This window comes from Pongo pygmaeus, chromosome 10, assembly GCF_028885625.2.
Source record: "Pongo pygmaeus isolate AG05252 chromosome 10, NHGRI_mPonPyg2-v2.0_pri, whole genome shotgun sequence".
Lineage (NCBI taxonomy): Eukaryota > Metazoa > Chordata > Mammalia > Primates > Hominidae > Pongo > Pongo pygmaeus.
This window is the reverse complement of record NC_072383.2, coordinates 9,486,521-9,630,699: the sequence shown is the minus strand read 5'-3', so window position 1 is coordinate 9,630,699 and position 144,179 is coordinate 9,486,521. Positions and strand designations below refer to the sequence as shown.

Sequence of the window (144,179 nt, the reverse complement as noted above, 5' to 3'; positions counted from 1 at the left end):
CGCCTGTGTCAGATTAACAAGGTTTTCTTGAAGCATTAACCAACTTCTTTTTTTTTCCTTTTTTTTTTTGAGATGGAATCTTGCTCTGTCACCCAGGCTGGAGTACAGTGGCGCAATCTCTGCTCACTGCAACCTCCACCTCCTGGGTTCAAGTGATTCTCCTGCCTCAGCCTCCGAGTAGCTGGGATTACAGATGCGCATCACCACACCCAGCTAATTTTTGTATTTTTAGTACAGATGGGTTTTCACCATGTTGGCCAGGCTGATCTTGAACTCCTGACCTCGTGATCCACCTGCCTCGGCCTCCCAAAGCGTTGGGATTACAGGCATAAGCCACCAAGCCTGGCCCTCAACTTCTTAATAAAGGTTATAAAGGTTATAAAAGACTTACAGAAGTTATATTTTATAATCAAGATTAAATGTTACAGATTGTTTACAAAATTTTGAGAAACAAATGTAATTGGCTTCATGCTGTTTTTATTAGGGCTTTTTATTTAGAAAATGAAGTCTCCTCTCTCAAAGAAGGAAGGTTTTTGATTTTTTTGAAATCCTTGAATTATCACTTTGGTTAAATAAATGACTTTACAATGACCTGTAATCCTATTTTGTAATATCAAGTGTTTTAAACCTTTTACATGTGACAAACTTTCCAAAATCAAATTATGAATTATGTCTTTTTCTAACCTAATTAATCCTTTAAGATATTAGTTTCCCTAAAGTCCAAAAATGACATGATCTGGGTTATTTGGTATAAAAAAATTATACAGGAGCATTGTCAAATATGAAACGGTGTTTGATTTTCTTTGGGCTGTATATATATAAATATGTTATTGATACATGTAATCTGCACCAACCTGGAAGAAGACATTCCTTTTTACAGGCTGGGCGTGCTGGCTCACGCCTATAATTACAGCACTCTGGGAGGCTGAGGGGGCGAATCACCTGAGGCTAGGAATTCAAGACCTGCCTGGCTGGCCATCATGGCAAAACCCCATCTGCACTAAAAATACAGAAATTAGCCAGGCGTGGTGGTGCATGCCTGTAATCCCAGCTATTCGGGAGTCTGAGGCACGAGAATCATTTGAACCCAGGAAGTGGAGACTGCAGTCAGCTGAGATTGCTGCCACTAGACTCCAGCTCCAGCCTAGGTGACAGAGTGAGACTCTGTCTCAAAAAAAAAAATTTTTTCTTTTTCTTCACACAAAGATGTTAGTAGGAATCTGAAATAGTCCCAAGTAATTTATTTCCTGTCCTGAAGTAAGGTTCCTAGGTCACATTCAGGACTTGGCTAAATTACTAGGACAAAGATTCCTTCTTCCCAAAGACAGCATTCTTTTCCCTTTGCCCAAGTAGTCACTGTAACCTTAAGTCGATTCAGACCAGTCTTGTGCGGTCATTCCAGGGGTGTGAGGGGCTTTCAGAATGTCTGTTCTTTCTCATTGATGTACTTCTTGGTGAACCTAAAAAAACCTTGACTAAGTTAGCAATGTAGGGAATACGAAGACCTTTGTGCATTGAAGAAATTAAAAGAAAAGGGTAGGTAACCAAATAGAAGACTCAGGGATAGAAAAACATACGATTCTACACCCAAGCCAAGAATAGTATACTTTGGGGCCTTATCCAAAATCCTACAATAGCATAGATCTGGAGGATGGGTCCACTCACAGGAGCTGGAAGTCCAGTCACTGAGCTTGCTTCACGCAGATGAATCATACTGCCCCATCTTCTTTAGCCCTGGAACACATCAGCATCTTAGGAGAATATCATGCCCTGTGAACTTTCAGATTTTACTGAAAACTATTAAAAAGCTCTCCAGTAACTTGCAAGAGAAAATTAATTTTGATTATTGAAGATATAAACTGTTCATTTTCCTTTATCATTATGCAGGTATTCTGAGTTGTGTTCAGGTTTTTTTGGGGGGAAAGTTTTTTTTTTTTTTTTTTAATTTTCTAGCAAAATTATGTAACTTCTTAGGACTCACTTTAAAAGCAAAATGAGTAGAATGTAAACTAACTCCTTTTCCCCTACATATCTCCACAGTTTCTTGTGCCTGGAATTCTATCATTAGAACACTTCTGTGAATCCCGAATATCTGAGACAGGTCTCAGTTAATTTAGAAAGCTTACTGTGCCAAGGTTGAGGACTCGTGCCCATGACACAGTCTCAGGAGATCCTGACAGCATATGCACAGAGTGGCCAGAGCACAGTTTGGTTTTATACATTTTAGGGAGACATGAGACATCACTCGACATATGTAAGATGAACATTGATTCAGTCTGGAAAGGTAGAACAACTCGAATCAGAGAGGGGGCTTCCAGGTCATAGGTAGATAAGAGACAAATAGTTGCATTCTTTTGAGTTTCTCAGTAGCTTCTCCAAAGGAGGCAATCAGATATGCATCAATCTCAGTGAGCAGAGGGGTGACTGAGAATAGAATGGGAGGTAGGTTGGCCCTAAGTAGTTCCCAGCTTGACTTTTCCTTTAGCTTAGTGATTTTGGAGCCCCAAGATTTATTTTCCTTTACAGCCTCAAAATATTCTTCAATATTCACTTATTTTATTTTACAATGCACATACTCCAATATAGTTAACACTTTCAGCATTATTATTGGAATGAATTTACAACCGATAGAATGAGGCCTTGCAGGAAGGGATGAAATGTAATGTATGGGGTTCTAAGGCAAACTTTGCTGTTCCCCATTTAATCACTTAACCCAGATACTTTCTTCCCACATGTCATAAGAATATTTCTCTTTTGATGAGGTGGCCATGAAATTTCCTCTACAGATGAGGTTTCCTACAATTTTTTAATTCATAGACCAATAAAATAAAAATTAGGACATCAAAAAAGATGGCTGAATTTTAATTTTTCCAAGTAAGAAAATTAAAAATAAAAGAATACAACCATTTGTTTTCCCCATTATTCAATAAAAGGAAGAATATTTGACACTAAACATGTAGGAAGAATATAATTTCAAAATGAAGAACCTAATGTGTTGTCAGATCTCTTATTTTCCCAAAGATCAATACAAACTTGGTCTCCAACACCAATATTTTATTCTCAGAGATTCTCACATCATTGTTTGAGATGCATTACTCTAGTGGTTATCAAACAAGGATAATCTTACCACCCGGGAACACTTGGCAACATCTGGAGATATTTTTGGTAGTCATAAAATTGGCGGGAGGAGGGTGCTACTGACATCTAGTGAGCAGAGGCCAGGTATGGGGCTAAACATCCTTACAATGCACAGGACCATCCCCATGAGAGAATTACCCAGCCCAAAATGTCAATAGTGGAAGGACTGAGAAAGCCTGCTTTTGGAGACCAATGAATTAAAGATATTCCTGTTTTCAAGACAGTGGGTCTGTAAAACTACAGGGCAAGTCTTCCTAGAGGAACATCACTGCCTCGTTTCCTGTTTTATGATTGTAGTTAGTGACTTTAAACCATATAAGAAGCCATATGCAGCAGAGTTAGTTGCCACTTAATCCAATGCATTCCTCATTTGCTCCCTTTTCCCTGTCTAAATTTACATGAGAAAATTTACATCAAAGTACCCAGTAGAGTCTAGCATGTAATAAATGCTCACTAAATGTTGCTTTCTTATTTTTGCTTCTAAATCTTTTGTTTGTCAAATATTTTCTCCAAGTATAAATCCATCACTGAACTTAATAAGGTATATTAAACAATTCACCAAACATTCCCCCCAAAAGGAAAAAGGGGACTCTTACATGCTGAGGAGATGCTGATTGAATTGACAGATGTAAAACAGCATTTTTGCTCTAGATTTTCTGAAAAATTTAATTAGCTAATTTGAATAAATAATATTAGTTTAGGAGCTTTCTTAACCCAGTTCCTATTCAAAAAGTTGTTTCTGTCACTCCATACTCAAAACATTTAAGTGGATTACAGTTGCCATTTGGACAAAGAACAAAATGACCTTATAATTTGGCACCTCAATTTTCTTGTTACCTCAAGTCTCACTGCATCCTACCCTGTCTTCTGGTATTCTAGCCACGTTGGCTACGCTAAATCCTTGTACTTGACAAACAGACTCTGTGTTACTTACAAGTTGTGGCATGCTTTTTCCCTTCATCAGGGACTGTCTTAGTCTGTTTTGTGCTGCTACAACAGAAGGCCTGAGACTGAGTAAATTTATAATGAACAGAACTTTACTGACTTGCAGTTCTGGAGGTTGGGAAGTAAAAGATCCAAGGGCTGGCATCAGGAAAGGGTCTTCTTGCTGTGTCATGTCATGGTCCCATCAGACCCCATCTCCCAAAACTGTGGCATAAGGGGTTTAAGTTTCTAATACATGCTTCTTGGGGAACACATTCAAACCATAGCAGGGACCAACTATTTTTTCTAACAACAGACATATCTTTCCATTATAAATGTATAGCTATTTTTCACATGAGACATCATACTTTTTTTTCTTCTTCCTTTTTAATAGATTTAGAGGGTACAAGTACAGTGTTTTTACATGGATCTATTGCATAGTAGTAGAGTCTGGGATTTTAGTATAACTATCACCCAAATAATGTACACTGTACCCATTAAGTGATTTCTCATCCTTCATTCCCTTCTAAACCTCCACCCTTTCGAAGTCTCCAATGGCTATTCTTCCACTCTCTTTGTCTATCAGTACATATTATTCAGTTCCCACTTATAAGTGAGAACATATGGTGTTTGATTTTCTGTTTCTGAGTTATTTCACTTAAGACAATGGCCTCCAGTTACATCTAGAAGGACTCTTACAGGCTCCTCTGTGCCTAATACTGCTCCTCTCAGGGCACTTGTTACATTGTACAGAACCAGTTTTTAAAATGTCTCTCCCATTTGGTTGTAAAACCTCTGAGAGTGGGAGTCATATATGTTTTGTTATTTAATTGTTGAATTTCCAGTACCTTTTTCTACGCTTGGAACATAGCAAATATTCAGTAATTATTTTACAAAATTTATCATATATTTTATTTCACTGCCCAGTTCACTGCCTTTTCTAGCAATACTATGGTTACAGACATTGACAAGACTCCAAAGAAAAGGCGGAAATGATGCTCTCTCAGGTGTCATGCACAGTTAGCAACTTGGTAATCTACCTGGAGCTATCCTTAAACACTCATGAATAGACTGATTGTAGAGTAGCAATTGTGCTAAATTATTGAATTATGTCATATCTTGTTCCAGAAGTGTCATAATAACAATTCAACTTAATAGGCTTGATATTTACTGTCGGAGGCACAGTGTCAGAGTCAGAAAGAAATTTGGACTACCTTAGGGCAAATAGGATGTGAAAAAGGACTTTTGTAAATATGATTCTGGCTATAGCAATATAACTTATTTCCATTAAATGTGTCATTACTGTATCACTATGATACTAGAAAGTGATAGAATGACTGATGTGTAAAATTCTGTGAAATATGTAATGAGAGTCATATATAAACAGTATTTTAAGTATCACCACAGTAATCCTGGTGAGCATGGTGTCCAGGCCAGAAACATTACTCAAGGTAGTTTGAAGACTGCCCAGAATCACAGTGCGCTAGGTCAGACCTACTTAGCTATGGTTAGTTTGCTTTATTTTACTGTTTCTTTATAGCAAGAAAAGGAAAAAGATACAAAGAAAATAAAAATACAACTTCCCAGTCCCTCTCTTTTTCTTCAAAGCAGTGCTACTTTAATTGGTTTTATCATTCTAGGAATTGATGATTGAAGGAGGAAGAGTTCCACCAGTTCAGAGGAACCCAGAATGCCAGGTTAGCTAAGTTTTATCTCCTTTTATTATAAGGAGGAGAGAAAAAATATCATATTTTCAAGCCTAACATCCACTATCTAAATTCAAATTTTTCTGTGGCCCCACAGTTTCATAACCCAACTTCCGTGTTTTCTTTACTGCTGATTTATCTAGCTTATTTGATTTAAAGTCCTGGTTATGAAATACAACATCAGATTAAGGTGTCTGATTTTTAGATAAAAATAAATGTAGTCCAGGCATGGTGGCTCCCGTGTGTAATCCCAGCACTTTGGGAAGCCAAGGCAAAAGGATTGCTTGAGCCCAGGAGTTTGAGACCAGCCTGGGCAATATGGCAGAACCCTGTCTCTACAAAAACAAAACAAAACAAAACAAAACAAAACAAAACTTAGCCAGGCATGATGGTGCATTCCTGTGGATCAAGCTGCTCAAAAGGCTGAAGTGGGAAGATTTTCAAGTAGCACCCCTTTTGTGGAATCACGTTTGATCCTACTCTTCTTGAGGTAGATTTCCTAAATTGTATGTTTCTCCATTGTCTTATATAATCTGGAATGGGTTTTTTTGTGTGTGTTTATCTCAATAAGCATATCACTATAAGCTTGAGGAAAAGAAATCATATATCATTTTCTTAGTTTCCATTCAGTCACAACACCTAAAATATATACTGATAAATATTTCTTGAGTCAATGAATAAGTCTCTACGTTGAATGCATAATATTATCACAGCTGTTTTGCTAAGGCCATATTTCTCCAAGTAAGGTAGCAAAATTTTCAAAAGGAGAGTGGTTTTAGTAGTGAATTTCATAATTATAAATGCTGTGTTTTTAAATCATTATTTGGCATTCTTCCGCCACCTCATCCATACACCACCTCCAGCTTTTACTATGTTTTCTAGTAAAGAAAATGGTTGTAGAATTAAAGATGTCTGATGAGATCAGGCAAGTGCTGGGTGTGAGAATCTCATCATATATATTCAACATCTAGTGAAAGTCAACCTCAAAGTCTTCAAGAGTAGGCATAGAATACACCTTACAATGGTACCCTTGGGGATTCATGAATTCCCTATACTGGCCCATACTGGCCTTTATATTTTTCTGAGCATCATGGTAAGTAGGGTCACTAGCTGAAGTAAAGAAAGAGCAAGGGAGTGTTGAGATGAGACAAATGAGATGGGATGAATGAGTTGAGACGAATCTGAGAAAAAGATCATTTTTCCACATTTGTCACCTACTAGACTTTTTTTTGCACCAACCAGCTTCTTTTTAAATATTCAGATATCTCTTGAGATTCTTAATCCTCATTGCGTTAGTCCATGCTCACATGGCTATAAAGACATACCTGAGACTGGGTAATTTATAAAGAAAAGAGGATTAATTGACTCATGGTTCTACAGGCTGGGGAGGCCTGAGAGAAACTTACAATCATGGTGGAAGGTGAAAGGGAAGCAGGCATGTCTTACATGGCCAAAGGAGGAATAGAGTGAAGAGGAAGGTGCTGTACACTTTTAAACAACCAGGTCTCATGAGAACTCACTCACTATCATGAGAACAGCAAAGGAGAAGTCCACCCCCCAGCAAGGGGCAGGGACATAAATTCAAATGGTATCACTCATATAGGTTATTTTTATTTGTTTTCTTTATTTTAAAAAATGCTAACACAATTCTCTCTTGTGTCGTAGATTTAAACTGAAGACCAAAACTTTTAAGTAATTTACTCAAGGTCACTGAACTAGGCCCTGGTGAATTATGGGTATGAAACAAAGTCTTCATTTTTCAAGTACAGAGTTCTCGTATTTATATTATCAGTGGTTCTTAAGCATTTATTAACAATGAAACCATTTTCCCCTGAATCCAATCTTATGTAACCTCAATATATATAACTGATAAAGGCTGCATTTCATTAACATAAAAAAAATTAAAGATGTTTGAACTACCATATTGGTGGCAGCATTTAGTAAGACTCTGTTTGACATTTGTCTGTTTATTTACATGTCTGACAGTCTGTTTGCTCAGGTAGTGTGATATTATTCAGGATTAGAAGACTCTCAGGCAAATGAAAGAATAAAAACTTATCCTAAATGACCTTGGATAAAATTATATCTTTGACACTGTTGAACTTTGTAGAGTTGAAAAAATATGACTGCAAACCCAGTCACATCATACATATTCACCTGGCTCTTCACTATCCACTTGCCTCTCCCCCATTACTTTTTTGATCACTCATCCACAGGTGGGTGTTGTAACTAGAAATTTCTTGGCAACTATGACAATCAATCTTTGATGCTAGAGATAAACATCTGACATCAAGAGGAGCCATTTCACTTGTCAAGCAGCTTATTCCTTTATGAGGAAAAAGTGATTTCCCTTTCAATGGATTGCAACATCAAGAATGGAACAGTTTTATTTATATTCCAGCATAATTAACTGCCTACACATTACTGGACTTGGGCAATACTTTTATTTGTAGTGTTGGTGAAAACACTTCATAAAGGTGAACCAGAAGTTCGAGATGTTCTCAAGAACTGAAATAGATTCTATATTTTTGACACTTAAAATGTACTATGACTAATTGTGCAGCTGGGAAAATCAACAAAATGGTTTTCTGTTGTTTAAAAATTTGTAAAGCATATAATGTCAAAGCAAGTTTTCAAGGCATTGTCTTACGTTCAACTCAGTGGCACTAAGGAAATTAACCAACATTGCCCCATGCCTGTAGATATCATTCAGCTCAAGTAGCAGAGTAGTCAGATCTTCACCAGTCTTTCCTATCATCAGCTACCTTCTTTCCCATTATAAATGGTTTCCCTGTGTAATTTTATCAATGTCCTTAATATTAAATATTATCTATATATCACAATGGTTCCCAAATCTATAGCTAAATCTCTCTTTTCCAGAGTGTGAGATTTATTTCAACTCTCAATATGATATCACCGCTTTGTTGTACTGCAGTACCTCATAGGTAATATATACCAAACTTTAATCATCACTTCATTTACATATTTGTTTTGTCTTCCTGTCTTCTCTAACTTTAACACCATTCACCATTGGTGACAACCCACCCTCTCCCTCTTCTTCAATCCCATACCATCACCCCATACCATCAACCCCATACCAAACAACCTGAAGTTCTAAGAATTCGAATTAAAATATGTCTTTTGAAGAGATATTGCCATTGTAAGGGCCTTACCTCTGTAAGCTAGGATAATCTTTGAGCAAATTTTTGCTTTTAAGTCAGATCTCACTCTATTTCCCAGGCTGGAGTGTAGTGGCATGATCACAGCTCACTGCAGCCTTGACCTCCCATGCTCAAGGGATTCTCCTGCCTCAGTCTCCTGAGTAGCTGGGAGTACAGGCACCGTACCACAATGCTAGGCTAATTTTTTTGTGTAAATTTAGAGAGACAAGTTCTTGTTATGTTGCCCAAGCTGGTCTTGAACTCCTGGACTTAAACAATCCTCCCTTTGAAACCTCCTGAGAGAAAGGAAACACTCAATTGGCCTCATGCTATCTTCATTGAGTCTTGTTTGGAAAGATGAGTCTCCTGTAAGAATAACGGCTTTTCCTTTTTAAAATTTGTAAGCTATCATTTTGGCTAAATGAATGATTTATGGTAACTTAAGATTCTATTTTGTAATATACAGTATTTTAAATCTTTGGTATTCAAGAAATCTTTCAAAATCAAGCTCTAACTTAAAATAAAGAAAAAAATTAAGTATCCTAAAGTCCAAAAGACATATTCGGCTTATTTAATGTATTAAAATCATGCAGGAAACTTTGTCAAATATAAAATGGTGTTTAACTTTCTTTAGGTTATATTCATATAAATTTGTTATTAGCATGTGTTGCAAAATTGTATAAAATTCCTGTAATTCTCATATGCCTCAGTATATGTCATCAGTTATAATTATAATTATTGTTTTGAATTATTGTGTGCCAAATAAATAACAAATTTCATTGTCAATTGTGTCTTTAACTGTTTTGATGAAAACGTTTTTGTCATCCAGTCAATTATTGTCTTCTTTTGGTCCTCTTTAGAAGATGGTTTTATAATCAGCTATAAAACTTTGACAGGTGCTCTTGAATGCAAGTTTCTAATAGCTTTGGAGATTATGACATTAAAATAAAGGAAAAAACTTTTAGAACTCTCATGGAGAGTTGAACTGTTCATAAATATCAAACAGAAGTTAACTGCATGAACTAAACTAATAAAAGTCTAAAGTAATCTTTTTAACTTTGCTTAAAATGCTGCTGACCCTTTGCTTTGTTTTTCAGAGTCAAGGAAACTTCTTTTAAGCTATTTACAGCTTGTAGCAATTGAGTAACACATACTGCTATGAACAAAATTTGGAGCATATGTGTTTATCGCTACCTGATTTCTCCAGAATTTAAAAACTATTTGTGAGTATTCATAATTTATGGCAATATAGGTATTTGCATAAGTGCAGTCAGAATCTGTTTTCTTTTGTAACAGGACACAATTGGAAAAACTGGTTATTTTACCAAGGCTTTACCTGGAATGGCATGCTTTCCTTTAAGGAGTTAAACCTGACTTATAAAGCCAATAAAAGCCATTGGTAAAACTTGCATCATACTTTGTCCACACAGTCGCTGTACTGCGTTTCTCGCCTGTGGTAAGTAAAAAATGTCACTTTCTGACAGGACCAGAAGCCCCAAGTTATCTAGGGATGTCGAGAGGAGAGGAATTTTCCCAGCTCATCGATATTTGAGAGTGGAAACCCATGGCTGGGCTTGGCTTTAAAAAGATTCCTGTGGAACAGAGTTTCATCAAAGTCAATGTAAAAAAACCTATGTAAAAAAAAGTTATTCTTGCTGTGTTTTATGCAAATAATCAGACCAACTATAATAAAATTAAAGTTTATTTTGCAAACAAATCAATCCTATCATGATTTGTTTTTAATATAAATAAGGACTGGAGAGAGAAAAATTATATTCCAAAAACTATAGCTTTTGTTCATTGTTTTTGAGTTTTTATTTTTATTTTTCTTCAATTTAGACTAAATGATAAATTTTTTGTGGATTATAAGTCCCCAAACTAATGCTTTCAAATCTTTACTTTTAAAACTGGGAATTGCACTCCTTATCCTAAAACTCATTATTTACCTTATAGTACACTGTCTGTTTAAATGCTGCACAAAAACAATAAATGAAAGTACTACTACCTTTGTCATAAAAGCCTTGGAACCCCAGCCTGGCCTGCATGAGTACTCAGACAGCTCAGACAGCAGCAATGCAGTTCCACTCCTCTCACCTTAGGGTCACCTGCTACCCGCAATATGCCCCCTGTCAGCAGGAGGAAGGAGACACTCAATTGGCCTCATGCTGTCTTCATTGAGTAATTGACAGTCTTTTCCCATCTTCATCGCCTACACCTTAAGAATAAGGTGCTATGAAACCCAAAGGAAGGGGCTGAAACTGCCTTTGCAAAATTGTAACTGAGGAAACTATGACAGTGAAAGAAATCAGAACTAACTGACTCCATCTTGCTTCTACTTTTAAGATGTCCTTATTCATTCCTGGGCATAGACTGAACTAACTTTGGGAAGGAATTCAGTTCACGGTTTGACTCTGAAACAAAATTACTAACAGCCCTTTTCTGAAAAGACCCCCTTCCGGCCGGGAACCAGTCTGCCTTTTCGGGACTAACAAATTAGCTACAAGATTAGAAATTACAGTTTAGAGTCATTCAGCCTCTGGCTCTGAACCTCCCCAAATTGCTCCTGGGGATAACATCATTATTGTAAAACCTAAGATCAGTGCTTGAGATATTTTGCAGACCCTGCACTCGATGTATCAGCTGACACCACACAGACCGATAATCTGACTCAACCAGTTCTGCCATCGCACCCAGGAACAGAAGACAGCAAGAAAACCTCACTTCGACCCCCTACGATTCCAACTTCCACCGCCTATGATTCCATCTCCAACCTGACCAATCAGCACTCCCCACTTCCCAAACCCCTACCCACCAAATTATCTTTAAAAACTCGGTTCCTCAAATGCTCGGGGAGACTGATTTGAGTCATAATAAAACTCTGGTCTGCCACACAGCCGGCTCTGCCTGAATTACTTTCTCCGTTGCAATCCCCCTGTCTTGATAAATCGGCTCTGTCTAGGCAGCGGGCAAGGTGAACCCACTGGGTGGTTACAACCTCAGCCTCCACTGAGCACAGCAGCAAATTCTATTTTGTAATGTTTTTACTTTATTTATTTATTCATTCATTCATTTTTTTGAGGCAAGGTCTTACTCTGTTACCCAGACTGGAGTGCAGTGACATTGTCATGGCTTACAGCAGCCTTGACACCCTGGGCTCAAGCGATCCTCCTACCTCAACCTTCTGAGTAGCTGAGACTATAGGTGCATGCACCACACCTGGCTAATTTTTGTATTTTTTTGTTGTTGTTTTGGTAGTATTGGGTTTTTGCTGTGTTGCCCAGGCTGGTCTCAGACTCCTAGCTCAAGCAATCTGCTCACCTCAGCCTCCCAAAGTGCTGGGATTACAGGCATGAGCCACCGTACCCATAAGCAAATTCTTATTTGGTTTTCCTACCATTATTCTACTCTCATTCTTTTCTGTTCTCTATGGAGTATAAGAATAATAATAGCCACTGTTTTTCACTATAATATTCAAACTCCTAAGCACAAGTAAAAGACCTTTCTCAAGGTAACCACAACTCTTCCAATAGGCTCAATGAATGAATGTTACTTCATACCACACACTTTTCTTCAGCAAAACTGAACCTACTATTGTTTTCAAAACACACAATATTTGATTATAATTCTACAATGTTCTTTAAAGAGCTATTACTTCAGTAACAATTTCTTCAGTTTCTACTCTACCTGGAAAATTTCTAATCATGTTAATATTTCCAATTCTAACATTACTTCCTTATTAATTTCTTTCCAACTTTCTCATTTATAATTTTAATGAGATTTTATAAATCATTGCTCATAGTTCCAATGTGGAATATTCTTAGTATCACTTGACATTGCAATTTATAGTTATATATCCCACTGAGTTGATGGTGAACTATTTTTGGGAAAGAAATGATCTTATTCATATGTTTACCACCAGGACATGGTCTAATACTTAGTCCTTCTCAACAAGCATTCCCGTGACACTTTATAGTTGTCTCCTCTGTAACACTTATCATGATTATAATGAGATAATTAACTGTGAAATTAATTAATCTCTGTTTTTCCTGTTAGCATAACTCCAACACTTACCTTCACCTTTTCATTCCCACCATCTACCATAATGCTGGCAGATAGTAGGTATTCAATAAAAACAAACTAAATAAATGAGTAAACAGAGGTATTACTACAGAAGTGAACACCAATAACCTAAATAGTATTGAATCTGTCAAGTGATGATAATGTAATATCTGTTTTCCATATCTCTTTGCTCAGCAGAAACCTCCTATATAAAGACATAGCACATTAATTCATGTCCTTTCATATTCTTATATATGAAGATGTCCTTTGATCTTGTTTAATCTATGTTTGTTCAAAGAAATTTTTCCCAGCCACTTATGTCTGGGTGACCATATGGAAATAATGACTTTTCCTGATACTGTATTTTTCCCCTCTATAAAGTGAGGGTAAATAAATTCCAAATTGTGTTTTCTGAGGATTAAATGAGATACTGTAAATCCTAGTACATGGCACACTGACTGCTACATATTAAATACTCAACAAATGCTCCACTTCTATATTTCCTCCCTTCCTTCATCCTCACTCTCCCTTTATTCCTCCCTCTCCTGTCCTACTTCTCTCCTTTCCTCTCTTCCTTCCCTCTTTCTTTCCTTCCTTCCTCCTTGCTTTCTTTTCTTCCTTTCTTACCTTCTCTAATAAGGGGTAAATTTTTTTAGAGAATCACCTTATTCATCTTGTTATCCCTAGAACCTAGCATTATTGCTGATACATAAGAGGCACTCAATAGACACTCTTGGAATCATATCTGAATTTTTCTGAGATAAGGTTCCATTAACCTGAAGACCATGTTAATCAGATAAAATTCCTTAGAAGTATTCTATATTTGAAGAGAGAGCTCTTTTTTTCCTGTATTTCTGTTAGCAGTAAATTGCCTTTATTAAATTTAAGATCAATAAAGTCATTTATTTAACATAATAATTTTGCATTTGAAAAATAAAAATATTTTAGAGAAATTTTATTACTTTAGACTTATCAGCCTTGGGGATGAAGAATTGGTGGCTTTGATTTATAAATAATTTGCCTTGTTGTTCTATTTGTCTTCAATGCTGGTGAGTGAAAGCTGGTGAGTTTTAGTTGTTTTGGAAGCTAGTGACTCTACTTAATAAGCATGGAGAGAGGAGTGTGAAGAGTGGCTCTAATAATACTCTAATGTGCTATCAGAGGGAAGAATTTGGTCAAAAATGAAGTCTAACAGTTTGATATTCCAATGGAAAGAAAATATTCCAATTGCTGGCAGGGCAGGCCAGCAATTGAAGACTAACTTCTGTAACCCAGATTTTCAGAGAGTTGGGGTCCTATGCAGGTTAGAGAAAAGACATACAAAAACAAAATCCTAAGTGGGGATGGGTAAGAGAGCAATGTCTCAACTCTACTGAGAGAATAAGATGGTCAGAATTTTTATGACTATAATTCTGTGCTAGAACATGAAATATGGTCAACAAGGAACCCCTGTTCTCACCTTCCCCAGACCTCATGGTTGCCTGCATTTTAGTGCCATTACAGCTGCTCAATTATTAGGTTATAATTGGTTTTGTTGTTCTTTCCTTTGTGTTTGCTGTTTCAGGCCTATTTCCAAAATATTAAATCCAGTTTCTGTCTTTCCTTACCCAATGTAACCTTCTTTAAACAATATGCATTAACTCCATCAGTACTTAAAGTGAAAGGAATGTTTTTAAGAAAAAAAGAAGGGTAAGACAATACAAATGGGAGAATTAACACACTAAAGATGTTATCAAGAGTTTCCTAGTTTCCTTGGTATGGTTCAGGTGCTTTGTAAAAAATGTTTTGCAATCAAAATAATGGTAAAGAATTTATTTTCCTTTTTTTTTGCCAAGAAATGATATGTGTGTGTGTTTCACCTTTTCTTTCATTTTTTCTCATTACATTGAGGGTAGAAAATGACATTGAACATTGTAAGAAAACCTCACTAAGATAATCACATTAAATGTTAAACATAGATCAACATTTTTAATGCTGAATTTTGTATTATGAAATTATAAAACAGTAACAGCAGTTTCAATTATCTGTAACATAAGCTTATATTGAATGTCTGTTTGTATTAATGTTTTGGCAAAATCAGTAATGCTGCTTCTCTCAGAAGCCCGGAAAATTTACTTTTTGGGATTTGGTATGGTAACAGCTCTTTGGAGAGGTATTTTTCTTCCAAGTGCTAATTCCTAGGGAGCAATGCTTTTAATACTGTGGTCAAACCTGTATGATGCTAAAATAAAATAATGAACTCCTGGCACACAGCTATTTTCTTTGTTCTTCTCTTTCTTCCTGTACAACTTGTGCTGCTGATTCTAAAAACAGAGGAGGGTCCAGTGAACTTAAGCAGGAAGTTGCATATAAAGTGACACCTTTCGGAGAAGTAACAGGAGAGGTGATCTAAATGTGATTGGTGGATCCCATGGTACTTGCTTCAAAAAGTAATTGATCTTCCATTGTGTATGACTATAAAAGCAACAATATACAGAGAGAGGCAGAGCAGAAGGAAGTAAGGAAAGTGGAAAGTTGAGGTAGCTAATTTCTAATGACAGTGAGAAAGAGACAGTGAGAAAATTTCTCTTCAAGTCTTTATTACTCAGGCATCTGAATAAAATGGTGGCTACTTTTCTCCTGAGCACCTTTTTGCTTCATTTTACTGCTGCTGCGGCTTCAGAACCGTAAGGAAATGTTGCACTATTTATAGTGAAGTACTAGCAAAATGACCTCATTAAATATGTTGCATGTTAAAATTTAATTACATTTTTACCATTTCAGCTTCTGAGACTGAATGCTGGTTTGTTTGCTCTATAAATTTTAAGCAAGTATAAAGACTATTGACATCTTTTTCTTAAGATGCTTCTCTGTGCCTAAGTTTATTGTAATACCATCTATGAAAAATGTACATATTTCAGGAATATTTCAATAAGGAAAAGATGCTTTCTGTGGATGTTCTCCATTTCTCCTACATGTGTTTACAGTGTCAGTTACTTTCTTTGCACAGGCAATATATCCTATGGGTCTCCTCTGTCATTCAGAGTGATTCTACAGGAAAAGCTTGTCTCCACCTCTTAAAACTTAATGAATCTGTATCCTTGAGTGTCACCTTAGAATATGATGGATCCAATACCACTATTTTTGACCGGTTTGTGGAAGAAGATAACTTCTATGCTTGTGCAGATTTCAAGGTCAGGCATTGAATTTGACATTTTGGGACTTCAGATGGAAAGATGAAATTATTTTTTAAAAATTATTTTTAGAGAGGTAACAAATCTTCGTTTGGGATGAATTGTAGAAGCTAGGGAAGAAAATTGGAGAATACCTGGAAGTCAAGAAATAAAGAAAATTTTCACATGTAACAAAACTTGGGAAATACTGCCATTCTTCTCTTATAAAAAGAGATAATGAAGTAATAGTAAAAAATGTTTTTAGATAGTAAAATTGATCCACAGTTTGAGGAAAGAGAATGTAAGTAAAGAAGAGAAGGGTTAGGACAGGACTCAGGGCAAAAAAAAAAACACCATAAATAAAAGGCAAGAAGATATAAAAAACAAGCTTCTTAGAAAGTGTCCTCATGCTAAATAAAGGAATTGTAACAGGGGATCACTGTCTATCATTAGGAAAACATAGATTTACAAGTCTCTCTTATTCTAAGAAACCAAATTAAGACTTTGTTCACCATCTTAACATCCAAAAATAATTTTTTCATTCTCTGCTGTTGCACATAAAAAGGTCTCTCAGAAGTCATCTGAACAGTTGGCTTTTGTTACCTTACTGGCTAAGGGAAATACTCATCAAATCTCTGAGAGAAGATCTGTAGCAGTCATTTCACAGGAGAAAGTAACCTTTATACAGACAGATAAACCCATCTATAAATCGGGAGAGAATGGTAAGTAAATATTTGTGTTTCCTTAGTATCGTTGGCTTCAGAAATGCATTCTCCAAATTGAGAGCAATTCAAACATGAATTTTAGTCTGAAATTGATTCTTAACATCATGGAATTGTGAATTTCTGGAATTCTTATTGGTTGCCTGGGTCAGTTATGAAAGAGTACCCTCCTACACCAGTAATTGAATGCTTTGCTTCATAAAATTTTCAATACCACTTTCAGTGCTTATAAATTCTAGTGATAGGCCTATATAATGTAATGGTTACAAGTGTAGGATTTGGAGGACAATTGTTTGGTTTGAATCGTTGCTCCATAACTTACCAATTGGGCAAGCTAATTAACTCTCTATTTTAGGCTCAATTATTTCACCTGCAAAATGGAAATAAAAGTGTTTCACTTGTAGAAATATTGTGAGAGTAAAATAAGATAGTTAACGTAAAATAGTGCCTAACATTCAGTAAAGACCCCTAACTAATATTATTATCACTGTTATTCATACTAGTAGAAGTCATCACAAATCTGATAACCTAGGTAAAGCCCTTCTATTTTCTTTATTGTTGTTGTAAGTAGAAGGTAGCAGAAAGAACACCAAACCAAGATTCAAAGGGTTTAGTTTTGGTCTTGGGTCTGTTAATAAATGATTGGCTTTTGCCAAGCAAATTCTGTTATGTAGGGCTTAGTTTTCTCATTTGTAAAATTAAAGAGTTGGAAGAAAGCATCTCTACATTTAATTCTGGTTATTATTATATATCGTTTACTGAAAATAAATACAACTAAAATCAGAATTCTTATAGTGAGATTTTTGCTAAATTATATTCTCTCTTTTGGACTCACTAAAATGCTATGGTGAAAATTATATATACAAAATTAGCTAAGATAGTTTTTCAGAATTCTGCTAAAATTAATGTTTGCTGACGTCAACACATTTTTTCAGGGAAATTATGTTTCTCTCCTGCCATATGGATTTCACATTTATCCTTCTATGACTAATTCTGTCACCAGTGCTGAAGATCTCTCTATGGGCTATAAGAGCAAAAGTTCCCAGCAGTAGTAGCTGCTAGTGTCAGCCTTCGTCACAGCAGAGCATCCTGAACAGAGGAATTATCAATGTGCAATAAGAGATCTTTCCCAGTGGAACCCCAATCTGAAAGGGTCAAGTCAGAGTCAGGGGAGAAGAGAGCGTAGTAGTCCACGATTGCAAGGCAATTAATTTCTCTGTTTACAAGCAATCATACCTAGAGGGAAAATAACAACAACAACAACAAATCATCCCCTCTCTCTCTCTATCTCTTTTAGTTCAGTTTCGCATTGTGACCCTGGATACCGAGTTCAAGCCTGTTGAAGAGTTGGTGAGTTCAATAATTTCTAGTGGCACAATAAAATGTACACAAGTTAGACAAATCCATTGCTACATAAAGCTTCTTCAGGAAGCTTTCCATATGTGTGGAAATGAGGTTCCAACATAGGGTACTTTATGGGTATAGCTTCAATGCTAACCTCACGTTTAAATGGAAAACTTTCATTCGTAGTGAGTTGATGTATATATTTTTTAGGTCTTTTCATTATGTAAAGTAAACATAGGTTGTATGGAACCTGCTTTCTACTTCCCAGAAGATGTTTGGGATTTATTTCGCATTTGTGATTTTCTTGGCATTTTTAGCCATAGAAACGTTGTCCTCTGGGGAAGTAAGGGCTAGGTTTCAATACTTAAATTAAGATCTATTTAGATCTTTGTAATGCAATATTTGGCAAAAAAGAATGTGCTATTACAGTATTGATCTGTATTGTTTTTTCCTCTTTCAGTATCCTTTAATCACAGTTCAGGTAAGAGACCTGCTTTTTACATTCATTCTTTTAAAATATTTAGATAAATATTATGTGTTTTGGTTTTTATGATTCACAATTAGAAATTAAGATGACTAAAATAAGGGGAAGTGAAGTCTTTATGTGCATACACAATGTAAGGCATCAGATGAAGGTCTAAATCAAGTACTGTTGGTTTTAGTGTAAGCCGTGTGGCAAATGCATTATCTTGGTTTTTATGAAGAATAAAGCATTGAGCTTTTTCTAAGCGATGTCCATGCCTGAAATTGCTTAATTTTGGCTGCTGGCCTTTCTCAATCTTAATTTAGCCACTTCTTGTTTTAAGGAAATAGAAAACACAAACATCTAAAAATTTTGGCTAGAAGGTGATATTATTATAAAACTGACTCTGTTTTCAGAAAATAATTAAGGGAGGCTCCTCCTAACTGTTCTAGTCTCTAGAATAGTGGGGCCTTCAAACTTATTTGAAGTTGTATGCTTATCAGTAAATAAATTGTATCAACCAACTCCAACTTATATGTTTTAACCCGTATATACAACGTGCACCAGTATTACTAGCTATGTCTGAAGATGGGTACACTGAAATCCAGGCTCAGCACTAGTAATTATGTATGTAAATATGTGCATCAAGTAGTCTTTGTATAATTTAGATGGCTTTGACTTTGTTATAGAGGTGTACCCTACTCTAAGCTCATCTTTATAGTAGAATAATTATCATGTCAGTCATTCATGTTGTCTGCATAAACAGTAATCTATAAATAGTATTTTCATCACACCCTCCTCAACATCCACTGGGAAAGATCTCTTATTGCACATTGATAATTCCTCTGTTCAGGATGCTCTGCTGTGATCAAGGCTGACACTAGCAGCTACTACCAGTGGGAACTTTTGCCCTTATAGCCCATAGAGAGAGTTGTGATTTCATTGCATTCCATTGAAAGTAACAGAAAGCTTAACTAAAGTTGACTTAAACAAACAAATATTCGTTGTTTTCACAAACCACTAAGTCTGAGTGTAGGCACTTAGCAACAACACAGTACTGCCAAGGATCCAAGCTTATTCTGCTTAACCTCTCTGCTTCCCTCAATGTGTTGTTTTATTTTCACTGCCAGCTAGGCGTGATTCTTTTGGAGAGAATTTCTAACCAGTGACTTCCCCTTACACTTAATTAACCAAAACTTAGTCACTTGTGTAACTCTAACTGAAAGGAAGTCTAAGATATCAATTCCGCCTTAAGACTTTTTTTATATTTTATTTTTCTTTTTGAGACAAGATCTTGCTCTGTCGTGTAGGCTGGAGTGCAATCATGAGAACACAGCTCACTGCAGTCTCAACCTCCTAAGCTCAAGCAATCCTCCTGCCTCAGCCTGTTGTGTAGCTGGGACCAGAACTACACAGGAAAAAAAAAATGCCACCATGTCTTACTAATGTTTAATTTTTTATTTTTTTGTAGAGACCTGTTCTCACTTTGTTGCCCAGGCTGGTCATGAGCTCCTGGGCTCGAGCAATCCTCCAACCTCAGCCTCCCAAACTGCTGGGACCATAGACATGAGCCACTGTGCCTGGCCCCTAGCTTTCTAGACTTTATAGTAGAGGAAAGAAAAAAAAAATGTAGTGAGTAGAGAAGTATGTTTTTGTCTTTTTTTTTTTTTTGAGACAGAGTCTCACTCTATCGCCCAGACTGGAGTGCAGTGGCGCGATCTCGGCTCACTGCAAGCTCCGCCTCCCGGGTTCACACCATTCTCCTGCTTCAGCCTCCCAAGTAGCTGGGACTACAGGCGCCCGCCACCACGCCCGGCTAATTTTTTGTATTTTTAATAGAGATGGGGTTTCGTCGTGTTAGCCAGGATGGTCTTGATCTGCTGACCTTGTGATCCGCCCACCTCGGCCTCCCAAAGTGCTGGAATTACAGGCTTGAGCCACCGCACCCGGCCGTCGTTTTTGTCTTTTTATAGAGATACTTTTAGTCAGGATTTCTTTAATCACTGCTGAATGATATCAATTAACTTTATTTATTTATCATTTATTAATAAATATTAAATGATAAATAAATATTATTTATTAATAAATAAGTTAATAAATTTATTTATATTGGCATCATCAATCTTTCTTGTCATACAACCTCCACTTAGCAGCTCTTGCATGCAAAGTGTGCAATTCATGACCGACTTATGTAGAGACTAAATAAAAACCCGTGGCAATTTTTATAAGCATTTGTTAGCGTTAAGTGTCTGTTTGTGGCTCTGTTGGTGTGAGTCCATCACTTTGGACAGCACCACTTTGAAGCAAGCAAAATAAGTTTTTAATTCTTTAACTATGGAACTCTGGTTTAGAAAGATCAAAAGCAAAAGCATTACATACTATTTTTTTAGCCATTTTGGGTTTAAGTGAGATACACTTTAAGATTGGAATTGAATGCATTGAGGAAGTTATGTTGTTTCTACAATTTGAGATAATTAGTGCAATAAAATGGCTGCATTTTCTTTACTTCCAATAACTCTAGAAACTATCCAAAATATAGCGGCAAAGGGTAATACTCTCATACAAATTCTGATTCTTTATATTTTTTTCATTATTTTCTAGGATCCTCAAAACAATCAGATTTTTCAATGGCAAAATGTGACTTCTTTCCGAAATATTACCCAACTCTCGTTCCAACTGATTTCAGAACCAATGTTTGGAGATTACTGGATTGTTGTGAAAAGAAACTCAGGGAAGACAGTGACGCACCAATTTGCTGTTAAAAGATACGGTAACCAGTTGCTATTTGTAGCTGTCCTATGTAGATGAAGAGTTCAAAGGATGGACCAACACAACATTTATGTTAGACATAGGCAGGAGTAGGTGAAGCTAGAACTGGTTTTCTTTATCTCCCTTCCTTGACCTGGTTAGCTTCGTCATCAGCACTTTGCTGCTCCTCACTCTTTCCCCAGTATCCTTATTCTGATTCCTGCCTTCTTTTTCCCCCTAGAAAATATACATTTTTTCTAGAATCCCCACAATCTTCTAGGAGAGATCTAAGAGATTGCAATAGAAAGAAAATGTGAGGCCGGATGTGGTGGCTCACGCCTGTAATCCCAGCACTTTGAGAGACTGAGGCGGGTGGATCATGAGGTCAGGAGTTCGAGACCAGCCTGACCAACATGGTGAAACCCAGTCTCTACTAAAAATACAAAAATTAGCCCAGCGTGGTCGTGCATGCCTGTAATCCCAGCTACTCGGGAGGCTGAGGCAGGAGAATGGCTTGAACCCTGTAGGCAGAGGTTGCAGTGAGCCAAGATTGCACCACTGCACTCCAGCCTGGGCAACAGAGTGAGACTCCATCTCAAACAAACAAACAAAAAGAAACAAAATGTGAAATTCTGAGGATAGGGAAAAGAAAAGAAAGAGGAAGAATTAATCATTAGTGAGACACCACCATGTAGAATGGTGCCACACAATTTGGGGCAAATGATACATAGCTCATACAGATGGAGGGTACAAGTAATCATAGTAAACTATACGACTGCAATAAGGTTTGCTTGCCTGTGATTGTGCAGGCTAACGTATATTTCTCTTTGTTTCCAGTGCTGCCCAAGTTTGAAGTTACGGTCAATGCACCACAAACAGTAACTATTTCAGATGATGAATTCCAAGTGGATGTATGTGCTAAGTGAGTATTTATTCAGGAGATTTACCATCACAAGAAAACACAAAGCTCAGAGAGAATGAGAAGTGAGATTAACCATGAAACTTTAATTATTCATATGCTTGCATTAATGTTATAAGAGAAGCAATGAAACCTCATTGTAGAATATTTGAAAAATATAGAGAAAAACACAAGACATTACCTATTATTAATTTGACGAACTGCCATTAACATTGTAATGTCACTAACATTGTAAGTTTCCTCTAATTTTAAAGAATATTTTCCATGACTACAATCATACTTTTCTATTTATAATAATTAAGAAAACATGCCTTCATATTATGCCAATCTTTTCATGAATTCCAATTTTCTGCTGCACAAACATATTTTTATGTGACTATACCAAATTTAATTATTTTATTATATAATATGTCGGCTGTTTCATTTTGTTTTCCTGGTAATTAATAATTTTGCAGTATATGTCTTTGTGTGTAACATATAATAGGTAGCTTTTGAATGAAAAATTGTTTACTTAAGAAAGATTTCCAGAAAAGGAATTACCAAGACAAAATATGTAACATTCTTTTAGTCTTCTGATTGCCATACTCCTCACTAAACATGTTGTGCCGGTGTAGAATTCTAGCAGCTGGTGTGAAATTGTCTCATTGAATCTTTACTATCATGGCATATTTTCATTAAAATTAGAATATGAGCTATTGAAATGGCAAAGTGAAGGTAAGGCATCTTATCAAGTTATTCTGAATTATTTGAATTCTCTTAATGTAAAAAAAATTCTACACGATTTCAGAAATTTGTATTTTGTTTTTGGAAAATTATTTTTAATGTTTTTTTTCTTTTTTAATGCCTTTTCTCAAATTTCTAATAATAATTTATAAATAATTGGCCAGGCACGGTGGCTCACACCTGTAATGCCAGCATTTTGGGAGGCCAAGGTGAGGGGGATCACCCGAGGTCAGGAGATCGAGACCAGCTTGGCCAACATAGTGAAACTCCATCTCTACTAAAAATACAAAAAATTAGACGGGCATGGTGGCAGGCAACTGTAATCCCAGCTACTCGGGAGGCTGAGGCAGGAGAATTGCTTGCACCCAGGAGGCGGAGGTTGCAGTGAGCCGAGATCATGCCACCTCACTCCAGCCTGGGCAACTGAGTGAAACTCTGTCTCAGAAAAAAAAAAAAAAGAAAAAAGAAAAAAAATTTTTTTTGAATGTCAACTGGTTTGTTAAGCTCTGCGTATATTATTACCACAGTGCTATGAGATAGGAGCTATTGTCATCTCTATTTTATAAAGAAAGATAATAAGACACAGAGAATTAAAATAACTTATCAACAGTAATTGAGCTTGTTGATGGCAGAACTAGGATTTAGACCTAGGTTTTTCAGCTTCAAAGCTACTCTCCTAATCAATTACTGTCATATACTTTATAAAAACAGTTAACAATATTAATATTTGCCATATTTGTTAAACACTGTTTAATTTATGACATGAAAATTACTTGCCTTTGAGTATTTTCAGCAGTTTATTAAAGATACATTGATTAAAGAGCTGTCTAATGAACGTGCAAGGGTGGTTCTTAAGATGCCTTTGATGCCCCAGAGAATCTTGCAAACCAGTTTTCAGCCTTCTTTTTTTTTTCAGTAGCATTTCAAATCTTCTTTTGACTTTAGGAAATGATTATAATTTTTTTTCTAAGCTTTAATGAAGAGTAGTTGAAAATACCAGAATTTAATATACGTAATAGATGAGAGACTGTGTAGATCATTGATGTTAAAAATGATGAGGTGATAAATATAAGCTGGAAAAAATCCAGAATCCTAAACAGGTTTCACCGGAAAAGCCAAACACAAAGCCAGAGCTTTCAGTGGCATTAACATCTCATTTATTTATCTGCACAATAGTATGCTAAAAAAAAAAAACTACAACACATTGGAAGAGCAAAAATGTTTCTCAAGCATGGCCTTTGGAAAAGACTTGCAAACCACATGCTAACATGGAACTGGTAGTTCCTTAGCAGTATGTCAGGTTACAATCCATGATCCTGATTTCTTGAAATTTCTTTGATATTGTATTCTGGGTAGAGTTACATTAAGGAGTAAATCAGTATCAGCAATAATAATATCCCGCCAGGAGGCCAGGCAGCTAGACTGGAGCTGTGCTTGCTACAAAGTTATTTCTGGGCAGATTGTGAGAGCACTGTTTCTAGAAGGTTCACATCAATTGTATACTGTGTCTCAAATTGTATGATACTGTGCCTGTGTTTCTTTAGTCTTTTCTGGGATTTAGCTTGGAATGGCTAGAGAAAACAAGAAAGAATTAGATTATTTTAGCAAATAAAGTCAGAGATGACTTAGACTTTTAAGAGGGAAGAAAATTTACCTACAGACAAAGAGATTTTAATACACTGCATTAGCATTCACTGAAAGCTTTTCAAATCACAAACAAAGGGAGAATGTTTATTCTGTCCTGTTTTAAAAATTTAAGTTACATGTCTTATAGGCATATGTTAGCTTACAGATAATACTACAATAAGACTTTTATTTTATAAATAAAAGACATTAAGTAGAAATAAGAAGAAATGTTCAGGTATAATATGTGTGGCCAGATCTAAGTCTGGCCTTTATATAATCATGAAACCTGACACATGATTTTATTGGTATGAATTGACTCAGAATCTCAAAAGTGTTAGGAATTTTTAAATGGAAAGAAAAAAAGGTGAGTGGAAAGAAAAAGACACAGGCTATGGAGTGAGGCAGATCTGAGTTCAAATTTTAGTTTCATCAATTACAATGTGGAGAAGTTACTTGACCTCATTTTACAGATCAGGGTCACTGGGAAAAATAAATGATATATATCAGTGTCCAACAATTAGAAAAAAGTATTATAATCTGTGAAAATCATATTCACTTTTATTATATGCTAGTTTTACATTTGTTGTCTATTAACAAAACAAAAAACTCCAATTGACTGGATTTGCCTTTGGTTGAACCTTTACAAATCTAGTGTTGTAGTTTTGTGTTTTAGGAGAAAATGAGATACTTAAACCCGCCCTGTAAGGTATTATATTTTTGGTCAAAGTATAACCAGTTCATGCCAGCCCCATAGCCTTTATATTTATTGAGTCGTAAATAAAAACTCGTGTTTAAAATGTTGATCTGGAAATGTTTCAAGATCCTGAATCATCCAAGTTTTATATACATATATATTTTTCTGATAAAAGGGAAAGTGCTACAATGTTATGATGTTTCTATCAGATTAAAATATATTTTTAAAAAATTCAATTTAAGCATTAAATCATATTCAATGAGATTTTAGATTATTTTAGATTCTGCCTTACCCTGAATTCGATTTTTTAAAGGCAGCCAAATCCTCCTGAGATCAAATGCCCTGTTTAACCTGAACTCTGTGGGGAACCTAAACCCTCACCCATAGGTGAGAATTCGTAATTCAATTTGGTTAGACTGGGTTACTCACAGTTTAGAGACTTCCTATATAATTTCTGAAGAAGATCATAAAATATTGCTATGATATTGCTTATCTGTAATCATAACTACACCTTCCCCCATTAGGTACACCTTTGGCCAACCCGTGCAAGGGAAAACCCAAATCCGGGTGTGCAGAGAGTATTTTTCTTCAAGCAATTGTGAGAAAAATGACAATGAAATATGTGAGCAATTTATTGCACAGGTACAGACCATGATCTTTACTCCAAAAAAAAAGTTCTCACTCATTTTTCATTCTTATTCTTTCTTCGATTTCATTTATAAGGGGAGCTTAACAATACTATTTTCATTTTATTGATAATGGAGTTTGCAGCTAAATAAAGTGAAGAAAGAGAAGAAAATACAGTGCTTAAAGCAGTTTTTTATTCCATAGACCATGTAAATTGTTATTCACCTAGAGATTCATGGGATTTTTAGAATATGAAAGGTATCGTGGGCTTTGTTGTTTTATATATTGCCTAGGTAGCCTTCCTGATTGTCCTTTGGAGAATCGTTAATCATCCTTTAAATGAGTCTGTGATACTACTCTCCATGCCACCTGGATTTTTTTTTAGTGGAAACAGCTTACTTGCAATCAACTGCAATTCAGAGTATCCCCACTATATTACTTTAGACTTGCAGTTCATATGTGAAGTCATCATTTGCTCTATCTGCAGCACCCTAACCTTAAGTGAACAACTCTTCCTATCTCTTTGAAATTGTCTTTTGACTCCCCAAAGTGAAGCTTGTGTACACCACGTAGTTCATATTTTAAGTCCAATTGTTGTCCTAAAGTTACTCATCAAATTTAGTGAACATCCTCTAGGTAAATATCAATAATTGACAAAGACAAGCAGAATCCTACCTTTACATAGGAAATGCAGACAAAGAAAAGTAGGGTGGAATTTTTCCATGTCAGCAGTACATTCTGATAGAGTTCAGTCAACTGTTTTACACAATGATGGGTGTTCCCTCAGCTAATGGTTTATTTTTTTCCCCCCATGTGAAAAAAAAAACCAATAAACAATCTGGTAGAGGCTAGGAGAAGTGGCTCACACCTCTAATCTGAGCATGTTGGAAGGCCAAGGCGAGAGGATCATTTGACTCCAGGAGATCGAAACCGGCCTGGGCAACATACGGAGCCCCTTCTCTACAAAAATTAGCCAGGCATAGTGGTGCACATCTGTGGTCCCAGCTACAGGGAGGCTGAGGCAAGAAAATCACTGGAGCCCAGGAGGTCAAGGCTGCAGTGAATTGTGTTCGTACCACTGTACTCCAGCCTGGGCAACAGAGCAAGACCTGCCTCAGAAAAAAAAAAAAAAAAAATCTGTCTGGTGGAACTATCTTTATATATGAGAGGTTTTATTTACTTGAAATTTCTTAGAGTGAGTTTCCTGAGTCAAAGAAAATATAGATAATGTTCATAGACAGATAATTTTAATTTTAATAAATATTAGCATATTGCTCTCCTAAAAGTTTTTAGGCATTCAAATTCCTGTCAGAAATACATGAGAATACTACATTTTCCAAATTACTTTCAGCAATATATTTAGAAGTTTTGAAAGTTTTTGTCATTTTGATAGACACAAACTTAGCTTGTTTTAACTTGTGTTATCTAATTTCTGTTTGGTTTGAGCAACTTTTCATATTTTTGTTATCAATTTGAATTTGAGAACTCTTAATTACCTATGTTTTTCTGTTCATGTGAAATGGAAACTTTCATTGTAAGTACTGCCTTCCATCCTCCAAGCATTTTTTTTCAAGCCTGTTATTTGAATAGGCAACTCATTTACTTTGTAGTATTTTTGACATACTCACCTTCCTTACGTTCCTGGGTTTCCAGCCTTAGAAAAAAAATCTCACTGGCCCCTGTGTTGTACATGTGGTTAAGTATGCTCTTAAGATTGTTTACGATTTTCTAATAGACATGAAGTTCATTTCCAATGATGTTCTAAAATGGGAATTTTTCTTCCAGATGTGGGCCGTGTTGTGTTAGCACCTATCTCACAATTTTGTTCTCTCGCTCTTTGTTCTAAATCATGCCCATGAAAGTTTCACCTATTTTATTGGTTCTTATTTTTACTATTTTCTTTCTTATACTATTTTGTGTTTCTAAATAATTTATTTTCTCTTTCATGTTATTAATTCCTTTTTCTAATATTCGTAGTTGATTTTGTTGGGGTTTAAAAAATATATTAGCTGTTTCTTTTAGTAATAAGCCCATTCAATATTTTACATTTCTTCTTAACTACAGGTGAACACCATTGATTTTGATGCAAAGCATTTTTTCATTACTTTAATATCTGGATTCTTATTGGTTTACTTTATATTTTCTCTTTGCTCCAAGGATTCCTGAAAAAAAGCTTTTCTCTTATTTTCAAAATAATTAAGGTTCCTCTGGTCACTTTCTATTATTTCATTTTAATTTGACTATATTATAATTAGACAAAGTAAAATTGCTTTTGTTGTTGATGTAATAGCTGTTAATTTAAAATCAAGAAGCACATACTCTGGAGCCAGAGCGGCTACTTAGCGCCACCATCTCTTAGCTGTGAGATCTTGGACAGGTTACATGATGTACCTATTTTAGTTTATTCATCTATATAATAAGATAATAACAGTACTTGGCTCATGTGATAGTTTTGATTATCAAATAAACTGATATATCCTTATAACATTTTAAATCTGGAATAAACACTGTGTTGTAAAATATAACTAAATTTATATTCCTCTAATTATTGACATTACTGATGATAGATTAACTACAGATTTTTTTTGTTATTTTAAATAAGCAATTTACCTTAAAAAGTGTTTGTTTTGTTGTTACACATTTGCTGAGCACTTCTGTTCCATCTGTTTTAGTGCCTTTCTAGATGATTATAATTTCTTCCTCTTAAAACACTGTGAACCAAAAGTATCTGAGACAGATCTCAATCAATTTGAAAGCTTATTTTGCCAAGGTTAAGGATGTACCCATGACAGCCTCAAAAGGTCCTACCAACATGTGGCCAAGGTGTTTGGGGTACAGCTTGCTTTTGTACATTTCAGGGAGATGTGAGACATCAACAAATATGTGTAAGATGTACATTGGTTCGGTCTGGAAAGGCAGGACAATCCAAAGTAAGGGGGTTTCCAGGTCATAGACAGATAAGAGACAAACAGTTGCATAAAGAATAAGTCTTTGAGGCCGGGCTCAGTGGTTCATGGCTGTAATCCCAGCACTTTGGGAGGCCGAGGCGGGCGGATCACGTGAGGTCAGGAGATTGAGACCAGCCTGACCAACATGGAGAAACCCCATCTCTACTAAAAATACAAAAATTAGCCGGGCGCGGTGGCAGGTGTCTGTAATTCCAGCTACTCGAGAGACTGATGCAGGAGAATCACTTGAACCTGGGAGGTGGAGGTTGCAGTGAGCCAAGATTGTGCTATTTCACCCCAGCCCGAGTGACAGAGCAAGACTCTATCTCAAAAAAAAACAAAAAGAATAAGTCTTTGTCTTTGATCAACTTTTCACTGAATACACAATTTACATGTGACAGGAGGATAGAGGAATAGTCACTTATGCCTTAGTCTGGCTCAGTAAATCTGCATTTTTACATAAACTACTGGGCAGAGGAAGCAATCAGATAAATCAGATATGCATTTGTCTCAGGTAAGCAGAGGCATGACTTTGAGTTATGTCCTTTGTCCCACGCCTGTAAAGATAAGCTATGAATTTATATTGCCAGGGTGAATTTCCAAAGAACTGTTTTAGGGAAAAGTTCTTGAGGCCCACAAAGAATTTCCTTGTGGGCAAATCGTGAGGGAGGTATGTAGTTTTTATCTTTGTAGCTACCTTATTTGGGAATAAAATGGGAGACAGATTTGCCCAGCAGTTCCCAGCTTGCCCTTTCCCTTTGGCTTAGGGATGTTGGGGTCCTGAGATTTACTTTCCTTTCATAATACCATTCAGCTTCATTTCCATCCTTTAATCTTTTCCCATCTACAATGTTTCCAGGCGAATTTCCTTGAAATCTGTAAAATACAGATTACCTCCTTCCCTTCTTTAAAATGCTGATGTAAATATTCACCTCCTCCTTCTCCTCCTTTAATTCTTTGGCCATTTCAACAAGTTTATGAGGTAGAGTCATGGCACGGGGTGGGGATGTTAATATATTTGTGTAAAAACCGTATTTTTAAAAGACACTTAAACCTCTTGGATCTCTAATATTTTAATTATACGTTCTCTTTATTTTTCAGTTGGAAAATGGTTGTGTTTCTCAAATTGTAAATACAAAAGTCTTCCAACTCTACCGTTCGGGATTATTCATGACATTTCATGTCGCTGTAATTGTTACAGAATTTGGGACAGGTAATGACTGTATTTTTTGGACAACCTGGGGATATATGGCAACTTACTGGGAGAAGCTTGTTGAGTTAGCACTAAGTACAAAATTCAGATTAATTATTTCTAATTTAATACAACTGGGAATAGTTGCAAGTGCAAAAACTATTACTGAAAAATTTACAAGATTGCTCATAGTGAGTGTTCAATAAGTATTTGTTAAAAGAATGAAAGAAGAGGCCAGGTGTGGTAGCTCATGCCTGTAATCCCAGCACTTTGGGAGGCTGAGGCAGGTGGATCACCTGAGGTCAGGAGTTCAAAATCAGCTTGGCCAGCATGGTGAAACCCCATCTCTACAAAAATACAAAAAGTTAGCCGGGCATGATGGTGAGTGCCTGTAATCCCAGCTACTCTGGAGGCTGAGGCAGGAGAATCATTTGAACCCAGGAGGCGGAGGTTGCAGTGAGCTGAGATCGTGCCATTGCACTCCAGCCTTCAGCCTGGGTGACAGACCAAGACTCAGTCTCAAAAAAAAAAAAAAAAAAAAGAAAGAAAGAAAGAAGGGAGAAAGAGGAAAGAGATTAATTATTTAATTTGGAGTGGGAAAATCAGATTTAACCACTAATTATTTCTTGTTATTTAAAAAGGAATTGTGATTATGCCATTGTAAAGTGCTCTATATAAGCATACTTGATCAATATCATGATGCTATTCACACTGGGCAAGCTGGTCACATTTATATTGCTGTGGATGGTAACTTAGACATTTTCACTCTGCTGTGTTCATCATTCCTTACAGGTGTGCAGATCAGTGAGCGGACCTCAGTTTTTATCACTCAATTGCTTGGAACTATAAACTTTGAGAACATGGATACTTTCTATAGAAGAGGGATTTCTTATTTTGGAACTGTAGGTTTGACTAAAGAATACATGCTTCCATTTCATTTTCTTGGATCATAGATTGCCCTTTGAAAATTTCTGGTCACTTTTTTCCTACTTTTATAATACATTTTAAGCATTACTATGTCTGAGGTGCTAGAAAGTGCCCTAGATTGAAAGAAGCAATAGATAACATTATAGTTTTTTCCATACTTTATATTATATAGTTATGTATTTAATGGAGCATCTTTCTGTCTGTTGGAATTTAGGAAAATGACTAGGGATTACATTTATGAGTAGAAAACTATTTCTCTGTAAAAATTTAAACATTTTGTGTTTTAAGTCATATTAATTATTCTTTTTTTTGTACAGCTTAAATTTTCGGATCCCAATAATGTACCTATGGTGAACAAGTTGTTGCAACTGGAGCTCAATGATGAATTTATAGGAAATTACACTACAGATGAGAATGGCGAAGCTCAATTTTCCATTGACACTTCAGACATATTTGATCCAGAGTTCAACCTAAAAGTAAGACATCAAAGAACAGAAGAAGACCATTAGACATCCCACAGAGGATTTGGATATCAGAAATGTTAAACATTAGGAATATCTCAAAAGATAACTTGTATACAGAATATATTTTAAAGAAAATTTAAAATGTAGCTTATTTTATAAATTTGCTTGTTCACTAAATAATTTATGAGAATACTTGTTCAAGAGGATGGGAAGCTAAAAGTCTATCACGATTGTTATAAATTTGCTAACAACTAATATTTTCCTCTAGGAAACAAGAAGTAGCTCATGAGGATGATTTTACTTTCTTCCTCAGATCATTTCATGCATAGATAGGGGAGATCCTATACTTTCTCTTTTTATTTTCTGCTGCTTGAACAGAGTTTTGCAGTTAAATAATTTGTCAGTGTTCACATGTAGCTGAAAGAAACAGAACTGAAGCCCAATGCTGTGGCTTCAATGAAAGAGCAAAAAACACAACAATTCACCATCAGTCTAATAAAATATTTACACAATCTTTCATGGTCACGTTTTGTATACAAAGAGCAAAGTGCTATTATTATTTTGATTCCAATAACTTAACATTAAGATGTCAGCCACAAGCTGCGATTCCTCCCTACTCTGGAGAGTTGAGAAGCCTCCATTCTCAGTAACAACTGTCTTCGGATGTCATGATACTAAGACCCTTCACTTTCTTTTGTCATCTCAGGCCACATATGTTCGACCTAAGAGCTGCTATCTTCCCAGCTGGTTGACGCCTCAGTACTTGGATGCTCACTTCCTAGTCTCACGCTTTTACTCCCGAACCAACAGCTTCCTGAAGATTGTTCCTGAACCAAAGCAGCTTGAATGTAATCAACAGAAGGTTGTTACTGTGCATTACTCCCTAAACAGTGAAGCATATGAGGATGATTCCAATGTAAAGTTCTTCTATTTGGTGAGTCTCAGTCAGTGGGTTCCTGGAATCCTGTTTGATTGCACATCTGCTTAGCCCAGCACAGCTTAGAAAGCATGCATCAGTCATGCCACGGTGACCAGAGTAAGGGCAGCTTTCTCACTTTGCTGGTGAATACTATTCGATCCATTAACAACAAACAAACACATAGAATGATCTAAGGCAATTTAAGTTTCCCTAAGGTTGAAGAACTTGCTGTTCAGAGTCTGCTTGTTTAAGCATTCAAATGTAACTCATATCAAGTATTTATGACACTCTGTAATAGTAAAATATTGGGCAGATGCCAGAAAGTAAGGTGGAAAGCTTATTTTGATAAGCAGTAAAAGGACTTTGTTCTCTTGGTTCTGTCCATTTTGTCTTTCTAAGGAGGAGCCCCTAACCTTTGCGGCACCAGGGACTGGCTTCATGGAAGATGATTTTTCCACAGATGGGGTGGGGATGGCGGGATGACTTCAGGATGATTCAAGCATATTACATTTATTGTTCACTTTATTTGTATTATTATTACATACTCACCATAATGTGGGATCAGTAAGCACCCTGTGCTTGTTTTCCTGTAGCTAGATGGTCCCATCTGGTGGCGATGGGAGACAGTGACATATTATTAGGCATTAGATTCTCATAAGGAGCACGCAACCTAGATCCCTCACATGTGCAGTTCACAGCAGTGCTTGTGCTTCTATGAGAATCTAATACCACTGCTGATCTGACAGGAGCTCAGGTGGTAATGCTTGCTCACCACACTGCTCACCTCCTGCTGTGTGGCCTAGTACCTGACAGGCCATTGACAGGTACCTGCCAGTACACAGCCTGGGGATTGGGGACTTCTGCTCTAAGGCCTGTTGAAGAGTGAGAAGACACAGACCGGGAAATTAAGACATTAACTTGAATCCCCCACCCTCTCCTAGTTAGCATGCAAGTTAATGCATCTTGGATGGATTGTTTGAACTCTTTAAGCCTTGGCTTCCTCAGGTGTACAGTGTAATTGGAGATTATAAGACTTACCTCTTAGGGTAAGTGTTCTGTGTCAGGCACTGTTATAAGGATTGTATAGGTGTTAACTCATTTAATTAGCCTTATAGATATCTCCATTTTACAGATAATGGAACAGAGGCAAACAGGTAAAACACCATGTGTTAAGTCACAAAGTTAATGAGCAGGTGAAGGTGTACTTGAAACCGGACAGCCTTGACAATTTCAGAGCTTTATGTGCCACTTTGCACAGTGCATTGCACATAGTTCACAAAGTTTCCAGTACCTAATAGAATCTCAATCAATTTTAGTCACTTTCTCTGCTCTTTTCCAACTTATGCAAAGTCTATTTTTAATATTTGCTTGTGAAAGCTACCCTATCTTATGGAACAGAATTACCATTAAGTAATGAATTACCTAATCGCAATAAGAGAATATGATGACATTAGATAATATATTGCATGTTATGTTTTCTTTGTTCCACACAGATGATGGTAAAAGGAGCTATCTTACTCAGTGGGCAAAAGGAAATCAGAAACAAAGGTATATATAATGTATTCATTTTAAAATATGTGCTCCAACTTCATTTTTTCTTGTTAAGGAAATATAGACATTATATATATGGGAATTATATATATTAAGAAAATATATTTATATATAGTCAAACGTATATGTGTGTGTATATATATGTGTGTGTATATGTATGTGTATATATATATAGTGAAAAGAAGTTAGAACAAACACTTATTTCAATTTGTGGATGAAGGGAATAGTTAGCACAGCCTGAGGGAAGCTACTAAATGTCTTGATGAAGGAGAGTTCTACCTGTTTCTTTTATTGGCAGATCATTGAGTACATTAGAAAAGTGGTGTACAAAATCCCAGTATTGTTATTATCTAAATTATGCAGTCTTCTTTATTTGTATACGTACTTCCTATTATTTGATTTATTTGTCTTGAAAACAGGGCCCAATTTACTCTTTCTGTCCATGAGCCATTCTCTTTTATCTAAGTGTACCAGTGATTCAGGAAACTTTCAGCATTTTATCTCTTCGTCTCCTATTTACACAGCCTGGAATGGAAACTTCTCATTCCCAATCAGCATCAGTGCTGATCTGGCTCCTGCAGCTGTCCTGTTTGTCTACACCCTTCACCCCAGTGGGGAAATTGTGGCTGACAGTGTCAGATTCCAGATTGACAAGTGCTTTAAACACAAGGTGATGTTTCTCCTATTTCTGGCCCGAGAAGTGGGAACAGTTTGCTCCCTGCTGTCTTCTTGTGTGACTACTATCACCTTCACGCGGGAAACTCACACGCAGTGCTGGCATAATTGAATTATTAGGGGATGCGAGAATCACCAAACACAATGCATGATCCTTGGCAGCAGTGCCAATCCTGAGACGGCAGCAGGGTGGTGAAGGGGGTCTCCTGCAAAGAAAGCCGAGGGTGAGAGTGGGCCGGGGAAATACAGTACAGAAATCTATAAGGATTTATTCAGGAGAGATTAAATGTATTCAGATCATCTTTACATAAAATGGTCTCTACTCTCATCTCTTTTTTTTCTCTACTTAGGTTAACATAAAGTTCTCTAAAGAGCAGGGCCTACCTGGCTCCAATGCTAGTCTCTATCTTCAAGCAGCCCCTGACTCATTCTGTGCGCTCCGGGCTGTGGACAGGAGCGTCCTTCTACTGAAATCTGAACAACAGCTGTCAGCTGAAAGTGTAAGCTCTCTGACTTCCCCATTTTTCGTGTTTCTCTGGACTCCCAGAGGTCTTACCCTTCAGATGATGTCTTGAACATGTTGAAAATATTGAATGTTTTCTTCCTTTGTTCCTTCATGGATTATACATTTATTTTTCTTGGCTATCCTAAGAATATGCTTATAACAATACAGAATTTGATAGATAATTATAACAGTTTAGGAATTTTACAACTGTGATTCTTAAAAATCATAGGTGTAATCACAGATGTGGAAACCTGGAATAAAATGAAATCTCTATGTTCAAGGATACGCTTGGATTGAGTGTAAAGTTATTATCTATAAATGGATATTGTATTTTCTTAAACATTTCCAGACCTGGAATTCCAGAAGTTCACATCAAATTTATTTCGGTTAACGATTGTTGGATATTTTCCGTTTATTTCTAACACAATTACATATAAATAACTATTGAAATTTAAGATCATATTTAAATGTAATTTAATAATCTAATTTTTTCTGATTAATATTATACCTGTATAATATAGAAAATGTGCAAAGTATACAAAGACATAAAGAAGGAAATCTTTAAAATCATTTATAGTCCTAACACTTAGGCATCTTTATAGTTTTGCTGTGATTTTTCGAATCTCTTTTCTGAAGGCATATATATTTTACAAACTTGAGATCTCACCAAAAAATACAGTTTTGTATTTTGCTTTCAACATTCTGTAGTAAGTCCAGTTTTAAATATAAAATTATAGAATTCAGTAATAATATTGAATAACTATGGATCATGATATAAAACATATTTTTCTCAATGCAAAACATAAATACATTTAAGTTTTCTATTACAGGGAGCAAAAATACTTTTAGTTAGAAGCTTTCAGAATCTGAGGAGGCATCAACAAATAAAGGATAAATTTATCTATAAATATGGAATATTTATAGATATGCTCACGCCTGTAATCCCAGCACTTTGGGAGGCCAAGGCGGGCAGATTGTTTGTGCTCATGAGGTTGAGACCAGCCTGCACAACGCGTCTCTCCCAAAAATATAAAAAATGAGCAGGGCACAGTGGTGTGCACCTGTGATCTCAGAAACCTGGGAGATTGACATGGGAGGATCGCTTGAGCCCCGGTAGGGGCAGAGGTTGCAGTGAACCAAGAGCGTGCCACTACACTCCATCCTGGGGGACAGAGTAAGACCCTGTCTCAAATTAAAAAAAGGAATATGTGTGTGTGTGTGTGTATATATATATGTATATAAACATATATTTACACACACACACACACACACACTTTTTTTTCCCTTGAGACTTTCATGGATTCAGAGTAAATAGCTTCTGCTCATTCTTCCTACAGTTGGAGGTGGCAATATCTTAGGAAAACTGCCTCAAGAAAAGACCATCAAGGGACCGTAAAAAGAAAATTCTAGAGGCATTTTCAGGGGTCTCGGAATATATCAGAGCCAAAAGAGGTTGCCCTTGTTTATTATTGATAGCTATATTAATAGTATAAATCAAGTGAAGTTCTATAAATGAGTGAATTCCAATTTATATTCTATAAGTTTATGTTATTTTTTGTATTATCTTATGTAAGCTTAGTTTTTAGTTTTAAATAATTTTTAAAAGTGCAAGAATTACACAGAGAGCTCCCATGTACCCTTGGCCTGATTTCACCAGTTTGTGAACATTTCGCCGTACTTGTTTTCTTTTTCTCACTCTCTCAACCCCTACACACACATACACACACACACACACATACATACACACACACACACAGTTTATGGCATTTCAATTTTTTCTGAATCATTTGAGACTAGGTTACATACATCAGTCTATTGTGAAAGAAAAATATAAACAACTCAGGACCCCAATTCACGATGCTAAAAGGACAAAAAATGAGGCTGAAAACTGAGTCATGGAAGAAGTTGTTTTTCTTTTGTTCCTAAGCAGATAGCTACTTTTTCTTCCTTGTTAGATTAGTGGTTTACCTATTTTGCCAAGTTTTCCAAAAACATGTTAATTTATTAACGTGATGTAATATGAGGTTTTTTGCTACTCCACCACATTAATTTCTATTTTTATCTTTATTATTTCCTTACTGGCGCTGTATTTTGTTGTTAGTTTTAGCTTTTTCCCTTAGAAATTTACTTCATTTTCATTAATTTATTTTATTGGGCTAGGTGTTTTTAAGCCTATAAGTTTTTCCATGATTTCTACTTTTGAAGTATCTCATAGATCCTGATACGTAGCAATTGCATCATTTTTATTTTTCAGAAATTCTGTAATTTCTGTTTGTATTAACCCTTTCACTGAAAATTTACTTACTGGAGTACTTTATAATTTTCATGTAAAAAGGAATTTATTTTAGAGTTTTCTTTTAAATTTCAAGTTCTATATCTTCATGGTCAGCAATATTTCCACCGGTATATTTTTGTGCCCAAATATATAATGAGTTTTTGTGAATATATCTCATGTGTTGAGAAGATATAGTCTCTATGATCAGTTTGTTTCCTATCCACGAGGTTGGATTATTTTGATCCTTTGTATTCTTACTTATTTTGTAAAATTTATTTAACCTTCTTCTGCTGAGTGGTGTGTTAAAATACCCTACAAATAGTGCTCTGTTTCTTCTTTCATCTTCTGTAGTTTCTGCATAGATGATCATAACTGTTGTGCCTTTATTATGAATTGCAGCTTTTAGCAGTGAGTATTCTTCTCTATCTTGTTTGATGTCTTTTGGCCTTACTTCTTTGATTTCCGATAACAGGAGGATTGCAGCCTTTGCATTCTTATTATTTTCCTTTACTTTTCCTTTGGATTTCACCTTTTGAAATACGCACTTCACTTGTCTTTTGTATCAAGTACAGCACTGGGTTTTGTTTTAAATATACATATCTTTGTCTTTTAAAGGAGAATAAAGTCTATTCACTCTATTGATATGATGTATGTGTTAGGCCTCAGCTCTATCATACTATTTTTCTTATGATTCTATATTTTATTTAAAGCTACTTTATTTCTTTAGCTTTTATGTTTGTTTTGTTATCTTGCTTAAAGCTTCTTTGAGTATTCAGGCTAGGTTGAATTTTTATTTTAGTGGGTATTTTTATATTTACATATTTTATAATATCCTAATATCCTAATCTCATTTTTTCTTGCTTAACCTTAATATCTAGTCAGTTATGTCCAGGCGTGGTGGCTCACGCCTGTAATCCCAGCACTTTGGGAGGCCAAGGTGGGTGGATCACGAGGTCAGCAGATCGAGACCATCCTGGCTAACACGGTGAAACCCCGTATCTACTAAAAACATTAAAAAATTAGCTGGGTATGGTGGCAGGCGCCTGTAGTCCCAGCTACTTGGGAGGCTGAAGCAGGAGAATTGCGTGAACCTGGGAGGCAGAGCTTGCAGTGAGCCGAGATTACGCCACTGCACTCCAGCCTGGGCGACAGAGCGAGACTCCCTCTCAAAAAAAAAAAAATCTAGTCAGTTATTTTTAATCTTTGAGTCTTAACTGCTACCTACACAACAGTCAGTAATCTCTAGTTTCCACTTTTCTCTCCCTCTTCTCTAATTTTATTGTTGCATCTTTCCTTTTCTGTCAGAATGTGTAATGTTTACATTCTGAATTATTTCTCCTATTCATCAAGTTTTACTAATTTCCTGAGTCATCTTTTGGTTACATAAAGCTCATTCTCCAGGAGGCTGGGGCGGGAAAATTGCTTGAGCCTGGGAGATCGAGGCTGCAGTGAGCCATTATCGTACCACTGAGCTTCAGCCTGGGCAAGGGAATGAGACCCTGTCTCAAAAATAAATAAATAAAAATGTTTAAAAAGTGCATTTTCTACCAGAGTCCTCAGGATATCACATAAGTATAGAAATCTCTGACATTTTCATATTCAAAATTATTTTTTCTAAAGCCTTAACAAATGAAGGACAGGTGTTTGTATATTAAATCTTTGGTTTATGCATTTTAAAATTTCTTTGAAATGCTACCTTACTATTGACTTGCTTTGAATATGGCTTTTAATAGTGCTGACATTAGTTTAATTCATTTTCCATTATGGGCCACTTTATCTTTATGTCTGAAGGCCTTGAATGTTTTTTCCCCTTTATACTTTAATCTAATAGTTTCAGTAAGAGTGTATTATTCTGTAGAAGTTTTGCCAGGTACACAGTGGAGCCATGCAATATGTAAACTCAAATCTTCTTTTATTTTCAGATATTTCCCCTGAATTATAATTGTAAATATTAGTCTTTCCATTTTTTTTTGTTCTAAAAAAATCTCTGTACATTTGTTGGATCTTCCTTGCCTGCTTTCCAATTCAATCACTTTGTCTGTGACTTGTTTTAATTCATTCTTTCTCAGTTTTATTCTTTTGTTTTTCCTCTATGCTGCTTTTAAAGTTTTCTCTGAACAATTTTCTCTTGATGTCCTTATACTTTAGAGTTTATTTATGATATAATTTTGTCTAGTTTTCCTGAGTTCAATAAAGCCTCATTTTATTTCTTCTTGGGTTTTGTCCATTTCTGTATTTTCTTAATTGAATTTCTGACTCATGGTGCCTTTTAAATACCCCAGATACATGCTTGAGAATATTTCACTCATGTTAAATTATTTTGGTATGGCTTTTCTTTGTTTACTTATTTATTTACTTAGTGACTTTAGTGGAGAAGTTTCATTAGCTGAAATGTTTTGGTTTGCATTTCCTATTTTCTCTTACAGCAGCTTTGTATGGAGTTGATTTTTTCTAGTTCTTGATATTTTGTGCAGGGTGTTCATAGGTGAAGAGTGCCCTTCTATTTTTTTTTTTTTTAGTAAAATGCATTATTTTAAAAATGTTGGTGATGGAAATGAGGGTGGAGGGAGTTATTTTATCCTATGACATCCTTTCCTTTTTAAAATTCCCTGTCTCCAAGGGTCTGCATACCTCCTCTTGTGATCTGATTATTTCCCATTAGCCATGTTTTTTGGAAGCTTCCACTTCCAGGCCCATTCATTCCAAGCCCTTTCCCTGTGTGCTGTACTGGGAACTGTTGAGTCCGAAAACTATGATTTGTATTTTTAACAATGCTAGACTTTCTCTTACCTGGAGTTGACTTGGTATGTGTTTCTTCTCACTTCTCCATGCCATTCTGCTCTCTTTTTCTGTGCAGTCTCTTAAGCCTTCCCTCTGCAATAGCAATAGTAGCTCTCTTGGAATTTGGTGTTTGTTTCTCTACTAAAAAATAATTTAAAGATCATGGTATTCTCTGTATCATAGTAATGTTAAAGATATTAGTCATGAGTATCATTACTTGTTCTCTTTGCTGATTTTATGTTTTCTCTGGAAGGTTATGTAAGAAGATTTAAAATCAGGCAGCTAAGATTATTCTGCAGACTTAGAAATTCTAGCATTATAATTGATTGTCTGTACAACGGGCCTTGGATTAATCAATAGTCAGGCGTTGCTTTCTTACATTCTCTCTTAAATCCTGTGCCCAAGCTGAGAAATTCCGTGAACATGACATCAGTTGCCTAAAACAAAACTGGTTTGCTCTTTTGAAAGGAAGAGCTTATGTGAAAATACTGGATTAAATATGATGGCCATGCTCTTAAAGAAAAGAACAAGAATAAATGGTACAGTACACAGTTTGCCAATTTTATAATTTTAAAAGAAGTGCTTAAAATTATTGGGAAATGTTTTTTCTCATAGGTGTATAACATGGTTCCAAGTATAGAGCCGTATGGTTATTTCTACCGTGGCCTCAATCTTGATGATGGCAAGGAAGACCCTTGCGTTCCTCAGAGGGATGTGTTCTACAGTGGTTTATATTACACGCCTGTAAGCAACTATGGGGATGGAGACATCTATAATATTGTCAGGGTAAGATCACTAAGGATTTTGCAAAATATCTTACCTCAATTTTTAGTACTCATAATGCATATTGATGTTTTGTTAATTATGTAGTTTTCCTCCTATACTTTGAGATTCGTGTCTGTAACCTGCCAATAGAGTACACAGACATTGTCTTATAAAAAGGAGATATTAATTTTGTTGATTTTAAAATTTTCTGCTGAAAATAAATCATGTAGCTATAATTACAAAACCTCACTTAAAAAAATAAGACAGTCTCCAGTTAATACAATAAATCTTATGCAAAGATAGTCAAATCAAGAGGCTAAGGGAGTGTGGACTCCAGATATCCCTAGGCCATTAATGAGACATGCTGAGCCTTCCGTGAAATAACCTTTATAATTAACGTCACAAGTGCGTAAGAAAAGGGGTATTGAATCAGACAGACTTTATCAGGTTCCAGCTCTTTAATTTACTGAGTGTGCTGTGTGTGTGTGTGTGTGTGTGTGTGTGTGTTTGATGTTAATTAGGGTAATGATAGTGCTGATCTCATAAGTATTTTCCACTTAGGATGAAATGGAGAATAATGGAAAATACTTAGAAAAATGCTAGCACATAATAAGTGTTAGACAAATCATAGTGATTATAATTTTTTCTCTAAATTAGGGATTTTCCGTAAGTCAAATAGAGGTGAGTTGACTTGTAACTTCTCAGGCCTTTGTTAACACAGAAAATATGGATACTTATGATCCATTTATCTTTACAATATAAATAATAGGCCTTTTATAGTTCTTGCATGAAAAGAATGAACAATATTTTTGTTGTTTGTTTCTTTAAAGAACATGGGTCTAAAAGTCTTTACCAATCTCCATTACCGAAAACCAGAAGTATGTGTGATGGAGAGAAGGCTGCCACTCCCTAAGCCGCTTTATCTAGAAACAGAAAATTATGGTCCAATGCATAGTGTTCCATCTAGAATTGCATGTAGGTAATCTTACATTTTTTGTTGGGGGATGACCAAACCGGTTTGCAGAATTTAGTGTATTTGGGATAAACTATACAATTTTGGAATTTTATATGTGAATTATGCCATGTTTTTGGCTACAATTAGACATCCTATAGTTGGATAAAGCAGAAGACAGACTAGACATGCTTTTGGCTATAACAAGAAATTAGCTTCAGATGTGAGATGTAGTTTATTTTTATTGATAAAATACAATGTCAGAAATACAATCATGCTTCACTTAGTGATGGAGAATTTGTTCTGAAAAATGCATTGTTAGGTGATATTGTTGTATGAACATCATAGAGTATACTTACACAAACCTAGATGCTGTAGCCTGCAACACACCTAGGCTATGTGGTAGAGCCTCTTTTTCCTAGGCTGCAAACCTCCGCAGCATGTGACTATACTGAATACTGTAGGCAGTTGTAACACAATGGTAACTATTTGTGTATCTAATCATTGCTAAACATGGAAAAAGCACAGTGAAAATGTGGTATACAAGATAAAAAAAGTTGTACTTTTATATAGGGCACTTCCCATGAATGGAGCTTGCAAGGTTAAAAGTTACTCTGAGTGAGTCAGGGTACAAATATATTTTCTTTCTTTACATTCTTATTCTATAAGCTTTTTCCTATTTTTTAATTTTCTTTAACTTTCATACTTTTTTGTTAAAAACAAAGACACAAACACACACATTAGTCTAGGCCTATACAAGGTCAGGATCATCAATATCACTGTCTTCTACCTCCACATCTTGTACCACTGAAAGTTCTTCAGGGGCAATAGCACGCATGGAGCTGTCATCATCTATGACAGCAATGCCTTCTTCTGGAACACCTCCTGAAGGACCTGCCTGAAGCTGTTTTGCAGTTAATTTTTTTGATAAGTAAGAACAGTACACTCTAAACAGTAAACAGTATAGTATAGTAAGCACAAAAACCAGTAACATAGTCATTTATCAAGTATTCTGTACTGTACAGAATTGTGTCTGCTATATTTTTCTAGGACTGGCAGTGCGGTAGGTTTGTTTACACCAGCATCACCACAGACCCATGACCAATGCATTGCACTACAGCGTTCTGATGGCTTTGATGTCAATAGGTGGTAGGAATTTTTCAGCTCCATTATAACCTTATGGGACCACTGTAGTCTAAGTGGTCTGTCATTGATCACAATGTCATTACGTGGTACCTGACTGTGTATAGGAACAGGCAATGTATGGTGATACAGGAAAACAGTCATAGTAAGTGACTGTGATACAGGAAAGTGAGGTGTTTTCTGGAGAACTTACACCCTGATAATATATAGACCATAATTTGCAGAGTCCAAGGTTTGAATAAGGTACTTCTTCCTTTTTTTTTTTTTTTTTTAGCTAGTGGAATCAGAGAGAAGAATGCTGACTATGTAGAACAGGCTATAATTCAAACAGTAAGAACAAACTTCCCTGAGACATGGATGTGGGACCTCGTCAGTGTCGAGTGAGTTTTAACCATTTTCTCTCCTATGTGTCTTTATTTCTATTTTCTTTTTCTTTCTTCACGCTTATTCCTGGGTATATAAAACAGTACCATATTTGTAAAATATGTATCATTGATTTGCATGTACTTATCATACATTTTATTTTATTTTTTTCTCTAGCATTGTTTTCCCTTCACCAAGAGTTTCTCTTCTGTTCATTTTATGCAGACAGATTTAACCTACCCCAATTTAAAAAAAAAAGTGGTGTTTAAAGAAAAATGACCTTTCTATACTCAAATTTTATAAAAATCCAGCTCTCATTATTTTTATCTAATGCCCCATCCAAACAATATAACTCACTTTTGAGCTTCAGTCAATACTTTTCTGCTTGCTCTGCACTTAATTTTAAGTTCTTGGTTCAGACAAAGAATGTGTTTTACCGATAACCTCTTCTTCCAGTTCCTCAGGCTCTGCCAATCTTTCGTTCCTCATTCCTGATACGATAACCCAATGGGAGGCAAGTGGCTTTTGTGTGAATGGTGACGTTGGATTTGGTGTTTCCTCTACAACCACTCTAGAAGTCTCCCAACCTTTCTTTATTGAAATTGCCTCACCCTTTTCGGTTGTTCAAAATGAACAATTTGATTTGATTGTCAATGTCTTCAGCTACCTGAATACATGTGTGGAGGTGAGTTGTTCTGTTTGATCTGGAGGCAAAAATCTAACAAAGCTAAAATATTTCTTAATATTTCTGTATTCTCTTTATCCTCAAATGCAAAATGCTACTATAAAGGTATAAGACTTAAGTCCATATTCCTCAAACAAATACAATTGCTTTCATTCACAGTGACAGTTTAAACATTGTATTGAGCATGGCGTTTCATAGAGATGTGTGTTCCAGTGCTATTCTCATTGCCATGATTGTTTTCTTAGATTTCTGTTCAAGTGGAGGAGTCTCAGAATTATGAAGCAAATATTAATACCTTGAAAATCAATGGCAGTGAGATTATCCAAGCTGGAGGGAGGAAAACAAATGTCTGGACTATTATACCTAAGAAATTGGGTAAGCAGCTATCTGTCTACACCAGTCACTCATGGAAAACCAGCCCATATTTATTGTCTCCATTTATTTTCCTTAAATTGTGTATACAAACATGATTTTCTCCCTCACATTTTTAAAATTCTTATTGTAAATTCTCCATTAGAAATTCTAATCTATAATAATCTAACTTCTGGTTGTTAATGCTGTGTAGATCAAAACCACCATTCATTTTGACAAGAGCATAATGTAATTAAAATATAATATAAATGCTAACTTGCATGACCTATCACGGACTATATGTTTGCCATATGCCATATCTCAGACGAAGGCCATGTTGTCATTAATGCCACCTTAATTATTTGACTTCTCGCTGGGTCCTTCACCTACCATCATGAACCCATGCCACCTTCACAAAAATTGCTGCTCCATCACAATGACCAATTAGGGAATTGTCAGGTTTGTAAATTTATTAGATGTGCCATGGGGATACCAAAATCACTAAATGATTGGATTGAGATCAAAAACTGAGAATATTGTCTTAGTGCCTATGCTATCTGCAAGATGGAAAAATAAACTAACTTGTCTCCTATTGAAATATTGAAAATACATGGAATGGAAAAAGTTTAAAATTCTAGTAAACAAGGAATGCTAGATATGATGTGTGTGATACTTTTAATCACTACTTTTAAAAAATAGTCATTCAAATTTTCTTTAATGTCCTATATTCATTGTATTATTTTAACGGCAAATAATATGTCTATGAGATTATTTTAGCTCAGTTGTGATGCTGTTCTCGGACTATTTTTCTGTTAGATTTGAAGTTTCTCAATATTTCTGCTGCACAAGATTTTCAAAATCCTACCTTGGCAATTGAGATAGAATACTGTACCAACTTGTATAGTTTTATGACATTAAGTCGAAGACACAGTTTTAAGAGTGAAATAGCAAGCTTCCTGAGACAGAGAAACAAATAAAACACAACAACAACAACAACAAAAAGAACAATATGTTGGTTATGTATATTGGTATATAGTCATGTAAATAATAACAACCTTAAAGAATGATTGTTTTCAATCCTCTAATTTTTACAAGCAAGGAAACTGGAGATCAGTTCTAATTACATAATGTGAAATCAGGACGTTTAAAAACAATGGATTCCTTGCTAGGACATTATTTCAATCCAGTGCCTATCTACTATATCATATTTTACTATGTTTGCTTGATCTTGGGAAGTTAGGAGCCCTAGTTAGCTGACATTATTAGCCTATATTGTCATAAGTAACCTTTATAAACAATTAATATCAAGAAATTGACTCAGACGACTTTGTAGAATGTTACTTTTCCTAAAATTTCTTAAGTTTTAATTAAGTAAATTTATCATTTAATGTAAGGAATCATGAAAATCATGGAAGAGGTGAAATGGAAGATACCACATTATACCTAGGAAGGAGAAGAAATAAGTTATTTTGTTCTAAGCATTAACTTAATGATAGAATTTGATTAATCCAATTCAAGACATGGTTCACAGACTCTAGTCATTTCTCATTACAGAAGGGACCAATGATCAATTCAATTTATATTTGGGAATGTCTTCCAGGTAAAGTGAATATCACTGTAGTTGCTGAGTCCAAACAAAGCAGTGCTTGCCCAAATGAAGGAATGAAGCAGCAAAAGCTAAACTGGAAAGACACTGTGGTCAAAAGCTTCTTGGTAGAGGTATGGATATGCAAACCGTCAAGCTTTTCCTGAAAAGAAACAGACATCTAAGAGGTTTTGTATTAAAAGACCTTCTCATTGAAGAGACTTAATTAGTTGACAACATTTACTTTTGACACAAGATATGCCATTTTAAATGAATTAAAACAGCATAAAGTTCATCCTTTCTTTAATTAATACCTCACCCAGGATAGTAAAACTTAACATTTGAAACAGACTTGACAATTTTTTGTTTGTTTCTGAGTCAAGATGTTTCCTGTACACCTATTTCTCTTCCTTCTCTGTTTCTGATTCTCAAATTCAAGAGACAGATCTACTTGTCCTACACTCGCGTGCAGTTCCCATCATCCTCAACAAGAATCAGCACTTGTCAGAGGAACACTCTTGATTTGCCTCTTGGCACATCCCTGCTCCACAAAGCACTCTTAGTTGTTTACTGGAGATGCTATACAGGATCAGAGGAGCTGACAGTGTCCCACAATGACATCAAGATTATGCTTGTCCAAGCTACAGAATACAGAGGCTAAAATGGGTGCTGGTGATGTCCCGTGCCTTCCAGATATGAACAAAAGGGGACCATGAGTTGGATCTTCTCTCAGGGATAAACTTGTACCAGCCATGCTTAAGTGAGCTGGTGCTTAATCACTTTTCCTTCATGGACAGAGGATCTAGACTCATTCTTCTGTGCTTGTTTGTGTTACTCTTTGACAGCCTGAAGGTATTGAAAAGGAAATGACCCAGAGTTTCCTTATCTGTACAGAAGGTAAGAGGATCTTTTAGGAAGTCAAATTAGTCCTAAATAAAATTCACCAAGAGAATCAGTTCATGTCCTCTCCTTCCACATGAGTCCATGTGCCCTGTGATTTCACTTTAAATAGCTCATGGAGGATTCTTGTGTTTCATGCTTTATCTTTATGGTATAATTTTAGCCATCAAAAAGCATAGTCAGGAGGCGGTTTTTTAGGTCACTTTCTGATGTTGGTCTGACCCGACCTATTTTTTTTCATCGTGTGTATTTTTAGCTCCTCTTATGATATGGTTGTCACACAATATTGGACAATGGGACATCAGGATTGAGCACCAATAGCATATAATATAATCTTTGCTTTTGTACTCAGGATGAAATAACCCATAGACACATCACTGCCTCTGCCCCTCAGTCTCCGGTTTTATGGCCAAGAGGGGTATTATTTTACCTGGTTGATGGTGATCTGATTATACACCCTCATCAGAGCCTTCAAGCTTTACCTTTTGTGTGTGTTGTTTTATGCGTTATAGTCAGTGTAGTTTTTACATTTTTTTCATACATAAATAGTTCAGGCACCAAACCAGTGAAGAACGGTGACCACAATCTAATGCACAGATTTAAATGCCATTTTCTGAATGCACTGTTCTCCTAAACTAGGTCAAATTCCCAACTTCATCTCCTCTAATAAACAACTTGTAAAATAAAAATAAGTAACGGAATCTTATTTCCAATATGTTTATCCCCCAAATCTGCTGATATAAAGAAGCCATCACATTTTTTAAATCAGTATTTTCATTCTAGGTGCCAAAGCCTCCAAGCAGGGAGTTTTGGACTTGCCAAACAATGTAGTAGAAGGGTCAGCCAGAGGCTTTTTCACTGTTGTGGGTAAGATGATTACATTTTGTGTTTCACTATGATTTGAAAATCTTGGTTGAGGTGGTCTTTAAAATATCCTTAAAATAACAGAATGGAGAGATTTTCCTAAGCTATCAATTAGAGGGAATTATTGTTCAGATCATCCTCTATGTTTCCTGATGGGATCTGAAGGGATTACAGTACGGTTTCCAGATCTATATTCCCAGGAAACCTTAGCTTGGGTAGATGGTAACTAGTGTTCAGAAAGCAAGAGGTTCTTTATAATCATTAATCTGAAATATGAAATTCACCTCTTGAAGAATCGAATTAACTTTGCCTGTTAATGATGTTGGGAGTTTTCTCAATAAAAGGAGAAATTTTTGTTGCTGATACAAAAGGCAAACTTCTTTGTCTGTTATTAACATGAACATCTCTTGGAAGGGATGGATTATACTTTGTAATTCATAGGATTGATTGATTAAAAAAAAAACTAGCAAAACAAGCAAACAAACACATTCTCCTAACTTCCTCCTCTCTCTGGTAATGAGATTTTCAGAAATAGTTTTCATAGCAGTTTAACTTCACCCTTCATGGCTATCTCCTCTTTCAAATTGCTTCATAAAACTTTCTTTGTTTCCACCATTTAGACTCAATTTTAAATGTTACCTATTCCATTATGCTTCTTTTGTCTATAGTTATTAATGCTGAGATGGCAACTCTAAACAATACAGCTTTCCGCTTTTTCTGTTTTTAGGGGATAGTCTAGGACTTGCCATGCAGAATCTGGTTGTTCTCCAAATGCCCTATGGAAGTGGAGAGCAGAATGCTGCCCTACTAGCATCTGATACTTATGTTCTTGACTATCTGAAATCTACTGAGCAACTGACAGAGGAAGTTCAATCTAAGGCTTTCTTTCTCTTATCTAATGGTGAGAAGATTTAAGTAATTTCTGCCCATAATTGTTGAAATCAATTGTTACTCATACCAAGATGTCATAAGCTGCTTTTATGCAGTAGTCTGGTGAAGGAAAAGTGAACCTGAACTGAGGAACTCTCAGTCCTAGCTCTTGTTTTCCATTTGACTTCAAAATCTGTGTGGTCAGCTAGCTTCATAATTTACAGCTGCAAAGTTTTCAAGCTCTGCGCTTAATTTTTTTTAATGTCTGGTATTTTGCAAGCTACCTTGTTTGTTGTTGTTATTGTTGTTGTTTTTGTTAGGAGTTGTCGTCAGTGGTTCATCTATCAACGTCTGTATTTGTTTGCTCAGCTGTGGTTTGTTGCAGTGAAGTGATTGGCTTTGTATACGGAAAGAGGGCCAATGTTGTGAAATGTGAGGTTAAGGAAAAGTCCAGGAGCATAAAATCATCTTTGGTTTTTCTTCTCAGAAAGATAACACTGAAATAAAATGACCTTATGGGAAATATACTGAATAGTTAGTAGGTACCAATGATGAGGCGGTTACTGAGCCAGACATATCCATGTGTATTATCTTGTGATCAAAATCCTATAAAGTAAGAGTTATTTTTTCTCCCTTATGAATACAGAACCTGAGTTTCAGAAGTTCAAATAGAAATGATCATCCTAGTGATTTGTGTCTAACACCAATACCTAGGGCTTGCACTGCACTATTCTTTCTCTTCTAACTTTCTTAGGTTAAAAAATAATTTCCTACAATGTTCTATTTTAGGTTATCAAAGGCAGTTATCTTTCAAAAACTCTGATGGTTCATATAGTGTGTTTTGGCAGCAGAATCAGAAAGGAAGCATATGGTGAGACATAAAAAATTTATTTTATATAATATAGGAATTACCTGAGGAGGGCTTGCAAGGAGGTGAAGGATGGAGTTCAGTGGGGATTTAGAAGCAAAGTGGGTTTCAAAGTCAATTTGCAGAGGAGAAATAGATAAAACTAAAGATTTATTGATTCTAATCCTAATGCAACAATGTTCCTTCAGTCTCATGATGATTTGCTTAGCAGTCTGATCCTTTCATGACAGCCCTTATACATGCACCGCTGGTTAACTCCACCAAAGAGGGCACGTCTTACTCTGTGCTTCTCAGAGTCCCATATAGATTCAGGAAAGTGAAATTAGAAGGACACAAAATACCTAATTACATCATTTCTCTCTCCATGTATGGATAATCTAATGGGCTATACAACAGGACCTTTGGGTGCAAACATGCTGTAAATTACCTACTCTAATTCCACTTATTACTAGTGATAATATTTTCCTGACCCAAAGGAAAGGGCCACTATCAATAAAGATGGTTTACAGTAGATGAGTTGAATGCATCCTTTACTCAAAGGGAACAATGGTGATGAAACTGTGGAACTGCTGACATCGTCATTTCCTCTTTATCTAACTTTTGCTTTGGTGATTTGTATTACAGGCTCAGTGCTCTTACTTTTAAGACATTGGAGAGAATGAAAAAGTATGTATTCATTGATGAAAATGTTCAAAAACAGACCTTAATCTGGCTTTCAAGCCAACAGAAAACGAGCGGCTGCTTTAAGAATGATGGCCAGCTTTTCAATCATGCCTGGGAGGTGAGAGAGGAGAAGCACCAGGCTTTCCTTGCTCCTGGGCATTGCCTGCCTTGCCCTGCCTCTGGCTTTCCTGATCTGGAATATGAATATTCTTCCTGTGCATATGAAGCCTTCTGAGGCACTGCAGTCCTGGGCCTGTGGTGGGTTGGTCAGCAGCACCATTCCTGCTTCGTGCATGTTTAACCACAGCCTGGATGTGACTCCTTCTGAGTCTCTTGTCTGCCTTATTCAGTCTCTAGTCCTTCCCGAGTCAGTCCTCTTCAGAAATTAAACTAGAAATAGAAGGGAGGGGAGAGAAAGGAAACCTAGAAAAGAAACTTTCGTAAATTTGGAGACAGTCAATGTATAAAGGGAGGGGGCTGTGAGTATATGAGGAAGGAAAGTTTATTCCTGTCCATGAATGGCAAGAAAGATCTGGGGGAGAATATCTAGTAATTCATCTTGTTTCAATGAAGCAAGTTTTTCTCAGACCCTCTCAAGGAAAAATTCAAAGGCCAAGCTTGCCCTGGGGCCAAAGTACAAATGAGGTGAAGTATATCTTGGCAAAATCCAACACTTTTCCTGTTCACATTTAGGTAAATCCCTCCCTTCCAACTTCCTTTCTTTGCAGATACCTGTCCACCTCCAGCCCATCTTCTATCTCCTTTCCCCTCCTTTTTTTCCCTGTGGTTGCTCAAAATCTCCTATCATGGCATTTTAGCATGCTCTGATGGCCCCTGAAATACCCTGAGCTTTTCTTCAGCATCCTTCCTCATAATCATCACTCCTGTTCTTGAAACACAGAATGCATATCTAATCCACATCAAAATATGAATGAAAACAGACACTCTATGATATTTAATTTGCATGCAAATTGTATTCAAATTGCTTTGTGGTATTTTTAATGTATTCCAAACTTATTCCTTACAACAGGAGGACCCTGATGGAGGAGAGCTCTTGCTCCTTCATAGAAAAATCAAAAACTTTCCCACGTTCTCTTCTAAAACATCTCCACATCTTTCTTCTTATTGGATTCATTACTGGTGAATCATTGCTGATTACTGCTACAGTTTGTCTGATCTTACCCAGTATTTTCTCTATAATTAAATATCTGTGTGGGTGGGTGGGTGGGTGGATGTCTGTGTGTGTTTTGAGTTGAGAGAAATAAAAATGCAAGGGAAAAATCAAAGCTTGCACTGCAGAAGAATGGTGATACCACTTGCTGTAATTTAGACATACTGAGAGTCCTCATACCTCATGTTAGTGTCTACCATATGCTGTTATTTGCATCTTAAACACTTGGTTTCTCAGAAATATTTCTTTTCTGAAGAAGAGAGGAGTTGTCCTTTGCTTAAACAGATAAAATGGGAAGCTTGTACAAGAGCGGTAGATCCCAGATGCCATTCTGAATGCTATTTGCATCAGAGTCACTAGAGCACCCATTAAAATGCATTTCGCTGTCTTATTCCTGAATTTTTTGGACCAGAATCTCTGTGTAGACACTGGTTGATTGAAGTACCCCAGGGGACTTTTATGCACAGTCAGTTTGCAAACCACGTGATTTATAAATGAGTTTCTCATTTTACACTGTAAGAATCTGAGACTTAATTCTGGTGACCTCCTAGGGTGCTTTTCCAGGAATTTCCAGGAATCTTCATGGCAACTTTCTGCTTCACCTCATTAGAAATTCTTTGTTGGCTTTTTTCAGATTTATACCAAGTGGAGACAAATAGAGTCCTGTGAATTCCTTAGAATGCATGCTTAACACCAGGCCACATAAATACGATTGAAATTAATTGTTATAACAACTTAATAATTATGATTTAATTATTGCATAGAGTCTGAATGAATTCTTGCTTAGATAGTATGATTATTAACCATCTAATTTAAAAACTACACATGTTCAGGTGTTTTTATAAATAATGGTATTTGTTCCAGTATTTTTTTCATACCTAGTTTTACTTCAAAAGAATACTTGCTATTTTGTGCTCTGCTGTCCCAAATGACTCCTTGTTCCTTTGTTTTCAGGGTGGAGATGAAGAGGACATTTCACTCACTGCATATGTTGTTGGGATGTTCTTTGAAGCTGGGCTCAATTTCACTGTATGGATTCCCATCATCTTCTGATTTCAGTCAGCTGAATGCACATTCAATAACTGTAGAGTCAGAGTCACTTGAGATTCTAAGACTGGATAAAACCCCGAGATAACATTTAGTTTATTACCACCCTTTAAATTCAAGCTTTTCAAATTGTTTTTCATTCATAGACAGCTTTGAAAAACAGGATTGGGTTTCTCCCTAGGGAGAATACACATATGCACAGAAAAACGAGTTATTCACACAATTGCAGGCATTCACATCTCTCCTGAAGTTCAGCCATAAATTTCGGATTGAGAACCCCTGTTCTAAGTAAAGCCATAGCCTAGTATTCTGTTTCTCTCTAAACAATAAGTGAGTAAACATTTTCAACTGAAGTGTGGCTCACCCTAGCCACCTCCCAATCCATAGGTTAGATTTCCAAAATCTATTCCTGAACTAAGATGCTAGGAATTGTCAGGGTCATTAGTATACCTTGAAAATTATCTTCAGAAATGTAAGCCACTATTTTAGGCATTAGAAAAAAAAAAAGCTTAGGCTTATGATAAATTTGGATGCTTTGCCGCATAGAAGACATTCATAACTGAAATATCACTGATCAAATATAAAAACTGCCATTTTCTTACTAAATTTTATTGGGCCGGGCATGGTGGCTCATGCCTATAATCCAAGCACTTTGGGAGGCTGAGGTGGGTGGATTACCTGAGGTCAGGAGTTCAAGACCAGCCTGGCCAACATGGTGAAACCCTATCTCTACTAAAAATACAAAGATTAGCTGGGCTTGGTGGTGCATGCCTGTGATCCCAGCTACTCGGGAGATGGAGGCAGGAGAATCGCTTGAAGCTGGGAGGTGGAGGTTGCAGTGAGCTGAGATCATGCCACTGCACTCCAGCCTGGGTAACAGAGCGAGACCCTATCTCAAAAAATATATATATATATTGCTTAGGTACTAATAATGACATTATAAATTTATTTTAATGATATTTTTGAAGGATAAAATATATGTGTATATATAAATGGATTTGTATGTAAAATATACTTTGAGGATATATTATATATATTATAAACAATGATTAGTTTAAATGTTCAACAAGCTCATGGAATGTTCGGGTATCAGTTTACCATATATGATTCTTCTTCCTGACCAACAGTTTCCTGCTCTACGAAACGCACTCTTTTGCCTTGAAGCGGCATTGGACAGTGGTGTCAAAAATGGCTACAATCATGCAATTCTAGCTTATGCTTTTGCCCTAGCTGGAAAAGAGAAGCAAGTGGAATCTTTACTCCAAACGCTGGATCAATCTGCCACAAAACTAAGTAAGCGTTATTATTCATTGTTGCTAATGGAGGTGATCTTGGAGCACAGTGAGGAAGCGTTCTAAGCAGTCACATAGGAGCTCCCTCTTCACCAGTATGTTTCTATTTCTCTTATGGAATTTATCAGTGGCCTTTATACCTTTCAAGAACACTACATATTCTAGACTTTCCTGTTTTGCTTTATGCTAGCTTCCTCTCAAATGAGTGATGTGAGGGGAATCAAGCCTGGTGACCAAGCCATAGGCTATCGAAACTGCTGGGGAAGCTTAATCACCTGCTACTTAGAAAGTTGCTATTTAAGGCTGTAGTAGTTTGCTATAGCTGTCATAAAATACCACATACTGGATGACTTAAGCAACAAAAGTTTATTTTCTCACGCTTCTGGAGGCTAGAAGTCTAAGTTCAAGGTGTTGAAAGTGTGGTTTCTTCACCTGCAGATGACCACATTCTTCCTTTGTCTTCACAAGATCTTTTGTGTGTGCAAAGCCCTGCTCTCCCTTTTGTGTGTCCAAAATTTTTCTTCTCATAAGGGCACCACTCAGATTGGATTGTGGCCCATAAGCTTCATTTTAACTTAGTCACCTCTTTAAAAAGTCTTATCTCTAAACACAGCCACATTTTGAGGTACTTGGAGTTAGGGCTTCAACATATAATTTTTGGGGAACAATTCAGCACAAACAGAGGTCAGGAATGGAATTGGCATCCTTCTTTATATGTAACCCATGACTTTTATACAGACTATGTGAAAATTCTTCCTTTTTCTCAGATGATGTCATCTACTGGGAAAGAGAAAGGAAACCCAAGACAGAAGAATTTCCATCTTTTATTCCCTGGGCACCTTCTGCTCAGACTGAGAAGACTTGCTATGTGCTGTTGGCTGTCATTTCCCGGAAAATTCCTGACCTCACCTATGCTAGTAAGATTGTGCAGTGGCTTGCCCGACAGATGAATTCCCATGGAGGCTTTTCTTCCACCCAGGTGATTAATGTAGGCCTGATATTATTAGCAATATGTTTAATGCAGAAGCTGTAACTCTATGAAGAGTGAGATATTAATAGTAAAGCTATCACAACAAACCCTTTCTGAGAAGAAGAATCTTCGATAATAAGATTCTTATTATCTTATTAATCTTATTTTATTTCCTCAACAATTATTTATTGGCCAGTTATTGTGTATCAGGCACCCTACTAGGAAGCCTCTGAATAGAAATGAATGAAATGAGGTCCCCTGTTCCAGGAATTTATGACCATTTGTATCTTCATTCACACAGCAAACATAGAATAAGCCTAGAGGACATTTTTGTCATAAGCACCACTCTTGGTGGTACATTAGACACCTGATGATACTATGTTCAAATTACATACGGGCCAAAAAGAAAGCTTTCTCTCTAGTTCTGTGGGTTATACACTGGGAAAAGCAAATGAAAAGAAGGAAAACAGGAGAAATGGGGGGTATGAGAAACAATGACATGCTTTTCCTTACTTGGAAACGAATTGAAAACGCAAAAAAGCAGTTTTATTTCCATGAGAAAAATCTTCATTTCTCTTTGTTTGGTCTTAGTTTTGGAGTAAAACCATATGCTAATAAATTTCCAAAGATCTTTTCCTGATTCTGACTTCCCTTCTTTGAAGATGAGCAGAAAAAAAAGAATTATCCATGGCGGCTACAGGGGCCACTGAATTATGTAATGCCTTAACTTTTAGAAAAGCTTTGACACCATTTTTAACCAAGAGACTATATTTTATTAAAAAATTTTAGAAAGTAAAAATATAATTAACATTTGTTGAAGAAAATTAATTGAAGAAGAAACAATTTGCACAAGCAAGGATATTTTCCTATCATTCAGGGTATTGCTTCTTGGTGTTTTGCTGACCTGTTTTAGGAGCATTTCTAAGGATTGATATGGAGTCCATGGTCAAATGATGACCAATATTGTGTCGTAACTGAGCTTGGATCATTGTTTGTGCTGTTCTGTGCAGGAAACTGCAGTTTGTCTTCTTGCCATAACCCGCTACATGAAGTTAACCTTCTCTAAGAATCAAAACACTGTCACCTTTAGCAGTGAAGGATCCAGTGAGATTTTCCAGGTTAACAATGATAACCGCCTACTGGTCCAACGTTCAGAACTAACAAAGGCACCTGGACAATACACAGTAGATGTGGAAGGACACGGTTGTACATTTATCCAGGTAACAGAAATCTGCCTAAGAGGGTGATGAGTGTTTGCCAGTAAAAGAGTCAGACTACGTGAAGTGTTATTTGACCGTTTTGTGTATTTACATGATCAATAGCCAAAAATGCAAGTTACTTTATGAAAAGGTACTCAGCTGTCTAAGAGAAGTTTCTTGAGGAATATTGCTATTAGAAAGTATTATATCTTCATTAAATTACATTATGCTGAAAACTAAAGAATTTAACCTGATTCCCTGATGACAAAGATGTTAACTGCATTAATAATAGAAATAAACAATAGGTTCTTTCTTTTTAAAAATGTTTTATTTTTAATTTTTGTGGGTACATAGTAGGTGTAAATATTTATGGGGTGCATGATACATGCATGCAATGTGTAAGAATCACATCAGGGCAAGTGGGGTATGGATCACCTCAAGCATTTATCCGTTGTGTTACAAATGATTGAAGTATACTCTTAGTTATTTTAAAATGTAAAATTACATTACTACTGACTACAGTCAGACTGTATAATTCTTAATACAGGATGGGTTTTCTTATAATTTGCTATTCTTTCTAGGCCACCCTTAAGTACAATGTTCTCCTACCTAAGAAGGCATCTGGATTTTCTCTTTCCTTGGAAATAGCAAAGAACTACTCTTCGACTGTTTTTGACCTCACAGTGACCCTCAAGTAAGTGTAATATTTTGATTGATAGTAACTCCCATGTGAACAAGATGGTAAAATATGTAAAAAGTTCAAACAGTAGTGAAATAACAAAATATAAATCATGGTAATATGATGAGTTCTCATGTTGGTGGTGACAATTCTACAGCACGGTCACTTTTTAGCCCTCTGTCCGAACACCACAATTTAGTACATCTTCAGCTAAATCAGAGCTAAAATGAGGCAAGTATAACATGCAGTCTATGTGAGCATGATTTGAAAGCTTTCGCTGCACTGATGTTCCAATGATACTTTTTATTCTGTTGTATGGAAGTACTCCTAGTTTTGAAAAACAGAGATTCTATATTTCTTTCTCAAGACAAGCATGCATGGTCATATAGTAGCAAGCCCACAAATGTTTATTTTATAACTGTAAAGAGTAACATTTTAGATTTTTACTTTTCAGAATAGAAAAACAAAATGATCCTCTTGAATTCAAGCATGATTTATAGATGCTAAAGGCTTTTAGCCTTAGTTAATATGTGGAAAACATTGAGTAAAATTAGTTTGGGAGATATTTTTTAGAATTTCTAAATAAAAATCACTTGAGCTCCAGGGCTAAGAACTCAATGAATTGGGGAACTCTTTTTCTTTTTTCTGTTTGTTTGTTTGTTTGAGACAGAGTCTCACTTTGTCACCCAGGCTGCAGTACAGTAGCACAGTGGCACAGTCTCAGCTCACTGCAACTTCTACCTCCTGGGTTCAAGGGATTCTTATGGCTCAGCCTCCTGAGTAGCTGGGATTAGAGGCGTGCACCACCACATCTGGCTAATTTTTCTATTTTTGGTAGAGTCAGAGTTTTGCCATATTGGCCAGGCTGGTCTTGAACTCTGACCCTCAAGTGATCCACCCACCTTGGCCTCCAAAAGTGCTGGGATTACAGGTGTGAGCCACCATGCCCTGATCAACTATGGAACTCTTAACTTCACACCCCAATAGTCTTATCCAGAAGCAGGAAACTGAGCTAGAAGATCTCCTGGGGACATGTCTACTCTATAATTCTGCTAATATACCACCTTTTAAGCAAAGATGTCCTCTAAGTGTTATGCAACTCTAACACTAACCTAAGTATATGTAATATAGATTTAGAAGCTTTGCTTATCAGTTCAAACTTTGAGACTTCAGGTAAGCTTAAGAGCAGGGTTTGGGGCAGATTTCATGTCCAGATAATTCATTATTTGCTCCAATTTCTGTTGCTATGTATCATCTCTTTCATTATCATTCTGGTCGTGCCTATTCACAGATGCATGAAAATGACTTTCTTCAGATATTTTCTCTTCAGCTTTTACCTGTCCTCTAGATTTCTAGCCAATTAGTATTTATCCACCTGGCACTCTCATTATGAGATAAGTCACTTTTTAAAATTGATATCTAAACGAATGTTTTCTTAAAATTTTCAGATATACTGGAATTCGCAATAAATCCAGTATGGTGGTTATAGATGTAAAAATGCTATCAGGATTTACTCCAGCCATGTCATCCATTGAAGAGGTAAATAATAAAAGCCTAATCTTTCAGCACAAAGACAGCTACATAGAGTATAAAGATAAAATAAATACTTGTTTAGCCGTTGTTTAGCAAAACAAAACTATAGAATTCTTCTTCAACATTCACCTTTGTATTTTTGCGCTAACACTGGAGAGCTGGTATACTTAATTTGTACCAATTAGCATTCAGTATTTCCCATGGTTCATCATATATTTTTCTTTAGTTGCTACCTGTGCTTATGAAAACATCATGGCACCAAGGAATGTTCCATAAAACAGAACCTGGCGTAGAAAAGAATGGACATTCAGTTTTGCAGTGGCACTGTCATTTGTTCTAATATCTATTCTCTATCCTTCCCTAACAATTTCTTCAAAGCTTGAAAACAAGGGCCAAATGATGAAGACTGAAGTCAAGAATGACCATGTTCTTTTCTACTTGGAAAATGTAAGTTTAGCAATATTTTTTTCTCTTTAAAGTTTTTCTTTTTTCCTTCCAAGGATAATTGGATGCTTCAATTTCTTATAGATATGTTTGATAGGACTTGTAAAAGGAAAAAATAAGGGACGTTAAGGATGACCAGTGTTTTATCCCACTGATCATCTTCTCCTTGCTAGTTCCAAGGCTATTTCATATATGCCCTGGCTATGTGACTAGATAGCTTTCCATTTTAGAAACATCATCTCCCTATCAAACACAGTCTGGTCACAGAGTAAATATGTAATTATTTTATGATTTGACTAAACTCTTTACAAAGTTTACCATAATTTTTCTAAATTACAATTGTGTATTGAAGGTATGTGGTGTGATGTTTTGATATATATAGTGAGCTGATTGTTATCATCTAGTGTGACTATATGTGAATTAGCTGACTAACACATATCCCTCTCTTCACACGGTTACCTTTTCTTTTTTTGTGACGAAGCACTTAAGATCTACTCCCTTAGGGAATATTATATATACAGTACAGCATTGTTAACTGTAGGCCACTGCTGCACCCAAGATTTGTAGAATGTATTCATTCTGCACAGCTGAAGCTTTCTATCCTTTGACCAGCATCTCCTCATTTTCCCATCCCTGATAACTGCCTTTCTACTCTCTGCATCTATGAACTCAACTTTAGATTTAACTTACAGGTGAGATCCTGCAGTGTTTTTTGTGTGTATCTGGTTTGTTTCACTCCACATAATGTCCTCCAAGTTCTTCAATGTTGTTACAAATGGCAGAAATTCTTTCTTTTTTTAAGGCTGAATAATTTGTATGTATATATGCCTCAGTTTCATTATCCATTCATCTGTTTCAAACACTTAGGCTGATTCCTTATGTTGGCTATTGTGAGTAATGAAAGAATGAGCGTGGGACTGCAGCTGTCTCTTCAAGATATTGATCTCATTTTCTTTGGATGCATACCCAGAAATGGGATTGCTGGATCATAGGGTAGTTCTGTTTTTATTTTACTGAGGAAACGCCAAACTGTGGCATGCGCTTTAGAGACATCCTTTCTATGTGTATCGTTTCCACTCACATAAATGCCTACATTCCTCTAAGACTTCCAGCTAAATTCCTCTCACGTCAATGTAAGCAAAGGAACTTGAAATTTTATATGATTTAAGGTTAACAACTCATTATTTTGCCAATATGTAAGTTTATCATACCCTAGATCTATTTAATTACGTAGATCATAAACTTCTGGGGATAATTTTCTCAGTGATTATCTTTTCTCAGACCTGCTACAATGTAATTATAATTTGTGTCATTATAGGTTTTTGCTACAGCAGACAGTTTCACTTTTTCTGTTGAGCAGAGCAACCTTGTGTTCAACATTCAGCCAGCCCCAGTCATGGTCTACGATTATTACGAAAAAGGTAGGCAAGCAACAGCCATGCCCTAAGGCTATTGAACATGGTATTTATATCTAACATTCTCTGAGCTACTAAACTTTCCAAAATCAACCTCTGTCTTCACAGAGTAAACAATAGATGGCATTACTTTGTATACTGGTTTCTTTATTCCATGATGTGTCTTCTGACTGAACCCATTTTCCAGTTACCAGAGTTTTTCAACACCAGAATCCTTGCTATATAACCTGACAGGGCTCCACTTGAACTTGAAAGACAAGCCACACTAAGCTTCCAGGTCTTTTTGTTATTGTCATTGTTGTTCATGCTAAGACTGACTGTTCCAAGCTATCTCTATGGACTTTGACTTAAAAATGGGAGTGGAGAATATTCTGAAATGTTATTTTAAAAAATTGATAGATTAATTTCTAAAACAATTACTAAGATGTTGTAGAGACCATACAACTGTTCCCTGGAAGGTTGGTACTATTTGTTTCTTGTTGAATGCTGTGTGAAGTTTGTCGAGTATTTGAATTCTGTCTCTGTCATTTACTAATAGAATGTATTTCATCAAGCGTCTTAGATATTATTAGCATATTTCTGGATGTATAAAATGGGAAAGTGTCTCTATTTCAAAATTATTGGAAAGATTAGATCTAATGTGCTTGTATCATCTATTTAATAAAAATACATGTTCCCTTTATTTTTTCAGGAGAATATGCCCTTGCTTTTTACAACATCGACAGTAGTTCAGTTTCCGAGTGAGACAAAGCAATTACTGGAAGAGGTAAAGAAATTTTATTACATCATAAACCATTGAAAACACATCTAGTAAGAAAATGAAAGCCTAAATAAGATAGGACAATGGTTGAAGAAAGAAAAGTGTCTGGTACTTCATTAGACTTGTGTAGCTGTGTACTACATGAGTAATCTGATAGTCATTAAGACTATTAATTTCTTTAAAAATAGCTTTAAAGAATTCACAGCTATATATGTACCTTTTATAAATCTCTCATTTTTGTTTTGTAAGTTGACATGTCAGTAAATATATGCATGTTTTTATATCTAAATATCTATTTATATATACATACAAACATGTGTTTATTGTTTAAACGATGTTTTAAATCCCAGGTGGAAAAGCATTTCTTTTAATAAACCGATTCTTCTGTATCAAACCTGGAAAAAAATCATGAACCATCTGACATCCTGAACAGTCTGCAATCTGCTATGGCTTCTTGTCAGGTCTTATTTCCTTATCATCCCATTAAATGTTGTCATTTTGCATCTGAGTCTATGATTTTTTTTTCTTCCAGATACTTCATTCACAGTTTTCATCGTAGAAAATGCAGGGCTTTTTTTTTTTTTTTTTTTTTTTGAGACGGAGTCTCGCTCTGTTGCCCAGGCTGGAGTGCAGTGGCGCGATCTCAGCTCACCGCAAGCTCCGCCTCCTGGGTTCACGCCATTCTCCTGCCTCAGCCTCCCGAGTAGCTGGGACTACAGGTGCCCGCCACCACACCCAGCTAATTTTTTGTATTTTTACTAGAGATGGTGTTTCACCTTGTTAGCCAGGATGGTCTCGATCTCCTGACCTCGTGATTCGCCCGCCTCGGCCTCCCAAAGTGCTGGGATTACAGGCGTGAGCCACCGCGCCCGGCCGCGGGGCTTTTTTTTGACAGCAACTTGAATAATTTGCTGTGTTGCTCTCAACTCTAAATTCGAGTATTTAGACATTATGGAACACAGAGTTAGAATTCTTCCATCTCCAAAGAAAGAGAGAGAGAAAGAAGCAGGGGAAGAGAAAGAAAGAGACTAAGTGAAAGTTGAAATGGACTGCATGTTAATTCAAGGAAACAAAAATAAACACACAAAACACATAGACGCTAATGTGTCTTCCGAGATCAAATCTGCCTCAGGCCTAGTCCAACATTGCCCATCCCATTGGAGCGAAGGCATTGCTTGTGCAGAGGATCGGCCAGGATGTCCTGTGCTTGCATCCTTACTCACTAGGTAAGCATGCCACTCATGCTCCAGATGTGACCAGTCGTCACCCCTGAGGGATACTGCTCAGGTACTCAGGGATGGTTGAGAAACAGTGGTGGCCTGCCTCAGACCACCCCACGCAGTGGGCTGAGTGAATTTCCAAAGTGCAGAGACAGCATCGCAAAGGCAGGATGTGCCGGGATAGGCCCTGGACGTACACTGTACAATCCACCTCAGATGAGGTAATGGGAGCAAGTTGGCGTGTCCCAGGCCACAGGCACGTCTCCTCACACCCCACCTGAGTGGGAGCCATCACAGGCTAGCATCCTCTTGTCCTGCCCTGATCCTGGTTTTCTGGCTGACTTTGCAGGTCAAAGGGCATCCTTCCACCTGGAAGGATCCTGGGGGAGACATCTCTCAGAAGACAGTCCCAGAACATGGAATGTGACCTTGTTTGGAAATGGGGTCTTTGCAGATGTTACCAAAGTAAGAGGAGCTCACATTGGATTAGAGCGGGCCCCACCTAGTCTAATGATTGCTGTCCTTAACACACACACACACACACACACACACACACACACACACACGCGAATATGCCCATGACAAAGGGAGGCAGAGGTTAGAGTGATGTGTCTACCAGGCATGGGAAGGGAACGGTTGCCAGAAGCCAGCAGAAGCCAGGAGAGAGCCATGGAGTTGATCTGCCTCACAGCCTCTGGTTGGAACTCATCCCGTCAATACCTTGATTTTGCACTTCCAACCTTCTCAACTGACAGAATAAACTCCTGTTGTTTAAAAGCAGCCAGGTGTGGCATGTTTTTATGAGAGCCCTAGGAACCCAATACATCGACTTTCAAGGGCCTCATCCCACTGACTTCAAAGCAGGCCTGAATCCGTGTGTTGTCTCAGTTCTGGGAGCTCCCATGAGCCTGCAGAGAGACTACAGGGACTTCCTGAACAGTTCCTGAGGGGGAAAGAGAGACTCAGAGGATTGCCCCGATATCGCCCCTCCCTCCTCCTAAACTCTGCTGGGCTCTCCCATTCCCCTAGGAAGACTTCCCCGCTAACTTCTGCCCTGCAAGTTGACCCTGACATTTTCAAGTGCCACCTGCCCCTGTGAACTTGAATGGATTGCACTGTTCTTTGCACAAGAGTAGAAACATCTGCCTGGGGTGCAGCTTGTCCTAGTGCCTGGGACTTCCCTGATACACAGCTCCCCTTATCTGTTGTGGAGTGGTCTCACTGACATCTGAGCAAGCAACTGGAAGAAGCTTCAGCCCCAGTTCTAAAGGTTCACAGTGACTGACAGCTGGGGTTGAGACAGACCCACCTTCTGTAGGTGGACTTTGGCACTGGCCTCAGTTATCCTTTTATGGACATTACCTTTGGAGGGGGCACAATTTTCACCCTCCTGCCCTGCCAGTGTGGCAGGGTATTTTTTATTCTTTGTATCCAGTTGTTTCTTGGTGAACTGAATGGAAGATATGCTTTTTCCTAAGCATGGCTATGGCACAAGAGGCTTTCCGAAGCAGCTGCTCAGGTGGCTCAGCCTGGAAACTGGGGTAGGCTTCCTGAGCCCTCAGTATGTCATCCACGAGGGACAGGATGGGCTCTGGGAACTTGTTCTTTGCCCCTTCCACAGCTGAAACCAGAATGAGACTACCTGTGTCTCCAAAAAATAAAAAAAAATTATCTGGGCTTGGCAGCATGCACCGGTAGTCCTAGCTACTTGGGAGGCCGAGGCAGGAGGACTATTTGTGTGTGCCCAGGAGTTTGAGGATACGATGAGCCATGATTGCACTTAAGCCTGGGTGACAGAGAAGGACCCTGTCTCTTAAAAAAAAAAGAAGAAGAAAAAGAAAAAGTAATCACCTTGTTTGTGAATAGAGACAATTTCTTTCTTTCTAATCTTTCTACCTTTATTTTGTGTCATTTTCTTGCCTTATTGTATTGGCTAGGACTTCCAGTACCGTGTTGAATAGGAGTGATGAGAGTAAACATCCTTGCCTGGTTCTCAATCTTATGGGGAAGGCAATCAGTTTTTCATCACTAAGTAAGATATTTGCTGTAGGCTTTTTGAAGGTGCCATACATCAGGTTAAGAAGCTTGCTTGTATTCCTAGTTTGCAGAAAATCTGTAATAGGAAAATATGTTGAATTCTGTAAATTTTTTTTCTATATCAATTGATGTGATCATGTTGATTTTCTTGTTAGATTGTTACTATGGCAGATTACATTGATTGATCTTCAAGTATTGAATCAGTCTTGCATTCCCAGGAAAAACCCACTTGGTTATGGTGTATTCCAGGGACTACATAAACACACACACACACATACACACACATTCCAGAAGTAACACAAGTTCAATATACAAAACTCAATTTAATTTGTATATACTAACAATAACTAACAGAAAATCAACATTTTAAAATAATTGCATTTGTACTCTCTGAAAAAATAAAATGATTAAGTCTATATAAGATCTGTATGCTGAAAATGTACAAAATGCTGTAAACAAAATCACAGAAGACCTAAATCAATGAAGAAATATATGGATTCATGGGTAGAAATACTTAATAAAGACTTCAATTCTTCCCAAATTGATCTATGCTTTTAACACAACTCCATCAAAATCCCACCAAAGGATATGTTGTATATCAGGTAATCTGATTTTAAAAGACATGCAAAGATTAAAAGGTAGAAGAAAGAATGATTTTGGAAAAGCGATACTACACAATTTTTAAGTTCTGCTCAAATGCTAAAGTAGTCAAGACAGTGTGATTCCAGCAAAGGGATAGACACAGAGATCAATGGGACAGACTGTATCCAGGAATAGATCCACATTGATGTGGAAAATTGATTTCTAACAAAGCTGCAAAGACAACTCAATAGAGAAAGGACAATCTTTCAACAAATGCTACTGAAACAACTGAACTTTCCATAAGCAAAAAATTGAACCTCAACCTACAGCTCCTACCTTTATATAAACATTAATTCAAACGGAGCACAGATTTAAATAAAAATGTAACACTATGAGACTTTTAGAAGAAACCATAGGAGAAATATTCAAGACTAAGTTGTTAGACATGACACCAATATAACAATTCATAGAAGAAAATACTGACAAAATGAACTTCCTCAATATTTAGGACTTTTGCTCTGTGAAGGATCTTATTAAGAGGATGAAAAGACATGCTACAGGCTGAGTGAAAACATCTGCAAACCGTATAGCTGACCAAGGACTTGTATGTAGAATCTATCAAGAACCTTCAAAATTCAACACATTTTTTTTAAAATAACAATCCGGTGAAAAAGTGGGCAAAAGACATTTTGTCAAAGAAGGAACATGAACAGCAAATAAGCACAAGTGAATATGATCAGCATCAGTAACCATTAGAGAAATGCAAATTAAAACAATGAAGTATCGCTATGTCTGTTAGAAAGGATAAGCTCAATGATGACACCAAATCCTGGCAAGATTGCTTAGAAACCAAACAACTCACACATCACTGGCATCACTTGAACAAAGTATAGCCACTCTGGAAAAGAGTTTGGCAGTTTCTTATAAAACCAAAAGTGTATGTCCTATGTGACTCAGCAATTTCACTCTTCAGGATTTAATCTGAAGAATGAAAACAGGTTCACAAAAACCTGTACATAAATGTTCTTAAAAGTTTTATTCAAAATAGCCTCAAACTGGAAACCACCCAAATATCTTTCAATGGTGAAAGACTCAACAAATTCTACCATATCCATGTAAGAGAATACTACCCAGGAATAAAAAGCAAGAAATTATTGATACTGGCAAAAACTTGGCAGTTTTGTTAGAGTATGAAACTTGGTGAAAAAAGCCAATCTTTTGTTGAAGATTGGCTTTTGGCTTTTGTTGACGAAAGAAAAAACTTTCTCTTATGAAAAAAGCCAATCTTCTAAAAGGTTTTACACTTATAAGCTTCCATGTATAAAACATTCTCCTGTTGTGGGATAATTTAGGAATCAGAGATCGAGGGGTTGAGGAGGATATTTATTATTTAGGTGCATTGGCCCAGTGGGATTAACATCCAAAGGACTGAGCCCCGAACGAAGAGTCAAGTTACCTTTTAAGCATTTCGTGGGTGGGGGAAGATTTGTGCAGGGGGAAGCATATTACAGAAGTGAGAAACAAAGACAGTTATTCAATTGAGACTTGCATTACATTATTTCTTACTTTTCAAGGAAAAACATGTTTTACAACTTGAGTTTATCTGTCTAGTGACCTTGCGGCTGCACAGCTAGAGAAACAGGGTCTTCACAATGCCTGGGAAAGGGAGAGATAAGGCTCACTAGCCACAGAAAAACAGGCAGTTAATTTTTAAAGGACTCCAGCTCTTTATTTTCCTCAGGGGGAACTGGGTTTTCTTACATACAACTGAGTTTTTGCTTACACATTCTTTAATTTATTTTAATTCCTGTTCCACTCCAACTAACAAAACTATAGAGATGGAGAACAGATTGGTGGTTGCCAGGAGACAGGGATAAGGTATGAGGGTGTGAATAAAAAGAGGTAGCACAAGTGAGTTCCTCTCAGTGATGAAACAGTTCTTTGGCCAGGACAGTGGTGCAAGTGGTTACAAGATACTACACATGAGATCACCTTGCATAGAACACACACACACAAAGGAGTACATGCAAACACTCTGAAAACTGCATAAGGTCTGTAGTCTAACAATAGTCGACCAATGTCCATGCCCTTGTTTTGATGGTGTCCTGCTGTTCTACAAGATAGCTGTTCTGTTAGGGAAAGCTGGGTAAAGCATCCGAGGGACTCTGTCTACTACTTTTGTGACTCCCTGTGAATCTACAATCATTTCAAAATAAAAACTTTAAAGAAAAGCAAACAAGTGATTTTTATATAATAAACGTCAGGTTAATCCTCACCTTGGGATGGAATAGAGACTAGGGAGCATTGCAATGGTGGGTTCTGGAGTGCTGGCAGTGTCCTTTTTTGTTTTTCTAACCTAGATGATGATGACATAGATATTCCTTTGTGACAAGTCATTAAGGTGTACGTATTGTTTCATAAACTTTTCTGTGTGTTAAACTATCGAAAAGAATTATTTAAGTTAAAAGAAGAACTTTAAGATGAATACAGCATTTTACATAAAAGAAACATGGAGTTGTATTTTTGTTAACGGGTCCAAAATAGAAAAACGGAGATTGATTTAAACAACTCTCTAGATAGGTTTCACAGTAGACTAGGCACAGCTGAAGAGTGAATAAGTGAATTGGAAGACAGAGTGACCAACATACAGCACAGATATGTAGAAAGATGAGTAAAGTAAAATAGAGTTTTACTCCAATATGTGCTTAAGGGGAATTAAAAAAAAATTGAGTGGTTGGGCAAGAGGTAATCATTCAAGTGACAATGGCTGAGAATTTTTCAGAATTAAAAAAGATATCAATCCTCGGGTTGAAAAGGCACATCAAGTCTTTTACAGGATTAAAAATACATATTTATTTATTAGATAGTAGATAAACCTCTAGACACATTGGGATAAAAGAAAAAATTTTAAAAATGAGGAAACGCCAAAAGGTTAAAAGAAAAAAAGAAAGATTTGCCACAAAGAAAAGATTGCCAAGCCAACAGCAGACATCTCATCAGCAACAGTAGATGAGACAATGGAATAATAGCTTCCACGTTTTGAGGGAAAATAACAATGAGCCTAAAAATTTATCCCCAGCTACCCCAGTATTCACGAGTGAGGTTATTTAAAATAATTTTATAAAATGTGGCTATTTTATAAATGCAGTTATTTAAAATAATTTTATAAAATGATATTTGTTGATGGGGAAATGTTCACACTACATTAAGTTAAAAAAGACAAGCTAAGGAAACGGATAATGGGTATAAAAATACAGTTAGAAGGATTATGATCTAGTGTTCAGTAGCACAATAGGGTGATTGTAGTTAATAATTTATTGTATATTTCAAAATAACTGAAAGAGTGGAATTGGAATGTTCCTAATACAAAGAAATGATCAATGCTTCAGGTGATGGACATCGCAATTACTCTGGTTTGATTATTACATTTTGTATGCTTGCATCAAAATATCACAGGTACCCAATAAATAGGTACAACTAATATGTATCCATAATAATTAACAACAAAAAAATGTAAGACAGGTTACAAAAAATATCTATACTATTACTGTAGACATAGCCAATGATATGGATAACAGAGTTGGAAATATCCAGATTATACACTTATGTATGTGTATACTACATCTATACACACAACTATACACATATGTATGTGTACATACACTCACATATGAATGCACAGATAAAACTGAAAGGACATACATCAAAATGGTAACATATCTGTTAGTTTTTGAAGGGAAGGCGGGGGTTGAGGCAGGAGAATGGCATGAACCCGGGAGGCGGAGCTTGCAGTGAGTCGAGATCGCGCCACTGCACTCCAGCCTGGGCGACAGAACAAGACTCCGTCTCAAAAAAAAAAAAAAGAAAAAAAAGAAAAAAAGACACAGGGAGAGCTGGCAGCTCGACAGCAACACAAGTTTATTGCCAGAGCAACCCGCTGAGGTGGGGGACCAGCTTAACGCCAGAGCCCACCGCCGCTTACAGGCTGGGGTACTCACAGGTATGGGCGGGAACGGTCTGGGTGGCATGGCTCGCTGCTTGACAAACATGTTCCTTCAGTTGGGCCTTTGCTCGGCAGGGTATGATAAGGACGTTCCTGTGCCTTGTGGACAGGTGGTGGGGCAGGACATTTCTCACGGTGGAACCCCCATGGAATGTTTTGCTCTGACCAAGATCTGTGAGACGGCAGGGGGCTTACAAAACGGTGCAGTTTGGACTGACAGTACCCAGATCGTACATTTAAAAATCATTTTTCTTTTCTTCGAAGGGCTTTTCAGTATGTTCTGTATAGTCTAAAATAAACATATGTTACTTTGTCACATTTAAAATGTTATTTTTTAAGTATGTTCTCTTCAAAATGCATTTAAACTGACAAATTAGAAAATTGTTTATTAAAAGCAAGGAGGCTTATAGACAAATCCTAATTCAGATGAATTCAACAAATATTCTTTAAGCACTTTCTATATGCTGGCAATTATAAGAGTATTTAAGATAAGTCTAGTATAAATCTAGAGAAAAACATGACAAATAATTATAACATAGGATAACATATGTGATATTATAGGCATACACAATGTTCTGAAATAATATAGAAGAGGGCATAATTAACTATGCACCAGCTAGGAGGAGGTTCAAAGAAGAGGGCTTTTCAGGATGTAAAGGAATAGAGGAAATGGCATGGGAGGAGAAAGAACTTTTCAAAAGAAAGACAACAGGGCCGGGAGTGGTGGCTCATAACTGTAAGCTCACCGCTTTGGGAGGTTGAGCTGAGGGGATCACTTGAGCCCAGGAGTTCGAGACCAGCCTGGGCAACATAGTGAGACCCCTGTCTCTATTTAAATAAGTTTAGTATTTTAAAAAGACAACAGAGTACACAAGAAGCATTGAGGCAGAGAAAACACGACATGCAGAAGAAAGTAGAGTCAAATGGGTAACATTGTTTCTGGGTAACATTGTTTCTAACATCAAATGATGAAAGCAGCATGAGGCTATTAAAATTGGCATCAGAAAGTGCATTTAGTGACTTCAATCTTTAGTGGAAGTTCCTAGTGTATGAAACGAACAGATGAGGAAAGGCCTTAATTGCTGTGCTATGGGAATAGGGAACCACTAAAGGGCTAAGTATGAGAGGATCTGTAATTCAGAGAAATTGCTCTGTTGGTAAAGTGGAGGGTGAATTTGAGGGGAATGAGACTGGAGGCAGGAGCAAGGCAGTAATGAAACGGCCTCATTGTCTGGAGTATCACCTGAAGTTTGTGGTCTCACAGCCATGGAGAACAAGGATGGGGACTCACAAAGAGTAAGGTTAAGAGTGCAAGTTCAACAGGCAAAAGAAAAGCTCTCTGCTGCAGAGAGGGGTCACAGAGAAATGGATTGCCAGTCCACGGCCAAATGCAGAGGGTTTTATAGATGAGCTGGTGAGGAGGTGATGTCTGATTTACATAGGACATGAAAGACTAGTCAGGCCAAGCGTGCCATTTGCATAGGGCGTGAAAAACTGCTTAGACCAGGTGTGTCATTTGCATAGGGTGCGAAATTCTAGTCGCCCCCTCCCTAATCTTGTATTATGCAGGCGGGTTCTCTGCCTGAGCTGCGCCACGTTGCCCATTTCCCTATTACTGCACACGTGGTGACAGAAAAGGGAAAATGGGCCCTCCATGTTGGACATGCCCGGCCCCCAGGTAGCCCTTTTCTATTGGCACAGCTGCCAGCATTCCCCCGTGCAAGCTTCCAGCTTGCTTATCTACGTTTGCAGCTCGATTTTTCAGGCTGCTCTTTGTTCGAAAAAAAATTTGTTGGGCTGCTTTTTGTTAGAAGGGAAGCTCTGCCAAGGACTCTGTTCCCCTCACTATCTGCCTAAATAATTTCTTTCTATCTCCTGTATCAGTAGCAGTGGAGGTGAAGAGAAAAAAATATGTCAGACTTGGCCACTGATTAGAAAAGGTGAGAGGAGGGATCAAGGAGAGGGAAAAGGGTTGGATCACGCCCAGGTTTCAGGCTGGAACAGGGCAAATGGCAGAAGCATACAATATTGAAAATAGAGGCAGAGAAGCCCACTTGAGTGGAGAGGGATAACGGGGCATTCTAGGACAGGATGGGTTTGAGATTTCCTGACCGTATCCAAGTGGAAAAGTCTTGGGAGCATGAGGATTCACCGGAGCTCAGGGCAGAAGATAGGGAACGTGGAGTCATCAGCTTGCAGGTGATGGCTGAATCCATTCTCCCACTTCAGCAGAGAAGCACCCAAGCAAAGTGCTGAGAATCCTGGAGAACACCAACATTCCCCAGTGAGCTGAAAGAGAATTTAGAGGAGGCGCAGAGGGAAAATTAAATGGAAGAGAGTGCTGTAGAGAGCACCATAATCCAGGGCTTGGTCTCGAGGCAGGCTGCTTGAATAACCATTTCCTTTTCTGTAAATGAAAGTAAAATTATCTACCCACGCATGGAAAAAAAAAATTCTCAACAAGCTAGAAACAGGAAGGAACTTCATCAACATAATACAAAGCATCTGTGAAAACCTTAAAGTTAACACATTTAATGGTGCAAGGCTGAATGCTTTCCCCCTAAGATTGGGAATAAGACAAGGATGGTCATGTTCAGCAGGTCTATTCAGTTTTGTAATGAGGTTTTGGCCCAGGCAATTAGGCGATCCATATACAACAGAATCCAGACTAGAAAAGAAGTAAAACTGTCTTACTCACAAATGACATGATCTTGTATACAGAAAATCCTAAGGAATCCACTAAAAAAAAAACCCTAGAACTAGTTCAGCAAGTTCCAAATTAGCATAGAAAAATCAATTGTATTTCTATATACTAGCAACGAACAGTCCAGAAATGAAATTAATTAAGAAAATTATTCCATTCACAATAGCATCCAAAAGAATAAAATACTTAGAAATAAATTTAACAACAGGAAAACTTGTACACTAAGAACTTCAAAACATAGTTGAAAGAAAGTAAAGAAGACCTAAATAAATGAAAGATGTTACTTGTTCATAGATCTGAAAACTAAATGTTATTAAGATATCAACACTCTCAAAATTGGTCTACAGGTTCAACCCAATTCCTACCAAAATCCCAGCTGCCTTTTCTGCAGAAATTGGCAAGTGAATCCTAAAATTCACATGGAAATGCAAAGGACACGGAATAAGCAAAACAATCCTGACAAAGAACAAGGTGGGAGGACTTATTCTCCTAATTTCAGAACTTACAAAGTAATCGAGAGTATGGTGCCAGCATAAGGACAGATGAATAGGTCAGTGGAATGTAATTGAAAGCTCAGGCCAAGTACTCTCACCTGTAATCTCAGCACTTTGGGAGACCGAGACAAGGGGATCCCTTGAGGCCAGGAGCTCAAGACTAGCCTAGGCAACACAGTAAGACCTTTGTCTACATACAAAACATTTTTTTGTATCAACGTACCAAAATCAATTTAAAAATTTTGCTTTTAATTAGCCAGGCATGGTGGTGCACACCTGTAATCCTAGCTACTCAGGAAGTTGAGATGGTAGGATCACCTGAGCCTAGAAATTTTAGCCTTCAGTGAGCTATGATTGGCTACCACACTCCAGGTCAGGCAACAGAGAGAGAGATTGTGTGAGTAAAGAAAAAAATAAGTAAATAAAAAGCCAAGGATGCTGGCTAACACCTGATATTCAATACTTTGGGGGGCCAATGAGGGAGAATCCCTTGGAGCCAGGAATTGAGATCAGCCTGGAGATCAGCCTGGGCAACATAACAAGACCCTATCTCTACAAAAATAAACCTAAAAATTAGCTGGGCGTGGTGGCACGCACCTATAGTCCCAGCTACTTGGGAGGCTGAGAGGAAAGGATGACTTGAGCTCAGGAGTTCAAAACCAGTCCGGGCAACATAGTAAGACACTGCCTCCAAAAAATTAATTAATTTATTTAAAAAATTGAAAGCCCAGAAATAAACCCTTATGTTTACAATCAATTGATCTGACAAAGGTACTAAGAAAAATCATTTGGAAAGAAATAGTCTTTTCTTTTTCTTTCTTTTGTTTTTTAAGAGATGGGTATCTCACTATGTAGCCCAGGCTGGTCTCAAACTCCTGGACTCAAGTGATCCTCCTACCTCAGCTTCCGAAATACTGGGATTACAGGTGTGAGCCACTACACTCAGCCAGGAATAGTTGTTTCAACAAACAGTGGTGGGACAATTGGATATCCATGTGCTAAAACGTTGAGTCCCTAACTACCACCACACACAAAAATTAACTTAAAATGAGTCACATACCTAAATGTAAGGACTAAAACTATAAAACTCTTAGAAGAAAACATAGAAGTAAATCTTTGTGATCTTGTGTTAGGCAATGATGCCTTAGATACAACACCAAAACCACAAGTGAGAAAAGGAAAAAATGGCAAATTGGACATCAGCCAAATTTAAAACCCTGGCACATCAAAAGACACAAGAAAGGTTTCTCCCAACCCACAGAACGGGAGAAAATATTTATAAATCATATCTCTAGTAAGTGACATATCCAGAACTCTTACAACTCAGTATTAAAACATAATCCAGGCCAGGCGTGGTGGCTCATGCCTGTAATCCAGCACTTCGGGAGGCCAAGGTGGGCAGATCACTTGAGGACAGGAGTTCGAGACCAGCATGGCCAACATGGCGAAACCCCATCTCTACTAAAAATACAAAAAATTAGCCAGGTGTGGTGGTGCATGCCTGTAATCCCAGCTACTTGGGTGACTGAGGCATGAGAATCGCTTGAACCCAGGAGGCGGAGGTTGCAGTGAGCTGAGATCGTGCCATTGCACTCCATCCTGAGTGACAGAGAGAGACTCTGTCTCCAAGAAAAAAGGGAGAGACAATCCTATTTAAAATGGGCAAAGAACCATCCAAAGAAGATGTATTAAAGTCCAAAAAGCACATTAAAAACTGCTCAATGTCATTAATCACTAGGAAAATGCAATTCAATTCACAATGAGAAGTCACTTCACACCCGCTAGAAGGACTGTAACCAATCAGAAAAATAGTATCAAGTGTTGGAGAGGATGTGGAAAAATCAAAACCCCCATAGATGGCTGGTGGGAATGTAAAATAGTGCAGCTATTTTTTGGGAAAACAGTATGACAGTTTCTCAAAATGTTAGATGAATTGCCTTAAACCCAGCAACTTCACTTCTGTGTACCTGTCCAGGGAAAATGAAACTGTATGCCCACACGCTGACTTGTATGTGAATGTTCATGGCAGCACCATTCACAAGAACCAAAAGGCGGAGACAACACAAATGCCCATTATCCGGTGAAGAGATTTAAAAAAAAAAAAAAGTGTCGTGTGTAATGGAATACTATTCAGCAATAAAAGGAAAATTCTGATGCACGCTACCACATTAATTAACCTCAACAACACAATGCTTTGTGAAAGAAGCCAGATGCAGAATAACACACATTGACTGATTCAATTTATATGAAATGTTCAGAATTGCCTGATATAGATTAGTGGTTGCCTAGGGCTGGGGATGAGAATGAAGAGTGACTCTGATAGGCACAACTTTTCTTTCTGGGATGATGGAATGTTTTAAAAGTAGATTTTGGTGATGGTTGCACAATTCTGTAAATAGACTAAATATATTAAAAATCACTGAATTGTACACTTAAAGGGGGTGAATTTTAGTAGGTAAATTCTACCTCAATTAAAGCTGTCAATTTAAAAAAAAAAAAAACTTTTAAACTGTAACATTGACCCTTATCACCAAGATTGTGGTCCTCAAATACCATTACCCACTAAAGGAAGCCAAGCCTTCTTAGACAAATTGATGATTCCAGGTCTGGGTTAGAAATGCTTAAGACAAGACTGGAACATATTGTCACTCTAGATAGCAAGGAATCTATCAAAGATCATTAGGATGATATCAACATGCCTTAAGAGCCAATCTGAAGGAACTCCTTCTGACCAAAGATAGAACATTTTGTACATTAATAAGTATAATAATTGCAATGGACTAAAATATATCAAATATGTTTAAATCTCTGCATTCATAATGATTCTTTATTAAAAATAAAAGCGAGCCAGGCAGGGTGGCTCAGGACTGTAATCTCAGCACTTTGGAAAGCAGAGACAGAAAGATCATTTGAGCATAGGAGTTCGAGACCAGCCTGGGCAACATAGGGAGACCCTCGTCTCTACAAAACATTTTTAAAATGAGCCATGCCTGATGCTGTGTGTCTATGGTCCCAGCTACTTGGGAGGCAAAGGTGGGAGGACCCCTTGAGCCGGGAAGGTTGAGGGTGTGGTTAGCTGTGATTGCACCACTGCACACCAATGTGGGTGACAGGGTGAGAGAGACCCTATCTAAATAAATAAATAAAGTAACTACCTGGCCTTTTCTATATACATTGTACAACTGGGTAACACAATAATTTATAAAGAGAAGTATCTCTTTTTTATATTTAGTTTTTCATTTTATTTTTTTTCTTCTACAAGGCCGTTCTCAGGGTAGCAGTATCTCTTTATAGAAGTATGACAGCTCAAAAATGAAGAAGGAATGATATCACAATACCATCATTGTTCAATCCATAATTGATCAATGGCTGGCAACATCACCAAAAAAAAAAAAAAAAAAAAATGGCCAGACAGTACACACCTCCTGATGGAAGAACCTAGCAAAGTATTTTTGCCCTGCCCCACAAATCCAACCTGACTCTGACCAAGTTTTTAGATCATACCACTAATTTATAGTAAATAGAGAGAACAAAGTGAAGAACAAGTTAAACAACACAAGGATACAATTAGCAAAATTCAAACTATGAGAAACGCCATAATGAGGATACATTTAGCAAGATCCGAAATACAGGGAAACAGTCTTGTTTCTTCAATAAATAAATTGCAAAGGAGAAACAATTGATGAAAGGAGAAACCTATAGATCCAGAAATACTAACAGGCAAATCAAACAATCATAAGGAGAGACTTTATTTGGATTTTGATTCAAACAAACTAACAAAAAAATGAAATTGCCAGAAATTTGGAGACAGTAGGATAGTTGGTAGTATTAAAGAATAGTAGTGTGCGATGGTTGGTATGATAATGGTATTGCAATTTTGTTTTTAAAAGAGTTCTTGGCTGGGCACAGTGGCTCATGCCTGTAATCTCAGCACTTTGGGATGCCAAGGCGGGAGGCTTATGAGGCCAGGAGTTCATGACCAGCCTAGCCAACATGGCAAAGCCCCATTTCTACTAAAAAAACAAAACAAAAAATTAGCCAGATGTGGTGGCACACACCTGTAATCCCAGCTACTCGTGCAGCTGAAATAGGAGAATCACTTGAACCCAGGAGGCAGATGTTGCAGTGAACTGAGATTCCACCACTGCATTCCAGCATGGATGACAGAGCAAGACTCTGTCTCAAAAATAAATAAATAAATAAAAAATAAGTTCTTATCACTGGGTATGGTGTCTCATGCCTAAAATCCCAGCACATTAGGAGGCCAGGGCAGGAAGATCACTTGAGATCAAGAGTTCTAGACTAGCCCAGGCAATATAGAAAGACCCTATCTCTACAAAAATAGAAATAAAAAAATTATCTGGGCATGGTGGTGTGCATCTGTAATCCCAACTATTCAGAAGGCTGAGGTGGGAGGGTTTCTTGAACCCAGGAGGTTGAGGCTGTAGTGAACCATGATCACACCACAGCACTCCAGCCTGGGCAACAGAGACCCTGTTTCAAAAACAACAACAACAAATTAGTCCCTTTCTTTTACAGATACATACTAAGATATTCCCAGATGAAATTATATAATGTCTGGGATTTGCTTTAAAATAGCAAGAGAGGAGGATAAGTGGGTGGGAGTATACAGGAAACAAGATTGGCCATGAGTTAACAAATATTTAAATCTGCTGATGAGGAGGTGAAAGATCATTACACTATCCTCTTGTTTAAAATGCTCCACATAGAAAGTTTTTCTAAAAATCTGCTTCATGGGTTTGTAGTGGGCATTGAATAAGCTCATGTATACAGAGTGCTTCATCACCATGGCTGACAGGTAGTCAGCACTCATACATTGTTTTTAGTTTCGTATAGTCCCTGTCCATTAACCACACCCAAAAGAGGTGGGTTATTTACACCAAGAACCCTGGCCCATGGACCTTTGTCCACTTGGAGGTAATTTATTAAAATTTGAGGTTTAGGATGAGGAAGTGCCAGCCTTCACAGAGTCCCAGGCCTACTGTGCAACAGCAGAGCCAACAGCACCAAATGCATCCCTAGCATGCCAATAAGTAGGATCACTTTCCTCTTGCCCTTTAGGCATACTTGAGATCATTCACTCATTCATGCACTATTTTTCATTCATTTCTTATGTGCCAGGCATTGGGTGCTGGAGATCCATAATACAGTAGACCCTTAATTGACTGGAAGCATCACTTTCAAAGCATCATTTCAGGATAGGTATTTGAGTGCCAAGTGAATTCAAGCTACAGGGCTAAGGATCCATGGCCTCAGTCACCATGAAGACCCTCCCAAGAGCCAGCCCTATGAGGCACATGGAAATGAGTGGAGGCATAGAACTCACTCCTACAAAGCCTAGAACCTGATAGAGCACACGAGACGGGAGCCCAAATAACCAAGAACAGGGAGCTGAATGTGAGAGGTGGGCTCCAAAGGATTCGGCCCCCAAGGTGGAGAAAGTATGTGTGCAGAATGGGAAGTAGTCAGGTTTGGCTGGCACATTTAGTAGGCATTTGGGGAGACGTGGAAACTGAGGCTGGAATGATCCACTAGGGCCACGTGTGTAGAAGGTCAGGTGCAGGCATCTGAATCTCAGTCGGTATCAACAGAGTCGCTTCTTGGTGCCAAGCAAAGGCTAACAGGCTTAGGACCAGGATTCAGGAAGCAGTCTCTTGCAGCAAGTGGCTGAGCCCATGGATCACCCCGGGAAGGCCCATCCCAGCCTGACGGTGCACCTCAAGCTCACATCACATGACCACATGCATCAAACAAACCACATGCATGTTCACACATGTCCATATCTATGTTCACACAACCATATGCATGTTCACACATGTGCATGTTCACACATATGCATGTTCACACACAACTGTATGCATGTTCACACGACCATGTGCATCTCACATGCAAGCATATGCACGTTCACACATGACCACATGCATGTTAATAGACAACATATGTGTGCTCACGTGACCACGTGCATATTCACACACGACCACATGTATGTTCACACACTTAATGATTCACAGCTTTATAAGACCTGAGACTAGACGTGCGTTTTGGGAGATCCAGCTTCAGGGTATGGGCTCATCTTGTCCACACATGGAGACTAGGCCTGAACTATCTCTAAGAAAGTTGCCTGCCAGTTTAGAGCAGGGCTTAGGAAACCTTTTCCATAAAAAGCCAGTTAGGAAATGTTGGAAGCTTTGCAGGCCATGTGATCTCTGTTGCAACTACTCAACTCACTAAAGCAACCATGGACAATACATACATGAAGGGGAATATAAAGGTGCGTTCTGATAAAACAGGAGCTGGCCATAGTTTGCCCAGCCTAGCCTAGAGTTTGTAGCCTCTTTCCAGAGCCCAAGTGCCCCCTCCAGACACAGACCCACTCCAACTCCAGCCAGAGACCCAGGCCTCATTCGTCAGAGACTGGGAATGCTCCTTCAGAAGGACACCCCTCCAGGCCTAAGGATCTGTCCACTGTGGGAGGCCTGGAGCTACTCGTTCTCCACCCAACTTGGTGCAAGCTGACCCCGTCAGGCCCCGCCACCGTTATCCTTGCTGACCACCCTCAGCATCCTCTCAAGCGGAGGCTGCCCACTTCTCACGTTCTATGCCACAGGGTCGGGCACTGCACTGGCTCCTTCCAGCCCCACAGGAGCCCCTCTCCACAGCCTGTCACTTAGGAGCCCCTGCACATCCAGCTGAGCCCAGACAATTTCTTTAGGAAAACTTCTCACACTGAAGTCCAGATTGCAGGCCCGTCTTGGAATGTTCTCCTTGCAGCCTGTTCTTCACTTATGAGACCACACTGCATATTGGACTACAAACATCAGCTTCACCATCTATCTCTTCCTTCACATTCTCCCCTCTGTACCAGGCCATGAGCTGTATGGGAGAAGGAACTCATCACAGTGCCAGCCCCGGGAAGGCTATTCATAAACATGCAGTGAAAGAAAGAATTCCAACAGGAAGAGAGACTGGACCTTATAAGACCCAACAGGAAGGCGCTATCTCAAAACCAGTGAAAAATAACAAGGATCTAGATAAGAGGGTACAGTGGGAAATGAAATAAGTGGGAGCTGGGGAGACGCCCCATATTTGTCAATGACTCATAATCTTTCTCCCGAGATCGCTCCTCCACCCTTGTGTTCAGCTGCCACCAACACTTACACCAGCCACTGAAGCCAGAAACCTGGGAGACTTCTGCCCTCATCTGGCCCCATCTAGCCAAAGACCAGAACCTGTCATTTCAACCTCACACTCACCCCACTGCCCTTCCCACTGCTCCTGCCGTAGTTCAGACGACTGCCCTCGCTCCCTCCACCTAGTTCAAGCCAAGCTGACTGGGCCAGCGGCCTTCAGGCCTGCCCTTCTCCACCCTGCCATGTCTGTCCTCCACAGGCAGAACAGGGAGCCGTCATTTTAAAGTGCAAGTCTGCTCTGGTGTTCTCCTAATGAAACCCTTCGGGGGCTTATTGGATCCTTCCAGGCCCTGGTCCAGACTCCTTAGCATGGCCATGCAGGACAGCCCTCCATGATCCTCCCCTCCCTGAGACCCCTCCTACCCCCAGCACCCTGTGTTCAAGCCCCAGCTCACCCTGTGGTGTCACACTCAGTCCAGCTCCCCTGCCTGGGGTGCCCTACCTGGCCTAGGAACCAGGAAAACCTGCCAGCTTCCAAGACTCAGCTCAAGCACCTCTTCCTGCTGGGTGTTTTCTGAGACCCCTTCCTCTCCCCACTTCCTGGAGATCCCACAGTCCCCTGAAGAGCCTTCTGCCCCAGCGTTTGACCCCACTGTTTGGCCCTGTATCTGTTTCCATGGCTGCCTCACCCTTTTAGACCACCAGCTCTTGCAGAGCGGAGCCCCATATCTCAGTTGGCTTTGCATTCCCAGTGCTTGGCACAGAGCCTGGCTCCCATGAGCCCTCAATAACCCTTGAAAATTCACTGGAATCCTGGACAGTGCAGAGGAGGCACCTGGGATGGGAGAATGATCTGCTGCCCTGTCCTGGCAATGTGAGGCATTGTCGTAAGCCCAGACACCTCCCTCCTGGGGCTTGCAAAAACAAGGGCAGGAAGGGGAAGCTGGAAAAGAGCTGATGGAGAATGGGGGAGATGGATGTTGTCTAAGGAGACAAACTGGATTGAGAGGTTGCTGAGACTCTGCCAGCTCCCACACTATTCCCATGTCCATGGGCGCAGGGGCCAGGTCAGTGCTTCCAAAGGAGGCTGCATCCTTAGTGGCTCTGGCTCCCTCCAACAAACCCTAAATGAGATCTTGCTTCTCAATATAACCTGTTGTCGTGTTGTTGTAACTATCACTGCAGCTTTTATTCACTTCATTGGGTAATCACTGAGTTTTTCCTCCATTGCTGTAGAACATGTGGTTTGCTCTTGTATGTAAAAAGACTGAATTTAACCACTGGCTTTTCCTGATTTTAACTCAGCTTCCTACTGTTAGGAGGTTATTTCTGCCATTCTGGGTTTCTCAGCTTTCTGTCAAAACCCAAATACTGTCATTCCTCAGTATCTGTTGGGGACTGATTTCAGGATCCTCCCTTAAAGATACCAACAGCGCAAGTGCTCAAGCCCCTGATATAAAATGGTGCAGCATTTGCAGACAACCTGTGCACACCCTGCATGCACTTTCAATAAGCTCTAGATTACTTGTGATACCTAATTCAATGTAAATACTATGTCAATAGTTGTTTAGGGAATTATGATAAAAAGAAAAGCTTGTACATGTTCAGCACATATGCAATGTTTTTTGAATAGTTTTACCCAACATGGTTGAATCTATGGATGCAGAGCCTACAGATACAAGACACACAGTTGGGGAGGGCTAGCTACTCTGGTTAGGATCCCCCAAACCCCACTCTGTCCACTGCTTCAACAGGTCAGGTGATGTCATGTGCCCCTCCTAGAAAGAAGTAGCATTATCTCAGCTCCTCTGGGGGCTGCAGGTCTAATTTTCTGCATCTTGACATCTGGAAAGTTTGCCCAACAACTAACACAGGACGTGGATTAGGGGAAGGAGCTTGGGACCATAGATGGATATTTGTGAGTGATGTGCATAGAGATAGCCACCTGCAGAGAAAGATCATCTGTTGTTCACCTTTGAATCCTCAATCTCTGTTGCACAGGGCATTCAGTAAACATCAGATGTCTGTGGAACAAATGCATGGATTGTACATAAAAGAAGCAAAGTGGACTACCTTCTCATGGTGTAGAAAATTAGAGCTGCATGACACATTTAGCCCTAAATTTAGAAATCCACCCCACTAGGCAAGAAACACCTTTTCCGATGAACTAATGATCTCTCCACTCCTTTCCCTGAAGAGTTTACTGAACACTGATCCGGAGGGCACCATAAACTGTATTTTCATGTCAAACAGTACCTGTCCTCCAGTGGTTTATCGATTTGGTGAGACATGATACAAATGAAGAAAGATTGCTCCTCATTCTCAGAAAGTCTGTAACCTTACCAGACAAGGCATCCGTCTCACACTTGCTTCTCCAGAAGGACTAGAGAACCACAGGAGACCATGTGTAATGAAAGGTTGAATGCACAATCACTTAGCACTGAAAATACGCAGCACAGCAAATAAGTGTTTGTAGTTAGATGGCACTATCAGGGCAGGCTTCCTGAAAGAAGCTGACTTTGAACTGTCCTAGGCTGGGAAGAAGTTGAAAAGAGAACAGAAAATTCATTGGTCTGTGCTCTGGAGGCACCCTGGGTCCTCGGACCCTGAGTCTCAGCCAGAGATACTGGTGGGGAGACAGGGCTGTGAAGCCGTTGACCACCCTGCCCATGTTCTCACTCTTCGGAGTGTGGCACCAGGGCAGAAGCAGCAAAGATGACCACTGCATACATTCCAGCTCCCAGACAGAGGCGCACTTGGCTTCTGATTCACAAGGCCCCATTCAACAGAACCCATGCCTTTTCAGGGTGCAGGATAATAGAGTGAAGTGCGTGTGGACCGGAGAGAAGTGCTGCCCAGGTTGACGGCGCCAGCTCAGAGCATCCTTGGGGAAGCCAGCACCAGTTTGGAGAAGATTGAGGGATAAGGCCATCCAATGAGCCAGAGGGTCCCTGAGAGATGAGGCGGCCTTGGCTTCTGGAATTCCCTACCCGTCATTCACAGAAGCAGCTTGGTCCATGGAGTTGCACAGCGCTGTTCTGGAATAATAATGAACAGCACACCCGGCATGCCTTCTGTCAGAACCCAGTGAGGGAGGCAGGCCAGCGCTGTCCCCCCGGCACCTGCTCCTACCCCGGCCAGCAGCCCTGACCCTTCTGACAAACCCCAAAATGCTCCAACCACTACGTGACTTCTCACCATCTCCAGCCCAAACTCTCTGCTTCCAAAGCCTAGTGGATCCACACAATGGACCTCACCTCCTGCAGTCCCAGCACACACGGCTTGATCTGAGAGGAGCCTGCTCCTCGGGCAGCAGCGTTCATGTTTACCTGGGGGCTTTTTCGCACTGTTCCCACCACTTGAGATACCTGCTCCCTTCTACCCCGAACAATGGTAGGAACAAATCAACCTGGACTTAGAATCAGAAGAGCCAGCTTCAAGTCCTCCACTGAAGACAGAGTGCATATTCCCACAAATGAACATAAACTTAGGATCTTACAGTGACAGAGGTCCGATGTCCACCGTCAGTCTCCGAGGGCTGAAGTCACGGTGTCATCAGGGCTGGCTCACTCTGGAGCTCCAGGGAGACGTTGCTCCCTTGCCTTTCCCAGCTCCCAGAGGCGACGTGGGTTACTTGGCTCATGGCCCCGCAGCACACGGACCTCTGCTTCTATGGCCACATCTCTGTCTCTGACTTTGGTCTTTCTGCTTCCTTCTTATGAGGACTCCTGTGATTATATCAGACCCAGCCAGATAACCCAGGAGAATCTCCCCATCTCAACATCCTTAGTTGAATCACATCTGCAAAGTCCCTTTTACCAGGTAAGGTAAGAAACTCACAGTTTTTACAGATTAGGTTGTGAACATCTTTGGGAGGCCATCATTCAGCCTAGCACAGTGAGATATATATGTATCTTTACTTTTTATTTATTTTTAGTGACAGGATCTCACCATGTTGCCCAGGCTGACCTCAGACACCTGGGCTTAAGTGATCGTCCTGCTTTGGGCTTCCAAGTAGTTAAGACTACAGGCAGATGCAACTAAGCCTGGCTTTTATCTTATAAATCAATAAGAAAGCAGTTTTATTTTTTAAATGGGTAAAAGGCTTGACCAGGCACTTCACCAGAGAAGTATACAAAATGGCAAAAAAAAAAAGAAAAAAGAAAAAAAAGAAAAGTGCCTGAAAAGATTCAGAACATCATTATTCATTAGGGAAATGCAACTTGAAACCACAATGGCACCTGCACTAGAATAGGTGAAATCAAAAGACACATCTGTGTTGGCAAGCTGCAGAGCAGGGGAATTCTCACATGGTGCTGACGGACGTGCAAGATGGCACAGCTGCTGTGGAAAACAGTTTAGCAGTTCCTTATAAAGTCAAACATAGGACCCAGCGATCCTTCCCCTAAGTGTTTATCCAAGACAAATGCAAGCAGATTACCACACAACAATCTGCACGAGAATGTTCCAGCAGCTTCCCTCTGCTCCCCACAAACTGAGAGCAGCCCAAGTGGCCTTCAGCTGATAAATGGATAAACAAACTGTGGTACATCTATATAGCAGAATATATTCAGTAATAAAACAGGGCAACTTACTGATACACATCTAACATGGATACCTCTCAAGAGCTTTACACTAAGTGAAAGGAGCCAGACACAAAAGATACCTACTGTAGGATTCTTTTGCCTGAAATTCTAGAAAAGGCAAACTGACAATGCGAGAAAGCAGGTCTGTGGATACTGAGGGCCAGGAGGGAGGCTGCTGGGGAGGAGCCCTAAAGGGCACACAGGAACTCTGAAGGATGCTGGAAATGGTCCGTGTCTTCATTGTGATGACCACGGGGCCGCATGCGTTTATCAGAACTCACTGAGCTGCACACCTAAAGCTAGCAAATTTTAACATATGTCAACCATACCTCAACAAAGCTGATATTAAAAATCAATTGAACTGTTGCACAACAACGTGAGTATTCTTAATGCCACTGTACTCTACAATTAAAAATGGTTAAAATGGTAAATTTTATATTATATATATCATATCACAATTAAAATAAATAACCCCCCTAAATCAATTGCATTCCATATACTGGCAACAAACAATTGGAAAATACACTTTTGAAAGGAGTATTTACAATCGTACCAAAACCAAAAAATACCCAGGAATCAAACTAAAGCAGGCAAGACCTTTACACTGAAAAATTTGAAACACAAAACATTGCTGAGAAAAAAAATTAAAGAAATACCCAATTAATGAAGGATTATATTATGTTCATGGATTGGAAGACTCAATATTTTCAGATGCCAAATCTGTCTAATTTGTTGTACGGATTCAGTGGAATGCCAATCAAAATCCCAGCATTTTTTTTTTTTTTTTGGTATACATTGAAGATGATTCTGCAGTATACATGGAAAATCAAAGAATCAAGAACAGCCAAGGCAGCCCTGAAACAGAAGAACAAAGCTGGAGGATTTAACTGCTAGACAGCAACACTTCTTTTAAAGCTGCAATAACTAAGATGCTGAAGTGCTGGCACAAAAATATATTCTAAGACCAATGGCGCAAACAAGAGTGCACAGACGTGAAAAATGCGGTAACACCTGATAGATGACACAGGAGACAGCACAGTTAAGTGGGGAGAGGCTGGTCTTTCCATAAATGGCCCTGGGTTAGCCACACATCCATATAGAAAAACAGAAACCGTGACTCTCCACATCAGTCCTGATGTAAATAAATCTGAGATGGATCCTAGACCAAAACATGAAGGGTAAAAAAAGTCAATCTGTGTTAAGCATGGTATATTGAAGAGAAAAAAGGTCTAGATTTTTTTTAAAAAATAAGTTTATCTTTATAACAAAGGGATAGGCAAATATTTTTTATATAAGACACACATAAAAAATCACTACCTATAAAAATAAGTAAATAAACAAAAATAATAAATAATATATTGACAAGGTTGTTAAAAATAAAATATAGTAAAAGTAGATTAATTGAACTTTATTAAAATAAAAATATATGGTTCATCAAAAAATACCATTATGTGAGTGAAAAGACATGCCACAGAGCAGAAGATTATTACAATATATGTCTTTCAAAGCAAATCTTATCTAGAATATATCAAGAAATCCCACAGATTAGGCTGGGCGCGGTGGCTCACACCTGTAATTCCAGCACTTTGGGAGGCCAAGGCCAGCAGATCATGAGGTCAGGAGATTGAGACCATCCCGGCTAACATGGTAAAACCCCATCTACTAAAAATACAAAAAATTAGCCAGGTGTGGTGGTGGACGCCTGTAGTCCCAGCTACTCAGGAGGCTTAGGCAGGAAAATGGCATAAACCCAGGAGCTGGAGCTTGCAGTAAGCCGAGATTGGGCCACTGCACTCCAGCCTGGGCTACAGAGCGAGACTCCACCTCAAAAAAAAAAAAAAAAAAAGAAAAAGAAGAAAAAGAAATCCCACAGATTAATAACAAATGACAGACAATAAAAATCTTTTTAAATGGGTCAAATAAGTGTTTCCCAAAGGAGGCCATTCACACAGCCAATAAGTATATGAAAACCTGTTCAACTTCATTAACTATCAAGAAAATACAAATTAAGCTGAGCATGGTGTGCATGCCTGTGGTCCCAGCTACTCCAGAGGCTAAGGAGGGACAATTCCTTGAGCCCACGAGGTGGAGGCTGCAGTGAGCTATGATCACACCATTGTACTCCAGCCTTAGCAACAGAGTAAGACCATGTCTCAACAACAACAACAACAAAAGAAAAAAGAAAAAAGAAAAGAAAATGCAGGTTATATAGCACTGCATCCCCCGGATGCACTAGAATGAAAAGAACTGACAATACCACATGTTGGCAAGAGTGTGGAGCTACTAGTGCTTTTGTCTGCACTTGGTGGGTGTGTAACTTGAACCACAACTATAAGAAACTTTCAGTATCTACTAAGGCTACATGTAAGAAAAAACCATGACCTAGCAATTCAATTTCTTAGGTATCTACCAAACTGAAATGAGCATTTATGTTCGCCAAAAGTTATATACAAAAATATTCAGAGAAGCTTCATTCATCATTACCAAAAAGTGGAAGGAATAGAATGGATACAGTGCGGGGTGCTCCGACCATGGAAGATTACAAGACAGTGAAAGGCAGTGAGCTCCTCCTGTCCACCACAAGAGGGATGAATTTCACAGACATGTGGAAAGAAGGAAGCCAGTCACAAAACAGTCCATACTGTACGATTCCTCTCATTCCCATTGATTTCAGAAACAGTGTTTGGAGGTTACTCAATTGTTGTGAAAAGATCAGGAAAGACACTAACACACCAATTTACTGTCAAGGGGTTGGGTAACTAATTGCTATTTGTAGTTGTCCTGTGTAGATAAAGGATTCAAAGGATGGAACAAAACACCTTTGGTGTTAGACGTAGGCAGGAGTAGGTGAAGCTTGATCTTGTTTCTCTCATCTCCCTTCCTTGGCCTGGTCAGCTTCATCATCAGCATTTTCCTCCTCCTCACTCCTCCCCCAGTATCTTTATTCTAATTTCTGTCATTTTTTTCCCCTAGGAAATATACATTTTCTAGAGCCCAATCTGCCAGGAGAGATCTAAGAGATTACAATGGAAAAAACTTGAAATCCTGAGGACAGAGAAAACAAAGAGAAAGAGTTGACTAATAACTAGTGAGACACCATCATGTAGACTGGTGCCACATGGAATCTGGGGCAACAGAACATGATCTATCCAGATGGACATATAGGGAAAGCTGGTGCCGGGAAGCACCTTAAGCTACATGATTGCAATAAGTTTTGCTCACCAGTGATTGTGGGGGCTGAAGTATACTTCTCTTTGTTTCCAGTGTTGCCCAAGTTTGAAGTTAAAGTCAATGCACCACAAACAGTAACTATTTCAGATGATGGATTCCAAGTGGATGCACATACTAAGTAAGCATTTATTCAGGAGGTTTGCCTTCACAAGGAGACACAAAGCTTAGAGACAGTAAGTGAGATTAACCAGGGCACTTAAATTATTTATATGCTTGCATTAATATTATTAGAGAAGCAACGTATTCTCATTGTAGAATATTTGAAAAATATAAAGAAAAAGATTAGAAATTACCTAAAATTAATTCTACCAACTGCCATTAACATTGTGATTTATTGTTGTACCATAAAGAAATACGTACACACATGTTCATTGCAGCACCATTCACAATAGCAAAGACATGGAATCAACCTAAATGTCCATCCATGGCAGACCGGATTAGAAAAAAAATGTGGTACATGTGCACCATGGACTACTCTGCAGTCACAAAAAAGAACTAGATCATGTCCTTTGCAGGGACATGGATGGAGCTGGAGGCCATTATCCTTAGCAAACTTACAAAGGAAAAGAAAGCCAAATACCCAATGTTCTCATTTATAAGTGGGAGCTACATAATAAGAACACACGGAGACAATAAGGGGAACAACAGACATTGAGGCCCACTTGAGAGTAGAAGGTCGAAGGATAGAGAGGACCAGAAAGAATACCTATTGGGTAGTAGGTTTAGTACTTGGAAGACAAAATAATATGTACAACAAACCCATGTGACATGAGTTTACCTATCTAACCAACATGCACTTGTGCCCCTGAACCTAAAATAAAAATAAAAGAGAGAGACAGATACACAAGCTCAAAACCAGGGACTGAGAACAAGCATCTGCCTGGAGCAGGAATGGATGACATGGTTCACCAATCCTGAAGAGGACATGGAAGTGATAGATATACCAGTAAATCCAGATATGCTCATGGAAAACAGATGCAGAGGGAGAAGTTGTATTTAGCTTAAGGAAATGTATTTTGGAAATAAGGAAAATAGAATGCATGAGAAAAGTGGTTAATGGTCACTGATGTCTACTGGCCGTTGTGGAAAACTGTCAACAGTCTTGACTAAAAAAGAGATGAACAGACTTTTAGGGGAGGGTCACAGAGTCCAAACGTCAGTTATAAAATAGAATCTCAAAATTATGTAGATAGATTTATTTTCCTCTAATTTTTAATGAATATTTTTCATGAATGCCATCATACTTTTCTGTTCATGATAACTAAGAAAACTTGTCTGTATATTATGTCAATCTTTTCATAAATTCCAATTTTCTGCTGCATAAACATATCTTTATGTGACTACACGAAATTTATTTAGTTATGCTTTTATTATATAACATATAGATGATTTCTTTTTGTTTTCCTAGTAATTAATAATTTTGTAGCATATGTCTTTGTGTATAACTATATAGTAAGTAGCTTTTGAATTAGGAATTGTTCACTTAAGAAGGATTTCCAGAAGAGGAATTACCAAGACAAAATATGCAACATTCTTTTAGTCTTCTGATTGCCATATTGCTCACCAAATAAATACGTTGTGTCAACGTAGAATTCCAGCAGCTAGTATGGAAGTGTCTGTCTCACTGAATCTTCACCATCATTACATATTTTCATTAAAATAAGAAAACAAGCTATTGGAAAGTCATTGTGAAATGAAAATAAGCCATCTTATCCATTTAATTTGAATTAATTGGAATCCTCTTAATGTTACAAAATAAGTCCTATATGATTTGAGAAATTTTTATTTTCTTTTTGGGGAATTATTTTCAATGCCTTTTATCCTTTTTTAGTGTAATGCTTTTTCTCAAATTTCTAATAATAATTTTTTAAGAGCTAATATTTTTGAATGTCAATTAGTGTGATAAGCTCTGCATACATGATCGCTACAGTGCTATTAGGTAGGAGCAATCATCACCTCTATTTTACAAGGAAAGATACCAAGACACTGATAATTGAAATAACTTATCAACAGTAATGGAGCTTGTTGATGAAAGAACTGGGATTTAGACCTAGGCTGTTCAGCTTCAGAGCTACTCTCCTAATCAATAACTCTCTTGCATTTTACATAAACAGTTAAAAATATTAATATTTGCCATATTTGTTAAACACTTTATTTAGCTGATTACATGAAAATTACTTGCCTTTGAGTATTTTCAGCAGACTATTAGAGATACATTGGGTAAAGGGCTGTCTAATGAACATGCAAGGGGAGTTCTTAAGGATGCCCCAGAGATTCTTGGAAACCAGTTTTTGGCCTTTTTTTTTTTTTTTTTGGTAGTATTTAACATCTTCTTTGGATTCCAGCAAAGTGATCCTAAAATTTTTCTCAGTTTCAATGAAGAGCAGTTGAACTTGTGCCAGAATTTAATATAGGTAATAGATGAGAGATTGTAGATTATCCATGTTAAAAATGATGGGATAATCAGAACACCTTGGACAAATCCAGGATCCTAAACAGGCTTCACCAGAAAACCCTACACAGAGCCAGAACTTGCAATGGCATTAATATCTCATTTATGTATCTGCACAATAGTATGCTAAAAAAACCTACAACACATTGATTGGGATAGCAAAACTGTTTCTCAAGCATGGCCTTTGAAAAAGACTTGCTAACCAAATGCTAACATGGAACTGATGGTTCCTTAGCACTATGTCAGGTATGATCCTGATTTCTTGAAACTTCTTTAATATATTCTGGGTAGACTTACATTAAAAAGTAAATTAGTATCAGTAATAATAATATCCTGCCAGGCTGCCAGGCAGCTAGACTGGAGCTATGCTTGCTACAAAGTTATTTCTGGACAGACTGTGAGCACACTGTGCCTAGAAGTTCACATCAATTGTATAATACTGTGTCTCAAATTGTATGATACTGTGTCTGTGCATTGCTTCTTTCGTACTTCCTGGGATTTAGCATGGAATGGCTAGAGAAAATGAGCAAATTAGATTATTTTAGTAAACAAACTCAGAGATGAATTAGGCTTTTAAGAGAGAAAAAAATACCTACAGATGAAGATATTTTAACAAATCGCTTTAGCATCCATGGAAAGCTTTGAAATCACAAACAAAGGGAGAATATTTATCCTATCCCATATAGAGATTTAAGCTACATGTCTCAAGGGCATATATTAGCCTGCCAATAATACTAGGGTGCAAGTTTTATTGTATACATGAAAAACATTAAGAAGAAATAATAAGAAATGTTTAGGCATAACATTTGTGGCTGAAGCTTATAAGGTCTGGCTTCTATTTGATCACCAGACGTGACAGATGATTTTAGTGATATGAGTTGAGACAGAATCTCAAATGTGTTACAAAATTTTTAATAGAAAGAGAAAAAGATGAGTGGGAAGGAAAAAGCACAGACTGTGGAGTGAGGCAGATCTGAGTCTGAATTTTAGTTTCATCAATTACAATGTGGAAAAGTGAGTTGCTTGACCTTGAACATTTTACAGGTTGAGAAATTGAGGTTTAGAGGGATTAATTTGCCCAAAGTCTCATAGCTAGCGAGTAAGAAGCTAGAGGTTTCAAACTGGGGACTTTCTGATGTCAGAGCTCAAGCTTGTCACCACCACGCTCATGGGGCAATGGTCAGGAGAAAGCCAAGTTTCCAGGAAACTGGAATGGCCGCAGTGAAGAATGACCCTCTTACATCCTGCTGATTAGATAACCAGCCTTGATGAGAGTTTGAGCATCACAGTGGAAGAGGGGCCAAAAGAGGAGGGCAGTTTCCTGTGTTGCTCCGGAGTTGCCTCCTGTTGCCCACGTTTTTCTGAGGCTGACATATATTTTTCCAGTAGGTGCGACCTGAGGGTGTTGGGGCTTTACTTTTGTGCTGGTGCAGGCAGTTTTCAGGCTCATATAAACACTCATTCGGCTGTTTATTTATTCATCCAACAAGCATTTCTTAGACACCTCTTCTTCTAATTCTTGGGCCAGTAAATAAGTATGGTCCCTGACCCAACAAATCTAGCTCAGGTTGAGAGATGCACAACCTAATTCCAGCAAAGCTTTCTGTAGATTATCGGGGGCAGCTCTTACTACCCTTGATCTTTCCCACTTCTCAGCTATTCCTGTACCAACAGAAAGCTCTCCCATGGAGGAATGGAGAAGAGATGGAAAAATGAGGCTGTGAATTGGGCTGAAGTTTTTGCGAAGGATGTGGAAGCCAGAGACTAACAAGAAGTTTTGATAGTGGGTGTGATGTCCCTCCCCCTCCCTGCTGTTCCATTTCCTTGGGCACTTAGGCTGGCGTCATGATCTAAGGGCCAACTGCTCATGTAAGAATCCATCCCAGCATCCTCAGCTCAAATAACTGCCGCTTGCCACATGCCTACCCCAACGGAATTAACGGAAGCTGCTGATAGCCCTGCTGACCTCATTGGATGGAACCGTGTCCTCAGCAGACAGGAGCTCCTTCCTCTTCTGAGTGAGACTCTTATCTTGGAGTAGGAAGTCCTCTCAGGAGAAGTCCAAGCTTCAAACAGAGAAGGAGCAGGTGCCATTCATTTACTCCCCTCAGTGTTGACCCAAAAGGCAGAGGCTGAGACACAAAGTATAATTTAAAGAGTTTACTTGAGCCAAAGTGAGGACAGCTGCCTGGAAGACTCAGACCCAAGTACCCTTGGCTGTGAGCTTCCTAGAGCCTTTGTTCTAAGCAGGTTTTTAAAAACAAAAGGGGGACAGAGAGAGTGGGCTGGTACAAAGTTGTTGATCAGGAACTCTCTTTGGATTACAGAAATAAAATTGATGAGCAATGGTTATTGTTAAGTTATAGGATGTGGGTTATGCTTCTGGTGAGACACTATAATAATCCTAAATTAAAATTAATTGACAGCTACTTGTGGCAATAGCAAGCAGTTTTAAGAGATGAATACATAGCTCAAAGCGGGGAGTAAGGTGTGATTGCTCTCATTTTAACGTCTCTCCAGGCCTCATAGTTTAAAAAGGACTCACCTGCCTCAGATGAAAGCTCTTTAGGTTTTGCATCAGGAACCCCCTTTTCTGCTTTCTTTGAGGGTCAGGATGGGTCCCGTGAAGAGCTGCTGGCAGGGACAGACAGAAGCCAAGGAGAGGCTGGGCAAGGAAGCTGAAGTGCTTGGCAAGGGGCAACAGTCCCCTGCCTGCAACCAACGTTAAAAAACACTATCGCTTCAGGCTGAAAGTGGTAGAAACCAGTTTGCTAAATCATACGAATGTATATATTAGGCATGCGTGGCTAGTCCTTTGCCAAGAGATCTTGTAACATAACTGCAGGCAAATGGAAAAGACATGAAAATCATTGATCACTGCACAAGCTTAGGGATCAGTTCCTTTTGGAGGGTGGTGAGTGATGGAAGTGCTGGAAAATGTGTACAGAAAGAGTGAAATAAGCAGAAGAAAGGCCCTCGGACTCAGGGTTTGGTTACAGTGGGATCAGAGACATCTGGGAGGATGAAGACAAAAATCCAGATTATAATTGGTCCTGGAAGTGAGACTTCATGACAATTGTGTTACCTTGAGAATTTCTTTTTAGTTCCTGGCTTCAGATTTAAGGTTATGGTTGATGGATGAATATACTTTTGGAATCTACTTTTGGAAGATTTTCTCTGGGCTGAAGTCGATAGTTAGGTTAAAATATCAAGGACTTTGGTAAATCTCTAGCGGAGCTTCACTACAGCAGAGAGGGAAAAACACCAGATTTAACATTTCATTCTTGGTGCTGCTGAGCTGTGTGCTCTAGGACAAGACATTTAACTTTTTCAGCTGTGTCCTAGAAAGATTCACACCTATCTCCCAAGACTTTGGCAATGATTAGGAGGGAGAATAACCAGGAAAAAGATAAGTGAACTGTGAAGAGCTGTCACCTTACAATGGTGACGGTGATGGTGATGATCTTTATACTCTTGGGAGGGTTGGTGCACATTCTTGCCTACAGCAATCATAAGCAGAGGATAATGCTTCTGTCTGTAAGATTCTCATAGTAAGGTTAAAAGATACCGATATTACCTAATGTTTAACATAACTGGACGCACTACCTACTGCTTTATGCACAGAAGTTACAGGGCTGAGGGACCCTCCATTAGCTGCACTGAGGATCTGGGTTACAAATGAGTGGAATGTGTAAGGGGAGAAGAGATCTTTAGCGATCTTTGAGAGCAATATTAGCAGTGAAATGAATGCAAACCACATCTTGCCTATTTGAAGTAATAAAGGAAGGGAAAAAAGTTATACAAGCAAAGAAGTGCTTTTGTTTCCCCAGCCATGAATCCTGGTTAAAAATTGCACACAAACCACAAGGACAGTCAATACCATCATCTCAACTCCTAATGTGCTGTGTTTCAGGAAAAAAAAAACACAAAAAACTAAAATTAAAGCAGTATCACACTGTCTTTGACTTGCTAGCTTTATATTCTTTTGTGAAAATCTCAAGACGTTACCCATCTTCAGAGGTAGCTCATTCCTCCTAGGCATGGAGTCAGGGAGGGTAAATGAAATGTCTCATAGAACACAGTCATTCATTTGCTCAGTATTTATTAAGACCTAACATGTGCCAGGCTCTGTCCTAGGTGGGGCTAACTAAAGTAAGCCCAAGAGGTCCTGTCCTTAAGGGGAGGAAAGACACGTACTCCAGTATCTGTATTTGGGTAAAGAAAGTGATTTGTCAAGAGAGAACAGGATTGGGATTGTTTAGAGTATGTTCACAGCCCACAGACCAAATGGACTCCCTATGACTCACTGAGGTACTCACATTTAAAACAGAAACCCAGTGGCTACAGGCGGGTGTGGGAGCGATCACGTACTCTGTGTTCTCAGAAAGATGTAAGAGCATCACAGGACCCCTCTTTTCACAATCAAGCCAAACCAGCGCCTGCTGTTGTTCCCAGGACAAACTGCTGCTGGGCCCCTCCCACCACCAGCCAGCCACAGTCTGACAGAGACTCCCAGTTTAGGGCTTGGAAACCAATCAATCAGAGCTCATCTGCTTGGTTAATCAGGGCTCAGCTGCATCAGAAGAAAGCAAATGCAAATGAATCTGGGTTCATATGCGAATGAACCTGAAGGGGAACCTGGGCAGCAAATTTTGCTATAAAGCCCGACTCCTCTCTTTGTTCTCTGAATGCACATTCATTTTACACTGAACTCTGGTCTCTCAGTGTTAGTACAAATTGCACCATGTTATAAGCTCTCCCTGCTATTTTGCAGACCTCAGTCAAAGTGAAACAGGGGTTTGGGTGTGAGAAACATCCTGCCTAACCACCTGACCGCAAGGTAGACAAAGGCCCAATCAAAGACACGTCTCTATCATATCATGTTGGACGAAGATCCAAGGAACACCCAGAACACCACAACAAAATCCCACTGGAACAAGGGCCAGAACCATCTAATCATGGGAACATCTTATCAATATCCTGCCAGGCAGCAAGCCATACTGCCCAGACCCCTTTGGCCCATAAATTGCCCCAGCCTGTAAGCAGCAGTGGGCTCTGGCACTATGCTGGTCCCTGACTTCTGTAGGTTTTATGCTGGACATAAAGCCTGCATTTGCTATTAAGCCACCCGCTTACGTGTGTCTTTCTTTAACCCTCGCCTTCCCTTCAAAACCTAACACCCAGTTTTGCAAACTGTCCACTGGAATAAAGTCTCTTTCCTCCAAATTCCTTTTCAGAAAACATTTGTTCATGGGGCTTAGAAGGAGGAGTAGTTATTTCTAGGAAATCTAATCAGCTGGAGGTAGACTGAGTTGAGTGCCTGGAAAGGAAACAGTGGGCGATACTACTAGAAATAGATTTTGACCAGATCACAGGTGGCCTTGGATGATGAGATAGGAATTTGTGACTTTAATTTCAAGGAATAGGGGTCATTGAAGCTTTTTGAGCAGGGGAATATTATGATCATCTGGCTGTAAATAAACCCTGAAATTTAGAATCTCATTTTTGAGAATGAACTTAGAAGATAATTACATGGGTAGGTTTGAGGATGACTTGAGGACATTTAAAAAGGGCATAGCAGTTTTGGCTTGCCCTCCTGCTAATAGCATTTGCTGCTTTTCACTTACACTTTATCGTGCATGGAGAACTCTGCATACATACAAAGCAGAGTCGAATTTTTCCTAATTCATCTCTGTAGCCAAGGTAGACTCAGACACTTAAGAATATAGACAACACTCCTACCTAAAATGCCCAGAGAGAAATTTTACATGGCTAAAAGCGGGAGCTAGCTACCCCAGCCCAGAGATGTTTCTTCCTAAGAGGAAGGGCACTGACACAGAAAACTGTACTATGCTTCAGTGACCAGAAGAATGGACTCTCCCTGCACCTGCTGTGGAGGGGGAGGGTGGGATGTTGCAGTGCACCAGACTCTGCTAATCTCAGTTCAACTCTAGGCATTGCCACTAATCTGTGTGGCCTTGAATGAGTCACTTTTCCTCTCTGGGCCTGAGTCTCCACATCTGTTAATCGAGAGGTGAGATTGGATGGTTTTCAAAATCGGTTGGAGTGCTGACATCCTGTGGGCTTGTGGGACTGAGTAAGACTGCTGTGAGCTCTGGCACGGCTGGTCGGATGATCCCCAAGTTTCTCTCCTTTCTCCTTGGTGCTGAGGGAGGCAACACAATGAGATACGCTTTTGTTCCGAATGCTGGCCGCATCTCACAGTCTGAGTTGAGTCCTGGCCCTGCTGTAGGTTAGCAGTGTGAACTTGGGCAAGTCACTTAACCTCTCTGAGCCTCTGTTTTCTTTTCTGAAAAATAATGAGTCAATGCCGTCTAACCCAAGAAAAATGGAGGGGATAGAAACAAAAAATTAGAGGCCGGATGGCGTGACTCACGTCTGTAATTCTAACAGTTTGGAGGCTGAGGTGGGCAGATTAGATTGCTTGAGCCCAAGCAATTTGAGACCAGCCTGGGAAACATGGCAAAACCTCATCTCTACAAAAAATACAAAACTTAGCTGGGTGTGGTGGTTGGGCACCTGTAGTCCTAGCTACTCAAAAGGCAGAGGTGGAAGGATCACCTGAGCCTGGGAAGTCCAGGCTGTGGTGAGCTGTGATTGTGCCACTGCACTGCAGTCTGGGTGACAGAATAATATCCTGTCTCAAATAAATAAATAAATATTAAAATAAGAAATGTATGCTTGTTTTAAATAAACAAAAAAGTAGAGGGAACTGGCTTCCAGTAAGTATGAAATTATGACTATCAGGCTAATTAGGTTATTTTGCAAAAAAAAGAAAAGTTAGAAAAACATATTTTTGACAAATACTCTCAAAGCTAGTGAAATTATCCTGTTTTGGACAACAGCTTGGCCTTCGACAGTTTTATCAATCTGCACAACAAAACCCCAGCACTTATTAATCCCTGAAGTATGGAAACAAATGAGGAAGGGACTGTGTCTCCTGCATTAAACAGATCGATGTCTCTTTCCCACAAGAGAAGCTCTTCATGGGGCTCCTTCCGTTTTTGCTGTACAGAACCTCTCAAATGAACAACCTCATTCATGTGAAAATTCCCCAGAGTGGCCACTGCAATTTCAAATGGTGTCTCAAGAAATTGTGTCAGAGACATAAGATGAGTTCACACGACAGTGAGGAAATCTGAAAGCAGCAGGTGTTTGGCCTGGGGAAGAGCCACTTCCGATGAAGAAGGTCGCACGGGCACCCGAGCAGTCTGAGAATAGACTTCTTGCCTCCGGAGCTCGGTCAGAGGCCACAGGCTGGTTGTCCCCAATCCTCCTGATTCCAGGCAGAGGGAACTTTAAAGTGAGCAGTTCTCAGGAACCACACAGAGACAAGGTTGAGGGGAAAATCCACCCTTAGGTATGAAAACAGTGACCTGGGGCAAAGCTCATTCCAATGAATGCTGGTCTGAGGGGAACTCCTGAGCACTGTGACCTCCAAGACCAGCTTGAGGACAGACTTCCCGGGCCCCTGTCGACTATTGAATTTTCCACTTAGAGAAAACGCTCAGAACATTCGACCACCAGATAGACATAGGAGCATTTCTCAGAAGGCTAGACAGCAGTTTCACCGTGGAGCGGGGGAAATCTGATCAGACCACCAGGAAAAGTCGCACAGCACCTCATTCCCAGAACAGAGCACACCTGAAGCGGAGGGGCCTCAAGGAAATATCAGCCTCCATTCAGCCCGAGCTGCCTTCCAGCTGTGGGCCACCCAGCACCTCAGACAGAGGGAGACCCCCTGTATGTCTCAGCTGTGTCCACCCTAACTGAGGCAGGGGTTCTTCTCCAAGGAGGAGGGCATCAGCTGACTCAAGGAACCTCTATTTCTGCCAGTCCTCCTAAGCTAAAAAACCATCAAGAACTCACCTGTAGCTGAACCAAAATGGGTTTATTGACTTGTTGCACAAAGGAAGAATGTCCAGCAGTAAAGAGGGCCTTCGAAAGAACTTGCTATAGATGCAGGCTCGTGGCTGGTGAGTCTCAGGAGGGCTTAGGAAGCAGGGCCTTTCTCTGGGTTGGATATCGTGCATAAAGGGACCACACGGCACAGGATTCCATTCTATGAAAAAGTGCAGAACAGGTAAATCCAGAGAGACAGAAGGTAGATTTGTGGGGGCTAGGGGAAAGAAGTGTGGAGACTGACCATGGGTATGAGGTTTCTTTGTGGAGGTGATGAAAATGTTTAGAATTAGATAGTAGTGATGGATGCACAACTTTGTGAATATACATGAAAACCACTTTAAAAGGGTGATTTTTATGTTAGGTGAATTATATCTCAATTTTTAAAAAGTGAAAATAAAAAGAGTGGCCTCAAGATTTGGTGAGCTGATAGACTGATAGCAAGAGAGGATACTAAGGAAAGACACTAAGGAACGCATATTCACAAAGCAGAACCGCCCAGAGCAGCAGGCTCTGTCAGCCTCTATGCCAGAGCCTCTGTTGGCTTCTGTTCAGTGCAACCCCACAGACACACACAGTATCGCCATGCGCTGGCCGAGGTGCTAAGGAACACACAGAGGACTGAGACGTGGTCCCTGCACTCTGGGGGAAACGACATCTCAACACAATAATGGTGTTCATCATCAGGACCCCAAGTCATGATGAAAAGATTAAATTATTTTCAAAATGCTCAATTGTAAGAAGGCAGAGGAGTGGATCATAAGGAATAAATGTATGAAAAAAATTTCAAAATTGCCAACCTTTTGAAGAAATATTGAAACCTTTGGTGTAGGAAGGTAATATATGTGGAGTGGCAGCCAGGGAATGGGATGCTCTGTGTGTGTGGAGAGGCAAACATCCCTATAGTCCTCAGGATCCCCCGAGAGGGGCCGAGTCAGAGGGCGTCAAAGCCTCCAGTCCCCTGGGTATCCAGGGCCTCATGGCAACTGTACCAGTTGTTCTCACTTTTGTTATTTTTCCATAGAACTCAACGTGCCTCTCACGCAGGGACTCAGGATGGTGCTGAGTCCAGGCGGAGGGAAGGGGTCGGATGGGGGGCTGGGTGGGGGACATAGGGGGCTGGGTGGGGGACAAGGTGGGGGCTCTGTTGGAACCTGCCACCATTCTCCTGGCTCTCTACCATGTTTTTCTTAGTTAGTGGGAGGTCTGTGAGCTCCATACCTCCAGGGCCTAGCTGTGAAGCTGTTGCTGGTGTGGATCTGTCCACTGGAGTTTGCTGGGTGGGGGCAGGTGTGAGGGAACCTCCATCTTGGAACGACATCTCCAGAATGCAGGAGTGAGGCTGGCACACAGCACTGCCTCTGTGGACAGGGGGTCCAAGGGGGGTTGGGGAGGGGCCTCAGGGATGGAGGGACAGAACTGGGGCCCGCATTGTATCCACATCAGCCTGGTGAGTTCAGATCATCTCTTTAGCACCTTATCACCACTTCCACACTCAGGTGATTTCAAGGAACCTTAGGTCCCCAATTGCCACAAGCTTTGGGGCACAGCTCCTGCCTTGTAAAATAAATATTTTGGAGATTTTAAAGATGTAAATTCAAACTGGCTTTTGGAAAAGACAGGTTTTAAGGGATGATTCCCATTCTAATGTCGGGGCTTTCCATCAGGCCACCCTGGGCAGAACCCGGGGGTGAAAACAGAGATGGTGACCCATGTCTTAAGCTCTAGGGGCCTGGAACCAAGTGACTCAGGGCTCAGAGGAGCAGAAGGAGCGGTAGTTTCTTCATGGAGAAGCAAGTGGTAGTGACAGAGGTGCCTGCCTCAATGGTTGCACTTTAAGAGATTGGACTGAGACCTAAATCCTTGACCCAGGGCTTCCTTCTGTGCAGGTGCAGTCTGTCACCGTGGCAGGAGTGAGAAGCACAAGATGGAGGTAAAACAGTCAAGAGTGGGAGTGCGGTGGCTTGCTCTGCTCCCAGCTCTCCCCAACTCTCTCTGCAAACTCCAGATGCTTAGATCCTAAGTATCAGTCAGACGCCCTCAGGGCCACAGAGACCCTCCTGGGTTAGTGTCAGCCATAGGAATTTATGGTAAGGATATTTCTGGAAATTAGGAGGCCACCAAGCTTCAGGGTTCCATAAACACCAAGGGCAGATGGTCTCCAGGGCGGGATCAGGACTCTGGAAATCCAGGGCTCTGGGGATCTGGTCATCTCATCAGCCCTAATTATTCACCGTGATTCACAATGGCTTTTAGACAGACCCTACTTCTGCAGGTGGACTTCAGTGTTTGTGCCACAGTTGCCCTTTTATGTCAGTTACCTATTACAAGGGGTAATAGGTAACTATTTTTCACCCTCCTATTGGGCCACTCCTGCAATGAATTTTGAAGGCCTTGGAGCAAACTGCTAAATTCTTTTTGTTTTCATTTTTCCCCCTCTGACACATTTTAAAAGGTACTTCCTTCTTTCTGGGGCTTCAAGGCCAAAGGCTTTGAGGAAGCTATTTCCCGTTCGGCTCAGCCTGGAAGTAAACTGAGTGCTGGCGATCAGTGCGCAGTTTTTCATAATCTCATCTGCCAGAGATGGGGCCGGACTAGTCAGTAACAACTGTGCTCTGTCCCAGCCAAATCCATGGCTGGAGTCAACAGTGGTGTCAGGGGAGTTCCCACAAGGGAGTGCCCCAAACCATCTCAAGATGGAGCTGGTTGGGATCTCAAAGAAAGAAGCACCAGATGCCAGGGTGATCAGTCTAAAGCATTTATTAGGAAAGGCCACGTAGAAAATGGACGGCAGTTGATCCTCATGGTAGCCAGCAAGAGGAAGGGGCGTTCCACCTAGGTCTGTCCACAGTCAGGGGCTCAGGGAGTGGAGTCTATATGAGGGTTTAAGGCATTTGACTCCGGGCCAGGGCCAGCTTCTTTCAGTGTTTGGGGCAACAACGTAAACACCTTTATCAGCTTGCGTTGGGTTCAAGCCTGCAAGGGAAAATATGCTGCTGGTGGGTCACAGAGCAGGTGTGTTTCTCGGTCAGGACAGAGAACAAGTGGGGGAAACCGGGGTACTTACTGTGTTTTGAAGGCCTTGGAGGCAATTGCAGATTTTCGTCATATTTTGCATGCTACGAAAAGAGTTCTTTTACCCTGGCCGAGGGTCAGTCTGCAGCCTCCCCCTCACCACAGACCCACACCCTCTCCTCATCCCACACCCCCACAGTGTGCCAGCCTACCCCCTCCCTCCACGCCCGCAGCAGCCACAGCCTTCCTGGCCACCCCGCTTCCCATAGATGACCCAGCTTTTTACTCATGCCTATAACGGAAGCTGCTGAGGAAGAGGAACTGGCCCACGGAGAGAGCCTGCAGAGCCACCTCCATAACTACCTGGCTAAAAACCATGAAGACCAAGATGTGGTATGGCTGGCATAGGAGATTGATGAGTTCTGGCAGGGACACCTGGCAGGTGATATGCAAGGACATCAACGGCAAGCCCAAATCAGCCCCCATCTTGAGTTCTCCAACCCCATGGCCTTGAATCCCTTTCCTGGAGGGGCAGTAGAGGCCTGGATGCACAGCCAGCTCTCCCCATGTGCTCATAGTGTCTCTGATTCCATCTCTGACTCTCCCTCTCTTGCTTTTCCCCCTCCTGCCCCATATTGCTAAACGGTCACCAAGGTCCTTATGAAAAGCACACTAGGAAGGACATGCTTAGATAGAAGGGCTTCTTAAAATTTGAAATTCTGTGACTTGTGATCACCTTCACTGGGGAACATTCCAGAGGAGAAGAAATGTTAAGGTCAGGAGACTGGGCTTGTTTGGGAGAGCAGTTTGCCTCTGGGAGGAGAGGAACTCACAATTCCCCCCTCCCAGGGCCTTCCTCCCAGCTCTGTCCACGCACAGCCCACAGGAGTCTTCAGGGATCCTTGGAGGCTGCTGTGAGCAGGCAGGGCAGGGAATCTCCTCCTTTATACAGAAGGACAAAGTGCAGCCCAGGGAGCAATTTGCTCACACAGCCAGAAGCTTGCAGAGGGAGTCAAGCTCAGGTTTCCAGACTCACCATCCAATGCTTGTCTTTTGCTCTACTGAGCCACCTCTCAGAGGATCCCCAGGCCCTTAAGCAAGAACAGATGGAGATCAGGAGGGTGAAAGAGACAGTACACGGGGTAAGATGGAGGGGAGCGGAGAAATAAGGCAGTCTAGTGGGGCAGAATAGTGATCTGGGGAGTCAGGGGACGAGGAAATGGAGAGGCCTCTTTGGCCCTAACTGTGTACCATTTGTAGGATCTTGGTGCACATCTGCTGGGTGTCCTTTTATTCTGGAAAAAGAAAAGAAAAATTAAAATCTGGAACCAATGCTAGCTGAAATTTCTGGGTCAAGGCCTCCCCGGCCCACTGATCAGGGGTGTGGATGCCCAAGCCCCTCCCCGTCAGGCCAGCCAGGCCCGTATTCTGTATCTCTGCTCCCATCCCTGCCCTCCTCGGTCCCCTGCTCCTGGCTTGCTCCACCCTTGGTCCCCTCACTTGCACCAGGCCCTGCTCACTGAGGGCTCCGGCTGGCTGAGCCTAACAAGGTGGTGGATGATGATGTTCCCCTGGGGCAGGGTCAAGTAGCCGTGCTGCCCCAGCAGCTCGATGAAGCTCAGCAGGGCCATGTGTGCCTGTGGGTCACAGACCATCACATGCGGGACAGGAAGGGGCCTCAGGAAGGCCTCCTGTTCCAGGTGAGCACACAGAGGACCAGAGCAGATCAGGAAGGTCTTCAAGGACCATGAGCCTCCTGAATCCAAGTCCCGTGTGACTGATGGGTGCCGTGGCTGTGGCAGACCACCCATGGCTCGACTTGCCCACTTCCGTCCTCTGCTCTGAAGTTCCGACCCACTCCAGCCCCACTGTCCTCCCGGAGCACTCTAAGCACTGACTTCCCACATCTCCTGTGCCCGCAGATACTGAAATTGGCAAAAGCATTGGTGTGGGGGAATCTGAGTAAAGGAACGGTCCCAGGTTTTGGCCTTCATAGGAAAGCCAGGAACCAATCCAGCAAGTCCTGAGGGCTCAGCCCTCAAGAGCCCAGCCTCCCATGACCTTTCTGGGGACTTGGGCCCTTTCTTTCCAGGCTGATGGGTTGTTCTCTATTTGACACTCAAAACCAGCTTTCCCTGCTGCAGCAGTCCCAATGTACTGTCCTGCACCATCCACAGCTGGGAGTCTCTGCTGCCTGCACCCCTGGCTGTAGAGCTTGCTAAAAATACAGCTTCTCAGGCCCCACCCCAGCTATGATGCTTAAGGCTTTCTCCCCGAAAGCAACCTGTGGGTTCTCTGTGCCCTAGTCAGTGTCATTTGGAGCTGTGTGTCCCCCCTAAGGGCACAACAGTGTTGCCCACAGAACAGGCTCAGAAGAAGGCAAGTAGTGTTGCAGTGCAGGTGAGCCCCAAAATTGGGGTTTCACCCAGGAAGTTTCTTGGCTTCCCTTAGGAAAGAACTTAAGAACAAGCCCATGGTAGAAGAAAATAGCTTTACTGAGGTGGCAGTGATACAGCTCCGTGACTGCTCCTGCAGAGCAGGGCAACCCCATAGGCAGTGTGTCGAGAGTGCTTACTCAGGGGTGGCTCCACAGTCACATTTATGCTCCCTTTGAATTACATGCACACCAAGGGGCAGGCTACTCAGAAATTTCTAGAAAAAGGGTGATAACATTGCCATAGCAATAGTAAACTGGCATGGCACTGGTGGGGATGTCTTATGGACAGTTGCTTTCCCCTCTTCCCTGTTTAGCCAGTCTTCAATCTGGTCCAGGGTCAACCCCACCTCCGGAGCCAAGTCCTACTTATTACCTCAGTAGGAACCACCTTTGCGCTTCTCAAACTCTTCTCTGGTTTTGAAGAACCCAAATGTACCCCAAGGGCAGGGGTCTGAGCCTGAATTAGCTTCGTGAGGGTGCCCTGCCCCTCCTCCTCATTCCCCATCTCCCTCCCCTCTCCATTTACATGACGTCAGGGTCTCAAGAAAGCAATTGCCCTCCCAGCGCAAATATGCAGCCTCTGTGCTCACGGGTCTCTGATCTTCCTGTATCAGCAGAACCACTGAATTCATCACCTCCCTATTCAAGGTCTCCCTCTGGGTCACTAGAAAAAACACAGGCATGCAGCTGGAGGTCAGCCTCCTCCCCACCTCTGCTGCTTGGGGAGACATCAGACGATAGCCGGGCGGGAGGAACACCAGGTACAGTCCTGGGCGTCAAAGGCCAGATGGAGCCTCCACTGGCATGTCAGCCACCCTTGCACTTCCAACCACACTGAAACCCACCAGCCTGGCCAGTACTTTCCTCAGGCAGGCAGGCACTCGAGCCCCACCCTTTGGCAGTCTCCCACAACTGCCCACACAAATCCGCCTCCGGCCAAACTGTCCTCCCCACCATCTGTCCTTCTCAACCTGTCCAGCCTCGGCCTTTGCTCCTCTCCCGTGTGGCTGCCTTGTCCTGACCCACGGTCACAGGCTCCTCCCTGCTTTTGGCCCCGTCCCCTTCGTAAAGTCCACCCTGGCTCCCCTGACTGCCCCCTGCTCACCCTCCTGTCGGCATTGCGGCTCCTGTCTAAGCAGCCCAGTGCGTGTTGTCCTGTGCTGTCTCGCCACGCGGACAGTCTCACCCTCCCTACCCTACAGTGAGCTTGCCGAGGGCAGGGGCTGTCTTCTCTATGTGTATTCTCCGTGCCTGGCACAGTCCTCAGCACACAGCAAAAGCTTAACATCCGCACCTGCTCTTCCAGACAGTAATCACAGATAAACCACTGTGAAACCTTTGCAGAGCAGGCCCTGTTCTCAGCACCTCACATATGTTTCCTCACACCACCCTCACTAAAAATCCCTAAAGGTAAACATTATTTTTACCTCTGTTTCTCAAATGAGGAAATAGAGGCACAAACTAAAAGTCAGTTGCCCAAGGCTGCCTAGCTAGTGAGAAGCACAGCCAAGATATGAACCCACTGAGATGACTCTACGTTTAAAACTGTGCTTATAACTACTATACCGGACTGTCTCCAGAAAAAGCAGATTTCCTAGGAACAATTGAGTCCTAGAACCCCAGAACCGTGCCCCATTCCCACTCACCTCTACAGGACACATCCCTGAAGACTTGCAGGGCTGTCACTGCCTTGGCAGGCTCCACGGATTTGATGGTGTTTTGCAGCAAAATCACCAGCTGATCGCCGTATAACTTGGCTATCAGAAGGGTGTGAATACAGGGCAGTCAGGGGTATGTTTAAACGGCAGGTAATGCCTAGGCGTAAATCATGCTTACAGCAAACCACTGACCATGGCTTGGAAGAAGGAAAGAGAACCAGGTCTGCCCAGCATTTGCCATGTGCTGAGCAGGTGCCAGGTGCCCTTCCTGCCCCTCGCCAATGGGGCACCGCGCCTGGCCTGTTCCCTCTACCTTGAATTGCTTCCTCAACTTAGTCCGTCTGCAGAATGTCTGCCTCATATTTTTAATTGAAAAATAAAAATTGGATATATTTATGGTGCACAATGTAGTGTTTTTCAACTATAAACGCACTGTGGAAGAACCACACTGAGTTACGTAACGTGTATGGCCTCACACACCCATTTTTTGTGGTGAGAACACTTCAAGCATACTCTTTTCACAATTTTCCTGTCTACACCCGTGGTGTTGTTAGCACTAGTCACCATGTCACACAGTAGTTCTCTGGAACTTCTTCCTCCTGCCTAACTGACCAACGTCTCCCCGACCCCCACCTCCAGCCCCCTGATAACCACCAATCTACTCTCTGTTTTCATGAGTTCAACTTTTTCGGCTCCCACATGTGATATTGTGTGGCTTTGCGTTTCTGTGCCTGGCTTATTTTAACGTTATGGATGCCCTCCAGGTTCATCCACGTCATGAAGAGATTTCCTTTATTTTAAAGGCTAAATTGTATTCCATTGTTATATATATGCCCCATTTCCTTTATCCATTCATCTGCTGATGGATGCTTAGATTGATTCCATCTCTCAGCTATTGTGAATAGTGCTGCAGTGCACCTGGGGGTGCAGATATCTTGGATGAAAATATAGATATTTCATATTTATATGAAATATTTATATGAAATTATTTATATTTTCATATTATATTTATATGAAAATATAGATATTTCATATTTATATTTCATATTTATATGAAATATGAAACTATATGGGGACTTGGGCCCTTTCTTTCCAGGCTGATGCATTGTTCTCTATTTAACACTCAAAACCAGCTCTCCCTGCTGCAGCAGTCCCAGTGCAACTTTATCTCATTGTGGATGATGTTAACTTTGCAACTTTACAACTTTATCTCATTGTGTATGATGTTAGCTTTGGGCTTGTCATATGTGGCCTTATTGTATTGTGGTACGGCCCTTCTATATTTGTTGAGTTTTTATTTCTTTGCATTCATGGAGATGATCCTATGGATTTCGTCCTCCATTCTGTGAATGTAGTGTGTCCTATTTACAGATTTGTATTCATTCAATCACCCTTGCATCTCTGAGGTAACTCCCACTTGATCGTGGTGAATGATCCTTTTAATGTGCTGTTGAATTTGATTTGCTAGTATTAGACTGAAAATTTGTGCATCTATGTTAATTACTGGACGCAGCTGCCTGGCAATGCCGCAGAGCAGCTGGATGTCCCAACCCTGCCTGTGGCAGAGGATGTTGCGCAGGCTCTTCACCGCCTGCACTGTCACCCACGCCTCACCGTGCAGGAAGCCTCCCAAGGATGGAACCAGGCTTTTCAGGGCCTCCGCCTCTTTGGAAGAAGGCAGAGGTCACTGCCACCTTGGGGATCATGTAACCCTCAGGGACAGGTTTTGAGAAAAGAAACAGAATCCAAAAGAAGCAGATGTGGGCAACCTCAGAACTGAAGTGAGTGAAGAGACAGAAGGCCTAGCGGGTTCAGGCCCCTGGAGGAGGGGGCCCCCTGTCCTCCCTCAGGCCTCATGGTTAGGTAAAGACTGTGTCCAGAGCAGGGCAGATCTGCCCACATAGGATGGAGACAAAGTGGGAGGGGCTGGTGGCTGATGCTGATAAGGCTTGAATTTGAGCCAGATGCTGGGACCCATGGGTTGTCCTGGGAGGACTGGAACTGCTGACCCTTCCTCAGGCCTTCCCGGCCTCCGTTAACCATGCCCCTGAAGTTCCATGGAAGGGAACCCTATTTGAGATGGCATGGTTCTCTTTCTCTTCTTTCAGGAGCAAGTTAGTTAAGGTCCTGTGAAATGCTTAGTTGCGCAGCTACAGGAAATGCATGGCTGGAGCTGTGGAGCTCTCCCTGCTCTCTCCTGTACATAGAAGGCCCTGGCCATGACCTTGCTCCGCTTATCTAAGCTGTACAGCAGGCTCCGCACGTGGTTCACGAGTTGAAGAAGGATGGAGGACTTGCAGTTCTGCACCATGCCACTGGGATGGGACACAGGAAACCAGGAGTTGCAGGGGGGTGAGGAGTGCCCAGGGACCAATGTGCAGAGAACGGGGAGAATGTGAGGGCTGAGGAATCAGGACACCAGAGGCCTGGGAGACAGGCAGGGAGGGTTGAAGCCTGAGACCTGGGATAGTAGGATCAGGGGCCAGAGTGGTGCCAGGGGTCCTGGGGAAGTGGTCCCATCTTGTGAGCTCCATGATCCCTGTGTAATAAGCTCTGGGACTGGACAGAAGTTCCCAACAGCAATGCTCGCTTCCATAGGCCACCACTTTGTCATATGAACCTGCCAGGAGCACCAACCTCACAACCTCCAGGGCACCACTGAAGGCCACCACCTTCAGGTTTGTGAAAAGAAAGATGGAAAAAGAAAGATGGACAGAATGTTATGCTCTGGCTGGCAACCCCTGATACCTGCTTCTGCTTTTCTGCTGACACAAATGCATAGCTCTACCAGAACCCATCTCCAATCACCCATCCACTCAGCCTTGCACCCCTGTCCCTCATCCAGCCACAGAGTCCCATGAAAGAGGACACAGAGGTATCCCAGTGCTGTGGTTTCCAAATTCTGCTCTCTGGGGCACAGAAGGAGGGTTAGGATCACTTACCTCCACACCCACCTAATCCAAATGTCTCTGCTCTGTTGGTTTCATTCATATTCCTTTTCATACAAGGTTTCATTGGAATAAAATGCGGAGGTTAAGAAACCAGCATGGCAAACTTTCAGTCAGGAGCCTCACTTTACAGATGAGGCAACTGAACTCTTAACAGGGCCTTGCACAGGAGGACTCAACTTGTGAACAAAGGCAAGCCACAGGCCAATCATTGTGATGGACACGGCCAGAACTGCATGGAGAGCATAATCCAGCCTGGCCTTGTCTGACTGATCTCTTCATGTGCACAGTGATGAGCTTGTATGTGAACATCGTGTGGGTCAGTGGAAGAATGCACGCAGCAAAAGGAATCAGGACATTGGAGCATCCGGGAGAATGTTCTCATGCATGATGCTGCAGCCCCCACACCCCATCCTACTCTTCCCTTCCCCACCCTGCTAAGGGATCCACATCTGCTTGTCCAGGGCTCTCAGGAATTGCCAGGCTTCATTTCTGCATCCCCTGGTGGTGAGGCTTATCTGGTGGGGTCAAAGCTGCTCCTGTTGCCCGGGCCCTCTCCTTGCTGTAGACACAGTCTGCTGGGGAGGATGTTGCTCAATCACCCAGTAGAGATGGCACAGCACAGCCAGCAGCAGCTGCGGGTAGAGCTCCTGGACTGCCCCTGGCACACAGACCCTGACAGCATGGCACACAAAGCACAGGATGCTTGGGGGGAAGCGGCATCGAGTGGGCCAGGATCCCGCACACTGAAAGCCAAGACTACAGTCCCACCCTGTCCTTCCAATGGGCTCAGCTCACTGGGACTCTGGGATGTAAGACACATCCACAGACTAAAAAGCCACACCTCATCCCCAGAAAACCAAGGCACACACATACAAACCTGCTTTCCCTTCTGCTCACTTGACATTAAACAGGAAAAGGGAGCCAGCTATAAATGTTCAGCAAAAGATGCTGTGTTACCTGTTTTTGTCCACGCCAATGCCAGGCAGCCAGACCTCCCCCTTTCCCATCCTCCATGGGACTGTGCCAGGCCTCCAGGAAAATGCCAGCCCTGAAATCAGAGGAAAGAAAACCTGATGACTGCATGTCAGTGTCCTTGTTCAAAGAATGAGATTGCTCCCTGCCCTTTCTCCATCATGCAGTTCTTAGATATTAAAGTACAAATACGAGGTGAGAGTATGGAAGTGGTGCACCGCAGATGATTCTAATGTGGACCTGCTGCTCTGTGCCTGTCCCCACTACCTGCTTGAGTCTCCCAAGGTCAAACCTTTTGACCAATCTTTCCCTCTACCTCCAAGTTCCTGGAACAGAAAGCCCTGGGTCCCTCTCCTCCCTTCTACCAACAACTACAGGCTGGAAGTCCATCCCCTGAGCTTCCGTCTGACTAGGTCTTTTCCAGGATGCCAGGGAGCAGCTGCAAGACACCATTGGCAGTCTCCTGCTGGGTGCCAAAAGCCTTCTACAGGCCCAGAGTGATTCTGCGGGACCCAGGGACAGCTGTGTCATGGGCCTTGCTGAAGAGGCCCCTAGGACAAGTCTGGTCTCGGGCCCATGAAAAGCCAGTTTTCAGGGACTAGAGGGAGTGAGGCCAAAGAAGAATTGAACATAGGACATGAAGATAAGGCTTGATGGGCATCCAAGAAAAGAAGGGACAGAAAAAAACCATCCTTGCATAGTGAATTTTGGGCTTGGAGCCAGACAGCAGGGAAGGGTTTCTTGGGCTGCAGAATATGCCCTGGGCCAGGGGAGAGGAACCTGCCCTAAGGCAGTGGCTTGCTACACAGCATGGGGAAGACAGTCTGGGTGTTGTGGCCTGCCAGTGAGCACATGGCCTGCAGGGTCTCCTTTGTGCTGGGCTCCAGCTTCGAGTTGAGCTGCTCCAGGAAGCCCTGTACAACTTCCTCAATCTGCAGGACAGAGCCACAAGGAATCTCCGTAACTCTTCTCTCTGGCTTTCTCCACTTCCTCCTCTACCAGCTCCCTAAACTTAAGGGGCCTTGTTACACTCCTGCCTGCGACTCCCTTCTCAAGGCAGTTCTGGGTGGCAGAGACCAGAGTAGCAGGGGCCATAGGAGGAACTCCAGAAGCCGGTGCCAAGGTCCACTTGAGCAAAACCTTATCCACAACCCCAAAGTCCCTGGCAAAGTTATAGAGTTACTCATGTAGGACACAGTAAATTCCCCTTCAAAGGTTTAATCCTGTTAACTTCCATTAAAATTTAAGAGGGGGGAGTTCAGTTCCAAGATGGCCGAATAGGAACAGCTCCAGTCTGCAGCTCCCAGTGTGATCGACACAGAAGACGGGTGATTTCCGCATTTCCAAATGAGATACCTTGTTCACCTCATTGAGACTCGTTGGACAGTGGGTGCAGCCCACAGGGGGTGAGCTGAAGCAGGGCGGGGCATTGCCTCACCCAGGAAGTGCACAGGGTAGCAGTATTTCCGTTTCCTAGCCAAGGGAAGCCATGACAGACTGTACCTGGAAAAATGAGACACTTCTGCCCAAATACTGTGCTCTGCCCAAATACTGTGCTTTTCCCATGGTCTTAGCAACCAGCAGACCAGGAGATTCTCTCCCATGCCTGGCTCTGCAGGTTCCACACCCACAGAGCCTTGCTCACTGCTAGCACAGCAGTCTGAGATTGACCTGCCAGGCTGCAGCCTGGAGGGAGGAGAGGCATCCACCATTGGTGAGGCTTGAGTAGGTAAACAAAGTGGCCAGGAAGCTCGAACGGGGTGGTGCCCACTGCAGCTTAGCAAGGCCTATTGCCTGTATGGACTCCACCTCTGGGGGCAGGGCATAGATGAAAAAAGGCAACAGAAACTTCTGCAGACCTAAACGTCCCTGTCTGACAGCTCTGAAGAGAGCAGTGGTTCTCCCAGCACAGCATTTGAGCTCTGAGAACGGACAGCCTGCCTCCTCAAGTGCGTCCCTGACCCCAGTGTAGCCTAACTGGGAGACCCCTCCCAGTAGGGGCCAACAGGCACCTCATAGATGCTGGTACATCTCTGGGATGAAGCTCCCAGAGGAAGGATCAGGCAGCAATATTTTCTGTTCTACAATATTTGCTGTTCTGCAGCCTCCACTGGTGATACCCAGGCAAACAAGGTCTGGAGTGGACCTCCAGCAAACTCCAACAGACCTGCAGCTGAGAGACCTGACTCTTAGAAGGAAAACTAACAAACAGAAAGAAATAGCATCAATGTCAATAAAAAGGACATCCACACCAAAACTCCATCGGTAGGTCACCAACATCAAAGACCAAAGGTAGATAAATCCAGAAAGATGGGGATGAACCAGAGCAGAAAAGCTGAAAATTCTGAAAACCAGACCACCTCTTCTCCTCCAAAGGATGGCAGCTCCTCACCTGCAATGGAGCAAAGCTGGACGGAGAATGACTTTGACGAGTTGACAGAAGTAGGCTTCAGAAGGTTGGTAATAACTCCTATGAGCTAAAGGAGCATGTTCTAACCCATCGCAAGGAAGCTAAAAACCTTGAAAAAAGGTTAGAGGAATGGCTAACTAGAATAAACAGTGTAGAAAGAGCTTAAATGACCTGATGGAACAGAAAACCATGGCACGAGAACTTTGTGATGCATGCACAAGCTTCAATAGCCAATTCGATTAAGTGGAAGAAAGGATATCCGTGACCGAAAATCAAATTAATGAAATAAAGTGAGAAGACAAGTTTAGAGAAAAAAGCGTAAAAAGAAATGAACAAAGCCTCCAAGAAATATGGGACTATGTGAAAAGACCAAATCTACATTTGATTGGTGTACCTGAAAGTGACAGGGAGAGTGGAACCAAGCTGGAAAACACTCTTCAGGATATTATCCAGGAGAATTTCCCCAACCTAGCAAGGCAGGCCAACATTCAAATTAAGGAAATACAGAGAACACCACAAAGATACTCTTCAAGAAGAGCAACCCCAAGACACATAATTGTCAGATTCACCAAAGTTGAAATGAAGGAAAAAATGGTAAGGGCAGCCAGAGAGAAAGGTTGGGTTACCCACAAAGGGAAGCCCGTCAGACTAACAGCAGATCTCTCAGCAGAAGCTCTACATGCCAGAAGAGAGTAGGGGCCAATATTTGACATTCTTAAAGAAAAGAATTTTCAACCCAGAATTTCATATCAAGTCAAACTAAGCTTCATAAGTGAAGGAGAAATAAAATCCTTTATAGACAAGCAAATGCTGAGAGATTTTGTCACCATGAGGCCTGCCTTACAAGAGCTCCTGAAGGAAGCCCTAAACATGGAAAGGAACAACCAGTACCAACCACTTCAAAAGCATGCCAAATTGTAAAGACCATCGATGCTATGAAGAAACAGCATCAATTAATGGGCAAAATAACCAGCTAACATTGTAATGACGGGATCAAATTCACACACAACAATATTAACGTTAAATGTAAATGGGCTAAACGCCCCAATTAAAAGACACAGACTGGCAAATTGGATAAGGAGTCAAGACCCATTAGTGTGCTATATTCAGGAGACCCAGCTCACGTGCAGAGAGCTCTGAGAACAGACAGCCTGCCTCCTCAAGTGCGTCCCTGACCCCAGTGTAGCCTAACTGGGAGACCCCTCCCAGTAGGGGCCAACAGGCACCTCATAGATGCTGGTACATCTCTGGGATGAAGCTCCCAGAGGAAGGATCAGGCAGCAATATTTTCTGTTCTACAATATTTGCTGTTCTGCAGCCTCCACTGGTGATACCCAGGCAAACAAGGTCTGGAGTGGACCTCCAGCAAACTCAAAATATATTGAATTTGCTCCTATATATTGAGTTTGCTCCTATTTGCTCAATAGCTCATAGGAGTTATTACCAAACTCAAAACATAGGCTCAAAATAAATTGATGGAGGAAGATCTGCCAAACAAATGGAAAGAAAAAAAAGCAGAGGTTGCAATCCTAGTCTTTGATAAAGCAGACGTTAAACCATCGAAGATCTAAAGAGACAAAGAAGGCCATTACATAATGATAAAGGGGTCAATTCAACAAGAAGAGCTAATTGTCCTAAACATATATGCACCCAATACAGGAGCACCCAGATTCATAAAGTGAGTCCTTAGAGACCTAGAAAAAGACCTAGACTCCCACACAATAATAATGGGAGACTTCAACACCCCACTGTCAATATTAGACAGATCAATGAGACAGAAGGTTAACAAGGATACCCAGGAATTGAACTCAACTCTGCACCAAGTGGATCTAATAGACATCTACAGAACTCTCCACCCCAAATCAACAGAATATATATTATTCGCAGAACCACATCACATTTATTATAAAATTGACCACATAATTGGAAGTAAAGCACTCCTCAGCAAATGTAAAAGAACAGAAATCACAACAAACTGTCTCTCATACCACAGTGCAATCAAATTAGAACTCAGGATTAAGAAACTCACTCAAAACCACACAACTACATGGAAACTGAACAAGCTGCTCCTGAATGACTACTGGGTAAATAATGAAACAAAGGCAGAAATAAAGATGTTCTTTGAAACCAATGAGAACAAAGACACAATGTACCAGAATCTCTGGGACACATTTAAAGCAGTTTGTACAGGGAAGTGTATAAAACTAAATGCTCACAAGAGAAAGCAGGAAAGATCTAAAATCGACACCCTAACATCACAATTAAAAGAACTAGAGAAGCAAGAGCAAACAAATTCAAAAGCTAGCAGAAGGTAAGAAATAAGATCAGAGCAGAATTGAAGGAGATAAAGACACTTCGAAAATCAATGACAAAAAACCCTTCAAAAAATCAATGAACCCAGGAGCTGGTTTTTTGAAAAGATCAACAAAATTAGTCGACCGCTAGCAAGACTAATAAAGAAGAGAGAGAAATCAAATAGACAAAATAAGGTGATAAAGAGGATATCACCACCAATCCCACAGAAATACAAACTACCGTCAGAGAATACTATAAACACTTCTACACAAATAAACTAGAAAATCTAGAAAGAAATGGATAAATTCCTCAACACATACACCTTCCCAAGACTAAACCAGGAAGAAGTTGAATCTCTGAATAGACCAATAAAAGGCTCTGAAATTGAGGCAATAATTAATAGCCTACCAACCAAAAAATGTCCAGGACCAGACGGATTCACAGCCACATTCTACCAGAGGTACAAAAAGGAGCTGGTACCATTCCTTCTGAAACTATTCCAATCAACAGAAAAAGAGGGAATCCTCCCTAACTCATTTTATGAGGCCAGCATCATCCTGATACCAAAGCCTGGCAGAGACACAACAAAAAAAGAGAATTTTAAACCAATATCCCTGATGAACATTGATGAAAAAATCCTCAACAAAATACTGGCAAACCAAATCCAGCAGCACATCAAAAAGCTTATTCACCATGATCAAGTCAGCTTCATCCCTGGGATGCAAGGCTGGTTCAACATATGCAAATCAATAAACGTAATCCATCACATAAACAGAACCAATGACAAAAACTACATGGTTATCTCAATAGATGCAGAAAAGGCCTTCGACAAAATTCAACAGCCCTTCATGCTAAAAACTCTCAATAAACTAGGTATTGATGCAACATATCTCAAAATAGTAAGAGCTATTTATGACAAACCCATAGCCAATATCATACTGAATGGGCAAAAACTGGAAGCATTCCCTTTGAAAACTGGCACAAGACACAGATGCCCTCTCTCACCAGTCCATTTAACATAGTGTTGGAAGTTCTGGCCAGGGCAATCAGGCAAGAGAAATAAAGGGTATTCAATTAGGAAAAGAGGAAGTAAAATGGTCCCTGTTAGCAGATGACATGATTGTATATTTAGAAAACCCCATTGCCTCAGCCCAAAATCTCCTTAAGCTGATGAGCAACTTTGGCAAAGTCTCAGGATACAAAATCAATGTGCAAAAATCACAGGCATTCCTATACACCAATAACAAACAGAGAGCCAAGTCAGGAGTGAACTCTCATTCACAACTGCTACTAAAAGAATAAAATACCTAGGAATCCGACCTACAAGGGATGTGAAAGACCTCTTCAAGGAGAACTACAAACCACTGCTCAATGAAATAAAAGAGGACACAAACAAATGGAAGAACATTCCATTCTCATGGATAGGAAAAATCAATATTTGTGAAAATGGCCATACTGCCCAAGGTAATTTATAGATTCAATGCCATCCCCATCAAGCTACAAAAGACTTTCTTCACAGAATTGGAAAAAACTAAAGTTCATATGGAACTAAAAAAGAGCCCGCATTGCCAAGACAATCCTAATCGAAAAGAACAAAGTTGGAGGCATCATGCTACCTGACTTCAAACTATACTACAAGACTACAGTAACCAAAACAGCATAGTACTGGTACCAAAACAGATTTATAGACCAATGGAATAGAACAGAGACCTCAGAAATAAAACCCACATCTACAACCATCTGATCTTTGACAAACCTGACAAAAACAAGAAATGGGGAAAGGATTCCCTGTTTAATAAATGGTGCTGAGAAGACTGGCTAGCCATACGTAGAAAGCTGAAACTGGATCACTTCCTTACACCTTATACAAAAATTAATTCAAGATGGATTAAAGACTTAAATGTTAGACCTAAAACCATAAAAACCCTAGAAGAAAACCTACTAGACAATACCATTCAGGACACAGGCATGGGCAAGGACTTCATGACTAAAACACCAAAAGCAATGGCAACAAAAGCCAAAATAGACAAATGGGATCTAACTAAACCAAAGAGCTTCTGCACAGCAAAAGAAACTACCATCTGGGAGAAAATTTTTGCAATCTACCCATCTGACAAAGGGCTAATATCCAGAATCTACAAAGAATCTTAAACAAATTTACAAGAATAGAGCAAACAACCCCATCAAAAAGTGGGCAAAGGATATGAACAGACATTTCTCAAAAGAAGACATTTATGCAGCCAAAAGATGGATGAAAAAATGCTTATGATCACTGGTCAACAGAGAAATGCAAATCAAAACCACAATGAGATACCATGTCATACCAGTTAGAATGCTGATCATTAAAAAGTCAGGAAACGGCCAGGTGCGGTAGCTCACGCCTGTAATCCCAGAACTTTGGGAGGCCGAGGCAGGTGGATCACGAGTTCAGGAGATCGAGACCATCCTGGCTAACACGGTGAAACCCCGTCTCTACTAAAAATACAAAAAAATTAGCTGGGCATAGTGGCAGGCCCCTGTAGTCCCAGCTACTCGGGAGGCTGAGGCAGGAGAATGACGTGAACCCGGGAGGTGGAGCTTGCAGTGAGCCAAGATCACACCACTGCACTCCAGCCTGGGCGACAGAGCGAGACTCTGTCACAGAAAAAAAAAAAAAAAAAAAAGTCAGGAAACAACAGATGCTGGACAGGATGTGGAGAAATAGGAACGCCTTTACACTGTTGGTGGGAGTGTAAATTAGTTCAACCATTGTGGAAGACAGTGTGGCAATTCCTCAAGGATCTGACCCAGCAATCCCATTACTGGGTATATACCCAAAGGATTATAAATCATACTACTATAAAGACACATGCACACGTATGTTTATTGTGGCACTATTCATAATAGCAAAGAACCAACCCAAATGTCCATCAATGATAGACTGGATTAAGGAAATGTGGCACATATACACCATGGAATACTATGCAGCCATAAAAAAGGATGAGTTCATGTCCTTTGTAGGGACATGGATGAAGCTGGAAACCATCATCCTCAGCAAACTATCAGAAGGACAGAAAACCAAACACCGCATGTTCTCACTTATAAATGGGAATTGAACAATGAGAACACTTGGACACAGGGCAGGGAACATCACACACTGGGGCCTGTCAGGGGGTGGGGGGCTGGGGGAGGGATAGCATTAGGAGAAATGCCTAATGTAAATGACGAATTGATGGGTGCAGCAAACCAGCTTGGCACATGTATACCTATGTAACAAAACTGCATGTTGTGCACATGTACCCTAGAACTTGAAGTATAATAAAAAAAAGAAATAAAGTTATCAGAAACTTGAAAAAACATTCAAGAGGGGAAAATTGTTAAGTACAATGAGTTCTGAGTTCCTCTTCAAAGAACCAACATGTCAGTATGTTCAGCTTCCCTGTTGTTTGTTCTCCACTTTAAAGTTTAACTTTGTTCTTTATGTCTCTTTGCCCCTAGTTTTGGTAAACAACCCCCTCCTAGCCTCCATCACCTGCTCTGTCCTTAGTCATCCTTAATCACCTGCTGTGTCCTTAGTCATCCTTAGTCATTTGCTCTGTAACCATCCTTCCTGCCAAAATTACTCACCCCACCTCTCTGGCTCATACCCCTGCTCTCTTTAAAATAGCCAGTTGGAATTAGCTTAGACTGTGCGGTCCAACCCCAGCCAATAGGGGAAAGACACAGCAGTAGGGACTAGCTGCATTAGGAATAAGAACCCCTTCCCCTCCCTTGTCCAGTGTGCTCTTGCCATTGCTCCATCAGTGAGATGCACCCTTCTGTAGAAGTAAATTGCCTTGCTGAGAAAACTTTTGCCTGAGTGCTATTTTCACTTGGCAGCACCGAGCATTTACTTCCAACGCTCAAGAGGTATAAGACCCTCCTGGAGACACTTCAAGGCTGCCACTCTCAGCTGGGATCAACTTTCCACCCACAAAACTGCAGGGACAGCTGGCATTGCAGGAGGGGCAGCAAGGCTCTGGCCTGGCCCTCACATCCCTAACACATGGCCTCTGGGAAGCCCACTACAGGGCAATGCCTCCCAGATGCCCTCAGGGTATTCTTCCATTTCCAGTAGCTACACCAGGCAAGTCACCTAAATTAGTGAAGGCCAGGGGTGTCAGGAGGCTCAGAAAGAGAAGGAGGAAGGTTGTGAGAGAGTTCAGGTTGTCCTAAGTGACCCCATTTTAAAGTTCTTTCAGCAAAGTGGGAAATGTAGATTTGTAAGCAAATTTTTCCCATTTTAACGTGTCAACCTAAAAAGGAAAAGCATTCCAAGGCCACAGTCACTCCGCCAGCTTGTTGGTTTGCAGCCACAGTGTAAGCCCCCAGCTGCCCCAGGAAAGCCACATGAATGAACCCACAAGGCTTCCCTGTGCCCTGCCTATGAGGGCACTTCCACTGCCTACACCCCTGAACATGGATATTGTAGCTTAGAAACTGGCCCACAGCAGAGGAGGCAGTAGGGAGGTGAGAATTTAAAAAGCTGGAGCTCAGTGGGACTGCAGAGAAAACTGAGTCCAAGCCTCCATTTGATAGGTGAGTGAATCATGACCAACACAGGAGAGGGGACTGGCCAAGGCCCTGCACCTGATGAGTGACAGAGCCAGGAGGGAGCCTGGCCCCTGTTCTGCAGGCAGAGCTCCTGCCTCAGCGCCACACTACTTGCAGCACATCTCGGCCCCACTCTTTCATGACAGTGCTCATCAGCTGCCCAATAGCCAGAGACAACTTGGCACTGCTGTTGGCAAAAGACAGGCAAAAGACAGCTTGTGGGTCAGTTATTATACAAGACCTTTGCCTTCCTCAAGAGCCCACAGACCTTCCTTAGGATGGCTACAATCAATTCCATACGTAAGGTGGCCACTCCTGGTGACTCCTCCCTCCCATCTTTAGCAGGGGAGCCCCCCTTGGTCTGAGCAGCAACTTCCGGAAGGCCTTTAGTGCCAAAGCCACGCCCCAAAAGAGGCATATCTTTAATTCTGTTCCCATTGTATGCCAAGAAACACCACAAAACAACCTGCTTGAAAGAATAAAAAATGCACTGCCACACTGCTGGGGCAGGAGGGTGAAAATCACACCCCTCTCAATATGTCCATAAAAAGACAACCAAGGCCAGTACCAAAGTCCACCTACAGAAGGCAGGTCTGTCTCAACACCAGCTGCCAGTCACTGCAAACCTTTAGAAATAGGGATGAAGCTTCTTCCTGTTGCTTCCCCAGATGTCAGTGAGACCACTCCACAGCAGATGGGCGAGAGTTGTGTATCAGGGAAGTCCTAGTCACTAGGACAAGCTGCACCCCAGGCAGATGTTTTTGCTCTTGTGCAAAGAACAAGAGCAATCCAATCAAGTTCACAGGTGTAGGCAGCACTTGAAAATGACGCAGGGTCGACTTGCAGGGCAGAAGTTAGCAGAAAGCCTTCCTGGGGAAGGGGGAGAAGCCAGCAGAGTTTAGAAAAAGGGTGGAACAAAATCTGGGCAATCCTCTAAGTCTCCCTCTCCTCCTCAGGCATGATTCAGGAAGACCCTGCAGTCTCTCTGCAGGCTCATGGGAGCTTTCAGAACTGAGGCAACACATAGATAGATCCAGGCCTGCTTGGACGTCAGTGGGATGACGCCCTTGAAAGTCGGTGTATTGGGTTCCTAGGGCTCCCTCAGCTGAGAAGGCTAGAAGTGCAAAGTCAAGTTGTTGGCAGGGTGAGTTTCTACTGGAGGCTCTGAGGGAGAAGCAGTTCCATGGCTATATTCTGGCTTCATATTTAAAATATGAGAGGACTAGAAATGGAATAAGCTCCCTGAGAAATGGAGACGAGAGGGGACTCAGTGCTGTGAGGAGGCATTAGCTTTTCTCAAAAGTAAGGCCCTCTCCCACGGCTGTAGAAGGAGAGGCTGCCGGGGAGAGGGGCTCTGCAGAGGGAGGCTAGAAATTTTGAATGTTCCCCCCACATAAGGAAATTTACCTCTACCTTGAAGCAGAGGGTGAGTTCGTTGTGAGCTAGGGCTGGGGAGGGGCAAGTCAGTAGGAAAGAAATCTTCAGGAGACTGGCGAGGGTCTGTCATAGACATTGGGGAAATAGAACATAAAGCTTGCCAGAGACCACAGGACTTACGGGCAGCACCAAGGATGAAGCAGAGGCTGGGAGCTCATGCCCGCCTGGATCCATGAGGCCATGTGGTCTTAGCAGCACTCAGCTGCTCCAGGCAGGACAGAGAAGGCGGCAGCTGGACTGAGTCAAAGGGAGTCCTCCTGTGATTGTCCCCAGGGGCAGATAGTGAGGTCAAGGGGATGAGGGATTGCTGAAATTAACTGACGGGATGGGCCGTGCAGAAGCAAGTGAAGAGGCTGAGGGGACTCAGCGAGGGTCCTGGGAGGAAATGGAAAGGCTAAGTCCTTGATGTTAGACAGGGCCACGAGGTAACAAAGCAGTGAACAGCAAGGACAAGAAATTGGAATAGAGGAGACACCAGCATGCTAGCTTGAAGAAGTGCATTGCTTATTGCTAACGAGGAAGAGGGTAATTGGACTGGGATGCTGGAGATAGAGTCCTGGGCTCTAGCCAGCATAGGGCTGCTAGAATTAGCCACCAGCTCTGAATTCTCAACTCCTGTTCTGGGAAAATATCCTGACTTTGCTAAGCACAGATTTTTTTTTTTTAAATAGAGACAAGGTCTCCCTCTGTCACCCAGGCTAGAGTACAGAGAAGGGATCATAGCTCACTGTAACCTCAAACTCCTGGGCTTAAGCAATCCTCCTGCCTCAGCCTCCTGAGTAGCTGGACTGCAGGTGCATGCCACCATGCCTAGCTAATTTTTTAAATTTTTAGTAGAGATGGCGTCTCTCTATATTGCCCAAGCTGGCCTCAAACTCGTGGCCTCCACTGATCTGCCTGCCTCAGCCTCCCAAATTGCTGGGATTACACGTAGGAGCCACTGTGCCTGATCTATGCATGCCTTTGACTTAATAGCGACCTTGACCTTGAGCTTATCTTTGATGCTTCAAATTTTTGTAAATATGGTTTCAAAACCACACATAGTAAAAAAATTTGGAGAATCCAGAACACCAACAGAAAAGAATAATATAGAAAATCCATACAGGAGAGAAGATAAAAATCTCTTGCAATCTTCCTACCAGGATTTGGACATGACTAATTTGGGGTTAGGTCTTTCCAGTTTGCTTTTTTTTCCCCTATTCAGCAGCATTTTAATCATCTATCCTCCAACTTACTGGGGCTTCCCTCTCTGAGACTCAGTTTTCCTGTTTAGAAAATATAATGGCTACATGGTAACAAATTTCTCCAACGTGGTTTCCTCTCACGTGGTTTCCTCATCCCTGAGACCAGGAAGGCTGCATATCTCTCCATTCTAGGCAGCGAGGATCAGAGAGCCAGGTGATAGGTGCAGAGCCATGCAGCAGGCCCATGGGCCCCAGGGCTCCTCACTCTTAACCCAAGTGGGTGCCAGAGAAAAATCTCACCTCAACGAGAGGAAGCACAGACACCAGGCTGCCAGGGCCATGCACCACAAGTCAGATCCATCCAGGATCTCCCACGAGCTGTTCTCATGCCTCTGTGACACACAATCAGAACAGCAGCCACTCCCTCAAGAGAGTTTACAATTGGCTTTTTGAGCCAATCAGACCTTTAAACAAAATGTCCTCTTTTTCACAGGGTATCTGTCCTGTTCACCTTCAGTTTGGAGAGCTGTTCTGACCTTTCTTAATGAAATGGGTCTCTCCCCTTCTTCAGCAAATAATAAACTCAGTGTCTGCCTTTTAGATGGCTTTGGTGCCCTTTGTGTTCTTCTGCGGCATGAACCTCTCTTTGGTCATCGCTGTGGCCAGTGGATAGCCACTCCCTTCTGAAGGCTGTCCCTGAATTCCTCCTTCCTGTCTGTTTATTGGTGATGGGGCAGGGGGTGGTCAGGGGTCCCAAGCCTCCCCGGGCAAAGGCCAAGGCCTGCTTTCTTTACCAAGTTCCTCAGAGGTCTCCACTTGCAAATCATTGGCCTCATCAGGTTGGCACTTGTCCACTTGCATTTCTAGCTGGAACATTCTCTTCTCTGAAAATAGTTTGTGGATAGAATGAATGGACAAAGGAATTTGTTTCTGTTAAGGTGTTGCTTATGGTAGGGCCATGGTTCTGACTCTTATTGTTCAGTCAGATTCCTTCATTTCCCAAACTGCTCTGGATTTCGCCTAATCTTGGAAATCAGAACCCAGTTTGACTAACAAGAAAAATCAGAACTTCTGGGTAAAATTACTAGATATTCACTATTGGGAGGAAACAGCTCCACACTTGGGCTGCCTCCTGTCCTTTCTTGCCCCACCTTGGATGGAATAAATGGACCCCATTCCCCTCCACACCTCCTGAGTCTTCCTTCACCGTGAGAAGAGTCTTTTTCTGCCTATTAGCCATGCTTTCAAGCCAACGTTGAGAAAGCTCTGTATTCCTGGATCGTGGGCATCCCAGCCTCACCTACTGAGTGCCTCTCCCAGCCCCGTGTAGCCAATCAAGTGTGCCCTCCTGAAAGCCTCCTTTGACTGCAAGTGCCCTCACTGTGTTTTCTCTTACATTATTGGAGTCAAGGCGTCTTGAATACAACCTGCAAATTTATGCAAGCACTATGCCAAAATTTTTTATAAAAATTGGCAAAGGACACCCCGTCTTGGAAGTGAGGAACGCCTCTGCCCGGCCGCCACTCCGTCTGGGAAGTGAGGTGCGCCTCTGCCCAGCTGCCCCACCGTCTGGGAAGTGAGGAGCTCCTCTGCCCGGCTCCCCCACCGTCTGGGAAGTGAGGTGTGCCTCTGCGGTCGCTGCCCCATCTGGGAAGTGTGCCCCTCTGCCTGGCCGCCCCTCCAGAGTGAGGGAAGTGAGGAGCACCTCTGCCCGGCCCCCGCACCGTCTGGGAAGTGAGGAGCGTCTCTGCCTGGCCGCTGCCCCGTCTGGGAAGTGAGGTGCCCCTCTGCCCGAGGGCTACACTGTCTGGGAAGTGAGGAGCACCTCTGCCCAGAGCCCAACTGCCTGGGAAGTGAGAAGCGCCTCTCCCTGGCTGCCGCACTGTCTGGGAAGTGAGAAGCGCCTCTCCCTGGCTGCCGCACTGTCTGGGAAGTGAGAAGCGCCTCCGCCTGGCAAGTGAGGAGCGCCTCTCCCTGGCTGCCGCACAGTCTAGGGAGTGAGGAGCACCTCTGCCTGGCCGCCCCACCGTCTGGGAAGTGAGAAGCGTCTCTCCCTGGCCGCCCCACCGTCTGGGAAGTGAGAAGCGCCTCTCCCTGGCCGCCACACCATCTGGGAAGTGACCAGCACCTCTGCCCGGCCGAGGCACTGTTTGGGAAGTGAGGAGCACCTCTGCCTGGCCGCCCCATTGTCTGGGAAATGAGGAGCACCTTTACCCAGCCGCTGTGCAACCAAGTGTGAAGCGACAGCCTTGTGTGTGATCTTTCTGCCCTCCCCAAGTTTGCATTTTCGATATTAAAGTTTACTTTTAAATGTAAAAAAAAAAATTGGCAAAGGAAACCCTTTTGCAAGTGAAGTGCAGCTAACACAATGGCTAGCAGAGGGCTGTTTGGGGTGGGGACCCAGGTGAGAGTTGAAGCAGAGGTGGGGAGGAAGGAGGGTTGGTTGGTGTCTGCAGCAGTGATGGAAGATGCTGGGGCCTTCCTCCTCTCCTGCCTTCCAACGTGGGAGTAACCCGTGAAGGAGCAGAGAGAGAGTCAGGGGCTCCCTCTCTCTTTCTCATGGTGGAGGCATCTTCAGAGCTGGGGTGAAGGTGGAATCTCTTAGCCCCTCTTGAGATGCTCCAGATGCCGCATCTAGTACATAGAAAGAGGTTGAGAGGCCCCCATGCCCTCCGGCCTTCCTATGCTATTACATTCACATCAAACTCTACCACATCGTCATTCGCTTCACATTAAAGCATCTTAATTGCCCCCTGGAAGGTTAAGCTGTGTGGATCTTACTTATTTATGATCTGTCTTTATCAAAGAGCCATTTACCCTTTAAATCTTAACATTGGAAGGACCTTTAGTGATCGTCTGGTCCAATCCCTCTGTTTTATGTATAAGGGGACTAAGACACGAAGAAGTGGTTTACCCCAGTTCTCAGACCCAGACTCCAAACCAGTCATACCCCCTCTAGGTGACATTACTTACTGGACAACAGGCCCTCAGCAATCTAGATGCCACTATGAGATATCATGGGAGCAAAACATGCTTGTCTTCTTTTAAAGAGGTACTTTGGGTCAAGAGTTACTTTGTAAATACACATCTCCGTCATTTCCCGGTATGTGGGCCCATGGACATCACCAGCTTCTAAGAGTGATTTTCAAAAGGCCAGGCAGTTGAGTAGGCCACAGTACTTACTTACAGACTGTCAAAAACTGTCCAGTTTTCTGATCATCTTACCGTTTGGCTGTTCATAGGCAATGATGAAGCTGTGGGGTTGGGGGAAGAAGACAAAGAAGGGAATGGCAGAATGAGGTTTCGCAGTAATAAAGATAAACATTTATTGAACACTAACTACATTCCTGACATGGTGCTTAGTGCATTACCCGATATTATCTGCGTTATACAGATTGAGAAATTGAGATTTGGAGAGATTAATTTGTCAAAAGTCTCATAGCTAGCAAGTAAGAATATTGAGGTTTCAAACTTGGGGCTGTCTGATTTCAGAGCCCAAGCTTGTCACCACCATGCTCATGGGGCAATGGTCAGGAGAAAGCCAGGTTTCCAGGAAACTTCTAAATGGCCACAGTGAAGAATGACCCTCTTACATCCTGCTGATTGGACGACCAGCCTGGATGGGATTTTTAGCATCACAGTGGAAGCGGGGCCAGAAAAGGAGGTGGGCAATTTCCTGTGTTGCTCAGGACTTGCCTCATCTTGCCCACAATTTTCTGGGGCTGACATATATTTTTCCAGTAGGTGTGGCCTGAGGGTATTGGGGCTTCGCTTTTGTAAGCACTCACTTAGCTGTTTATTTATTCATCCAACAAGTATTTATTAGATGCCTTCTGTGTCAGTTCTTGGGCCAGTGAAGTATGGTCCCTGGCCCAACAAATCTAGCTCAGGTTGAGAGATGCACAACCTAATTCCAGCAAAGCTTTCTGTAGATTATCTGGGGCAGCTCTTACTACCCTTGATCTTTCCCACTTCTCAGCTATTCCTGTACCAACAGAAAGCTCTCCCATGGAGGAATGGAGAAGAGATGGAAAAATGAGGCTGAGTTGGGCTGAAGTTTTGAGGAAGGATATGGAAGCCAGAGACTAACAAGAGATTTTGGTGGTGTGTGTGATGTCCCCTCTCCCTGCTGTTCCATTTCCTTGGGCACTTAGGCTGGTATCATGATCTAAGGGCCAACTGCTCATGTAAAAATCCATCCCAGCATCCTCAGCTCAAATAACTGCCACTTGCCAAGTGCCTGCCCCAACAGAATTAACAGAAGCTGCTGATAACCCTGCTGATCTCATTGGATGGAACCGCGTCCTCAGCAGACAGGAGCTCCTCCTTCTGAGCAAGCCTCCCTTATAGCTTGGAGTAGGAAGTCCTCTCATGAATAGTCCAAGCTTCAGACAGAAAAAGAGCAGGAGCCATTCATTTACTCCCCTCAGTATCGACCTGAAAGGAAGAAGCTGAGACACAGAGTACAATGTAAAGAGTTTACTTGAGCCAAAGTGAGGACAGCTGCCTGGAAGACTCAGACTCAAGTACCCTTGGCTGTGAGCTTCCTAGAGCCTTTGTTCCAAGGAGGTTTCTAAAGATGAAAGGGGGACAGAGAGAGTGGGCTGGTACAAAGTTGTTGATCAGGAACTCTCTTTGGTTTACAGAAATAAAATTGACGAGCAATTGGCTATCCATTGTTAAGCTATAGAGTATGGGCTATAGTTCTGATAAGACGCTATGCTAATTATCCCAAATTAAAATTAATTGATAGCTATTTGTGGCAATAGCAAGCAGTTTGAAGAGATGAATACATAGCTCAAAGCGGGGAGTAAGGTGTGATTGCTCTCATTTTAACGTGGCTCCAGGACTCACAGTTTAAAAGGACTCAACTTCTTCCGATGATAGTTCTTTACTTTTTACATCAGGAACCCCCTTTTCTGCTTTCTTGGAGGGTCAGGATGGGTCCCATGAAATGCTTCTGGCAGGGACAGACAGAAGCCAAGGAGAGGCCGTGCAAGGAAGCTGAAGTGCTTGGGAGGGGGCAACAGTCCCCTGCCTACAACCAACATTAAAAAGCACTGTCACTTTAGGCTGAAAGTAGTAGAAACCAGTTTGTTAAGTCACACCAAAGTATGTGTTAGACAGACCTGGCTAGTCCTTATGCCCAGAGATCTGTGGCATAACTGTAAGCAGATGGAAAAGACAGCGAAAGCATTAATCATTGCACAAGTTTAATGTGTGCAACCAATTGTAGTATTCAAAGAACTGGAGTGGTAGATATTTAAGAAATGTACTTTGTTTGTAACTTTATAGGGTTTGATTATTATTCCTTTAAAGCCTTAAATTTTTTGGTTTTTAAAATTATTAAAGTTAAAAAATCTACTTATATTAAAACCTCTTTTTCTATTATTCAGAGAGTGCATAATATTCTAGCTGTATATTAGTTTAGAAAATATAATGTCGGGCTGGGCATGGTGGCTCATGCCTTTAATCTCAGCACTTTGGGAGGCCGAGGCAGGCAGATCACTTAAGCCCAGGAGTTTAAGTCCAGCCTGGGCAACATAGTGAGACCCCCATTTCAACAAACATAAAATAAATTTTAAAAAAAATGATGTCATATTTATTGTATGATTTCCAAAGGAATTAACTGTTATGGTCTCTCTGATTGAATTATAATTTTAATACTCTTGGTTGTATGTAGCTGAGAACTAGTTCATCCCAAATTCATTTTTTCCTGATGTAGACAAAATTCCATCAACTGAGTTCTGCTTCTGGGCCCAGGCTTCAGACTTCCAGGTGAAAGAAACACCAGGGGCTCTGACTCTTCCTCAAACTCACCACCACTAAACTGAAATGCTTGCTTGAGGCTTCACAATTGTTATTTCCTGCCTCAGGTTAAAATGTGTGAAATTTTTCATTTTTAAAAGGACACATTCTGAACATAGAGTGTGTAGATAACCTGCACTGCAAGAGAATAATCTTTTGATACTTTTCTGGTAGATCTTATAAATTCTGATCCAAAAATTTGATGTAGCAAAGATATGAGGTACATTAAACACTTTAGGGTTTGCTTTTTTTTTTTTTTTTTTTTACAATTTGGTGTGAGGATTATCATGGCATCTGTAACACATATGCCTGTGCCATATTCTCACAATTTTGTTTAGGTTGTGCCTATTAAAATATGGAGCTCCATATTTTTTCACTTCCTAGTTGATCACAGTTGACTGGGTTGTCTTTTCTGTCACCTGTTAGTTTTGAAGAGATGTCTCATATGTGGTGATGTTAGGTATGATTCATTCAGCCATAGTAAATACCTGGTACTGTCTCTCAAAAAAAGCCTTTAACTTTTTTGTAAAGAGGACAACAGAAAACACATCAAAAAAGCAGAAAAATATGTGTTGGTGATGGTGGGAGAAACTTATAAATCATGGTCATATGCTACCCCAGAGAAGGCTTACACAAGGTCAGCTACAGTTTACCCAATAACGCTGTGATTGTCTGGTTCCTTGGCTTGGAAAGCTTAGTCTCTGCCAAGTGGCTAAAGCAGGACAATCCAAGGTTACTCAGATTCTCTGTGATTTTGTTTTACCATTTAGGAAATAAACCCTACTACTGTGCTGTAAACTGTTTAGAAATCCACATAAGAAAGGGTTCTTCAATGTTTGGGGGGTCCAGGGTAAAAACTATCTCGCCTTGAGAAATTAGGAAATCATTCCTGTGATTCTACTCTGTTAAACCTTGTCACCCAAAATCCATTTAGAATGAAACGCAGCACCATGTTAGTTTCTTACAGTCACACTTTAGATTTAAAATTTTTGATTCCAAGAATTGTAGGAGTTTTATGCCAGGAATCAAGATGAAGACCAGATATATATTTCATAATATCACAGTTTCTTGAGGTTCTTTAAATTCCAAACACACACTTCTCCATTGCCTCTGTCCCCACCCCTACCTGCCAGTTCTTACTCTTAAATGTCATCTACTAGACTTCAGCCTAAATTACACCTCAAACAAAATTATATCACAAGAAGCAGTGTCTGAGGAAGTCACTGCATGAACCTGTTTGCAACTAAGGAACACATACAAAGCCTTGGCACCCTGAAAGTACTCAGAAACCAAACCAACTGATCATTAACAATATACACCAGCCATATCCCCAGGGGAAAAAAGAATAAAAATTCAAGAAGCACCATCCAAACAATAGCAAATTCTGTCCAACCTCAGGATTTCTGGCCTCTCTAGTGTGAGCAGCTGCTCTGTCCTCAAAATCTCATTGGCCCCCTACTGCCTCCTCTTAAAGGACGCTCAAGTACCTCCCCAACATGTAGGGCCGGGTCTGAAAGGGCTTTGCTCCTCAGCTGCTGGTGACTTTTCAAAGCAACTGTCTTTCCCTCCTTACCTTGCCCATGGCCCCTTGTGCCCTTTCTTTTCTCCTTCTGCCTAATGCAGTAGTCACAAGACAAGGGAGCTTTCTGTCAACTGGCAGGACTTGAGCACAAGCAGCTCTGTGCCGTGGGGAGGAAATCTTGTGTTATTACACACCCAGGACCTCTGAGTCCACACAGGTTATCATATACCTGGACACCCTTATCCGCACCTCTGGCTCCAATGGTTTTTGTTTTGGTTTAGAACATTTCCTTCTCCCTAAATCTTCCTTGGATCCTAGGCCCTTTTTTGCAGTAGTGCCTGATCGCCAGACTCAAAAACCCTTTTATGCAAGCGAAATGGTTGCAGATTTAGGAAACTGCTTTAAAAAACAGTTAACTAAAAATTTCAAGGTGCCTAAAAATCTAAAACAAAATCAAATATTTTTGTCCAGCAATCTATACCAAGAGTGTGCTAGATGCACAGTGCAAAGGATAGACGTGATACCAGCTCTAGCAGAGCCTGGACTCCGGTGAACACAGGCACTAAACAAATAGCTACAAGAATGATGATTGTTACAAAAAAAGAGGTGCAAGGTACTATAGGTGCCTATGGCAGGATTTGACCTAATCTAAGGGATTTGGGGAGTTTTTATCTCTGCTACTATCTGACTGAATGACCCTGAGAAAACAATTTAACCCTCTCTATAATTAATAGTATTTTTTCTGACCCTCCAAGCCCTCCCTGCTCCAGTCAGAGCTTCTGGGTCAATAAACTGTGATGACAAGGGAGGACACCGTCAACAGCAGGAAGGCTGGCTGCAGAGAGCAAATACATGGAGCCAGTGACAGTGGAAGCATGGAATAGGCCCCAGAGCACCAAGGCCACTGGAGGTAGAAAATGGGGGAAAGGCTCATGGGCAAACAGTAAACTCCATGGGAGACAACCCACCTGTCCTATTCCTTGTTATAAACCTGGCACTTAGCCTAGGGATTGTCAAATATTGATGGAATGCTTACTTACTCCTGTCAATTTCCACCCACAACTAGTTGACTCTGAAGGTTAGTGGTGAGCCCTCTTGGGAATGTTGGCAGGAGAAGATGATTCCACACATGGGCTGAACCGCAAATGGAGTGCATCAGATGACCACCACCTCCCTAGAGCAGATCACCCGTGGGCCAGCAGGTGTGTGCTCATCTATCTACCGCTTTCTACAAGAATGTTCTCTAGCCCTGCCAAGCAACTGGCCCTGTTCACAATGCTGTCAGGTTATAACAAAATACGTGATAGCTCCATCTACACAGAAAGACTCATCTCAGATGAAAGTTTTTGTCAAGGGAGCGGTGAGAACAGCAGATTTGGGGATGTCCTGAGTAAAGCAATGGGGCAAGCTAAGACTGGGCTATGACCAGATGGTGAAATGGGTTGAAAAGGAGCTTACAGGTTAATCTGAAAGACTTGGTTATGCATCTGGCAGAGGAAAAAGAGAGAAGCTAAAAATTTAGGAGAGAGATGATAACTGACAGAGCGTGGTCTTGAAGGTGGCAGGAGCGGATGAAGGGAAAGTCAGGCAAGCAGCTTTGTCTTGAAAAGAGGAGGAACACCACATACAGGGCAGCAAGAGAAAGACTGGGGATGGGTAAAGCTAGGGATGGCTTCAAGCTTCCTAATGACATGTACGGCAGAGGTGTCAGCTGAGACCGAGGGTGCAGGGTGGTAAGCTTGAGTAGAGGAGTGGAAGTTTGGGTTAAAATGAATGAGAGTGAAACCCATCAAGGAACATTTAAAAAACAAAGTTTGTTCTTTCAGATATTGAGTGAAGCAAACCATTTACTACACGTACAACCCCTAACCACATTGTCGATATTGCAGGGTTTTCTACATTCACATTAGTAGACCAACCTCTGTTTTAAAAATGCACTCCTGGCCAGGTGTGGTGGCTCACACCTGTCATCCCAGCGCTTTGGGAGGCTGAGGCAGGTGGATCACTTGAGGTCAGGAGTTTGAGACCAGCCTGGGCAACATGGTGAAACCCCATCTCTACCAAAAAAACAAAAATTACACAGGTGTGGTGGCATACACTTGTAATCCCAGCTACTCAGGAGGCCGGGGCATGAGAATCACTTGAACCCAGGAGGGGGAGGTTGCGGTGAGCCAAGATCAGGCCATTGCACTCCAGCCTGGGTGTCAGAGCAAGACTCTGTCTCTCAAACAAAAAAAAAAAAAAAAGTGCACTCTGCCTATACACCTGTTACACACACACACACACAAATGCATCACTCTACATCCTTGCCAATTTATAACCAATTTAATGTAATGGTCAATATTCTTTAACTTCCCCTCAATTAAGGAGTGTGAGAGTCTTTTTTGTCTTTAAACATTGAGTTTCCAATTTAGGTATGTGATCTTTATACAGTACTATTTCATAGTGTGAAGTTTAGGTTCAAGTAATACCACAGTGGAGCTTAATTCTAGCCGCAGGATGTGGTTGGTAACTTTGATAGATCATATGCTCATTGTGATCCAGGGATTAAGCTGGATGCTTGATACCTACGTTATCCTTTTAAAAATCCTTACAATTGTAAGCTGACAGATGGGGAAACTGAGGTTTACTGATGTGAAAACATTTGCTCAGGGTCACCTACCTTGTTAAGGTAAATGTCGAGGTTTCAAATGCAGGCCTGGAACACTAAATGCCATCATGTCACCTAGCTACAGCAAGAAGCTGAAAAACAATCCTCCTTAGTTTTGATGCTGAAGATGCTCTTCAGCTCATGCTGGCTTGAATTTCCTGTGCAGTGAAGGAGGAGGAGGAGAAAGTGAATTTTAATCAACTTCCATTAAATTAAATCTGATTCTACTGATGTTTATTAAGTGCCTCTATTCACTTGGAGAGTGCCAGGCACTTCAGGGGATCTATGGATGAGTCTGACTCAGCCCTGCTTCAAGAGCTTACAAACTAGTGGAGAGGATGGGAGTGTGCATTTTGCTCTAACACTAGATCGAAAGTGATAAGCACCATAAGAAGTGACCCAAACAATGGGTTCTTAAGGCAGAAATGCAAGGTTATGTAAATAATGAGAAAATTGACCCAGTAGTGCCTAAACACTGGAAAGCACTGCACAAGGGAACTCTCATAAAGGGTTTTGATTTTAAACATGATCATGCCTTTGGCCGAATCCCTGCCACGGACTGAGTGAAGAACGTATGGTGATGACGTCATTTGCAAGGCTGTAGTAAGGTCAGCAGTGTCAGCCCAGTGTGAGCCATAGAGTTTGGTGATTTAAGACCCAGGGCAAGGCAGGAAGGTCACAGCAATCCCAGTGGTGGTGCATGGCCTGCAGCTGCTCTTGGTTCTTTGTCCATTTTGGCAGGCAACAGCTGTTCAAGACATCAGACTGCAATTACAAGAAAATATATGTTATGTCAAGTCGTTGTCTTTTCTTCTTCTTTTATGGTGCTTTTTTGAAGTTAAAGAACCTTAGCTTCAGAAATGCTGTGATCCCAGGATAGGTTAAGTCCTACATATTCTGGCTAATCAACCTTTTAATACATTTTTAAGGGAATTTAAAGTAGGGCAGCCGATACCACCATACAATTCTTGTCCAGGTTTATTGCAAGCTTTTGAAGAAAGGAATCAGAGCTGAAGAGCATGAGCTACTACGAAATACCACGTGCAAATAAGAATTTATAAATGCTGATTCTCTCAGTGATCACTTATATGTGTTAGGTTCCACAAACCACTTCCAAAATACACAGCTGAAATAAACATTGCTTGTCTTTGAGGATTTTATCTCTAAACAGAAAGGTTGGGGGAATGATTGGAAGCAAGATTTCAAGTGCCATGTAATTGAGAATGCACAGCTAACTACAAAAGTCATCATTCCATAACTTTTGCAACACTTCGCACTGCTCTCTACCACCACATGGCTGTCCCCAGATTCATCTGAACATCCTTGGGTTTTCTTTGCCACACTCCCCTGCTGCAGTGAGTCCATGCCTCCCTGATTGGTTGGTTGCTGTGGCATTTGGTGTTGCTTGCACGAGGTGATGGATGCTTGTCTCTCCTCTTTGGCTGCTTGGAGCCAAAATAGAAAAGTGCTGGTTAAAAGGTGATTTATCTTCCTTAATGGTACCATGCATTGTAAACAGGGCTTCTACTCTGCCTTCACTAGACTTTATGATACTGTTGTGTGTTGTGCCATTAAAGATTGTTGTCATAACAAGGAGAATCAGAGGGTAGAACACAGTCACAGGCCTTAAAAGGCTGTTTTCTGAGCCAGCGTCACGTGCTGGTGAGTTTGGGGTTCTCACTGGTCAGGCATCTGTTTGGACACATTGTGCTGTGGGTCACCAATAAAACTGGATTAGGTTCTCCTTTCTCCTTCCTTCTGTGCATTCTTATTGGGATCCAGAGAGTGCATGGTGTTTTTTTCTACCTGCTAGAGGCACAAATGTTTGTGTCTTCATTCAGAGGTGAGCAGCTGTCAGGCTGAGGGCTCAGGACACGAGGTGCATAAGCATCCAGCCCCTGCTCCCCTGGGGCTGGCTAAGCCCAAGTGCTTTGCACTTCTAGGAAAAACTCCTGCTCCTTGTGTGTACTTTCCTCTCAATGCTCATTCCCGTGCCCATCTTTCTAAATGGCATCACTAGATCAAGATTTGGCCTTCCGTGGCCACTCTGGGGTACATTTGATTTAAACAAAATTGCTCAGTTGAGAGGTGCCTTAACAAGAAAGGAAGATTTCTCAGGCCCAGTGAGTAGTAGTTTTTGGTTGGTACGCAGAGGCTTCCAAACGACATTTGGAATAAAAAATTTTCTCATTAGTCCAGGCACAGTGGCTCATACCTGGACAGTGAGCATTTTGGGAGGCTAAGGCATAAAAATCACTCCAAGTCAGTTTTAGTCCAGCCTGGACAACATAGGAAGCTCCAGTCCTTACCAAAAAAAAAAAAAAATATATATATATATATATATATATGTATATACTAGCAAAGCATAGTTGTATGTGTCTTATCTAATCAGTAGGCTGAGGTGGGAGGATCATTTGAACCCAGGAGTTGGAGGCTGCAGTGAGCTATGATGGTGCCACTGCACTCTAGCCTGCATGACAGGGTGACGCCCTGTCTCCAAAAAATTTAAAAAATATTGTCCCAAAAAATACTTACCTGACCAAACATAATGGGCAACTCAGCAAACTGAAGCAACAACAAACTAAACTCATCTTCTTAGGAAACCCTCCCCTTCCTTGTCCTCCAGTTGACACTTATATACAGGGGTCCTTCCTCCCCTTTTTCATTCTGATCTCTTTCCTGCTTCACCTTTGTCCTCTCCTCCCTCTACTTCTCCTTGTCCAGACCCCAAACCCTCCCAACAACTTTCCTAAAACTCCAAATGCCCAGTTGCGTCTAAAGTTCCTTTTGTCCTGTGGACAAGTTGTGCAGGCAACTTGTAGAAGTTAAACTTTAGACCCAGCTGAATCAAGACGTACAATTAAAATTTTTTTTTAACCAAGAGGAGACCAGTGAATATTCACAGAAGATTACAGAATTATTTTGAGTGCAAATGACTCAGAGTTACCTGATGCTATGGACCAAATGCTTTTGTCCCCCTCAAATTCATATGTTGAAATCCAGTCCCTTATATGATGGTGTTTGGAGGTGAGACCTTGGGAGGAGGTGATTAGATTATGAAACCAGAGACCTCATGAATGGGATTAGTACCCCTACAGAAAAGTCTCCAGAGGGCTCCCTCATCCCTTCTGCTATGTGAGAACACAGTAAAAAGATGGCTGTCCAAGAACCAGGAAGCCAGCCCTCACCAGACACTGAATCTGCTGAAAGCTTGATGTTGAACTTCACCATCTCGAGAATTGTGAAAAGTACATTTCTCTTATTTATAAGCCACCTAGTCTTTGGTATGCTGCTTTAGCAGCCCAGACTAGCTAAGACATCTGACATATCAAGTGGCATACATAATTTCTGGAAACTCTGATGCTAAATTCTTGATGCCAAAAGGTGGTAAGATCTGACTCAGAAATGAATCTATATGATCCTTCCTTCCACAATAAATCTAAGAGTCAAAAAATGCCAAATATAGGTCAAAGACCTCTAAAAGCCATACCTGAAAGATTTGCAATAACGATTGTAATTTAATCACACAAACAACCACAGCGAAAAGATGAAACTCTGTGGTATTTTCAGGATAGCCTCAGCAATGCTATCTGACAATATAGAGGGGTAAAGAAGACATGGAAATTTTCATTAAAAAGTCAAATTCTTTATTTGAAAGTTATTATATAAATTTGAAATCTTATCAATATGAATAAGTGTTTGGGCAGGATGGAGGCATGGAGACCCCAGGGCACAGCTGCTAGTCTTGGAGGCTTTGGGACCTGTACCCTATGGAGGCTGCACCTCCTCCACAATACCTCCGCCCTCCTGACAGCCAGAGAGAGCCTGTTTTGGGCAGCATACTGGAGGACCTGTTGCAGGAAGTCAGGGACCCCGAACAGAGGGACCGGCTGGAGCTGTGGCAGAGGAACATAAATTGTGAAGATTTCATGGACATTTATCAGTTCCCAAATAATACTCTTATAATTTCTTATGCCTGTCTTACTTTAATCTCTTAATCTTGTTATCTTCATAAGCTGAAGGATGTACATCACCTCAGGACCACTATGACAATTGTATTAACTGTACAAATTGATTGTAAAACATGTGCGTTTGAACAATATGAAATCAGTGCACCTTGAAAAAGAACAGGATAACAGCAATTTTAGGGAACAAGGGAAGACAACCATAAGGTCTGACTGCCTGCAGGGTTGGGGAAAAACAGCCACATTTTTCTTCTTGCAGAGAGCCTATAAATGGACGTGCAAGTAGGGAAGATATTGCTAAATTCTTTTCCTAGCAAGGAATATTGATATTAATACTCTGGGAAAGGAATTCATTCCTGGGGGGAGGTCTATAAATGGCCATTCTGAGAATGTCTGTCCTATGCAGTTGAGATAAGGACTGAGATACGCCCTGGTCTCCTGTAAGTACCCTCAGGCTTATTAGGGTGGGGAAAAACCCTGCCCTGGTAAATTTGAGGTCAGACTGGTTCTCTGCTCTTGAACCCTGTTTTCTGTTGTTTAAGATGTTTATCAAGACAATACATGCACCGCTGAACATAGACCCTTATCAGTAATTCTGCTTTTGCCCTTTGCCTTGTGATCTTTGCTTTTGCCCTTTGCCTTGTGATCTTTGTTGGACCCTTATCAGTAGTTCTGTTTTTTGCCCTTTGAAGCATGTGATCTTTGTACCTACTCCCTGTTCTTGCACCCCCTCCCCTTCTGAAATCCTTAATAAAGCTTGCTGACTTTGAGGCTCAGGTGGGCATCATGGTCCTACCAATATGTGATGTCGCCCCCAGCAGCCCAGCTGTAAAATTCCTCTCTTTCTACTCTTTCTGTCTTTCTCTTTATTTCTCAGCTGACTGACACTTACAGAAAATAGAAAGAACCTACACTGAAATACTGCGGGGGTCCCCCGTTAAGGACCCTAGCCCAGATGCTCAGGTGAAATCAGACCTCAGTCACTGAAGAAAGAGGTGGCCTCTGGGAGCAGGAGGAGCTGCTGGAGTCCCACCCTGCCTGCTCCTTCGCCTCCTGCCAGGAAGCCTGCCATGAACAAGGCAAAGCCTGCACCAAGTATGAGAAAAAGGGGCAGTTCCCAGACACACGGGGTCAAGCCTGTGCCCTGGGAAGCCTTTCAGAGAGGCCCAGGAGCTGGGGTCCCATGCTCTGCTCTCCATCTCCGTGACAACTCCTATGTTCAGGATCTGGAGGAGCATGGGGCTTGGGGACAGCGGCCTCACCAATTGTTCCTTCTCTTCAGCCTCCTGCTCCAGGGCTGAGGCGAGAAGTTGCAGCAGATGCTATGATGTCAGGTATCTCCTCGTTGGGCTGATTCTAACAGTCCCAGGACAAGGGCAAGAAGGCTCTGGAGGTGGCTCTAACTGCAGCACTGTAACTGGAAGGTTCTCGTCCCATGGTGCTGACACTAACTCAACAGCTAGCACTGGAAATGCTCCTATTTCTGGATATGGATCAGAGCTGGGAAAAGAGACAGGATTACCATCATCGATCACTTTGCACTGGCCTTTCCAAACACCAAAGTGAACTCACTGAATTTAGGGGAATTCCAGCCCCAAAATCCCACACCTCAGAAAATCTTCCAGACTGCAGCCACCTCACTATCTGCCTCTACCTTGATGGGCTCCAGAGGCTTCATCCAGGCAAGAAAAATGTGCAGATGCTGCGGCAGCTTTGATCCAGGCCACTTGACCTACATGTAGGCCACCTTAAGCTTGAATGATGGAAAGCTTGGGGGCTGAGAGAAATCTACAGAGTATTGATCTGGCCAAGTGGCCAAAATGAAAGAGAAGGTGCTGGGGGCAGGAAGTGGGCGTCAGAGTCAGAGGCCTGGTCTTTCCTCCAGCACGGCTCATCCACAGCACCTGTGTGCTGCTGCCTATCTAGAGGACAGCCCCACCCCAGTCCAAGCCCTCTGTGCTATCCTGGCAGGGACAGACCTGGTCATAGAGCAGGACTTTACAGACAATTGTGGATCTCAGCTACCCACTGACATTCTCCTCCTGTAGGCCCAGGGCACACAGCTCCGTGTACCTGGGCACCAGGACTGTGGCTCCAAGCAGGCGTGTGAGCAGGTGGCTCATCACTGCTTCAGGTCTGGGCACCCTGGTGCTGGGGTTGGGAAAGGTGGATGTGGGAAGGAGGAGGACAAGCAGAGCTGGGAAGTGACTGTGCTGGGCATGGGTCTTTTGGGGGCTGGCTCTGACTCCAACCCCCCTCTCCTTTGACAAGGACGTGAGGCCCCATCTTCAGCTCACCTTGACTTGTTTCCTCTTGCAGAAGCCCCAGACCTCAGCTATCTTGGGGGAATTATGAGGTGTATGAGATCCAGAGTTCTGTCAGTCTCTCCCCAGCCACAGGCCATATAATCCCCTCATCCTTTTGGGGTCCCAGGAAGTCCTTCTTCTGGACCCAGAGTCCACCCACTTTAGAGTTGGTCCTGGGATCTGTCATCCTGGTCAGAATCTGGGAGGGAGTGTTTATACCTAGAGGAGGCCAGGAGGGCATTGCCTCTCCCACTCTGTGGGCGTGCCTTGCTTTGGATGTCTCCAGTGAGGATCTGACTCCCTGGATAGAATGGAGTTGAGGCCCAGGGGTTGGCATCCGCTTTGTTTGTTAAAATATGCTAGTCATCTATAAAAGTGCCTGCACAAAGTAAATGTTTAATATATGTGTGTTTAGTGAATGAACACCAACCAGAACCTTCCCAGATAACTGAGTGTGCCTGGGGCCTCTCTTCTAGCACCCAGGGACCTGTATTCATAGCCTGTATAAAGAGCATTATCCCAGCAAATCCTCAAAAACACACCCTCATTTTAGAAATGAGCAAACACAGGCTTTTGGATGTAAGAAGGCAGCTCCAAAACTGCTCACGAGAACTACTGTGTGACTTTCATTCTCAACTCCCCAAGGCTTGGTCTGCACTGACACGGAAGAAAAGGACCTGGGGAGGCCTCGTTTCCTCCTCTGTTTTAGAGACAGTGACACAGCAAAAAAACTAGAAGAACCCTTTGGACTTAAAGCCAATAACTGTGTTTCTTTGTTTAACATAAAGGGAGTCTTGAGAAACAGCTACTGCAATTGCAGACCCGGCAAAGGGCCCAATGCCAGGAGACTCATTGGGTGGGAGAAAGAGCCCATCACAGTGCCATGGATCTGAGCGATGACTAGGGAAGGAGAAAATCCAAGTGGGGACTATACAGCCGAAAGATGACACACACATATCATCTGGGAAGCTGGAAATGAAAGGATCAATGGAATTTTGTTTGTCACACAGACACCAGATTGACAAAATATTAAAAGACTTGAAACCCAGGGGCGGCTGGATGCTGGGAAGCAGCTACATTCAGGACTGCTGGTGGCAATGTATCCACAACAGCCCTTTTGGAAAGTCATCTGACTAAGCCATGAAAATGTTATATATGCATATTCCTCACCAAGTAACTCCTTTCCTGGGAGTCTGTCTTCTGCAGGGCATTAGTATACATTACAGGATGAATTTTGTCTACTCTTCAAAGTCATGTTCATGTCTAACACCAGTGCCGCAGAATGGGACTGTATTTGGACATGTGGTCCATAAAGAGGTGACACAGATTACATTCATTAGGGTGGGCCCTAATGCAGTATGACTAAAGTCCTTATAAGAGAGGCAGTAAGGACACAGTGAAACACCAGAGAAGGCCCTGTGACCCAGAGAGAGCCGGAGACCATCAACTAGCCATGCAGAGAGGCCTCAGAGAAACCACCGCAGCCCACAGCTCCATGTCCAATTTCAAGCCTTCAGAATTGTGAGAAACTGCATTTCTGTTGTTAAAGCCCTTCAGTCTGTGGCGCTGTATGATGGAAGCGCTAACAAACTGTCACGGCCTATTCCGAAAAGCATCGGATACCACTACAAGATAGCTGATGTCGAAACAGAATTTTATCACGTGAGGCTCCGGCAGCATTGACAGGCCTCCCTTACTGAAAGTCATGAAGACATATGAGGACACAGCTCCTCTCCGATGGTGCTATGAGGGTGAGCTCTCTGAGATGACATATTGCAGACAGATGCATAGAGCAGCTGAACGCTCTTTTTGTGTGACACCCCCACCCTTTGTAAAAAAGAACCTCCCCAGTAAGACTGACAACTTGTAAGGTTTGGAGACAGTCTGGCAGGACAGTGGAGCTGTCTGCTACAGGAGACACCTGGGGTAGGTTGTTAGAACAATAAAAACAGCAGCAACATGCAAAGATAATCATAGCCTTGTGTAAAGTGAAAACAGCACAAAGGCACTTCCTCTGATCTTCCTAAAAGTAGATGAGCAGGGACTTTCCACCTAAACAAGTTGCCACTGGGGACTAATGGAGGCCAGATTCCTTTGGGAGGGGACTGTGGGTCACTCAAGTGGGAAAGCCGAAGGACAGAGCCCAGAGAGTCCCCATTTGTGCGTCTCAGTCATGGGCCACTCTGGACTTCTTGAGTCTCTGTCTGTGGAGACCCCTCTGTGCCTGCTCTCACCCTAGCCAAGCACTGGCCATGGTTGGTGGTGTGTTGCACCTGCCCTTCGTTCAAGGAGATGGCGTTGTTGAACCCATCTCCTGCATGGAGCTCTGCAAAGAGCGTGCCTGGCATCAGTGGCCTGCCTGGCTCTTTGAGGTTTATTTTATAAAGCTAGTAATCCCAATCATAAGAATTCCACCCTCAGAACCTCATTACCTCCCACCTCCTAATACCATTACATTGGGGGTTAGGATTTTGCCATATGAATTTTGGAGGGGGGAGATATTCAGTCTATTGCAACTGTTACGCTTTTACCCCAAAGCTGCCATTTTTCTGCTGTTCACTCTCTTCTGTTTTTCCTCCCCCAATCTCTCAGTCTCTGTTTCTCTCTCTCTCTCTCTCTCTCTGTCTCTCTTGTTCTCCATTGCATTCCTTAAACTGGGGAAGCGAGTTCTGCTGTTATGAGGTGCTCTATGTACAGGCTTACATGGCAGAGGCCAAGGGAGTGCCCAGGCCAAGAGACGGGGAGGAATTTAGGCCCTCAGTCCACACTGAGTCCTGCCAATACCCACATGAGTGAGCTTGGAAGTTAATCCTTCCCCAGTCCAGTTTCAGTTGAGACCACAGTCCCAGCCTCCAGAGAGGCACTGAGGCAGAGGCATCCAGCTAAGCTGTGCCCAAATTCTGCTGGACACGAATAGTCAGATGTTAGGTATTTGTTGCTTAAAGTTGCTAAGTTTGGAGGCACAATGTTGTCAAAGACAAGCAGATCTCTACCCTCATTTCCCCTGACTCCCCCCTCCCTCTGTTCCTCTGCCCCCAGCCTCCCTGCAGCCACACTGTCCGCTTTCTAACCTCCTCTGCCAAACTCAGGTCCACCTGTGAGGCTCTGCCCCAGGGTGGCTTCTTTCTGACACCGCTGTCCCTGACTTGGGCAGCGTTGGTCCCCCATTGTCATTCCGGCCATGGCATAAATGTCACCTCAGTGAGGCATTTGGCTTCTCCCCACACAGTGACTCCCCGGCCCTCCCTCCCATCATCCTACCGTATTTTTATCACAGCACCTTCTCTTTTCTCTCATGTGGACTTGCTTTAGTGGTTCTGTGCAGGTCTCCTAAGACTGTAGGCTCCTGGGGTGGAGAGGGACTCCTTTGCCATTTTCAGCACCAATGCTGAGCCCACCAGGCCACCTGGCACAAGATGAGTGCTCAGGGCAGAGTCGCTGAGTGAATAAGTCAGCGCGGGGAGAAAGTGATTAAACCCCCTTCCTGCTTCCGTTGTCCTCATAATGTGGAGATCATTGATACTAACAGGAGGTGCCTGTCTCAGGAGGCTATCCCGGAGCTCCAGCTGCTCCAGCAAAGCTCAGTGGGCACCAGGGACACGGGAGGCTTCTGCCCCCTGGTGACCAGTACTAGCACTGCAGCCCCAGGCAGGAGCATCACAGAGGAGAACAGGCACATGCATTTGGACTTTATTAAAATTAAGAACTTTTCTTCATCAAAAGATGCCTTCAAGAAAATGAAAAGGCAAGAAGAGAGCATGAAGAAACATTTACCATTTATGTGACAAAAGCCTGACATGTAGGATGTGGGACTAACTCCCATCAATTAGGAAGAAACGAGACACACTGGAGAGAATGGGTAAACAATCCAGACATTTCCCAAAGAGTGGCCAGACGGCCAACAGGTGTAGAGAAAGGTGCTGCACATTCTCAGTCATCAGGGAGATGCAGATTAAAACCACAATGTGATACCACTATGCAATGGGTAACATTTTATTTGAAAAACAACATGAAGTGTTGGTGAGGGGGCTCAGCGACTGGGACTCTCATATGCCGCTGTGTGTGTAAACTGCTACAAACACCCTCAAAAGCCCTTTGATAATATTTTCTAAAGACGGACATATACACTCTATGGCCCCACAATCTGACTCAGGTATAGATCCGTTAGAAATGCCTGCATCTGTTCACCACGCAAAAGAACGTCCACAAATGGCCAGAACTATGACAGTTAAGGGAGGTAAATTCTCAGTAGTGGAGCTGTGGGTTAATTTAGTCTCTCCTTAGACTATTTTTCTCTTTTATACATCATTATTTAGCACTTTTCCAAACTGGAAACAACTCGCATGTACATCAATAATAAAAAGAATACATGAAATATATATATACAAAAGTCCTAAAATATGATATTGCACATATAGACACATATAATAAAAAGCTATACAGAACTAAAAGTGAACTATAGCTGCCTTTAGAAATACACATGAGACTTTCAAATATAATAAATTATCCTGACAGAGTTTATTCTGTACAATTTCATTTAATAAAATTTTAAACTAATATTAAAATTAAAATATTAAAATTCTCACTTCAGAAGTGAGAATATTTGTTATCACTGGAGAAGAGAGTGCAGTGGCCTGGGATGACAACATGAGGGAACTCCTAGAGGGCTGGCGATGTTCTGTTTCTTATGGGTACTGGTTACTGGGTGCACTTGCTTTGGATAATTCATTGAGCCACGCACTTATGATTTCCATATTTTTAGGCATATGAATTGCTATGCTATGCTTCAACACACAAATTCATAGAATCAACCTAAATGCCCATAAATGGAAGACTGGATAAAGAAAATGTGGTGCAAATACACCATGAAATACTACACAGCCATAGAAAAAGAATGCGATCATGTGCTTTGCAGGAGCGTGGATGAAGCTGGAGGCCATTATCCTTAGCAAACTAAAACAGGAACAGAAAACCAAATCCTGCATGTTCTCATAAGTGGGAGCTAAATGATGAGAACACATGGACACGAAGAGGGGATCAACAGACAGTGAGACCTAGCAAAGGGTGGAGGGTGGGAGGAGGGAAAGGAGCAGAAAAAATAACTATTTGGTTCTAGGCTTAGTTCCTGGGTAATGAAATAGTCTGTACATCAAACCCCTGTGACATGAGTTTACCTACAAAATAAACCTGCACATCCACCCCGATCCTAAAATAAAAGTTTTTTTAAAAAAACAAATTCAAGCAATTGGATCTGGACTTTTATTTTTCTGGTTAATCCCAAGGCCAGCAGGCATAGGGGTTGGTTCAAGACTCTGGCATCGCAGCATCTAGATTCCTGTCCTGGGTATCACCACTTCCTATCTCAGAGATCTTGGCCACGGTACTAACTCTCCAAGCTCCAGTTTCATTACCTGTAAAAGGAGTTAATTATGCTTCCCATTTCATAGTTATTCAGAGGATTAAATCCTCACAAGAAATACTAGCTCTTGTGGGACGTCATGTTGTTTTTTGTTCTATGAACTATGGAGAAGACAGATGATGACCTGTGGTAAAGGAAGGAGAAGCATGAGGTTCAACCCAAAGATGTTTTCAAGGTGAAATGTGGACAGGGCCTCTTGGCTTGAACAAATAGATACAATCTACAGTTGTAAATTTTGAGGCCATCCATTAATAAATCCTCCATTCCTCCCACCTTTGTCTACAATTTTGTTAATAACGCTCGATGACATCATCAATCAGAAGATAGCCCAGGGCATGGTCACCCCTGAAATTCTCCCTCCAGGTGACAGTGATCCATTAAGCAGCCTGCTCTGTGGCAAGAAGGAAAACGGGTTTGGATGTGTGTTGCTGCGACAGCAGCAGCTAAGAGCCCCAGGGACTTGGCTGCTGGCAGCATCCTCTACCAGAGTTTTCATTCGACAGTGAGAAGACTCCCAGAGTCCTTAGGAGCCAGGATCTGGCTGTCGGGAGACAGCATTCATTCATGCATTCATTCAGTTGTTCTTCATTCATTTGAAAAAACATATTGAAGTCTTCTACAGGCTAGATGTGCTATGTCCTTATAATAAAGGTCAATAGGACACAATGCCTGCCCTCAAGGAGCTTGCCTGTCTAATAGAGAGTAATATCACAGCCAGAAGGACTCTATGAAAGAATCCAGCCAGGTCATGCCACTCGTCTGCTCAATACTCTGCAATGGCTCCCATGCTCCTCAGAGTAAAGGTCAAGGTCCTTCCCACAGCCCCATAGAACCTGGCCACACCCTAGTTCTTGTCCACCCCCTCCTCCTCTCCCCTGCAGCCACACCGCCCTCATTTTCAAACACAGCAGCCGAGTGCGCTCCTGCCTCCAGAACCTTGCACTGTACTTGTCTTTCTTTGTCTAGATGCTCTTCCCCCAAACACCTACATGGCTCACTCCCGCCCTTCCTTGCAAGCCTTTCCTCAGAAGACACCTTCTCCGGGAGGCTTCATCAAGCCCCGCCCCATCTAAAGTTTCAACTCTCCCCAGCACTTCACATCCTCTTCCTCATTTATTTCTTCTTCTCAGGACATCTTCCTCTCTAATATTCTCTACCCTACTTACTAATCTTCTTTAATTGCCATCTCTCCCACCAGCATGTAGGCCTCTGAGAGCAGCGGGGAGCTTTGGATTATTTTGATGTGGTTTTGTCTGTTGTACCTAGAACACTTAGATTAGTGACTAATACAGTATATAGAAACTGGGAAAAGGAAGGAAGGGAAGGGAAGGGGAGGGGAGGGAAGGGAAGGGAAGGGAAGGGGAAGGGAGGGGAAAGGGAGGGGAGGGGAAAGGAAGGGAAGGGGAGGGCACGTTCTCCTTACTCTATCCGACTCCCCTAGAAGAGGGGGCAGGGAAGGAGGGCAAAGCTGGGACAGTTGAAGAATATTAAGAAGAGAATAAGGTAGCCAGATTTAGCAAATAAAAATATAAAATGCCTAGTTAATTCTGAATTTCAGATAAAGAACAAATAATTTTTTAGAATAAGTATGTCCCAAACTAAGAATGGCACAAGACATATTTATGCTAAAGAAATTATGTGTTCTCTAATAATAAATTATTTTCTCCAATGCACATTGATTTTGCATACTCTATTTTATCTGGCAACCCTAAAATAGAAGGACTAAAAATTCTTGAGGCAAGCCAATGGATTCCAGGAGGGACTATTGCTGGGTTTCTGGACTGATGTTCACTTTATAATACTTAACTGTTTTTAGCCCCTTGCCTCCCTCCCTGTCTCCCTCCTCCTCCCTCCCTCTCTCTTTCTCTCTTTCTTCCTTGCTTTCTCTTGCTTTCTTTTCTTTCCTTCCACCAGCTTTTCCTAGCTTTTTATTGTGATAAAATAGACCTAAGCTAAAATTTACCATGGAAACCATTTTGAAGCACACAGTTCAGTGGTGTTAGCACATTCACACTGCTGTGCAGCTGTCACCACCAGCCATTTCCAGGACTTTTCCATCATCCCAACCTGAAACTCCACCCATGAAACACAAGCTGCCCAACTCCCGCCTTGCGTCCCCATCTCTGGTGGCCACTGTTGCTGCTGCTGCTGCTGCTATGAATCTGACTGTTCTAGGCACCTCTTATAGCTGGACTCACACAATATTTGTCCTTTTGTGTCTGGCTTCTCTAATTTTTTAATACGATTTTTTTAGAGACTGGAGTCTCGTTATGTTGCCTAGGCTGGTCCCGAACTCCTGGTCTCTGGTGATCCTCCCACTTCACCATCCTGGCTTTTCTATTTAATTTTTTAAGGCAGGTGGGAGCTAAGCGGGCCACACAGGAGCTGCCCGAAGATGTGAAAACAATGTCGGATGTGCTGAGAGACTCGGGA

The 144,179-nt window shown here is 41.1% G+C and overlaps 2 protein-coding genes and 1 long non-coding RNA gene across 12 annotated transcripts; 2 read left to right on the top strand and 1 right to left on the bottom strand.

Moving 5' to 3' along the window:
- Positions 1-6,789: 6,789 nt before the first annotated feature.
- Positions 6,790-60,746, top strand: LOC129009925 (ovostatin homolog 2-like). Its single transcript, XM_063646902.1, is given in 36 exon segments — positions 6,790-6,861; positions 10,360-10,385; positions 15,978-16,161; positions 16,706-16,887; positions 17,015-17,040; positions 18,160-18,212; positions 18,667-18,687; positions 21,271-21,439; positions 22,255-22,339; positions 25,904-26,021; positions 30,056-30,167; positions 30,939-31,048; positions 31,391-31,549; positions 32,244-32,485; positions 34,482-34,677; positions 35,033-35,182; positions 40,859-41,029; positions 41,839-41,987; positions 43,391-43,483; positions 43,923-44,151; positions 44,397-44,526; positions 46,103-46,221; positions 46,933-46,984; positions 47,771-47,854; positions 48,579-48,752; positions 49,511-49,592; positions 50,214-50,370; positions 52,378-52,452; positions 53,598-53,763; positions 54,530-54,741; positions 55,743-55,952; positions 56,513-56,625; positions 58,059-58,149; positions 58,522-58,590; positions 59,906-60,008; positions 60,694-60,746. Coding segments are annotated over 36 exon segments (4,437 nt in total).
- A 16,447-nt stretch (positions 60,747-77,193) lies between these two features.
- LOC129009894 (uncharacterized) lies at positions 77,194-86,767 on the top strand. Its single transcript, XR_008492874.1, has 2 exons — positions 77,194-77,264; positions 86,513-86,767. It is a non-coding gene; the product is annotated as an uncharacterized LOC129009894 (long non-coding RNA).
- A 13,123-nt stretch (positions 86,768-99,890) lies between these two features.
- On the bottom strand, positions 99,891-142,011 carry LOC129009892 (uncharacterized). 10 transcript variants are annotated; one of them, XM_054443487.1, is made up of 13 exons: positions 139,589-142,011; positions 135,284-135,521; positions 130,069-130,214; positions 124,931-125,114; positions 123,302-123,330; positions 108,164-108,254; positions 104,244-104,354; positions 103,188-103,261; positions 101,412-101,455; positions 101,197-101,251; positions 100,524-100,595; positions 100,213-100,264; positions 99,891-100,121 (listed from the first exon to the last, which is right to left on the bottom strand). In XM_054443487.1, the coding sequence occupies exons 5-13, from the start codon at positions 123,314-123,316 to the stop codon at positions 99,997-99,999; spliced, it is 639 nt and encodes a 212-aa protein (XP_054299462.1). In that variant the 5' UTR covers positions 123,317-123,330; positions 124,931-125,114; positions 130,069-130,214; positions 135,284-135,521; positions 139,589-142,011; the 3' UTR covers positions 99,891-99,996. The 10 variants fall into 10 exon arrangements, 2 of the variants coding, with proteins under 2 accessions (XP_054299462.1, XP_054299463.1); XM_054443488.1 differs by lacking the exons at positions 123,302-123,330; positions 124,931-125,114; positions 130,069-130,214; positions 135,284-135,521; positions 139,589-142,011 and having other exon boundaries at positions 106,717-119,001; XR_008492865.1 differs by lacking the exons at positions 99,891-100,121; positions 100,213-100,264; positions 100,524-100,595; ... (3 more) ...; positions 104,244-104,354; positions 135,284-135,521 and adding exons at positions 119,013-119,267; positions 120,871-122,710 and having other exon boundaries at positions 105,335-118,325; positions 123,050-123,330.
- Positions 142,012-144,179: the final 2,168 nt, after the last annotated feature.

Excerpts from the sequence above, each read along its gene's own strand:
- LOC129009892 (XM_054443487.1), bottom strand. Across the intron at positions 101,456-103,187 it reads TACAGGAAGATCAGAGACCC|AATAAAAGGACACCCAGCAG; the intron begins GTGAGCACAGAG and ends TTCTTTTTCCAG. Across the intron at positions 101,252-101,411 it reads GCACCAAGATCCTACAAATG|GGCCTGGGGATCCTCTGAGA; the intron begins GTACACAGTTAG and ends TTCTTGCTTAAG.